The sequence below is a fragment of the Trifolium pratense genome, linkage group LG2 (genome assembly GCF_020283565.1).
Source record: "Trifolium pratense cultivar HEN17-A07 linkage group LG2, ARS_RC_1.1, whole genome shotgun sequence".
NCBI lineage: Eukaryota > Viridiplantae > Streptophyta > Magnoliopsida > Fabales > Fabaceae > Trifolium > Trifolium pratense.
The window spans coordinates 2,013,949-2,148,701 of NC_060060.1; the positions used below are offsets into that span (position 1 = coordinate 2,013,949).

The 134,753-nt window shown below is 32.4% G+C and overlaps 15 protein-coding genes and 1 pseudogene across 19 annotated transcripts; 6 read left to right on the forward strand and 10 right to left on the reverse strand.

Moving 5' to 3' along the window:
• Positions 1–7,839: 7,839 nt before the first annotated feature.
• LOC123910951 (transmembrane ascorbate ferrireductase 2) lies at positions 7,840–10,891 on the forward strand. The gene is made up of 4 exons (XM_045962241.1): positions 7,840–8,172; positions 8,829–8,877; positions 9,907–10,106; positions 10,464–10,891. The coding sequence occupies exons 1-4, from the start codon at positions 8,026–8,028 to the stop codon at positions 10,764–10,766; spliced, it is 699 nt and encodes a 232-aa protein (XP_045818197.1). The 5' UTR covers positions 7,840–8,025; the 3' UTR covers positions 10,767–10,891.
• A 1,139-nt stretch (positions 10,892–12,030) lies between these two features.
• Positions 12,031–19,893, reverse strand: LOC123910952 (translation initiation factor eIF-2B subunit delta-like). Its single transcript, XM_045962242.1, has 7 exons — positions 19,165–19,893; positions 16,607–16,750; positions 15,931–16,280; positions 14,424–15,168; positions 14,227–14,323; positions 14,090–14,144; positions 12,031–12,568 (listed from the first exon to the last, which is right to left on the reverse strand). The coding sequence occupies exons 1-7, from the start codon at positions 19,652–19,654 to the stop codon at positions 12,518–12,520; spliced, it is 1,932 nt and encodes a 643-aa protein (XP_045818198.1). The 5' UTR covers positions 19,655–19,893; the 3' UTR covers positions 12,031–12,517.
• Positions 19,894–25,161: 5,268 nt separating this feature from the next.
• On the reverse strand, positions 25,162–28,725 carry LOC123910953 (transcription factor CYCLOIDEA-like). Its single transcript, XM_045962243.1, has 2 exons — positions 27,332–28,725; positions 25,162–25,484 (listed from the first exon to the last, which is right to left on the reverse strand). The coding sequence occupies exons 1-2, from the start codon at positions 28,512–28,514 to the stop codon at positions 25,429–25,431; spliced, it is 1,239 nt and encodes a 412-aa protein (XP_045818199.1). The 5' UTR covers positions 28,515–28,725; the 3' UTR covers positions 25,162–25,428.
• An 8,529-nt stretch (positions 28,726–37,254) lies between these two features.
• Positions 37,255–38,613, forward strand: LOC123909636 (annotated as a pseudogene).
• Positions 38,614–56,225: 17,612 nt separating this feature from the next.
• Positions 56,226–64,497, reverse strand: LOC123910954 (histone acetyltransferase HAC1-like). 2 transcript variants are annotated; one of them, XM_045962244.1, is made up of 16 exons: positions 64,198–64,497; positions 62,643–62,875; positions 62,460–62,544; positions 62,056–62,320; positions 60,511–61,940; positions 59,850–60,134; positions 59,478–59,762; positions 59,120–59,248; positions 58,786–58,986; positions 58,518–58,663; positions 58,053–58,356; positions 57,685–57,824; positions 57,522–57,579; positions 57,001–57,447; positions 56,680–56,906; positions 56,226–56,556 (listed from the first exon to the last, which is right to left on the reverse strand). In XM_045962244.1, the coding sequence occupies exons 2-16, from the start codon at positions 62,843–62,845 to the stop codon at positions 56,508–56,510; spliced, it is 4,254 nt and encodes a 1,417-aa protein (XP_045818200.1). In that variant the 5' UTR covers positions 62,846–62,875; positions 64,198–64,497; the 3' UTR covers positions 56,226–56,507. The 2 variants fall into 2 exon arrangements, with proteins under 2 accessions (XP_045818200.1, XP_045818201.1); XM_045962245.1 differs by having other exon boundaries at positions 64,081–64,211.
• Positions 64,498–67,016: 2,519 nt separating this feature from the next.
• Positions 67,017–73,680, reverse strand: LOC123910956 (zinc finger CCHC domain-containing protein 8-like). Of its 2 annotated transcripts, none has more exons than XM_045962246.1 (9): positions 73,524–73,680; positions 72,890–73,250; positions 71,903–71,978; positions 71,668–71,743; positions 71,239–71,319; positions 70,658–70,794; positions 69,400–69,652; positions 68,685–68,748; positions 67,017–68,122 (listed from the first exon to the last, which is right to left on the reverse strand). In XM_045962246.1, the coding sequence occupies exons 2-9, from the start codon at positions 73,227–73,229 to the stop codon at positions 67,488–67,490; spliced, it is 1,662 nt and encodes a 553-aa protein (XP_045818202.1). In that variant the 5' UTR covers positions 73,230–73,250; positions 73,524–73,680; the 3' UTR covers positions 67,017–67,487. The 2 variants fall into 2 exon arrangements, with proteins under 2 accessions (XP_045818202.1, XP_045818203.1); XM_045962247.1 differs by having other exon boundaries at positions 72,890–73,242; positions 73,524–73,633.
• Positions 73,681–76,387: 2,707 nt separating this feature from the next.
• Positions 76,388–80,431, forward strand: LOC123909639 (protein GAMETE EXPRESSED 3). The gene is made up of 8 exons (XM_045960508.1): positions 76,388–76,630; positions 77,179–77,508; positions 77,729–77,975; positions 78,090–78,374; positions 78,456–78,550; positions 79,200–79,259; positions 79,324–79,482; positions 79,941–80,431. The coding sequence occupies exons 1-8, from the start codon at positions 76,388–76,390 to the stop codon at positions 80,412–80,414; spliced, it is 1,893 nt and encodes a 630-aa protein (XP_045816464.1). The 3' UTR covers positions 80,415–80,431.
• A 568-nt stretch (positions 80,432–80,999) lies between these two features.
• On the reverse strand, positions 81,000–86,630 carry LOC123910957 (probable isoprenylcysteine alpha-carbonyl methylesterase ICMEL2). The gene is made up of 11 exons (XM_045962249.1): positions 86,291–86,630; positions 84,562–84,638; positions 84,280–84,349; positions 84,111–84,191; positions 83,355–83,429; positions 82,848–82,949; positions 82,614–82,754; positions 82,202–82,267; positions 81,976–82,119; positions 81,738–81,828; positions 81,000–81,509 (listed from the first exon to the last, which is right to left on the reverse strand). The coding sequence occupies exons 1-11, from the start codon at positions 86,455–86,457 to the stop codon at positions 81,348–81,350; spliced, it is 1,176 nt and encodes a 391-aa protein (XP_045818205.1). The 5' UTR covers positions 86,458–86,630; the 3' UTR covers positions 81,000–81,347.
• A 1,404-nt stretch (positions 86,631–88,034) lies between these two features.
• On the reverse strand, positions 88,035–92,888 carry LOC123910958. The gene is made up of 9 exons (XM_045962250.1): positions 92,622–92,888; positions 90,960–91,083; positions 90,711–90,811; positions 90,047–90,172; positions 89,828–89,948; positions 89,606–89,690; positions 89,400–89,513; positions 89,234–89,273; positions 88,035–88,362 (listed from the first exon to the last, which is right to left on the reverse strand). The coding sequence occupies exons 1-9, from the start codon at positions 92,796–92,798 to the stop codon at positions 88,210–88,212; spliced, it is 1,041 nt and encodes a 346-aa protein (XP_045818206.1). The 5' UTR covers positions 92,799–92,888; the 3' UTR covers positions 88,035–88,209.
• Positions 92,889–97,123: 4,235 nt separating this feature from the next.
• LOC123910959 (probable endo-1,3(4)-beta-glucanase ARB_01444) lies at positions 97,124–100,097 on the reverse strand. The gene has a single exon (XM_045962251.1). It carries the CDS (start codon positions 99,835–99,837, stop codon positions 97,576–97,578), a length of 2,262 nt encoding a protein of 753 aa, XP_045818207.1. The 5' UTR covers positions 99,838–100,097; the 3' UTR covers positions 97,124–97,575.
• Positions 100,098–101,887: 1,790 nt separating this feature from the next.
• On the reverse strand, positions 101,888–105,130 carry LOC123910960 (probable endo-1,3(4)-beta-glucanase ARB_01444). The gene has a single exon (XM_045962252.1). The coding sequence runs from the start codon at positions 104,285–104,287 to the stop codon at positions 102,032–102,034; it is 2,256 nt and encodes a 751-aa protein (XP_045818208.1). The 5' UTR covers positions 104,288–105,130; the 3' UTR covers positions 101,888–102,031.
• A 1,535-nt stretch (positions 105,131–106,665) lies between these two features.
• On the forward strand, positions 106,666–109,617 carry LOC123910963 (probable endo-1,3(4)-beta-glucanase ARB_01444). Its single transcript, XM_045962254.1, has one exon. The coding sequence runs from the start codon at positions 107,358–107,360 to the stop codon at positions 109,362–109,364; it is 2,007 nt and encodes a 668-aa protein (XP_045818210.1). The 5' UTR covers positions 106,666–107,357; the 3' UTR covers positions 109,365–109,617.
• A 232-nt stretch (positions 109,618–109,849) lies between these two features.
• LOC123910962 (probable endo-1,3(4)-beta-glucanase ARB_01444) lies at positions 109,850–112,747 on the reverse strand. The gene has a single exon (XM_045962253.1). It carries the CDS (start codon positions 112,595–112,597, stop codon positions 110,576–110,578), a length of 2,022 nt encoding a protein of 673 aa, XP_045818209.1. The 5' UTR covers positions 112,598–112,747; the 3' UTR covers positions 109,850–110,575.
• A 5,952-nt stretch (positions 112,748–118,699) lies between these two features.
• On the forward strand, positions 118,700–120,015 carry LOC123909658 (primary septum endo-1,3(4)-beta-glucanase-like). The gene is made up of 2 exons (XM_045960533.1): positions 118,700–118,802; positions 119,273–120,015. Exons 1-2 carry the CDS (start codon positions 118,700–118,702, stop codon positions 120,013–120,015), a joined length of 846 nt encoding a protein of 281 aa, XP_045816489.1.
• Positions 120,016–122,211: 2,196 nt separating this feature from the next.
• LOC123910964 lies at positions 122,212–127,609 on the forward strand. 2 transcript variants are annotated; one of them, XM_045962257.1, is made up of 8 exons: positions 122,212–122,471; positions 125,630–125,847; positions 126,165–126,329; positions 126,466–126,570; positions 126,653–126,725; positions 126,845–126,940; positions 127,028–127,128; positions 127,230–127,609. In XM_045962257.1, exons 2-7 carry the CDS (start codon positions 125,705–125,707, stop codon positions 127,112–127,114), a joined length of 669 nt encoding a protein of 222 aa, XP_045818213.1. In that variant the 5' UTR covers positions 122,212–122,471; positions 125,630–125,704; the 3' UTR covers positions 127,115–127,128; positions 127,230–127,609. The 2 variants fall into 2 exon arrangements, with proteins under 2 accessions (XP_045818213.1, XP_045818211.1); XM_045962255.1 differs by lacking the exons at positions 126,165–126,329; positions 126,466–126,570; positions 126,653–126,725; ... (1 more) ...; positions 127,028–127,128; positions 127,230–127,609 and adding an exon at positions 123,885–125,518 and having other exon boundaries at positions 125,630–125,839.
• A 1,496-nt stretch (positions 127,610–129,105) lies between these two features.
• On the reverse strand, positions 129,106–134,519 carry LOC123910965. Of its 2 annotated transcripts, XM_045962259.1 has the most exons (8): positions 134,244–134,512; positions 130,868–131,085; positions 130,386–130,550; positions 130,145–130,249; positions 129,990–130,062; positions 129,775–129,870; positions 129,587–129,687; positions 129,106–129,485 (listed from the first exon to the last, which is right to left on the reverse strand). In XM_045962259.1, the coding sequence occupies exons 2-7, from the start codon at positions 131,008–131,010 to the stop codon at positions 129,601–129,603; spliced, it is 669 nt and encodes a 222-aa protein (XP_045818215.1). In that variant the 5' UTR covers positions 131,011–131,085; positions 134,244–134,512; the 3' UTR covers positions 129,106–129,485; positions 129,587–129,600. The 2 variants fall into 2 exon arrangements, with proteins under 2 accessions (XP_045818215.1, XP_045818214.1); XM_045962258.1 differs by lacking the exons at positions 129,106–129,485; positions 129,587–129,687; positions 129,775–129,870; ... (1 more) ...; positions 130,145–130,249; positions 130,386–130,550 and adding an exon at positions 131,197–132,830 and having other exon boundaries at positions 130,876–131,085; positions 134,244–134,519.
• Between the last annotated feature and the right edge of the window lie 234 nt (positions 134,520–134,753).

A 134,753-nucleotide genomic window follows, 5' to 3' on the forward strand; every position in this document is an offset into this window, starting at 1 on the left:
TCGTTTTGGGAATAACCTTGTAACAAGAAAGCATATTCATCATTATAGCTTCTTAATTTCCAGAATGCCTTACCACTGCTATCCAAGTACTCGGGCTCAATTCTCACTGCATCACAACATTGGTTCCTTACAATGGTAAAAGAAAATCAAGGTCAACCATTGCAATAGCACAAAATTGAATTCTTACAAAACAAAGAGTAACCATATTCACATATTTCCCTAATTTAATACTTTTTCAATTACACATCGCCACCTAAATATCACAATCAGATTGAAGACATTTATGCATGAAGTTAGCTTAATGTCTGAGCATATGAAAAACTCATTAACATCACAACATACATTTAGGAATTGTGCCCTTTGCCTCAAGCAACTCAGTATGAGCTTTAGCTGCTTCACTTTTAATTTTTGAAACAAGAGCATCGTCATATGAAATTGAGAGGCTAGCTAGTCTCATTTGATATAACAGCTTTTGCCATCTCATCCTGCAGTAGTTTGCTAAGACTTCTTTCCAGTAGAAACCTGTACAAAACAATATGTACAATATGCAATAGTTTGCAATTGCACCATTTTTTTTAGAAACAAATAAGAAAGCATCTTGTGATATCTCACCTTTTCCTCAGCTTCAACAATCATACATTTTGCTGCTTTCTTTTCTTCAACAATTTTTACATTTTGGTTATTAACAATCATACATTTTGCTGCTTCATTCAATGGGACACGCTATATGACCACTTTTGTTAGGAAGACTTTTGATACAAGGAGCCGGTTGAACCACATTGGGCTTAAGAAAAGCCATGCAAGTGAGTTGGACCACACACTTTTACCCAAAACCTTATGGTGCTAGGTTTGTGGGTCCTCTCACTTACAAATTGTTAAACCTCCACTTTTCTAAGCAATGTGAGACTTAACTCACCTCACACTTGTCATAAAAGTTGGGTACTTGCTTTTATATGCTCAGGAAGCTAAGGTGTTATATTGTGAACCAAAATGCAAAAATTGCTGAAGAAAAGAAAGCATCAAAATGTATGGTTGTTGAATCTAAGGAAAAGGTGACATCATATCACAAGGTGCTTTCTTATTTGTTTATGAAATGGTGCAATTGCAAAATGTTGCATGTTGTTCATATTGTTGTGTAAATGTTTTCTACCGGAAATAAGTCTTAAGCAACAACTGCAAGATTAAATTGCATAAGTTGTTATGTCAAATGAGACTAGCCTCTCAATTTCATATTACGAGGTCCTTGTTTCAAAAATTAAAAGTGAAGCAGCTAAAGCTCATACCGAGTTGCTTGAGGCATAGGGCACAATTCCTAGACCTATGTTGTGATGTTAACGAGTTTTTCATATGCTCAGACTTTGGTCAACTTCATCCATAAATGTCTTCAATATGATGATGGTGATATTCAGGTGGTAGAATGTAATTGAAAAAGTACCTAATTAGGGAAATATGTGATATTGTTACTCTATGTTTTGTAAGAGTTCAATATTCTGCTACTGCAATGGTTGGCCTTGGTTTTCTTTTAACATTGTAGGGAACCAATGTTGTGATGCAGTGATAATTGAGCCTGAGTACTTGAATAGCAGTGGTAAGGCATTCTGGAAATTAAGAAGTTGTAATGACGAATATGCTTTCTTGTTACAAGGTAATTCCCAAAATAAATTAGCTTAACTTTTGTGAATGATATTGTTGAGATTTAGGCTCTAACATGATTACTAATGCATACCATCTTACAAATTTGAAAATCCATGATGAAGATGCTGTTCAATTCGATGAAAAGTGGTTTGTTTATGGAGCTGAGCGGAAGGATGAGGTCAATCTCTCCTACAAGAAATGTACTTATTGACCTCATCTTTCTGCTCATCTCCATAAACGAACCATTTTTCATCGACTTCAATAGCATCTTCATCATGGATCTTCACATTTGTATGATGATATGTATTAGTAAACATGCTAGAGCTTGAATCTCAACAGTACCATTCACAAAAGTTAAGCTAATTCGTTTTGGGAATAACCTTGTAACAAGAAAGCATATTCATCATTATAGCTTCTTAATTTCCAGAATGCCTTACCACTGCTATCCAAGTACTCGGGCTCAATTCTCACTGCATCACAACATTGGTTCCTTACAATGGTAAAAGAAAATCAAGGTCAACCATTGCAATAGCACAAAATTGAATTCTTACAAAACAAAGAGTAACCATATTCACATATTTCCCTAATTTAATACTTTTTCAATTACACATCGCCACCTAAATATCACAATCAGATTGAAGACATTTATGCATGAAGTTAGCTTAATGTCTGAGCATATGAAAAACTCATTAACATCACAACATACATTTAGGAATTGTGCCCTTTGCCTCAAGCAACTCAGTATGAGCTTTAGCTGCTTCACTTTTAATTTTTGAAACAAGAGCATCGTCATATGAAATTGAGAGGCTAGCTAGTCTCATTTGATATAACAGCTTTTGCCATCTCATCCTGCAGTAGTTTGCTAAGACTTCTTTCCAGTAGAAACCTGTACAAAACAATATGTACAATATGCAATAGTTTGCAATTGCACCATTTTTTTTAGAAACAAATAAGAAAGCATCTTGTGATATCTCACCTTTTCCTCAGCTTCAACAATCATACATTTTGCTGCTTTCTTTTCTTCAACAATTTTTACATTTTGGTTATTAACAATCATACATTTTGCTGCTTCATTCAATGGGACACGCTATATGACCACTTTTGTTAGGAAGACTTTTGATACAAGGAGCCGGTTGAACCACATTGGGCTTAAGAAAAGCCATGCAAGTGAGTTGGACCACACACTTTTACCCAAAACCTTATGGTGCTAGGTTTGTGGGTCCTCTCACTTACAAATTGTTAAACCTCCACTTTTCTAAGCAATGTGAGACTTAACTCACCTCACACTTGTCATAAAAGTTGGGTACTTGCTTTTATATGCTCAGGAAGCTAAGGTGTTATATTGTGAACCAAAATGCAAAAATTGCTGAAGAAAAGAAAGCATCAAAATGTATGGTTGTTGAATCTAAGGAAAAGGTGACATCATATCACAAGGTGCTTTCTTATTTGTTTATGAAATGGTGCAATTGCAAAATGTTGCATGTTGTTCATATTGTTGTGTAAATGTTTTCTACCGGAAATAAGTCTTAAGCAACAACTGCAAGATTAAATTGCATAAGTTGTTATGTCAAATGAGACTAGCCTCTCAATTTCATATTACGAGGTCCTTGTTTCAAAAATTAAAAGTGAAGCAGCTAAAGCTCATACCGAGTTGCTTGAGGCATAGGGCACAATTCCTAGACCTATGTTGTGATGTTAACGAGTTTTTCATATGCTCAGACTTTGGTCAACTTCATCCATAAATGTCTTCAATATGATGATGGTGATATTCAGGTGGTAGAATGTAATTGAAAAAGTACCTAATTAGGGAAATATGTGATATTGTTACTCTATGTTTTGTAAGAGTTCAATATTCTGCTACTGCAATGGTTGGCCTTGGTTTTCTTTTAACATTGTAGGGAACCAATGTTGTGATGCAGTGATAATTGAGCCTGAGTACTTGAATAGCAGTGGTAAGGCATTCTGGAAATTAAGAAGTTGTAATGACGAATATGCTTTCTTGTTACAAGGTAATTCCCAAATGAATTAGCTTAACTTTTGTGAATGATATTGTTGAGATTTAGGCTCTAACATGATTACTAATGCATACCATCTTACAAATTTGAAAATCCATGATGAAGATGCTGTTCAATTCGATGAAAAGTGGTTTGTTTATGGAGCTGAGCGGAAGGATGAGGTCAATCTCTCCTACAAGAAATGTACTTATTGACCTCATCTTTCTGTTCATCTCCATAAACGAACCATTTTTCATCGACTTCAATAGCATCTTCATCATGGATCTTCACATTTGTATGATGATATGTATTAGTAAACATGCTAGAGCTTGAATCTCAACAGTACCATTCACAAAAGTTAAGCTAATTCGTGTTGGGAATAACCTTGTAACAAGAAAGCATATTCATCATTATAGCTTCTTAATTTCCAGAATGCCTTACCACTGCTATCCAAGTACTCGGGCTCAATTCTCACTGCATCACAACATTGGTTCCTTACAATGGTAAAAGAAAATCAAGGTCAACCATTGCAATAGCACAAAATTGAATTCTTACAAAACAAAGAGTAACCATATTCACATATTTCCCTAATTTAATACTTTTTCAATTACACATCGCCACCTAAATATCACAATCAGATTGAAGACATTTATGCATGAAGTTAACTTAATGTCTGAGCATATGAAAAACTCATTAACATCACAACATACATTTAGGAATTGTGCCCTTTGCCTCAAGCAACTCAGTATGAGCTTTAGCTGCTTCACTTTTAATTTTTGAAACAAGAGCATCGTCATATGAAATTGAGAGGCTAGTCTCATTTGATATAACAGCTTTTGCCATCTCATCCTGCAGTAGTTTGCTAAGACTTCTTTCCGGTAGAAACCTGTACAAAACAATATGTACAATATGCAATAGTTTGCAATTGCACCATTTTTTTAGAAACAAATAAGAAAGCATCTTGTGATATCTCACCTTTTCCTCAGCTTCAACAATCATACATTTTGCTGCTTTCTTTTCTTCAGCAATTTTTGCATTTTGGTTATTAATATAATCCTTAGCTTTCTGAACATATAAAAGAAAGTACCCAACAACTTTAAACAAGATAAATACTATTATTGAGAACACAAGCAAATAAGAAAATAAGAAAATAAATAAATAAATAAATAAATAAAGATAAGCAAACAACAAAGTAACAAAAAAGTTCTAATAATAATTTTTTGTTTAAACTTGAAATACTTACTTTGTGCTCAGAGTTTCATCACTGATAAAATTCAGAAGGATAAACTTTTTAGATATGTTCAAATCATTATATCCACTAATGCATTTATTAATCAAATCCAACGGAAATCCAAGATCATATATTCAATAATTAAATCCTCCAAAAAAAAATTGTCCAATATCATATATATTGCATTGTTCTATCTTGTACTGTTTTATCTAATACTTACTCTTTGACAGATCAAACGCACCTTGTATATATATAGTTTATGAACTAATTAATTAGTAAATTTTACATTTAAACATTTTCCAGTTACCTTCTCAAAGTTATGTCAGAGTAATATTCAGGAGTATATATAGTTCACTATTCTAACTAGTTGCAAGTAGTTTTGTTGATCATAGATGAAGTTTCGCATTTTCATACTTTTGCTAACATGATTCATAACATTCACCAATTGTTACGTAGAGATTGGAATGTCTTGACAAAATTAGGAGCTTTTTCGAACTCTCTTATGGTAATTTTAGAAACACCTAATCCTAAGCTATCTATATTTCCTTGGTGTTGATGCTTAGGGAGTTTTTATTAGAAAGTAATCTCTTTGCTTTGTTTGTTTTTTTTTTATTCTCTCTTGTAACCAAAAAATATCGTTAAAGTTTGTCAGTAAATATTGTTTACCAACTGAATTTGTCAAATTTTCTCATTTACTTATTAGAGACACAAATTGTTAGTGATTTAAATTTTAGATTTCATCACCAACCCACAAATTTTTAAATTTGTCTTTATTATATGCATAATTTATGTCTCTACGTTTTGCCGCCATTAGGGATTTTTCTAGTAGTGTCAAATTATTTTAGACAAAATTTGAATTACGTACACAGAGTTCAAGTGACAAAGATGAACATGAAGTTCATCAGGTTAATGGCTCAAATTAAAGCTGAGTGGCTAAGAGAGTTACAAAAACGGTTTTGATTCCAAAGTTTGAATCAATTACTCCCTACGTTCATTTTTACAAGACTTAGTTTGACAAAACACGGGTATTAAGAAAATTTGTTTTAGTATTAATTTGATTGAAAAATTAATGCTATTAAAAAAAAACTAAGTCATGATCCGTAGGGTGTAATCTCGTTGTTTCATTTCCAACCAATTTCAATGTGACTAAGTCTTGATAAATTGGCACGCTCTTAATCATGTCATTTTCGTGTATTTTTAATCATTCTATAATCCTCACATTAATGCATTCAACCTCAAATCATAATCCATGATCAAACAAGAATATCATTATCATGCAAGACAAATATAAAATAGTAATCACATTACCAATTATATATCACATATTGTACTAAGCATGTTCCTATAAGCACAAATAACACACAAACCATCAAAGCAAAGACAATATCTTCGAAATCATCTCGATAAATTAATCTTGTTGATGAATTGCTAATGACGGTATAACTATCATCTAGTGTCACTCTGAATTGAATAATCATACTCCATCCGTCCTAAATTATAAGAAAAAAAAAACAACTTTATCATTTTCAAGATAAATTTTTACTTAATTTATTTTCTCTCTTTTTTTCCCAATAATCAATAACCAATAAAAACTCTTTTTATATTTTTCCGTGAAACTTATTTCAATAAAAACACAAAAAGTCATACTTGAAATTGTCATATTTTACTTTTCTTAATAAGTGTACAAATATTTTTTTTGCTTATATTATGGGACGGAGGAAATACTTAAAAGTACCAGTTGTAAGTTGTCATGGTATCATAAGTTGTTTTTATAATTCATCACAAATACAATCATTTATATGATGTCCTTTATCTCATCAAAAAAAATTTTATATGATGTCCTTTACCAATTGAGCTATGCTTATGTGGACAAATACAATCGTTTATATCGTTAAATAAATTAAATTGTTAAATATATTTTTAGTTCCTCTAAATATTTCAACTTGTATTTTTAATCACTCTAATAAAAAATTTCTTCAACTTTGGCCCTCTAAAACTTCATTTTTAGTTCATTTTATTTACAAAAATTCAAGTAACACATTCAAATGACTTTTTTTTTTATGACTTGTCATTGATAAAACTTTAAAATTTTAATATTGACATGCTAAAAAAAAAAAAATTTAGAACATAATACTTGAAATTTTGTACAAAAAGCAAAGATTAAAATGAAAAATCCAGAAGCATTAAAGTTCTGAAAAAAATTTAGAATTTTTTTTATGTAATAGATTATATATATAAAATAATTATACATGGAAATAAAAGTTTATATATTTTTAAAAATAAAACATATTTATCCCGAAATTAAAATAAGTCAATTCGTCTCATGATGTATAATTCAGTTGTTAGAACGTCGTATTATATATATAGTAGTCAGATTCCAATCCAGGTTATTCAATTATTCATCTCAAGGCGATGAATTTTTCTAGTCACAAAAAAACAATATATAATAACTTGCTTAAAATATATATATTTTTTCAATTTACGATGAAGCTGAAGATCGAACTCCGTACTTTTAGGATACTACACAAATTCTTTATCACTAAATCAAATATTGTGACTTAAAGATTTCTTCTTTAGTTATTAGGAAAAAAAATGTAAATAAAAGTTTGTATATTTAAAAAGAAAAAATAAAAATATATTCAACTTTAACTTAAAACTTAAAATAAGTTGATTTATATTTGTTAAAAAAAAAATCACATTTAATATTTCCAAAATCAAATCTAAATAAATAAATAAGTAAACCGTAAAAAATAAAAATCAATTCAATAAGAAAGGACATTGCATTATATGTGCAGGAGTTTGAGTTTGATTCTGGGTGAATTTTCTAACCACTGAACTACTTGACAAAAAAATTCTTTTTAACAAAATTAGACTGTCGAGTGGACCGAATATTGATAGCATAAAACAAAACAAAAAAACCAAGATTTTTTTTTTATAACAAGATTTCTTTTTTAAAAAAAGAAAATTGAATAGTTGAATAATGAAATGGAAATGAAAAGAAAAGAAAGGAACTTGTAGTATGAAGAATGGAAAAGAAAGGAACTTTCAACTTTGTTAATTTCATTTGATTTGATCTCATTTTTATTCCCATCTTCTTCTTCTTACAATCCATCATCATCATCTCATTCTCTCTCTCTCTAACATCATTCTCTCTCTCTCTCTACAATGGCAACTCCACCTGTGGTTAGATTTCCGATCTTCGCAACAGTTAGAGCTATTGGACTTGTGATCATTCTTCTTCTCTTAACATGGGCTGTTCATTTCAGAGGAGGACTCGCTCTCATTTCCGATAATAAAGATCTCATCTTTAATGTAATCAAGTTTGAATTTTTAACTATTTTTTTCATCTGGGTTGTTAATTTTGTTATTGATTTGTTAATATCATTTGTTTTGGGGTAATGGGTTTGTGTTGTTTTTATCAATTTTGTGTTTATTTTTGTTGTTGGAATTGAAAATGTTAGAATGATGAGGTTTAGAATAAAAGGGGTTTTGTTGATTTTGAAAAATGTAGAACATCATCATTTTGCAATTTTTATTAATTAAGTAAAGTGAGCTAATTAGTTTGAACTATGTCTGTGTCTCTTGATGTTAGAACTAGAAGTCCCTGACTGACACCTATTTTAGTGTGTCTTTGGTTTAGAGAATTTGCTCAAATCTAAATTATGCATGTTTTAAAGTCTAAATTATGAGGGAAAATTGATTATATAAAAGTTGTTTGTGCATTAAAATGTTGTTTGTTCATTAGGTTGATAATTTACACTAGAAATAATGCATTTAACAATAATATCGCATTCATTTTGTATCACATTTATCAAGTGTTCATGCAAAGACACTTTGTTTTGTAGAACTTTTTTATGTATATTTTAGATCTAAGATTTTGTATATTTTGTTGGATGCTTTTAAATTTTGTATTTTGAACTTCATGTGAAACAATGAATTTGAATTTTGAACACTTTTATTCCATGCAGGTTCATCCGGTGTTGATGGTGATTGGGCTTGTTCTAATCAATGGTGAAGGTAATTGTTCTGTCGTTTCTAATTCTCAGAAAATGTTCTTATCAGCGCCTAGTTAAAACTTTTTATCGTTGATATTGCTATGAAGGGTTTATTAGATCTCATTAGCTATAACTGTGTTATAAGGTGAAATATGTATGGTGAACAAATTGGTATTGTTAGCAAATGATAACAAAGAGAAATAACTTTTGAGGTCATGTCCCTGTAATTGTATGTAATGCAACCAATACTATGAGAAATCTGTGAGAAATCTTAATAGGAATTTGACTTTGAAATTCCGGCAGGCTGGTGACAGATGTTGAGGACTTGTAGTGTTCTTAATTGTTGATTCGCAAAGTTTTCTCTGCTCAATTCTCATAGTTTTGCCCTGTCTTTTTTATGGTGAAGCCTTTTTCGGCTCTTAGAGTCTAGGCTGGTTAACCTTTCTCATTAAAGTCGCAAGTTCAAAGTTTATGTGAAACTGTTCTATGTTGCTGTCTAATTGCAATAATATATTAAGTTCAAATAAGATTTTATAACTTTTTAACTCCATTTATGAGTCTCGTCTGTTGTGAATTGAATAAGTGTGTACCTTGACGGGGGACTACTTTAACTTTTAAAACTAAAGAAAGTCCCTTATTCAGGCACCTATTGTTTATGCAAAACTCTGAAAAATAGATCATGAATTGATCTTAATGATTGTCATAGGAATAACACTTCTCAATTTTGATTACATTAGAATGTCTTGTAAGTTATCCCCCTTCGTATGCTTGAAGTGCTGGATGGTGTATTTTATATTGCAGCATTGGTCGTGTGCCATAAGCTTATAGGAACAGCTTATGACATGTCCATAAGCTGCTTTCAGCTTATTTCTACAAGCACTTCACTATAGCATATGAAAACAACTAATAGCTTATCTGAAAAACAGTTTGACTTTATTTTATCTTTTGTTTTAGGAATAGCTTATACATAAGTACTTATATAAGTGCTTAATTAAGTTGTTTATCCAAAAAGGGCCTGACTCCTTCATCTGTTTGTTATGGCAATATGCAGGGATGCTTGCGTACAAGACGGTACCTGGAACTAAAAGCTTCAAAAAAACAGTTCATCTCGGATTGCAGTTTCTTGCTCTCTTTTTGAGCTTAATTGGTCTCTGGGCTGCTTGGAAGTTTCACAATGACAAGGGCATTGACAACTTCTACAGCCTGCATTCATGGTTAGGCCTTGCTTGTCTTTTCCTATTCTCCATCCAGGTATATTTAACATTCTAGTCGCATTTTACCGCAGAGTATTGTCCAAACAAGTTGTTGAGAAAAAACAGACGTATTTGATCCCTGAGAAATGAAAATGCCAATTTGTTCATCCAAAATTTAAATGTCCGTCAATTTAGTCCTTTTTAAGATAATTTTTTTGGGACAGTTTAGTCCATGGAATTCACTGTTTCGATCTATGTTTTAAAAACTAGATCAGAGATCGAACCGGTTTGACCTTCAGATCTTCCGTGTTTTTTCTCAATGACTAGTTTGGATATTCACTCTTTTATAATATGTTCTATTCAACTTAAGAATTTTGATTCCGTTTATCTAAATGCTCTCTATAATATTTGTTAGTTGGCTGCTGGATTTGCAACATTTTGGTATCCAGGAGGTTCAAGAAACACTAGAGTTGCACTGATGCCATGGCATGTGTTCTTTGGTATCTATATCTATGCATTGGCTATAGCTACAACTACTACTGGTATTTTAGAAAAGGCTACATTCCTTCAAACCAACAACGTCATATCGCGATATTCCAATGAAGCAATTCTTGTCAATTGCTTAGGTGTTTTGATTGTTGCTTTAGGTGGCTTTGTTATTCTTGGTTTAGTTACGCCGACTTATAACAAATCTGATGTTATAAGAGGAAATGAATGAGTGATTGATTGAGTATATAGTTCAAAGTTGAGAACATGAAAAACAGCTGTAAGATGTATTCTTAGGTTGCATGGATTGTTGTATGAACAAACTCTTGAATATATACACAAGTTTAATTTTCTTTAGAGTTGAATGTTGGTTTCCCTTTTGCAAGTGAATGATTTATTTTGCAAGATGTTATCTTTCTTTTCTTGTCAACATATTGAAATATTTATTTATTTACTTTTTGGTATATTTGGATACTCAATGGAGGGTAAGAGATGCAATGGGAAAATATACAATACAAATCACCTAACACAATAATAACTTCTAAAATATTGTGAACACTAAGGAAGATAAATTAATGAACAAGTTATTGAATTTTAAGATTCAATATGTCATTGATAGGACCCAGAACAGAATACAATTTGAAAACAAAAAATTACGTATGTAATATGAAGTTTATGTCATTCATGTGTTAGCTCTGAGAATGATTGGACGAAATGAATCAGATTTCTCACATTAACTTGAGATATTGACTTCGAATTTGGCTCGGAGAATACTAAAACTATTGAATGAGAATTTTGTAGCCTTCGTGATCCTACCTGACTTTGATAATTCAGTCAGTGCAGTTGCGTGTAGATAATATCCGATTGACGCACAAAATTCAGATGAGTTCCAAAACTAGGTAACAAAAAAGATGAGGAAAGAAGGAATCTTCGCTTGATACTCTAGAATGATACTACTATGTAATTATAGAAGGGAAATATGAAACCAATCAAATATGTAAAATAATTATAGAAGTGTAGCATAAATAAACAATGATATTGTAATTTAATAATGTAAGGGCACTAAGTAATCCCCATGAGTCCACCCTGTGGTATGAATAACTCAAAGAAGTTTTTACCAACCATAGTAAGTGGAACTTTAAAATTATATTTTTTATTCAATAATGGTATATGTATTTTTTTTCTTTGACAAATATAATGGAATATCTTATGTTGACAACTTAGTTTGGAAGTTGAATGATGATTGAAGATGGAGAAAATACCACCTAGAACATTACCAATATAAATCCCTTTGGAAACACAAGACTGAAGGATTATTACCAAAAATACATTTTTTTATTTCTTTTAAGAAATACTTCATTTGGTGAAGTGCTCATTTATGCCTTTTGTATTTGTTTACTTCATCACAGATTTATGAAATAAATAGAGTTAAAACTTGCAAAACAAAGAGTGAAATGTCACCTAGCAAGTATGCATTCCTCACAACTCAAGCAAAATAAAGAATAAAATGGCAGTATTCAAATTTCAAGCAACTTTTTATTCAATTACATCAACCACAAAATATACCATTTTTCAGTGATAACTTCACCAGCACTTTCTGGTGATGGTTCACATAAGATGAAGCTAAGTATAACTTACACTTGCCAAACCAAAATTGTGCGACAGAAATTATCCAAAACTTGGGAAACAATATAAGAGAAAAAAGAACTATTATGAATGAAAATCCTTAGTTAAATCTGCCTGGAGAGGCAAAATGTTTGCTCTCTTCGCTAGGTCAGAAATGTCAAAAATTTCATAACAAAGAGGAGCATAATTCCAATATGGAAATAATACAGAAACATGTATCGAAACAATCTTATAATTTATTCCCACCAGGCCTTCGCATTTGCATTCCATAGTTTATATCAAGACCTGTTCTTCTCTTCCATATTCTTACAATCCATTCCTACCAGGCCTTTGCATTTGCATAATTTATATCCAGACCTATTCTCTCCCATATTCTCTTACAATTACAGGCACACTTGTGGGGGGGACCTGCCAAAGTAAAAATTCGAGTCAAAATACTGTGTAAACAATCATAATCTAAATCCTAATACCCTTCGAGTCAAAATACTGTGTTAAAAAAAACTATATGCCAGGGACAACAGGCTTTGCTTTTTTTTTTTACTACTCTTATCAATTGCGGATCGTGAAAAACAGCAGTTTGTTCAAATTCTGCTATGCTGAGCAATGCTATCACACCACTATAGCTGTTACAGTTATTTGACAACACTTAATACTAAATAGTGTATAGCAGAACAACAACAATTTGTTCAAATTCCACTATACTATAATGCTATAGCGCTACTGTAACTACTATTTGACAACATTGTTTTTTTGGGAATAGTGTCAAATTTTATATTGGGTCTAACTCATCCCTACAAAACCGGCTTTTAAGGTGAGGGTTGCCAGAGCTATATAAACGCTACACAGGCCATATCTCTTAGCAATGTGGGACTAAATCCACCCCTTCACACCCTACACAACGAAGGTGTTGGAGGCTGCAATGAAGGCAACCCAAATGCCGCAATTAGGCAGATGGGGGCGGACCGCAATGAAGGCGGAATATCCAACACACCCCCTCACGCTCAGGCCCACTGGGCCTGAAGCGTGGACGATGCGGGAAGCCCAACAATAGATCTAGGATAGGCTCTGATACCATGTCAGATTTTATATTGGGCCTAACTCATCCCTACAAAACCGGCTTGTAAGGTGAGGGTTGCCCAAGCTATATAAACGTTACACAGGCCATATCTCTTAGCAATGTGGGACTAAATCCACCCCTTCACACCCTACACAATGAAGGTGTTGGAGGCTGCAATGAAGGCAACCCAAATGCCGCAATTAGGCAGATGGGGGCGGACCGCAATGAAGGCGGAATATCCAACAAATAGACAACATTGTTTTTACTGAAACAACCTAATAGTGTTACACTTAAATAGAGTAAAGAATACAACTTAGTAAATACTCAAAAGCATAGCAACTAGGCCATGATGTGTGCAAGAATGGGAAACCACATTCACCCGACTCCTAAAATATTGAACCACAAAGTCTGGTTTGGAGGATATAATACTCTACACTTAATAAACCCAACTTAAATAAATGGGTCTACAAAATTTTTACTTTTTAGTTATTATTACAAGCTTTAATGAGTTTATAAAAGAATGGTTTATTTTCCTCTATTCTACTAAATACTAATGCCCCTCTCGCTGATTTTCAATTATTTCTTTTCGCAAATAAAGATTAAGGATGAAAATCGTTAAAATAATGCTTTTTACTTTTTTGCATATATGTCACGTTTTATTTTAATCTTTTAGGTTTTTAGTAGTTTAAACTGTTATCTTGAACCTGAAAATCATTCTTCTAAGAACAGTAGGACATATTAATTCTGCACTTAGTACACCAATCTAAAGCCCAAAACCAGATAAAATGCAAACTATGAGGTTCCAGGTTGAAATGCACTTTCGCCAAGTTTTTAACAGCAAATGTATAACTCTTCAATATTTCGACACTTACCATGCCATAATCTGTGACTATCATTGAGACGTAATCTGAAGGCATTGCATCATATCTGCAATCAATTTAGAGAGAACTGCAGGGTCAGAGTGGGGAAATAACAATTTGGTATGGTGTTTCAATCCATAAATACTTACATCAGATTTAGAAGTTGCAGATTTTCAATATCGGCCCAACCATCCAAGTGGTTGACATCCACTCTACCCTTAACATTTGAAATGACATCTGGATCACCTGTAAGACCATTATAAAAAAATCAGCCTTCTTATGGGAAAAGGGCAATGGTATACGGTAAATAAAACTCTCATCATCTGTAACAGTTAAATATACATACCAAGCTCATTCGAGCAAATTGAATCTAGCTGTACCCTTTCATGAAATTTATAGGCCTCACAACATACTATCACTGGTACACGGGATGCATGAGCAACCATTGCAACACTTGCAGTCCCCACTCTTGAATATACCGTTCCGTTAGACAGTATTGATTCAGCACCCAGAAAGACTCGACTAACTTCATGCATTACGTAGGAAACAGCATTTATATGAGTGTATGTACAGTTAAGACCTTTCTCCACAAGCCTGCGGAGCAACTGTTGGCCTCTAAGCTTTGGACGAGAATCAACTATCACAACACGAAACTGTTTTCCTAATTCGTGTGCATGTAAAAAAATCATTTCAACTGCCAATGATGAGCCATAAGTTAGAAGAACATCCCCATCTCTTATTTTGGTGACAGCGTGCTTGACTATCACCTTGTTGGCAAGTATGATCTTCTCACTTATAAAACGTTCAATATCTGAGTCGAGAGAAATTTTTGCTTCTGACTCAGACAAGGTTAAAGGTAGCTTGGCTATCTGACTCTTGAAAAATCTAATTGCATTTCCCATGCTGATTGACAGAGGTCGACACTCATTAAGAAATGATACATAACTACCAATTTTTGCTGTCAAGTCTCTCCCGAGACTCTTCTCAGGTGGAACCTTGTAGTCTTTGATTGCCTCCTGAAATGCTTGAAGCATTGCAATACAACGATCATTGCCACCAGATATATCTCCAGATATGTACTGCAAACCCACCTGACAGCCACAATGAAGATCATTAGGATTTGAGAAAGCATATTTAAAAAGCTCTAGTTCACAAAATGTATTGAACTGGGTCCTAAATCCTAATCACTGTCCTATTCACTAGGACATCATGAATAAGTTTAAATTTTAAATATAATTTGGCTCATGATGGAGTATCTTTGTGAAATTTAGGATGCTTTTATTTGGATGCCATTCAATAATTCCACACATAGCAGATAATATACTTTTAGGCAAGATTCTGACTCTATCATTGTGCAAAGGGTTTAATTTTTATTAACTATCAATGATCCATACAATGTCACCTATGACCTATCTTAGACACCATTTTAGATTTTGTACCCAAAAGAAACCACCATTTCAGAGTATTACTGCAAGCGGTGCTGTTGTGCATTGCAATGCTCAAAGCCACACACATTACATAAATATATTCATAAAACTCATTATAAATAGTATATTTGATCAATTCGACCATCAAATTAAAAGTTCATATTTGAGTAGATCAAATCCACTAGTTTTCATAAATTCTTAAAACTATTTGATACTTTATCAAATAACTTCAAATGAACATAACAAAAACATTTTAAAAGGATAAGTAAATGCTGACTCTCAGATTACATAGCTACAAATTTCGGATATAATGTTTATAATGAGTTATTAACTCTGCTATTATATACCCAAAAATAAAAGCGGTACAGAAATAAATAAAAAATGTATATAGTTGCATTGACATCAAATGACAGGATAACATGGTACCTTATAAACAGCAGGATGCACAGGATAAAGATCGAAAAACTTTGCCTCAAGATCTGGAAGCTGACTCCCATGCTCATATTGTGGTAAATGCCTGAACAACTCAACTCTGTTCCTCGACTCAGTTTGTTTCACCACAGAACGACGTTTAGCTTTCTCCACCCGGCTCTTGTCATCATACTGCAGGCGTGGTTGAGGGGCATCTTTCTTTCTATCCTTTTCAGGTGGAAAATCACCCCCCTTCTTCTCGGTGGCTGCAACTGATGCAGTATCAGCTTTCTGTGCAGGCTTTACTGCTTTAGCTGGTTTTGCATTCGCTGATGTAGCAGTTCCAGACGCCTTATTTCCTTCGCCTGGTGACACAGTTTATTAAATTCTAACTTATTAGCATTGTCATAATGAGTTGTGCCGAAAAGTTACCTATGAAGCAACTCATAAATACCAAATCAAATGTTTGTAAGCATCATAAACAACACAATATTTGAGTCCGTGAACACTTAAAAGTAGGTCTGACAAGAACCAGGTATCAATAGCCATAAATTATTAACATCGGCATATAATCATGCATAGTATCCCCATTCTCCACAGTAAAAGCACCTTCAGTCGGATAGATCAAATGCAGAGTCACAGACAGACACACTACCATTTCTAAATCAAATATGGGAATGCTAATACACACCTTTTGCAGCAGCCTTTGCAGCTCGTTGAGCTTCTTGAAGTGCACGTCTTTCAGCTTTTGTGGGTTTTGGTTTCTGCTGTTTTGAACTAGATTGGTCTTTCATTTCCCCAGCTGACCCTCCTCCTTTGTTTGTTTTTTCCTTTTCTAATGGTGAAGAAGAAAAGGATAACAAAATTGAGCCAATAAGAAAATAAAAACAGACCACAGACAACAAGGTTCAATTTTTCTCTTTAAAAGACATCCTAATATACATTGATAATAACAAGCATCACAAGCTGATTCCAATTCTTAATCGTCGTACGAATAAACTTGCAAATGAATTTTTTTTTTTTTTTTTGCAAATGATGTTAAAATCATGGCACACAATGCAAGTGGAGATTAAAACAATATGTGGCAAAAGATATATTTAAATTCTATATATTCAAACAATGACCCTTCTCTTTATGCAAAAGACAAACACACGCATATAACTAAACTTCTATAAAGTGGATACCACTTTACTTTCAAGTTTCAACTACATATAAAATTAACTAATCAGCCTTCAACAGTACAACAAAATTCGTTAAACTAATCCAAACTTAAGCGCAGTAGAAAAACATACAAACGAACATGTTAGTGTTAACTTGTTCGTCTGCACGATAGTATATATACAATTTATGTTCTATCTCTACTTAATAACTTAATATTAGTTTTTATATATTTCAAACAGAATCCTTCTTTCTAAGCCTATTATATAGAGCATATTACTCAATTTCACAAACACAGTAGACTCCTCTTTCTGAAACATAAAATTATGGGAATGTTTGTTATAGATTAAAATAGGCTTAACTATACATTTGGTCCCTTACGTTTATTTTAGGTTTCAATTTGGTCCCTTACGTTTAAAAAGTATCAATTTGGACCCTTACGTTTATTTTAGGTTTCAAGTTGGTCCTTTCCGTCAATTTTGTCACATGTGGCAGTCAATTTGCATACGTGGACTGACACGTGGCACTTGGACACGCTGACACGTGTACTGTTCAAACGGTGTTAGTGACAAAACTAACGGAAAGGACTAACTTGAAACTTAAAATAAACGTAAGGGACCAAATTGATACTTTTTAAACGTAAGGGACCAAATTGAAACCTAAAATAAACGTAAGGGACCAAATGTGTAGTTAAGCCATTAAAATAAAAGTGATTTTGATATAAATAATTTGGACATCATTATTAAGAGATTTTTAAGAAAAGCATAAACCAGGGTCGAAAAGCATTCAAGTTGAAAACTATACATGTTAAAATAGTATTTCATAATATGGTTGAAAAACCATAGACACCATAAACTATGATTTTCTGTCTCTTCTACTAAAAATTATTATCTTCAAAAACTAATCAAATCACTTTTTCATTTTTAGCATAAAAATCAATTTTTATCAAAATGATTTTTGGAAAAGCTTACACACTCATAACTAATACATCAAAAAATATTTTTTAAAAAGCTTAAACAAATGAGCCCTACTTATCAGTAACCTAGTCCTAAGCACTATCTAGAATTCAAGATCAAACCAAACATTTATGATTAATCAAACTCTTCCTAGTTCATATATTTCACAAAAAGCTCAATCCAATTTCTTAAACTCCAATTTCCGCTTTCTAATTTCACTCTACACTTGATGAAACTCAAATTCAAGACCAGTTTAAATTAGTTTATTTGAGCTTACCTACCGGTTTGGAGAGCATATGAAAACAGCTTATGACATGTTTGTAAGTTGTTTTCACATTATTTGCACAAGCTCTCCGAGATAGCTTACGAAAACAACTTACAACTTATATGCAAACAATTCGACTTATTTTATCAATAGTTACATTAATAGCTAAGACATAAGCACCGATATGATAAGCATGAATACTAAAATGCTCTTGATTGATTTTTTCTCCAAACATGGTCTCAATTAGTATTCTCTACTTCATCTAATCCTAAACTAGTTCAAACAAACCAAACCATAGATTATCATCAAAAATCAAAACCAACAAAGTATTGATGATTAATCTTATCTACTAACACAAACACTCGTGAGTTGTGAGATTGTTAGAGAGAATCTATGAAAACACCTTATGACATAGCCATAAGCTGATTTTAGCTTATTTCCAGAAACTCTCCAAGTTAACTTATGAAAACAATTTATTTATAGCTTATATGCAAAAAAAAAAATAACTTGTACGTTTGGATTGACTTATTTATGAGCTTATGAAACATAGATTATGCAAATAAATAAGTTTTTATGTTAATTCATAAGTTCTCACTAACGAAAATTGTATCTTCATAAGCTTTTTTTTCATAAACTACCTTAACAAGCTTATGAATAATACATTATTTGCATAAGGTGTTTTGCTTAAGCTCAAAAATAAGTCAATCCAAACGGGCCCTAAAGAAGAACTTATATGATAAGCACTTATGCTATAACCACTAAACTACGTTCTATATCCAAATATGATCTCCATTAGTATTCTCTACTACTTCTAATCCAAAACCAGCTCAAATTCAATTATCAAAAATCAAAATCTGAAGAAACTCTCACCAGGAATCCCAAGAGAATCATTCACAACAGAAACAGTAGTCAACTGACTCGCCGGAACAACAATAGAAGAACCAGAAGCAGCAGCATTCCCCTTCAACGCAGTCAAATCAAATCCACCTCTCGGAAACGAAGAAGCCACAACTTTCCCATTATCCTTCCCCTTCCCATCAAAAAACCCTCTATCACCACCAACAACAAACCTACTCGAATAAGAAGATGACGGCGCCGGCGAAACAGGAGCATCAGAATTACTTCCACCAACAGTAATCGACTCCGGCCCACGGCGAGGAGAATTCGACGGACGAGCATGGAGAATTAGGTTATCGGAAAGATGACGTGGCGGAGGAATCATAACGGGGGAAAGAGAAGCGGATGTATCGGCGGCGATGGGGCCCGATTGTGAACGGTCGGGTGGAGCGAAGAATCCGACTTGACGGAATTTAGGAACGGGGTCGATTACTGTTCGTGGTGCTCGACGAGGAGGATCCATGGAAATAAATTGAATTGGAAAAGAGAAGAGAAGTGAAGTGAGGTTTAGCTTAGGTTTAAAGCGCGTTTGGATAGAAGTGATTAAAAGTGATTATTTTGGGTTTGTGTTGGAATTTTAGAATCTTCACGAGAACGACAGTCTATGGAAGAGTAAGCGCAAGGACACACACAGCATGTAACATGCTCTGTTTCATTTAAGTTTGTGGTTGCTTTTCTTTTTAGGAATGTGACATGGAATCTAGTCTAGACTCTAGAGTTATACTACTAAATAAAATTTAGTTAAAAATTGTTTCTACTTATTCAGATCAATTTTTTGTATTTTGTATTTTATATTTATATTTATTTTATTTTTTAGCATTAGTATCCGGTCTTCGATGGTCTAATCTAATTCGGAGATCAATTCTGAGATCAAGTGGTTTCAATCTCTCTCGATCGCAGTTGTGGAGATCAAACGGTGGTCATCCCTACCAAATCCAACATCAATCACCACTTGACCAATTAACAATTGGTATATTTAGCTCAACATGTAGAACAATCTTGCCCGATGTACATTGTCGTGCATTGCCACTCTTTATTACTCTCTCTGGTCCTATATACAAGAAACATTTCACTTTTTAGATTCATTGTAGAATTGATGTATCTAGACAATAATATTGTCTAAATACATAAATTTTACAATGAACCTAAAAAATGAAATGTTTCTTATATATAAGACCGGAGGGAATATTAGTTAATGATTAAAAATTATAAATAATAAAGTAAACATAATAATTTAGTATTCGATTTAATATGACAAATTTAAAATAAAATAAAAAATCAATATTTAATGGTTAAAGTATTACTAACGTAAAAATAAAATTGAAAAAAAAAATTATTCAAATTTATAAATGAGAAAAATAGAGATTAATAAAACTAAATAATTGAGAATAATAAAATATAGACCCCCCATAAAATTGTGGCTCATACTTGTGAGGATTGATTGGTTGTTCTTAGGTTACCCGAATATGGACTCATGATAGGTAGTGTGTTGGTTTTCAACTAAATATCTGACTTTGTGATTGTGATTCTAGTGTTGTTTTGTGTATTGCTTCACCTATATTCTTCAAAACGTTGTTTGTAGATCTAAGTTCGCAAAAAAAGAAAATGATGTTGGCAGGTACTCCCTTCGGTCCTTATTATAAGAAAAAAATTATTTTTTAGATTCATAGAATGTTTGATATATTTGGTTCATAATATGGTCTAAATACATCAAACATTTAAGAATCTAAAAAGCAAATTTTTTCTTATAATAAAGATTAGAGGGAGTATTCAAATAGTTTGTATAGGTATACCTAGGTGATCTTATATATTTGGTTTGTTCACTGTTGGGCTCAACTTTTGTTGTTTGGCCTCAAACGACTATATGTGACCAGAAATGGTCGGATGCTTGTCGTGTCGTGTTTTGATGCGCTAGGTTGTTGCTGTGTGGACTATCTCCATGATGGCGGTCATGTCTATTCACCATTTTCAAGATTTGGGTTCAGAGTTCGTCGGCCTACATACCTTTTTTTTTCAATTTGGTTAGACACTTGTGGGTGGGTTCATTGGATTGTGCAAGTGATGGTGTTATTTGCTCCAGATTGAGATTTGTTGTGTTACCCTTTTAGGGTTGTTTTGGATTACCCTTTTGTATATTTTTATTACACTTACTCAGGTTTATGTTCCTCAGTCTTGTAGATTTTGTTTTTATTTTATGCACCCAATTTGCTTAAAAAAAAAAAAAGAAGAGGTTTTTAAAACCGTGATTTTGCTTTCCATCTGGTCTATTTCTTTTTCTGGATTTGTTTGATGAAGGTAATGATGAAGATAAAAAAGAGAAAGGAAGAAGATGAAGAAGATGAAAAAAGGAATAATAATTAGTCAATGATGTTCACGTTACATTTTTCCTTTTCTTCATTAGTCAGTGATGGTTTAGTAGGCTAGCAAGATTTAATAATGGTTACATTTTAGACAAAAAGATATCGTACAGTTTAAATTAAAAAAATTAATGAGGTTTACGGTGGACTACTATTGGTCCACCTTAAACTTTTGGTGTTAAAAGTTAACGGAATGGATTAATTTGATTAATGGAATATAGTTAAAGGACCAAACCAGAACATCTATTAATTAGGGGACTAAAGTGAAACCAAAAATTTGGTTATGGGTCAAAAATAATAATTAAGCCTTTTTTTTATGAACCCTTTGATTTTCAGGGAAGGGGGACCCGATAATCTAGAGTTTGGCCGTGAGGTAAGTAAGTCAGAACAAAAATTATTCACACTAGAAATCGAACTCGAATTTTTATGAATAAATCATTTTAGAAGGAGTTCGTTATCCACTTGAACTCAATGTTTTTTTTTTTGATAATTGAACTCAATGTCTTAGTTAACTAATATTTTTATTACACACTCAAATCCTAAAATTTGAATTTTATACTTGGAAAGCAACTATATATGGAAGAATGATTATTTGGTCAAAATAGTTTTCTATTTTTTTTATATCTAAACTTATAAAGGAAAATAATCAAAAGTATATAGTATCAATTATGAAAAATCAAGATAGTTGATTTTTTCAAACAACGAAGAAAATAATTTATTTATACAAATGAAGATAAAAGTACAAATTATATATTTATGTCGAGTCTTTGGTAGATAAGGTGAAACTTTCATCTTGGAAGTGGTTTTTGGCCAAAAACTCTGGTAACCCCTGCTCCTTCTATGAGTGGGAGGTGCAACCAGTCATGTGCTGGAGCCGATAGAGTTTGGTGGGGGCTGAGTGCTGGCTTCGGATGACTTTGCTTGACGGGTGGGTTCATCCATTTTCTTCTTCTTTTGTCCTTTTTCTTTTCTCTTATGGTTCTGTCTTGGTTGCTAGATTTGGGGGGACTGGTGTCACTTTGTTTGTTTTTTGGTTTTTGTACTTGTATCCTTTTTATGTTTTCTTCTTTTGTGAGTACTTTCGGTATTCATCTTTGTTTGTGATCTCCCCTTGTATTGGTAACTTCTTATATATATATATATATTTGCCATTAAAAAAAAGTACAAAATATACTAAAACATATAACCAATGAGAGAAATATGCCTAAAATCATCCAATGATTCTCTTAAGGCGCACCAAGGTTAAATATAGTAGAACATCTCCTTAGTTTTTCAATTAAAGAACTTTTAAAATAATATACTATAACCTATGAAGTCACGATACGCGACACGATATCGATACGATACTGATACGGCGATACGAGAAAATTTTCAAAATTCTCGATACGATATGGCCGCCATACGTTATTTAAAAATTAAATTTAAAATTAAATATATATAAATGCACAAACATAACTAAAATTGACAATGATAAAAAATTAACATTCAAATTATTCAAATTGAACAAACAAGTAACAATTACATATCTTAAGTTAAGTACTATCCAAAAAGGGGAGTGAGATGAGTAACTTAACTGATGAATTAGTGGAGCTAAGAGTTAAGAAGTTTGAGATCCAAGGTTCAAGTCCTGACAAGGAGAATAACTAACATAACAATATAATATATACTAACAATTTGCTTATAAAAAAAATACATCCTACCCAAAGACATAGTTGGTAAAATCATACTATAACATTCAATACTTAAGAGAAAAAACGAATTGTATCAATCTCTTTTCCTACGTTTTCATCATCAAAAAGCATTAATTGTCCCGATACGTGTATCGGAGAAGTATTCGACACGTATCGGTTATATTTTTTTTTAAAAAAATAATATTAATTTCTGATACTTTTCCGATACGTGTATCGGAGAGTATCGGATGAGTATCAGTATCGAGTACGTATCGGACACGATACTTCGCCATTTTTGAAGTATCGGGCTTCACGACGAATTCATCCGGAGATGTATGGTTAACTCGGTAGCTGAGGTGGAAAAGTTGATGAATAAAATGATAATATAATATTCTCGAGTTTGATTTTCTTTTCGAACAAAAACAAACAAATTAACAATAAACATATTAATACTCTTTGTTTAAAGCAAGGAAAAAAAACTTCAACTTCATCTTGAAAAGAAAAAGAAAACCGATCCAAGACTTTTACTACAATCTACAATACAATCAGTAGTTAATAACTTCCTCATAAAAGAAAAACCTAGACACGAACCGATCTCAAATATTCTATGAATTAAAAAATAATTTTTTTCTTATAATAAGGACTGAAGGGAGTAACTGACTATTTCTAATTTCGATCAATATTTTTATGTTTTCTTTATAAATAATGACAGTGGTAACAATCTAAAACTATAGAAAATCATAAATTAGTTTGTTGATAAATGTTCAACATTTCTTGGTATTAATTATTTGTGGCAGTAGCTTCAAAAGTTAGATATTTCAAAAGGAAAAAAATTGAAGCATTAATTTTCGTTTCATCATTAGAAGAATTGTAAATAGGAGGTTGAGGTTTATGGAGATTCATTACTTTCTCACTCAACATTAGAACTTGGAACCAAATTAACCAAACTCTTAAAAGTTAAAACCATTTAACAAAAAAGAGAGTGCGCCAACAATATTAGAATCGAGAGGAGTTTTTGTAACCCTTATAATGGTGACTTAACGGCTCTTCTTATCACTTGACTTCATTGTATATATATGTTTCTTTTCTCCCTTTTAATAATTGATTTTTCCATAAAAAAGACAGTGATGATCACCCTTTGTGGCTTTGTCTTTGCCAAAAGTTATTTATGAATAATATTATTGTTCATATATATATCATACACCTAAAAAAAAATATTATATGATTTGATTTATTTATTTTCGTATTTTGGACAACAAAATTATAATTGATATAGAGTACAATGACTATTCCGATCCACAATACAAGAAGAGTAAACATAACTACAACACGAACTACATTTGTTTGTTTTTTTTGTTTTTTTTTTGTCAAATAATTTGATATTCATTCATTTAAAGAGCTATAGAAAACCAATATTACATGCATGTGTAGATAGAAAAACTGCTAGGACATTGTGTGTTTTTTGTGATACAAGTGGGGAATTGGAAAATCATTTATTTGCTTCTCAATGATTTGGACGGCGTGGTTCGATATTTATCATTGTTTTGGGGTATCGACGGTTCTGCTGCACTTATGATTTGGCATGCGGTTGTATAGACATTGTGTCGATCTAAAAATGATAGGATCTTTTTGGTTATTGGCCAAAAAGATTAATTCACCTATTTTATGAATGATATGTTAATCTTTTTTAGGGTATATAGTTCGTTAGTTGGTTGGGAGTGACTTAGAATTAGATAGATCATACTCACTATTTTGTATTGGTTTGTCTTTTGATTGGATGAAATGCTACATGTACTTTGTTTACACGGATAGGTCAAGTATCTCTTGTATTTTTCCTTCATTTGCCGTTGAAAAAAATTGAATTTGAACCTAGTTAAGATTTTTCACTTCCCTACATTTAAAATGCGCGATTCTGATCACCATATAATTTGAAAATAATATAACGACATAATTCCAACAACACTATTTAAATATTGGACATAAATTAATATAGTACACTCAACAACCTTTTTAGGTCAAATGCCACACACGCCATTGGATGATAAACATCATGGGTAACAAATCATGGTACAAATGTTTTGAAAGGAGAATATAGGACAGAAAAAGTTACAGTACAATTTGTCGATGAAAACAATGAAAAGAAAGATCCTTGAAACTCCTTGACAAACCTCAAGATAGATAATGCGGAAAAAAACAAACACACTATAGTACTAATGTAGACGTGGATTGGTGCATTCCTCCCATGATTTTCCAAAGATTTGAAGCCCTGAAAATAACAACTTAGAACACTAAATATCATCAAAATCCTAGGTAATGTGTATACTAGAAAAAATTGAATTGCATGTCAACGAAAATTAAGAACACAAAAAATAAAAATGATGTTGATCTCCAAATTTTCCTTCTTTTATCACTCAAACTGAATTAGAGACAAATTTTGATTTTTCCTTTTATTTCAAATTTTCAAATATTATTATCAATACTTGAAAATTTTTCCTTATTTTTCTTATTATTGTGGTGATGGAGCTTTAGTTGGATGTTATTTGGTGTAAAGCCCGCTATGGGTTCGGTGAATTTAGGTGTTGTTTTAGTTTATTTTCTGTCTTATGATGTGATTGTATGTGTTTGTTTTACGCACTATACTCGTCTTGCACTGAGTTGCGTTATTAATAAAATTTAGCCGTTCAAAAAAATTATTATTATTTTTTTTTTTAATTAAGAATTTGGTGATATTTTTTCAAGTTATATTTTTAATTTCCTGAGAATAAAATGATAGAAAAATGCATTTGTGTATTTGTTACAAGTTTATTAAATTTTATTATCCGGTATAAAAGATTCCTGAAAAATGCATTTTTGTCATTTTATGCGATTGTGAATAAAATTTATTTAATAAGGGAATTGGAAAATGCATTTGTGTCATTTTTCCCCTTACTAATTTTATGGAACTTCTATTAAAAGCAGAAAGATTTATTTTTAGATCACGGTCATATATTTTTAAAAAAAAAAAAACTCAGTATCCGGTCTAATCCAAGATCGACAAATCAAGTTGATATTAAACACAAACACTCTCCCGTTAATTACACTTTCATTAGTGAATTAATTAAAAGATTTTTTAAAGTATTATGATAGTTTTTCATTTTTCTTTCTGTATTGTATTGCGGAAGCTAATACCGCTGATGATGTTGTGTTTGCACTGATGGAATTTTTGGTGTATTTTGTATTGCAGAATTTATGTTGGATATATTTATTCTAAGAAGAGAAATATTTTTATATGGGAAAATAAACTTCAATTCTCTTATTCATTCTCATTCCTATTCTCTTGTTCTCACATATTAAGAAACAGAAAAATGACAGAAGTCTCCAAATTTGTTATTCTTAAAACATAGAGTCAGGGCTAAAATCAAAGATGAATTCCATGTTTTTCTATCTCTAAATATCATCAAAATTCTTGGGTTATTTTTAAAGCCAACGTTTACCAAAGAAATTTAAGAACAAATTTTCCATCTTTTATCACTCTAATTAAAATAGAATTAGAGACAAATTTCTATTAATTATAATATTCAACTTTTTTCATAGTAAATTATAACAAATTATTTTTTAAGAAGCTCTCTTCTCTTTCTTGGGAAGTTTCTTTTAATCATACTTTGAGAGAATGCAACGAATGTGCTGATTGGTTGACAAAATTTGGGGCCACTAAAACGTTGAATCCTTGAAGATGTGGAGTTCTCCTCCTGCACAATTGAATATCATCCTGCTTGCGAATACCTCTGGGGTCCTAAGGTAGTGGATCGACTAGTTTTTTGTTGTTTTTTTCTCTATTTTTGTTTTTTTATTTCCCTTTGATAAAAAAATATATTTTTTAAGAAGAAACTACTAATTTTTGTTTTGATTGTAAAAAAAATTATTGGCAACAAAATTTCATGTTTTACATCTCTAATAATTTTCCTTTTTTTTTTTGGAAAGGCCAAGATAATAAATTCTATTAATTGAAAGCAAGGCATAAGGTAAGGTATGCCATAGTACACAAGATAATTTTCAATTTTTAATCAATTTTTTTAGTAAATTAGCAATTATTTTTCATGAAAAACAAAACACAAACTGACACACATGACATACCTGTAGAAAGATTCATGCTAGCTATTGCACAAAAGGTGGAGCGGTTAGTGGAAGAAGTACCATTATTAGCATCCCAATTTGGAGATGAATTAGGCAAGAAATGGTAATCACCATTATTGTTGAAACTTGTAGCTTCCTTAGGGATAACATGATTTTGATGGTTATGATGATGATGATTATGATTATGATTATGATGAGAAACCATTATTGAAGGTTTCAGCTTTCTCTTAATCACAATTGATTCCTCAATAACATTGAAATCATTTCTTGGTCCTTCATTACTACTCACAAGTTGATGATCTTGTGAAGATCTTGATTGTTGAAAAGCTTGAAGATTATTTTCATATTTTTTCTTTAATTCTACTTCTTGCACCCCCCTTATGTTGTTGGAGATCTTGTTACTAGTTCTTTCCCTTGCTCTTGCTCTTGCTTTTTCCCTTGACTCCTTCATCTTATTAGCTCTAACACAAGCTGGTTCTTTCATTTGAACCCTTTTCAACTTCCTTTCTTCAAATTTACTTCCTACACCCTCCATTTGTAGGTTTGAAGAATCATTAATAGCAACTTCCGAATCTTCACAATCCGAAGAAGATGAGAAGCTTTTAGTAGCATCACCACCTTCACTATTTTTGTTTTTTTGCTTACTCTTAGTTAGATCCTTAATTGCTTTCTTAGATTTTGTGAAAAGCCAATCAAGTGTGTTGCTAGCTTTGTCAAACCCTAGCATATCTTGAAGATCGAAGAATTTTCGAGCGATCTCAATTGAAAGCCTAACCCTTCGATCTCTCAAACCTTGAGAAGTATAAATCTTACTATGCCGGTCTTTCTTAACCGGTTTCTTGGTAAGGAAACAAGAAATACCATAGTGAGAATTGGAACCACCAAGAGTTGAAGGATCTTGTTTAGGCATTGAAACTGCAATGTTACTATTATTATTTTCTTGTGAAACAGCCAAGTTGTTTAGGGTTTCTGGAATATTTGTAATGTTGGGATGATGAGGATGAGGATGAGAATGATGAGTTGGTATGTAAGGAATGGAAAATGGATCAAGAAAAAGGGTATTGTTGTTATTGTTGGTGTTTGAGGAAGCATTTTCAGGATTGAGGAATGGAAAAGGAAAGAGTGAAGAAGATGAAGATGAGGGAAGAAAAGAAGGGTAAGGGTTTGAACTGTAAGGGAACATTGGAAAGTTCAATTTAATTTTTTAGCCCTAGATTTTTTTTGTGAGAGGAAGAGGACCCCTTATGGTGCAAAAGAAGAAAGTGTCTATCTATCTTCCTTTGAGTAATGAATTGGTTTCTTTTCTTCTTCGTCTTAGTTTCAACTTAACAGTCCATAGTGATGTTCCTCTAAAGGCCTTTTTATATAAACATTTTGTATAAAAAAACTATGATTAAAAAATGTTTAAAATGTGTACTTTAATGAGTGACTAGGAAACTCCCCAAAATTGCTAAAGTATCGCGCGCCAGATACGTATCCAATACTGATACATCTCAGATACTTCTCGTTCTCAATATGTATTAGAGGAATATTAAGTGATTAAATTTTATTTCATTTTTAATAAGAAAATACTAAACATGTTTGCGATACTTCCCAACACGTATTAGAGAAGTATCAAATAATTAAATTTTATTTTTTTTAATAAAATACCATACATTTTATGATACATTGTCTCATAAGTAGTGTTAACTCTTAATTAAGTAGTGAATATTAGAGTATGAAATTCTTGTTTGTATATTATTACTACTGTTGTCCTTTTAAGATAATATTGTATATTTTTTTGGGTTAATAGTACTAATAAATTTTCTTTCTCGATAATACTTAAGATATGTAATTCACTTGATTTGATAATTTTAGTAATGTGAATGTTTATTATATCATCTATTTTAATTGTGTTTATATATTTTACATTCATATATTTAATTTTTTAATTAAACTATCCTTAAATTTTAAAATATTTACTATCTTCGTATCTCTGTCGTTATCTAATAGTGTGATAAAAAAATATTAAAAAGAGTACTATTATTTTTATAAAGGATATTATTGAGTACTATTAATGAGTACTAGTACTAATAACCAATTAGGAATGTGAAAAAATAAAATAAAAAATACTGACACATATTCCAGAAGTAAAAGAAGGAATTTGATTTCAATTAGGGCAATGATGAAATTTGGATTTTTCTATGCATAATTTAAATTATGTGATGGATTATTTATTGGAGTTGGACTTTTGAGGGGAGAGAGAGAGAGTAATTGAGGACAAGACACATACTAGTATACTTTGTGGGTATTATGCTTCATTATGTTGAGAAAACGTAAGCAATTCAAGGTCAAATCATTCAAACATTTGACCTAGCTGCCAGTATTGTACTGTATATATGTGTGTGTGATATAGTATTTTGATTTGGTTAGGGCTAGGGTTCTTGGTAGGTCTCAGAGAATTTGAAGGAAACAATGATTAAAAGTAGTTAGGTTTAACGTGTTATGTTTTGTGTTAATCTAAATCATGCATATGACTAATTTATGATATGGTGGCAGAAATATTTTACTTTTGCACAAAGAAATTAACTAAGGTTATATCTGGAGATTATATGGTATGCCATAAAGAAAAGGTGGGTGAAACCGATTATATATTTTAACTTTTTTTATAGGATCAAACCGACTATTAATATATTACCCAAATTCCTCACCACCAAATATAAATTGCTTAATGTTGTTGATTACATCACGAAGTCATGAAATAACATATCATTATTTGTCGATGTTATGATGTTTTCTTTTGAAAAAAGATTGAGAATTTTTTCTTTTGTCTTGAAAAAACGAACGCATGATTTTTGTAATATTCAAGATATTTTTTCATCATTACATAAAATACTAATGATAAAATACGGAAACGCTAAGTTTTATATGTTTTCTTACAAGTTTTATATGTTCTCTTACTAGAAATTTTTTTTAAGGGTCTTGCTAACGAGTGTCCCCGGAGCACTCTTTAAGCATTCCATTTAAAGAAATATTTTATTCAAAAAGTTAAACATTACAATTTCCAATGCTGCATTGACTTTACGCATTCCGATAAAAATTCTATAAAAAAACTTACTATTTAAGGGCTTAAAGAGTGCCCCGGGAACACTATTTAGCATTTACCTTTTTTTAATGATAAAATATGAAAATAAGTCGAGTCACTCCATTATTACTTGACAAAGGGCCAATGACATCATGACTCAATTAGTTGATAATCTTGTGACTAAGGTGAATTTTTTCTTTTGGAAATGATTTTTAGATTAAAAGCCTAATGGTTCTTGCTTTTAGGTTCTGAATGAGTGGTGGTATCTCTTGAGGTGCGCTCTCTATGGGTGGTTGTGGTGGTTTTCATCTTTATTCTCTTGGCCATTCAGTACTTCTGGTACTCCAAACTTTTACCCTGTCTTATTTCTGTTAATATATAATATTTGTCATTAAAAGAAATCATGAAACTATAAAAAAAATTATACGTAGGAGGTGCATAATTTATTTTTTTGAAAGGCAAGAGGCGCTTAATTTTTTTAGATAGCTAGAGGTGCATAATTTAATCTCTACTACTAAATGTTTCCAATTAACATTTGGCTAAAAATACTGTTCATGAGGTTATAAGGGTGGGGTATCTTTAAGAAGAGTTGTGAATCAAATTAAATATTTAGCTGACTTCAAGAAATTAAATTGATAAAACTATTAGAAAAAAAGAAGTTTTCGTGTGAAAATAGCTTAGAGACTTGCATGTTATGCAGGAATTGAAGTTCGAACTTTTGATATCCTTACTTATTCATTTTTTATTGGTATTTTCTTACTTACTTATTCATTTTAAAAGGTGAAATTCTAGCTCCCAAACTACTTGGAAAAAAAAAATTGAACAAACGCATATAATTAATGAGATTTTAGCTATGAATTCTTGACCACATGCATCAATATCATGTGCCATCAGCAGCTCTCATTGAGAATATTCAAGAATCATATTAAAATCAAATAAATCAATGTACAAATATATACTAAACCTAAGTGTGAAAAACTACCAAATATAAAATTTATTAAACATACCAACTCAGCAAAAAAGACAAAAAAGTAATTACAATAATTAGGGTTCTTTAGAGTGGCCCGTACTACCTAGTGTCACTTTCATTCCAGAAAATTTCTTCAAATCTCTGACACCAATTTGATCTGCCACACTTTTGATAATGTTTTGAGAAAGTAGGGGTCGTCCCCCAACTCTCTTATCAATCAAAGAATTGGTGTTTAGACATAGTCATATCATATGGTTTCTAACTCATCTTCATAACCAATTGATATTATTTGCATGGCTTAAATATGTCAATAGTCCCTGCAATTACACCACATTTTGGTATTGGTCCCTGCACTTTTTTTTGTTGGGTTTAGGTCCTTGCAATTACATTGAGTTTTGGTATTAGTCCTTACTATTAGTTGACAGTTACAAAAATGTTAAAAGTTAACGGAGTGCCACATGGCCCAATCAATTTATGCCACTTGGCACTGTAAAAGGCTCATTTTTTTTTGTTTTTCTTTTATCATTATTTCTACCATTAATTACTATTATTAATAAAAAATAACTCCAAAATTAAATTAAAAACAAACATATAGGTGTCAAATGATCACGTCACACCCATCTTCTTCTACACATGAAACCACCATGACATACTCAAATACCAATTTATGTTCTTCATCAACAACCAACAAATAACTTCATCTTCATCAACAACAACCAACAACCTTGAATATGTTGCGTTAGTTTGTAATTACTATTATTAGAAGAACACAGCAACAGAGCCAACACCCCAGAAACGCGAACAAGAAGAACCCAGAAACAACGATGGCGAATAGCAATGACGACGGCGAGCTCTCACAGAGTACAATAGACCACCATTTGGAGCAAGACCCAACCGGGTTAGAGGTTGGTGTCGCGATTTCAACAGACCCGATCGCACCACCAAGAGCAAGGATCTACATGTTTGCCGGCCAGATTTGGATTTTACGGCGGAGCAGGGCGGAGTTGTTGGTGGTGGGCGGTATTTGCTTAGAGAGAGGGAAGATAAAAATATTTAGAGAGAGAGCCAATAATAATAATAATTAATAGTAAATACTATGGTAAAAGTAAAAACAATAAATGTGAATTGTAACAAAAAAAAACAATAAATGTGAATTATCCCAAAAAAAAAGAGCCTTTTACAGTGCCACGTGGCATATATTGATTGGGCCACGTGGCACTCCGTTAACTTTTAACATTTTTGTAACTGTCAACTAACAGTAAGGACTAATACCAAAACTCAATGTAATTGCAAGGACTTAAACCCAACAAAAAAAAGTACAGGGACCAATACCAAAATTTGGTGTAATTGCAGGGACTAATGACATATTTAAGCCTATTTGCATTTATACTATTTTTTTTTTTTTTGTATAAGCATTTATACTATTTTTAGTATTTATTTTAATATATTTGAATTTGTAGTACTAACACCTTGGAAAATAAAAATTTTATATGGGTTTGGTGAGTTTAATTTAGTTGGTAGAAACATCGTATTATTTATTATACATGTAATTAAAGGACGCCAGAGTTCATTATACCTCGTATTTAAGTGTGAAATTTACATTATTTTGATAAGCTCATAGTGATAAACCTAATATTTAATTATAAAAAATATAATGATTTGAGGATAAAATTTAATATAGTTGATATTTTTTTGTCAAATAATCTAATAGTTAGAAATTTCATCCGAAACTCACAAGTTGGCATTTTTTTTAGTTTAACTTTTTCTAGTTATGGACCACAAAACATATATACCTAATACGTCAAAGAAAGTGAATGTGTGAAAGATTTCATGTTACATATTTTCAAAGCAAAACCAAAACGGGACTGTAAGTGTCTCTTGACTTGTTTCTTTTACCAACCCTTTGTAGTAAATCTTGTAATCATAAATACAAAGTCACGATACATATAGAGTAGTGTGTGTATATATATGTTTTCTTTTAATTTTCCTTTTTAATAATTTAAAATTATTTATCCATCAACCAATAAGAACAAAGTATATGCATGTGAAATATATGTTGGTTACAAATTAATTGTGGATTTTACTTATGTGGTTTGTTCACATTAGTTGTTGGACAAATATCCTCAAATTATCAAGAGATAAATTAGAAAAAACCTTATTTCTTGTTATGCATTGTTGAAAAATATTTATTGTTAAAAAAATTGTTAAGAGTCTCACATCGGTTGAGAGATGGTCTAACTAACAGACAATCCTCACCTTAAAAGCCGATTTTGTAAGGATGAGTTAAGCTCAATACTCATTTCTAAGATGGTATCAGAGCCTCTTCACGATCCGTTGGGCCACCTGTTATCAGGTTTCCGCTATTGGGTCACCTACCGTTTATATATGCACCAAGCCCAATAATGCTGGGCGTGAGGGGGTGTGTTAAGAGTCTCACATTGGTTGAGAGATGGGCTGACTAAGAGGCAATCCTCACCTTAAAAGTCAGTTTTGTAAGAATGAGTTAGACCCAATACTTATTTCTAAGAAAAATAAAAATAAATCTATCACAATATTGTTAATTAAATAAAAAATAATTGTATGGTTCGGACACTTGAGTTGACTCGCCCCAACCGAATTGGGATGGACTTAAAAGGGGGCCATCCAATTTTCCACATGTGTTGAGCAAATAACATAATCTTAATGATTAACATAATCTTTCATGTTTAAAATATATTTTTTTTTATTATAAAAAATAGCTTTTTTCAGCATATAAGAGATTTAATCATCACGAGCTCCAACATAAAGATTTTAAGAAGTTGGTTCAAAAAACGTAGGTGACACAAGTTTATACTGGGTGGATGAGGTTTAGCATGTGTTGAAAGAGAGGCTTAAAGGATTGTTGCACCAATTCAAACACAACCACTTTAGAGAAATTGAAAACAAACTAAAAGATTATTACACCGATTAGAAAAAACTAAATTGACAGTACTTCCTGTTAACAAAGAAATACAAAATAGAGAAAGGTAAAGACGGCTAGGGTTTACATTAGAATACCATTAGCTTAAGATTACAAAAAGATTACTAGAGAATATATAATAAAACATAATGGACTCTAAACTAACAGGCCCAATAACATAAACTATTATTTTATTATCTAACACTTCCTAATCGGCATATGAACCAAAACCACGAAATATAAGTAATTTGGTCAACTAAGGAAGCTATATTAACACAAGCTCCTCAAAACAAAATATTATAATAAAATAGAATAGATACGCAAGTCTTGGAAGAAGTACAGATGCTGATTAATTTGGTCTTATCGGCGACCTGTTTTTCTTATCTCTCTTTTATGAAGATGCCTACTAGCAAGGAAGGTAATAGTGAGATTCAAATTGGCAGTTCCTTTGGGTGAATAATGTTCTTATTTAGAGGAGATATTATTAATGTTTAGTCTTTAGTGAACCAAATTATTTATATTGCATGATTTTGGTTAATAGGTCGATTATAGAGCAATGTTAATGTAACAATCCCTTAGTTTGTTTTAATAGTATCTAAATTGATTGTCTTTGAGTTTTAGGTAAATCAAAAATCGTTTGTGTAAAGTGGGATGATGTGTGTCGGACAAAGTTGGAAGGGGGTCTAGGGGTCAAAGATTTAAAGTTATTCAATTGTTCGTTAGGCAGTGGCACCTTCTCAAGGAAAGAGTTGATATCATGGATCCTTTTGTGTCGACGACATCGTGGAAGGATGTGATTTCTATGGTGAGGCAAACTGTAGAGTTGAGTATTTTTTTTTTAGGGATTCAAATGAGAATGTAATATATGGTGTGAAAATAAGTGATGAGAATTAAGGAGAATTCCTTTGGAGAGGTTTGAGAGAGATCTTCAACTTCTAAAATTAAGCATGGGTGATTGTTTTAGTTGCAAAGGGATAGTTGCAAAATATGATAGTTTTGTGGTGTCGAATCCAAATTTAACTATTTTAAATGGTTTATTTTGAACTAAAATCGCCACCGGCCACTGAAATAACCAAATCATAGTAAATATCAATTCACGATTCAACTGATCGATTAAATGTAACTATTTTAAATTGTTTATTTTGAACTAACTAAAATCGCGACCAACCATTGCAATAACAAAATCATAGTAAATATTAGTTCGCGATTCAACTGATTGAATGTAACTACTATTTATTTTTTAAATTATTATAATTGCTAAAAGATGAATCAAAATAATATGAGAAGAAAATATAGACACACACGTAGTGAAAAACATTGCAAGTTAACTTGTCCCAACTTTTATGAATATTGATGATACTAGCTATGAGGACAAAAGCGACAGGTCGTGTTAGTCATGAATGAATTGAAGAGAACAAGTGCTACAGAGTGTTAACTGGAAACTGTATAACAGAAATCTAAAGATGCGTTTGGTTGGTATATCATCATCATCATCATCAGTGGCGATTATGCCGTCTGGCAAGCCCGGCACATGCCTGGGCTGCCTCTTTTTTTTTTTTTTTTTTTTTTTTTTTTTTTTGTAATAATAAGAAACAAGAAAAAATAAAAATAAAAGAAATAAACGCATTTCGTAAAGGTACCGTACGAAACATATTTAGTCTCTAATGTTTATTTTAGGTTTCAATTTGGTCCCTTATTTTTTAAAAGTTTCAAGTTGGTTCCTTATGTTATTGATCTCAACATAAGTTGGTCGTTTTCGTTAAATTTTGAGTTAATTTTTTCTAATTTTTTGTTAAATTTTGAGTTAATTTTTCTAAAACATTCACATAGTACTCTCCTAAGTGGTCTACGTACACAAATTCATTAGAAAAGTCGACGATTTAAACTAAAATTTGAGGAAAATGACCAACTTGAAACTTTTAAAAAATAAGGGACCAAATTGAAACATAAAATAAACATAACAGATCAAATGTGCAATTAATTCTAATTTTTAACAACCTAAAACCTTCTCAATCTATAATCTTTGTTTGATGACTTGATGGTGTTTTGAATTTTAAAATTTGTTAAGTTGTTTTGATTGTATAAATAAGTAGTTTAATATAATTATATACGTTGATGTGGATTCAGTTTTTATTGTAGTCTCTTATTTAGTTGAGCCTTAATTATATTGGAAACATGACTATACTCTTGCATGTTATTTCTTATTTAAAAATTTCTTCCAAAATTAAATATTGAAAAACAGAGTTTAAATATTTCTATATTCGAAATTTGGGTTGATAAAATTCCCTCCAAAAATTTGTCCAGGCTCCCAAACAATCCTGGAGTCGCCACTGATCATCATGATGTTCACATGTCATGTGCATGCTGCATGCATGTTATATATATATATAGGGTTTTGCTATAACACACCCATTCATTTTCATGAAGGTGTGTTATAGCATGGTACACCTTTTCAATTGGACTCTAAAAGTCCCTATTCTCACTTTAAAATTAGTGAAAATAAAAGGGCATGATTGTAAATTGCATTTAATCAATAAAAAAAACTCATAAATCTCTTATTTTCTTCCCGCTTCTTCTCACCAAAATTCCCTCCAACACTGTACAACTTCCTAAACTAGCTCTATTTTCCCTTTTCTCTCTGCCAACGTGAATGGATTTTCTCTATTCCCTCCACACTCTTCATCTTTGACTTGCTTGATGTGTAAAATGCAATGAAGCTATCTTATTCAAAAAGTATTTTTTTTATCTCCTTTTTATTTATAATTTCATTTTAATCTCTGTTTTTATTCCAATATTCCTCTTTTTATTTATCCATGAATACATATTTTCATGAATGGGCACATATTTCATAGCTATCTTCCAAGTTCCAATTTCTTCATGAATGGGTACATATTTTCATTCAAATTCCAAATTTAATTTTATTTTTTAATAACGAAATTTATTTTCTAAATATGAAAGATTTAGAGGTCAGTATGATATCTGAAGAAACAAATGGTGTTAGTGATTGGCACTTGGAGCTTCTTAACGATTATGCTTCTATAGTTGAAGATGATGAATATTTACATTCTATAACATTTCAAGACCCTCAACATGAACCCTTGACTGATCAAGTCAATAATATTGATGAGTGTTTTCCATTTGAAGGGCAAATATTTAACAGTGATGATGAAGCTTATGAATTTTATTGTTTATTTGCACGAAAAAATGGATTTTCAATTAGGCGTGATCACATTTACAAATCTGTTAAACACGAGTCTGAGATGAATCCATCGGGTATTTATAAAAGGGAATTTGTTTGTCATCGTGGTGGTATTGTTAAACACCGCAAAATGAAGTGGACTGCCAAAGAAACCGAAAATCTTCAAGATGTAATTGTAGTGCAAAGATGCTGGTTGCTATCAGTACAATTGGCGTTGAGGAAAAATGGGTGGTTAAGTATTTCAACAATGATCACAACCATGAGTTATTGGATGACAAAGAGGTTCAATTTCTTCCTGCTTATCGTAGCATCCCAATTGTTGATCAAAGTCGTATAATGTTGTTGTCGAAAGTCGGTTGCTCTATAAGTCTTATCATGAGAGTGCTTGAATTAGAGAAAGAAATATGTACAGGCAATCTACCATTTCTAGAGAAGGATATTAGAAATTTTATTCAATCTCAGAGTGGTATTGGTAAAGAAAGTGATGCTTCAGATGTTCTTAAATTGTGCAAAAGTTTGAAAGATATAGATGGCGCATTCAAATATGAATTTACAATTGATGAAAGTAACAAATTGGAGCATATTATTTGGGCATTTGGTGATTCAATTCGAGCATATGAAGCTTTCGGAGATGTTGTAGTTTTTGATACCACATATAGAATAAATCGTTATGATATGCTACTTGGGATATGGGTTGGTGTTGATAACCATGGAAATACAATTTTCTTTGGTTGTGTTCTATTGAGAGATGAGAAAATTTCTTCCTTCACATGGGCTTTAAAGGTAAAATTTTATTTACTTAAAGTTGTTATCACTATTGAATTTATAGAAATTTTATTGAATTGTTTTATATTAAATGTTACTATTTTCAGACTTTCCTAGCTTTTGTTGAAGGAAAATATCCAAAAACTATTCTTACGGATCAAGATCCCGCACTTAAAGAAGCCATTGCAATGGAATTGCCAAATACGAAACATGCATATTTTGCATATGGCATATTATAGCAAAGTTGTCAAGTTGCCAAATTCATATTGCTATAACACACCCACCCATTTTTATGAAGGTGTGCATTAGAAACGTACACCTTAGGGTGTATTTAATCACTTTTTAGTTATTAGTTGCTAAAACACACCTTCTAAAAAATTAGTGGGTGTATTCTAGCAAATGCTTATAGGAGTTGCTAACGTACACCCACTTATTTTTTAGAAGGAGTGTTTTAGCAACATGCACCTCAAGGTGTATGTTACCACTTTTTAGTTATGACTTGCTAATACACACCTTCTAAAAAACAAGTGGGTGTACGTTAGCAAAACCCATATATATATATATATATATATATATATATATATATATATATATATATATATATATATATATATATATAGGTCCAGTTATTAAATAATAACGGAACATGTTATTATTATCTCACGTTTTGGTACTCTTCCTCTGCCATACTTACATTTTACATGTTAAAGATATTTTATATAGTGATTATATTTTGAATAAAACAACTTCCAATTTTTAAGAAGATAAAATGCATAATTTTTAATACAAAATTATTATCTTTAGGATACTAACGAGTATCTTAGGAGAATATGTTAGGTTTTTCCTAAAGATTTGTTATGAAAGTTTAGGGCAGGTGGTTGATGAGACTAGAGTGTACAACAAAATATATGAAAACGTTCAAATGATTTATTTCCTATGGAATTTGAATAATATTGGTGTACAATTTATTTTATTTTTTTTAATGCAAAATATATATATATATATATATATATATATATATATATATATATATATATATATATATATATAAATATAAATAAAGACACATCAAATTTTAACAAGAAAACCCTTAATTTGAGAATAAAAAATTACGGTCACCCAAACCAAAAAAATAATTTTATTATTATCAATGTCTTCTTACACGGTATCTAGGAATTGGCAAAATATAAAATAATCACTCAACATTAATTCTTATAAACCAATGTGGAACTAAACTTACACGCATATTTCAACATCTCCTCTTAAGAGTCTCTGTGTGTCCGTGATTCAACACCACTCACTTGCTGCTCCCCATCGAATCGAACCGGGCTCGGATACCACTTGTTGGGGAGTCCGGACAGTTCGATAGTAACAACGAGTCAATGCTCCAAGGCCACAAGAGTGGGAGACGCCGCATCTTCACCCAAAACCTTAAGACATTAAATTTATGGGTCACACTTGAAAACCTAACATATAAGTGTTGTGAATTATAGGATACGAAGTTTAAATTCAATTCTATGAATAAAAAATATGAAGTTTTTTTTCTTATTACTATAGGAAAAACATCTCATAAAGAAATGATATAAGGCATGCAATCACCATTTTTCTGCATTCATGTAGTCGGTCATTGACTCAGGGCCGGTTTTGGACCAGGGCAAGCAGGACCCGAGCCCAGGGCCTCCAAATTTTGGGGACCTCAAATATATATATATATATTTTTTCAAGCCCATCATTTAAAGATTACTCAAGTATATTTGCTGCGAACTTCTAACATGAAATGAATCTAGTTCAAGTAGTTTCCGCGCTTGGTTTAAAGTATATGTACTAAGAGGATATGAGTTCAACTCCCACCTCTTATACTTTTATTTTATTTATAATGAACATTATTTCAAAATTGTTTCCCTTTTTAAAATGGTGAGTTTTTTCTATCACTCTATAACTTATAAATATTAACTTCACTATTTTTATCTTTTTAAAACTACATCTTATTATTTCTTTGAAAATAAAGAATTAATTTCTAAAATTAAGTTGCAATTTTTATTAAAAACACTATTAATTTTTAATGATATTAGCTTGAAGGTGTATTTTGTTATTATTGATTTGAAAGTGATTATTTTTTTACATTATTGATGTTTACATTTTTAAATGATATATCGCTTAATTTTATATTTATCAATTCAATTTCAACATTGTGAAATGACATTTTCTTTATGTTAGTTATGACTATTTTTTATGTTGTTGATACTATTTACAATTTAAATAAATGATGTTTTTTTATAAAAAAAAAATATTTTTTAATAGGGGTCCATTTTTATTATTTATCTCGGGCCTCCCAAATCTCGGAACCGGCCCTGCATTGACTTATCAATAGTTGTTCAATTAAGATTGGACAGTTTGGAATTTATGATTGGTACTTTAAAATATAAAATAAAAATTAGTTTTCATTTGTTTTTTTACCATATGATCAAGATAAGACGACTACCAATGTCCCTGGTTACGTGAATACATCAACACTTCAGTTGTATGTTTCAGAGAGACATTCATCGTCTTATAAGTCTCAGCTTTGTAAAGATGAATTAGACTCAATATTAAAATTTAATACGATATGTTTGTAATGTAAGATAGAGCTCAATTGAAAATATCGGTTGGACACTTTTACCTAAGTTTGAATTTGAGACTTGCAGTGGTGTGTGAGCTTTAGGTGGCGCTTACTACCTCGTCTACAAATCCAAAAACAACCTAATATGTTATTAGAGTTTATCAATCAAACTATACACCATTTATATTCACATATCAAGTCCAATAATATTAGACATGGTATATATATATGGTCGATATAGTAGACTCAACGAAAACGGATTAATTACAGTCACTACTGATGCAATTAGATACAGTCATCATCTCTGAACCGTCTGATTGATATCAAACGATTCAGATCTTAAGACAAATCTTAATATTTTATTTAATATAAAATTTGAGTTTTAAACTTTGAAATCTAAAACCGTCCAATTTTAATCAAACGGCTTTAAAAACACAGAGTACATAAGTTTTTGACTATACCGAATCCGAATCCTAGACTCAACCCCAATTTACCACCTATATATACAACGAAACCCCACACTTAAAAAAGCTCATGTGCACAGCCAAGCTTTTTATGGCAACATGAGACATTAATTTAGGTGTACTTGAGTTGGGGGTAGTGAAGTACTAGTATATGGAGCCGTGAGGGTAGTTATTTTTCACTTGAATCTTAATTAATTGGTGGCTTAAGTGATATCTTGAACTCAGTAGAGGTCTTGTCATTGCAATTTTCCTAATTAGGCATTTAACTTTTTTTAATGGGCCAAAACACTTGGTCAGTCAATCTGTCTCAAACTCATCATTACTTTTTAGAGTATAATTTGTTGACTTAGTAATTCAGTCACAAATATAGTCATTTTTCTTTTTTTAAAGAACCAAGTTTTAGAATATAGAATAAATGTAAATCCTTCACAAAAAAAAAAAAGTAATTAATATTAGAATTATAACTTGGTGGTTGGAGTAGATAAATTATAGGAAGTGGAATGATAAAAAAGTTAGGGTGTTAGATTCTCAAATTCTCATCAAAAACAAAACATTTAAAAAAATAATATTAGAATCATCAATTATTTAATTAACTTAACATATGTTTGTTTCAGCATTCAATACCAAAAAATTCAATACTCCAAGTTCACGTTGAAATAATGTGTTGCCGCCAAAACTTTGTATTGAAGCTTATATGCAAATCACAGTGAATGCAACTCTAGCGTTTACTCTATTTCTAGCTCTGGTGTTTTCTCTTAATCAATTTTATCTATTAAAAATGTGATTAATCATTCAAAAAACAAAAAATTTGAAGCAAATAGAATTCATCAACAAGTTCAAGTTCCGCGCTCGCCATTGTGCCCAGCCCAATAATAAGGGACCAAACCGGCCCACTTCAAGGGTCCGTCTTTCCTATTGGAATCTAGCAGACAAAACCGCCCACGTCTCTAACGTCCAACTCCTCATTTTTTTACTTTAATGACCTTAATTCTCTTCTATCATCGATGAGGATTTTGTAATTGCCTCTTGATTCTCCTCATTACCGACTTTAGTTATATACATTCTTTCACCAGAAGAATTCAAGTATGCTATTCTACGATGTATATATACATTTTACTTCATGTACCTTACTGACTTGAGTGTCATAATATTTACAAGTACTCCGCCCCCTCCACCCCCAAACTTTGTTCACTTCTACTTTGATGTGACGTGCTCGACGCCGACCACCACTTTCTGATCAAACACTAGTAGTCAAATAAAAAAAAGGCTTAATTAGTAAAATGGTCCCTTAAAGATATTTTTGGTTTCAGATTGGTCCCTTAAAGAAAAAAAGGTCCAAATAGGTCCCTTAAAGAAAAAAAAGTCCGAATAGGTCCCTTAAAGACATCTCCGTTAATCAGTTTGGTCCCTAAAAAGAGGTCTAAATAGGACCAAACTGATTAACAGAGATGTCTTTAAGGGACCTATTCGGATTTTTTTTTTCTTTAAGGGACCTATTTGGACCTTTTTTTCTTTAAGGGACCAATCTGAAACCAAAAATGTCTTTAAGGGACCATTTTACTAATTAAGCCTAAAAAAAAATGAACAACTAACAATTGTAAAAATTCCTCTAAACTGTCAGTCTTTTTTAAAAAGATTTAATCGTCATCTCTGTATGTCCATCATTAATATGTGGTCCATAAGTTGAACTCTTGTTTATCCTTGTCCTTAATGTTCAAAGATACTTATATAAATCCAATTTTATCACTCTATAACATATACTACTCCACAGTGCCTTTTAATTTCATCATTGTGTATGTGTAGGGTCCTATATGATCAAAGTCTCACACTGCAAGGAATCAATCAAAGTCGAGTATGAAATGCATTATCACAAAAGTTTGATTAATTTTTGGTCCTTTTCTAGTTATGATCAAAACTGTTTCATTGAGCATAACCAAGGTGATTCAGAAGAAGTCATTTTGGTACAGCTTTTTAAGCAACACCAAAGGGAACATTTGATTATTGCAAACTCACCGGACCCCTCCTTCTCCTTCAGCTACACAGCCAACATTGAAATTAATGCTCAGTACTCCTCACTATGCCACTTTCCGGTGAGATGACTGTGTAAGAATGGACAATAGTATGCTTGAAGGACAATTGGTATACAATTTACACTGCTGGTTCATAAGGGGGAGTTTGCTAGATCGCTACATTTACGAGTAATTATACAAACGAGTTGAACATAACATTTTAACCTTTAAATCTTAAAAGATTAGATATAGAGTTTTTCTACTTATGTTTTGTTAAATTGACTTGGATCGCATCTCCAAACGCTAGCTTAAAGGATGAGGTTGTCCAAACATTTATACTCAATAACCTGTGAACCTGAACAATGTGGGACTCCAAACAACTTCAACACTCACCCTCAGTCACACCTAGCATGGACCTAGGTCAAATTCTCACATTGCAATCTTTAACCTGATTCTGAGCAACTATACAAGTGAGTTGGACGCCACATTTTAACCCAAATTAAGTGTGAGTCTCTCTGTGTCTGTGATCCATCATCACCCACTTCTTGCTCCCCCAACCGAACTCTGATACCATGCTAAATGGACTTGGATCTCATCCTCAAAAGCTAGCTCAAATGATGAGAGTGCTCAGACACATTTATACACTCAATAACCCAAAAACTTGAGCAATGTAGAACTCCAAACAACTTCAACTCACATATACACCAACAATGTTTTATTGCATCTTTGCCATTAAAAAAAATATATATATATATACACCAACAATAGTTTGAGTTCATTCATTCATCTGGATATTTTTTCATTCACATACACTTGTATCGTAATTGACACGTTCCAGGCGTATCGAACAAGTCGTCTAATACTATTTTGGTCATCACATGCATTGGGTTATATAGGAGCAACCATACATGTGAGTTCAAAACATTGTCAACCACACGCGTGAATATTGGATACTACATCTTAACCAAAAACTAAGGTATATTACATATATGAGTGAGTACTCATTGATCTCACTTATATATATGTTGTTTATTAACGTTATTTTGCCATCCAATTTAAGTTTTTCGCTCACCGTTGACACATCAACAAAAACATACCTAAAAATTGTTCGAACTACCATGCTGACAACTGTAGGACTAATCCTTACACCCGATCCATATTAAACGGCCTTGGAGTTGGTTGTGCTTTTGAAGTATTTATTTAAATTTAAATCATGCTTTTTTTCTTTTGGAAGCATTTATTTGCATGTGTAAAGGAATTGGTTGTGTTTTACCATTTATGTGATTGATAGAGCACATAAGGAACCAGGCTAGATTCATGGTTTGCAGTTAAGGAACCACATGAGGTTGTTTTTTAGCGCAGGTGCAAACGGATGAAGTAGCATTTGTTGTCACACATTGATTTATTATTCATTTTGGACAATGACTTGCAAAAATTTAAACGTAGTATAATATTTTTTGCATGCAAATTATTTTATAAAAATTAGATATGCTTGTAGCTAAAAGATATCATAGTCGATTTACCAAAAACAATAAATTATCATAGTCTATGCTTGTAATAGTCCGTCAGTGTACCTCATGATTTTCTCTACTTCTCTCTATGTAGAATTTTTATTTTCCGTGGAAACCAAACATGTATCGGGGATTAAACATCCATTTCCAGTACCAAATTTTTTTTAATAGTATAAATTTATTAATTTATAAACTATAAGCTCGTTTTTATACTCCCTCCGGTCTTATATATAAGGAACACTTTGAAAAAAAAAATTGGTCATTTTTATAAGAAATACTCTTTAAATTTATTCTTTATTAAATAGATAATTCCTTGTATACCCTTATTAAATTGTATAAAATGCAACTTATTTAAATGTTATGCATTAATTACACAAACACATTACTAAGGTTAGTTTTGGAATAACACATAACATTTTAGAATTTTTAATAAAAAAAATAAGCATCCTTGGTATGTGTGTTTTTCTCAATGTGTTCCTTATATATAGGATCAGAGGGAGTATTTGACAAACAGTAGAGTCTCCAAATGTCTTATCATCCTTATTAATGTTTTTGACTTAGTACAAAATTTTACTTTTGAAATATAAATCCTCATCTCAAAAGTCATCACTCATCATGAGTTTCATTTCACCGTAATCGTACAAATAGTTAAATAAAATGCTTAATTAGTAAAATGGTCCCTTAAAGATGTTTTTGGTTTTAGATTGGTCCCTTAAAGAAAAAAAAGGTCTGAAGAAGTCCCTTAAAGAAAAAAAAAGGTCTGAATAGGTCCCTCAAAGACATCTCTGTTAATCAGTTTGGTCCCTAAAAAAATGTTCGAATAGGATCAAACTGATTAACGGAGATGTCTTTAAGGGACTTATTCCGACCTTTTTTCTTTAAGGGACCAATATGAAACCAAAAATATTTTTAAAGGACCATTTTACTAATTAAGTCTAAATAAAATAAGGTAAAAGCTGTTATTTATAAATGTCATAACGGAAATTGTCAATGTACTTGTTCTGTTGTTTGTCCGTTACAAAATTTGTACAAATGAGTACAACTTATACGGCCAACTTATACAGAATATCTGAATATGGTAAGAGATTCAGAATTGTTAAGGAGTTTAATTTTCTTTTTTATCATAATATTTGTATGAAGTTTTTACCGTTGTAAGTGATGACTAAATCTTTGTTGGAGAATTTGTAGGGCATACAAGGTGAATTTTCCTTTATCAGCCGAATTTTCTTCATACGCACGAGTCATGAATCGAACTTCTGACCACATGTTTAAGGAGACTAAAAGTTTTTTTCTAATGGATCTTTATTTAACTTCAATGTATTTTTTTTTTGTTTTTTTTAACCCAATGGTATCCTCCACTCGTAATTATAGAGACTAATCTCCTTGAGATAACTGAGATTCATTTAAGGGTTGATCTCTCCCAGCAAATGTTTCTCCATATGCACCGGTCGGAGATCGAACACAAAATCAAATAGTTAAAGCACTCAAATATCTATCACTTGTGTGCCACCACACTATATAAAAAACCACCAAATAGTAAAATAACATTGATTGATTCAAACTAGTTATGTTTACAATTTGTCGAACGTAAATACAAATTATTAATTTATTTTTTATCTTATTTTTAATTTATTAATAAACCAACCAGTTTTTTTTAGATTAAATAGATTAATAAAATGCAATAGAAGATTAGATTATATTAGATAAAATTTATTAAGATAAGTCAACTAAAAAAAATAAGATTAGATAAGACAATACAAGATAAAATAAGATAAGATAAGATATAAGATACGATAAAAAGTATAAAAAAAAAATAAGATTGCTACTTTTTCTATTTATTTTTTTTTTGAAAAAAAAAAACATTTTCGACATTATTAATACATGTTTTTAATAAAAACAAAACCTAATTTTATACATATCATATAACTGTTATAAACTATTTCTAACATGAACCATAATATGGAAGAATAGAGAAGAAGAAGAAGAGAGAAGAGAAAGGAATAGACTTTGTATTATTCTATTCACAAGTGTGTATTACATTGTAACAAAGGGGTCCTATTTATAGGACATATTTAGGAGACAAGAAAACCTACACAATAATGGACATTCATTACTATTATTATTCATAACACTCCCCCTTGAATGTCCATCAAGAATATGCCTCATTAAAACCTTACTAGAGAAAAAATCATTAGGAAAAAAAAAAATCCTAGTGAAGGAAAAAGAGTACATATAATCCTTTATATGTAAACTGCCTCGTTAAAAACCTTACCAGGAAAACCTAGTGGGACAAAACCATGGTGAAGGGAAAAAGAGTGCAGAACATATATATTTATGTCTCCCCCTCATAAAAACAGTTATATATGAGATGAAAAAACCAAATAATCTTCGGTGCTAGTTCCTCATAAGATTTGCTTGAAGTTGATTTTGTTGAAATATTTGACATATTTTCTTTATTATGTTCTTCTCCAAATTAGCAGTGTGTCCGATATTATCTTCATATTGAATTGTTGCATGAACCATCCTTTTGTAATAAAAACATCAAGTTTCTTGTATGTGTTGAATTACAGACCTTGACAAACTAAATCCTTCAAGGATCATCATTATCAAGTGAGCCAGTCAAATACGTTAAAACACATATTTCACATGAATTGAGTATTTCATATGCTACTCAACTTAATTAATTTTTGAATTCACTTCAGGTGAATATGCTTCTTGAAACTCAATGATAGACATTTATCAATATACTTGAATAACAATTCAAACTCTAAATATTTTGTTTTCATTATTTTTCTCTTGAAAACTTATTCATGTCGATTTATCTCCATCTGCAGATGAAATGGACTACTGGTCCAAAAACATTTCGCTTTGCAAAGCTACTTTAATATTGTATCAATTGCGTCTATCAATAATTTCATTGTCTATAATCTTTAATAGACTTTGATCCGTGATCCTCATTGTCTTCTATCACATATAGCGCTTTATTATGTGCAAAAATATTGTCAACGTTGACTTCATCTCGGTTCCATCGTATTCCATTCATGACATAGTTTGTCGAGATCTCTATATTTTCGTAAATTACAGGTACCTGATAAGTTCTTCCGGAACTGGAAAATTAATTATGTCAAATACTATTTTCATATCCTCACTCGGGTCATCTTTGTTTTTAGCTCCTTTTCTTATTTGAGGATTTTTATCTTTGGAACCGATTTGCTTACCATACTTCACGTGTGGTTAAGAATCATTTGCAATATTAGATTGTCCAACAGGGACATTCATTTTTATTGGAGCATTAGCAGCTGTTGTTTGATTTCATAAACTTTGCAAATGAGTTATCTTTTGAACTTCTGGTTCATATTGATTTCTAAGAGGATCAAAATAACAATTATTAATTTATTTCAAAACATTTCAATTGAACTTCTAGTTCATATTTTTAGCTGCTTATTATCTCCCCCTAATATTGGGAAAACTAATTCACCAATTGATAATCAGCCTATAGAGCTGTGAAAAATCTCCAATTATTGGCTCACTTTAGAGATTCATATAAAAATTATTTTCCCAATATTCTTTTACTACCCATTTAAATGCATTATATTGGAGCAATTGAGACGTACCCAACACATCCAAAAATGTTTATATGGGAAATTAGGTTTATAAACTAAAATTCAAATAAATTAGGGGAGAGCTTATGTATATAATAATTTGTTGGCATGATGCTATTCAATATCTCAACATACATGTTTGAGTGTTCCCAACTATAACTTAGAATGGATCTTCAGGTCCATTATTTTTTTGTTTGTATGAACATATTTCACAAGATGTTCGGTATAAATTTCAATTAACATGTGATATTTATCAAATATTTTCTAGAATAATATATATAAAATGATCTCTTAAAAATAATTTCACAAACTTCTGGTTGTGAGTTTATAACAAACATACATGTGACCATTTGGTTGATCATCAATTCAAATTTTAGAAATCTAATTGGTCCACATGATCGGTGTATTGATTTACAAATATCACCTTATATATATTCTAAAAAATAAAAGATGCTCATTTACTTAATTTATCAACTTCCTTTGGGAACTAGTAACACATAAAAATTATTAGATTGAATGAACTTCTGGCCATTCAATACATATCCATAGAAATTTTTCGCATCATAATAGACCAGAAATGACCCAACTGATCTTGCCAATGACCAAATTAATATGATTTATTTGTAAACTTCTGGTTTACTTGAACATGTGCTTAAGTTGCACTAATATCATAAGTACACCACAAACTAAAGACAAAAGTTGATAATATGTCTCGTAATATAGAGATAAAATATCTCCGTCGTTTCTTGTTTCAATATGATATTCATTTATGCGAATATCCTTCAAACATAAAAAATTTCTTTAAGACTTAAAAATATACAATACATTGGCAAAGCGTAACTTTATTTCTCGATATAACAATGCATTGACTCTTCTGGAGTCTTCAATAATTTTCGTACTACCAAATATAAAATTTAACTTTTCATGAATAGTAGTATCGATGAATATTTTCAAGCTAAACAAATATGTTTCTACAAAAAAAATCTTTTCGGTGGAACACAATAAAAAAAATAGTAATAATTTATTTGTATGAGAATTAAAAGAGTAAAAATAAAGTTTAATAAAAAAAAATTTATGTGGATTTCAGTAGAATTAGAAATTAAAATATAGTAACAATTAAAATATTTTAAAATTAAAATCAATCAATTGATTTAAATATGTAACCGGAATAATTAAAATCAGTTTATATTTACAAACTGTAACCGGATTATAATTATAAGTAATTAAAAAAATAACTGTATTCAAAGCTTAAGAAAACATAATCACCATAAAATAAATTCAAAATTTAATGTATAAAAAGCTAAATGTAACTTTTTTCTTAGGCATATATTTCATAGGGAATAATAATAGTCTACCTCATAGTAAAATATAAAATAGATAGATAGAGATCTTACTAAGTTGTACATCGAGAAATAAAGCCGAATTATCATGTAAAAACTTTCACATTTCAATTGATAATTATTGAAATTGTACCAATCTAAAATATGATTAATCAAATATTTTTGAAATTATTTTCATAAGTTTGCTACTTCAGGAGCATATTCAAGACACATACATAATTGTTCTTTTAATTTTGGTCAAATTTATACTAAGATCAAATAGATCATATGGACTTTAATCATGTTGTAAAAATAATTAGTTCTTCAGGAACTCAACAACAAATCTCTATTCAGAATGGCTAGAGAAAAACACAATTTTACAATCTTTCATAATATTGGTTAAGAAAATCCATATTCTTTGAGCAATCCATCAAAGATGCGCTAATATTAAAGTTTTAGCTTTTCAAGAACTATATCACAAGTGATCTTGATATAATGATCACAATAATCTTCATAATTTCTTCAAGAAAATTTTATTCTTTGAGCAATCATTCAAAGAGACTTCAATATTAAGGTTTTCCCTTTTTCTTCTTAGTTCTTCGGGAACTATCACATATATTTTCATTAGTTTTGCTAATTTGCCCACTTTTTCGGCCTCTTTTTTTTTTTCTTGTCATTTTTTTTCACTTCTAGTGAGAAGCCGAACTTTTAAAATTAACACAGCCATGACTATTACCACGACCATGACCACAATTTTGTCCATGGTAATTATGTGTTGCTACATTCACTTCTGGGAACGGAGAAACATCAGTGGGTCGGAGTTCATTCATTTCTGAAAATAATTTTTCATTCATTTTTTTTATTGATAATATCATCAAATAATAAAATCAAGCAAATTAGATAAGCATAGTTAACATAGTTAAATAGAATTTCTTATAGTATGTTTATACATTAGATGGTGACAAAACTAATAAGGAAATTGTTTAAAGGAATTGCTACAACATATAACTATTAATATATTATTATATTATTTCTTAAAGGAATTAAATTATTGGTCTTGAAGAAAAATAATTATAGGTAACGTACATGAAGTTTGAAAGTTAAAACCATAATAGCTTATGATGATGCTAAACCATAACAACATAGTCATTTGATAGGTAACGTACATGAAAAATAAATAGTCATACGATTATATGTTTGATTGTTTATACCTTTCAATATGATAAACACTAAATTCAAATTATTTATCAACAACATCTCATGTATAGATCATGAGCAATACACATGAATTATAGAAATATAAAATTGGTACTAAAAATGATAAAGCTATCCTTCAGGGATAACATGTATATTGAATTCTTCTGGAATTCATAAAAAATAATATAGAGGAATTTCTTCAAGAACTATATAGCATCGTTATAATGTAAAATTAATTATTTATGCAATCCTTCAGGGATGCATATAACATTGAATTCTTCATGAGTTTTTCAAGAACTCTATAATAGATCTTATCAAATATTTTCTACACCCTTCAGGGATGTGTCACAATTGAATTCATCAAGATTTCATGAAGAACAAAATTTGAATTTTTAAGTTCTTCAAGAATATATATAATAGATCTAATTGTACGATCCTTCAAAGATGTATCCATAATGAATTCTTCAGGAATTCGTGGGAAATACAAATTGATTTTTAAATTGTTCAAGAATTGTATAACATATCAAATCAGTTATTTATCCAATCTTTCAGATGTTCATTTTACTTATATCTATGAATCTTCAGGATTCATATTTTAAAATTTCATCATACTATGAATCTTCAGGATTCATATTTTAAAAATTTCACCACGATACTTCTGGATCGTAGGCTGTAAATCAATATAAAAAAACGAAAAAAAATAGAATTAAAAAATACAAGAAATAAAATTATCACCTCCCATGGTTGCTATACCTTTCTTGAGAAGGGAGAGAGACTATCGTGCTGATAACGTGTTATAAACTATTTCTAACATAAACCATAATATGGAAGAATAGAGAAGAAGAAGAAGAGAGAAGAGAAAGGAATAGACTATGTATTATTCTATTCACAAGTGTGTATTACATTGTAACAAAGGGGTCCTATTTATAGGACATATTTAGGAGACAAGAAAACCTACACAATAATGGACATTCATTACTATTATTATTCATAACAATAACTTCTTTTTTTCTTACAAACAAAATAAATGGAAATCAGCCGAAAAAGAACAAAAAACTACACTCTCTAGAACCAAGCTACCACAGAGTAAGAAAGAATCAAGGGGACCGACTAGAGGAGATAGATGGACCATGGGATCATTGTTTGAAGAGACACCTGTTGGATATTTTCATATAATAATTTATTTTAAAGTTAATTTATATATTTATTATTAACTTTATTATTCATTATTTACATGTTTCCTAATTAAATTGTTGCTTAGTCATTTGGCCGTTGCTTTATGCCTATGGTTAATCAACATAAATAGATTTTATGATTTTCTTAATAACAAGGCCGTTTGGTTTGATCAAGTTTTAAGGGATCATGAGAGGGGATCCTATGAATGACTTATATATAAGGGTTACAATCAAGCTCTAGAGGAAGAACAAGAAATAGTGAAAGAGTATGGAAAACTATGAGTGAATTATAAATAAGTTCCCATGAGCATCCAAAAGTAGTTCTATGAGACCTTGCTAATTCACGTGCAGTGCTAGCAAGATGTGACTGTTGTATCCTGGAGGGTATTAGCTATGAGACCAACTGCACCGGGTAACTTACCTGTGGTGGCGAAATACTCTTAAGCCCAGTGCATTTGCACGCCTCAGTCAAATCGATAAGTTCTTCTCATTATATATTTTATCTTATTATGAGTCTATTTATCTGGAAAATTAATTTCTCTTATTTTATTATTATGAAATAATTCTATGTCTAATATTTTTCCAACAATCTTAAGAGTATTCTTTTGGCATAGAATTATTGTGAATTTTATTTTGATTTGTTAACCCAAACCAAATTATTGATTAAAGGACAAATTTTATTAGATTCTAACTTACCTTTGAATTTGATTGGTGATAGGAGTAAAAATTTTGGTTTTGTCATATACGTGCTTTTCAAACCAAAACATGGACACCGCATTGCTCAATATAGATTCAAAAACGGAAACAACCAGCCTGTTAATCTTAAATTTGATTTAGCTTTGATGGATGATATATTTGCGAAAGTTGTTTATGAAACAATACATGCGATGAAGGACAATTCATGGATGGTAGACTCAAGGGCTACCACACATATATGTGTAAATAAAAATGTGTTTACTTCCTATAAAACTATAGGGAATGGAGAGGAATGTGTGACTTCAAGTGATTGTTGTTCTTGGTAAAGGAAAAGTGATTTTGAAACTCACTTCAGGAAAAATCCTCTCATTGAGTAATGTTATTCATGTGCCTGATATGAATTATAATTTGGTGTCGGTATCTATATTGAGCAAAGCAGTTATATACTCCTCTTTCCTTGAAACCATCCACAAGGGATAAGTAAATTTTTAGTTGCCACCGAAGCATAGCGAAATTGAAATTTGGCAACATTGAGTCTCTCCTTATTCAAAGAAAGGATAGTTGCATCTGTTATGTATTGAAAAACCATTGGGCATATTTGAGCCCAAGATTTTATTATTTGAGAGATATTTTGAAATATAGAAAAATATATATATTGTGGAGTATCCATTGTATTAGAATAATACAATGATGATCAAATAAATTTTCGATAAGAAAATAAATATTTGTGTGGATTAATTTTTTCAATGTGGGGGTTTGTCGCTTGGAATTTTTTCAAGTAGACTTGGATAAATAATTTGTTTGGAAACTTAATTCTACCAAATGTGGGGGTGTTGTCACTTGAAAATCTCCAAGTAGACCTATACCAATAAATCTAAATATAGATTTAATTTCTCTCTTAAGTGGAGATGTTGTTGCTTAGAATTTATCTAAGTAAGCCTATGATAATAAATCATAGATGTACATTTGAAAATAAATGATAAAATATTGATTAAGAGACGTCTTAGTCAATGTATTGTGATTTTGTGAAACAACGCGTTGTTGAGTGATATATATAAAGGATCCTGTGATAATCCCACTGAGCAAGAAACTAGTGGATGCAATATACATCGAAGGGGACGGATTTATGTCCAATACAAAAATTGAAAGTGATGGTAACCCAACATAGATTGTGAAAATTCGCAAGGCTATGTTCATATGGGTAAGAACAAGTCACTTGTCAATTTGAGGAGACACTATCCAATTTCTATTTGAGTTCATCCCTATGGTGTAGTATGGTGTAGGATAGTGTATACTACAGCGATGGAGGTTGAGTTTTTATCTTAATGAATCTATAGCTCATGAATGAGTGGTGTGCTTGACTGTGGTGTACACTTGATAGATTCACCTATATGAGTGTTGAGGTGAGGCCGCTTCTATGAAAGCTTGGGCAGACTTTCTAGAGCCACTCATGAAATCCAGGAATAGGTGCAAGGCCAAAATGCATCACACCGCGTTGAACAACTTTGGACGAAAGATCAATGTGAGTGATGAAGTCACTGTTTCACATACGGAATGAGGTTCATAGAGGTTATAATCTCACCGACATTCTAGTGGATCAAATTTCATTTGCTCTATGTGCTAGTTCATAGTCCAAAAGACACTAGTGCTTATGCGTTGATTTTTCACGCTCTTGGGAACACTTAAAACTTTAAAATAAATTGTGGGGGATTGTTGGATATTTTCATATAATAATTTATTTTAAAGTTAATTTATATATTTATTATTAACTTTATTATTCATTATTTACATGTTTCCTAATTAAATTGTTGCTTAGTCATTTGGCCGTTGCTTTATGCCTATGGTTAATCAACATAAATAGATTTTATGATTTTCTTAATAACAAGGCCGTTTGGTTTGATCAAGTTTTAAGGGATCATGAGAGGGGATCCTATGAATGACTTATATATAAGGGTTACAATCAAGCTCTAGAGGAAGAACAAGAAACAGTGAAAGAGTATGGAAAACTATGAGTGAATTATAAATAAGTTCCCATGAGCATCCAAAAGTAGTTCTATGAGACCTTGTTAATTCACGTGCAGTGCTAGCAAGATGTGACTGTTGTATCCTGGAGGGTATTAGCTATGAGACCAACTGCACCGGGTAACTTACCTGTGGTGGCGAAATACTCTTAAGCCCAGTGCATTTGCACGCCTCAGTCAAATCGATAAGTTCTTCTCATTATATATTTTATCTTATTATGAGTCTATTTATCTGGAAAATTAATTTCTCTTATTTTATTATTATGAAATAATTCTATGTCTAATATTTTTCCAACAACACCTAGCTAGGCTATAAAGTTTGCACAATTATTTTCGATGTTTTCTTTTTTTTTATTCTTTTATACCCTCAATATTTCAATTTTGCCCTTGTTAAAAAATTCAGTTCACAGAAACCGAATTTTTTCTAGTGCAAATTCAGAGTAAATTTCGGTTTATAGAAATCGAATTTTTTTGTAGGGACAAAATTGAAAATTCAAGGGATATAAAAGAAACACAGGTCGGAGGAGAAAACATCGTTATTTTCTTCGGAGGTTGTGAGCAATAAGAGCAAGCCAATTTTGATTTAGAAGGTTTTTAATATCATGGATCAAAGTATCATACTTGTGTACCTATTGAGCATCCTCTTTGAGATTATTAACACAAGGAGGGAATATGTGAAGCAAATTTACATCTTAGAAATGCAACTATTTAGCCATGAACGAGGAAAGGAGATAATAAAGCTACAAAGTAAAGTCAACAAGATAAATGATTTCTTGAAAGCTTAATAAGAATCAACCTTAATGATGATGTTTCCTTACACTCAGAAAACTCAACCATGACCTTTGTTGACCATAATTCAATGTTGTTATAGCCAAATGAAGTAGATTCCAAACCTAATTAGGTCGAAAAACAAAATTTGATTCATAAACCATGTAGAAGAAAAATAAGAATCTCTTTGAGGGTGAAATGAAGAACAATAGAAAAAAAAAAAAAAAAAAAAAAAAAAAAAAAAAAAAAAATTGAAGGTTTTTTCATCTTACAAAATTAGATAATTTCATTATAAAAATAATTGATTCCTAAAAATCATAATCTATGTATCTTGAATTGAGTATTTGGAGATTAGGTCTTGGCCATTGAATATATATTCACAATAATACAAAATTGAATCTCTAATTTCAAGTCTCTTAGAAGAATAAAATGAGACTTGAATTTAGTAGAGTAGGAGATTGGCTCTCAACCATTGAATATATATTATTCACAATAATACAAAATTGAATCTCTTGTTTTTAGAGATTAAAAAATAAGGCTATTGCATTCCTAATCTATGTATATACATAATCAAATCAAAATTATATACACAAAAGGAAAGATGAAAATCTCAACACTTATGATTAACTGTTTTCCTTTCTACTAAAGCTTCAACAAAAACTAATTATGTTTCATCGAAGCTTATAAAAAATTGACAATGTGTTGCTACACATTGACTGCTTATAACCAACTTATTAAATCGACGATTTCGATAAGCTTATTAACCAATTATTTGAAAGCTGGATTGTAGCTTATTGTTGTTGACTGTGAACCGTATATATTCACAAAGATTCATTGATCAACGACTGCAACTTCGCTTTCAACAACTTTAGCTCCACGCTAAGAGGCAGAATGCATTGTTCTCATTTCTTCATGCTTCTTCAGATCCCTGCAAAATTATGACACAAATATAAAAGGAATAAGTATTTATGCATAATTTAGCCAAAGAATAATTTCAGAAAGCAAAATATCCAAATTCTCTAGGTAGTGTAGAATTCTAATAGTAACACACCTGCAACGTGGTATTCTACATTCTGAGTCTTCACAATTCCGGGAGTGAGCAGTTAGTATAAACCATGTCTTTTTACAAAGCTGACAGCCTTGATTTACTCGAATTTCGCATTTACTGGCATGAGAAAACAGCTTCTTGATTTGAGAACAGTTTGGATAAGAGCATGGTTCAGCTTTTGTTGCGTGACATTGAGATGCATGCTTCAAAACATCCAGCAGTTTCACCATCTGTGTGCACGTAAATCAGAAAGTGTGATCAACAACTATATCACAAGAGCATAACGAAAAAACAAAAATAAAATCCTGAGAATTAAGTTCATACCAATGTTTCATTTAATTCCTGATTTCCAGATTGACATAGTGGTGTTGAATAATTTTGAGCCAACTTGTGTTCATTTTGAGCCAACTTGTGTTCATTTTGAGTCAACTTCTGGTCATTATGAGTCAACTTGTGTACGTGGCAGTCAGCACCTCTATCCTTATAGCAAGCAGAGCAAATGGTACATTCTGGACAAATCTCACATTTCCAGCACTCTTGGAATACATTGTATGCACAACAAATGCTACATGTTCCAACAGTCACCAGAGTAGGATTGTTTAGATAGTAGAGGATCATCATTGAGGAATACTTTGCACGGCGGAGTGTGTCAAACTGAAACAGATACTTCTGGCAGAAACTCAAAAAGGTGTTCCTATTTTCAAATAATCCACTCTCAAGGATGATATCATCATTATTTTTAGTGTTGGAGGGGATATCATTGACAACGACCTGCATGAAATAGTTTGCATGAAATTACTAATGATGAGAAAATCATGTAAAAAACTTCAGGTTTAGGTTGTTACCTGACAAAGTGTATGCACCTCGCCATTCTTTGAAGTGTGTACATCAGAACTGTGGCATCTGAAATATGTGAAATGAAAGTCAATGACAAAATCCTTTTTTTTTTATTTCATTCAATGCTAAACCATTGTAAAAATAGTTCAAATATGTATTCAAGCATCACACCTTTCACACTCCTGAAATTTCTTACATTTGGTGCAAAACCATCGCTTCCCGGAGATTATCACTTCACGGCAGTGCATGCATGAATATTGCAAGTGAGCTATTAAGAAATTTCCCCTGGTGCCGATTATATGCTGGCCCAACTAATAGAAATTAGGTTGAAAAAAGAAAAGGAAGAAACATCAGATTACAGATACACATGTTATGTAAATCACTTAAACTGAACTAGTAACTAAAAAGAACAATGCAATGTTTCATTCACTCAAATATAAAAGGATATTCGATTGGATTAAATTGTATAATTTATCTAAATGTAGAACACTATAATAAAGGAAGAAAATGGATGAAAGTAAAAGACAAGGTAGACATACTCTTTGCATCACCAGGATGTCTTTGGCAGTGTCTCTGGAAGGATTGTCATGTCCCATGGTCTTTAAAGCTCTATTTGGCACTTGTTTCTTCAACATCTTTTCATAGTCTCCTCCACTCTCTTTTTCAATCTCCGTAGCTGCTCCCATAGCATAACCACACCAGTAGTCTCCATCAAAGTATGGCAAACGAGAAGCTGACAACTTGGAATCAGATTCTTCAGTAGGAAGAAAGAAATGATCATATAGGTTCGTTAAACCAACAACAATATTTTCTTCCGTGGCCCTTTTTAGCATTGAAAGATACCTGCATAAACAATATAAATATTCAATGGTTACATGGAAGTGCTAGTTTTTGACATCAAAGAAGATAAAAGGAAAATAATACTCTCAAATTCTCAATGTAATGTATACACCAGCTCATGAAATATCAACACACACAGACACATAAGGAGAAGAAAGACTGACCAGCGGCGTAGCTTATCATTCGGTGGAGTCTTTTGCTCTCCGGGATGGCAGTATAGTATATAATCATCCTCTTTTTTTGAAGGAGCGCAGGCCCATATGTAACAAGTTGAGAAACCCCGCTTCTTACAAAAATCAAGGTATCCAATCTGTTGATAGAAAGAAGGAAATAAAAAAAATATATATATAAATATAAAGAATGGAACGATTAAGTGGCCATTTTATTAGAAATGATTGGAAGGATTAAGGATTAAAGTTAAAAGAAAAATACCAATATCTCATGGTATACGAAGGTGCGAAGTGCTCCTCCACCCGCAGCATTTCTTTCAGGCCTAAAATACTTGACAGAATCAAGATATGAAATGTATACACATCGCTGATTCGGATTGGCGCAATCAGAGCCAAACTCCTGGACATACATTGCAAAAATGCATACATCTGCTCCTTCAATATGCTGAAACAGAAGAATAACCTGAAATGAAAGGCACTTCTGTTAAATCTACTGAATAATACAGACATAATAGACTATACATCAAGAGAAATTTAGTTCTGAAGAAGCAATAGGAGGTATATTTATTTAGTCGTTGATAAACCACTGAACTTACTCTTGATTTATAAGAGAATTCAGCAGGGTAATTCTCCTCTGGAATGATGTCCAGAAACTGCTTCTTCACTTTCAATTCTTTGTCGACAGATAACACTTCTCTAATAGAAAGACTTTCTTCTGCTAAAACCTACAATTTTGCAGTAATTCATGGCAAATAAGAAAATAATTTAGAACTTTCAAATCAATATATCATTGATCGCAAAAGATCAATATTATTTATAACATGACAGAATACTATTTTACTACTCTTTCCAATTTACTTGCTTGCATAAGAATAAGTGAAATGTTAAGAATTAAGAATAAAGATATTAGAAGTTTATGTGCATAAATATTAAATACTGATTTCCCATTATTACCTTGTCAGGGTTCTCCTTCCCTTTATCATTATTCCAGTCTGCTCTCTCTTGCATGAGACTCTCAAAAAGTCTTTTCTCTAAGTGGTCACTAAGCATGGTTGTAGGCAAGTCCTTAGCACCAAAAATAGCACTCTTTGGTAAGGGAATATTATGTATTCCATTTTCAAATTCTTTTAAGCGGCAGAAAGGACATATATACTCAGCTTCGCGGTCCAAATCTCTTTTGTTGTTGTAGAGTGCACATACTTGATGCTGCCATCTTTTGCATTTATTGCATTCAACCCACTAGAAGAAACAACAGTCATAAGGAGTTAGTTTATAGTTCTCTAAATCAAGCTGAATTATTATATAGTAATGGCTATTAAAACTTACTGCTTCTTCAAGTAATTCGTCATTATTCTTTTTTTCAAGATGTGCCTTAGAAATAGATATCCCGTTGAATTTGATATGCCCACCTTTAGAAGTTCTATAACACCCAGAGCAAATGCAACGCTGTGCGTCAAATTCTTCTTCTTTTCTACAGAAATATGTTGTATTTTTTCTGATGGTCTTGCCACAACGTAAACAAACAATCGGTACAGGTGCAAAGTAAAGCTTTTTCTCTTCACATAATTGGCATATGTTTGCATCGATTCCTCTTTCCTCCTCAGTTCCAACCTGTGTCAAAAGAATTATTACCATCTATATGGCTTAGAAAAATTCAAAAGCAACTAGAATTATGCATATATAAATATATAAATTGAAGAAATAGAAAATCTAAATTTAATTAAATCACAAACTTAAATTTATATACTTTTAATAAAAACTGCAGAACTGACAAATGTAAATAGAATCAGTCAGCTGAGCATGCACGCACAGCAGACATTTAAAGTTTCATGATAGCATGCTTACATAAAAGAAGATGAACCATTCATGAGATTTAACCAAATAGCTTAACCTCTTGGGATGGTTGGTTCATGACATAACTCAACTCATAACAGTAATACCTAAACAGATCAAGGTAATTGAAAACGCTGGAAGGTGATGTACTAACCTTAAAAGGTTTCTTTGTCAGACTACTAATATGTTCTTTTATTTGTTCTGGTGTGAACAAATCAATCAAGGAAACAGGACCAACTTTAGCATCAGTCCCCTTCTGGTTGAATCCAATTATGTCTTGTTTGTCCTCAACATCAATAGGAATTGGGACCTTACATATGAGAGCATGCATATTGGAATTCGATCCATTGCCAATTTCCATTGATTTGCTTCTGTGTATCACGCCATGGCTTTCAAGATCTTTCTCCTCTGATATCTGACTAGCTTCTAAGCCTTTAGAGGGAAATGTTTCAGTCTTGAAAGTCTTTCCAAGTGTATCAACAGCCACATTGGTATTTGAGGACTCGGTGTGCTTCTCATGATCGTCTTTTGTCTCAATGAATTCCTTGTTAGCATTTATCCCCTCTTGGTTGAATCCAGTTCTGCCTTGTATGTCCTCTTCATCATCAACATCATCGATAATAATAAGTTCACTACTGGGAGTAGGCATATGGTAGACTTCCACTGAGTTTTTGTTGTCTATCATCCCATAGCTTATGGAGTCTTGCTCATCTGACATTTGACCAGCCTCTAATCCTTTCGAGTGGCTTATTCCAGTCTCGCAATTCTGTCCAGAAATATCATAAATCATATAGTTCCTTTTCTCACTAACTGTTGTAATTGAGGAGTTTGTTATCTTCTCTTGATCATCTATTAGCTCATCGACTTTCTTTTTGGCATTTGTCCAGAATGCGGTTGTTTCTTGTATATCTTCTCCATCAGTAGGAATAGGAACCATGTCAAGAGTATGCATCCTGGATTTCAAGTTAACGACAATTTCCTTTAAGCTGTTGCTATCCATCACATCACGGCTTTCAAGGCCTGGCTCCTCCAAGATCTGTTCAAATGTACCAGCCATCACATTGTTGTTTATCCCTCTAATTCCCGTAGAATGAAACATAGGGTTTGTAAATTGTTCCCCGTTGCCCTCATAATGGATAGAAGAGAGGGGAAATTCTGATTGTTGCTGCACTTCCGTTTGAGAAGAATGAGGTTGAAACATCTCCCAATTCCATTGATCAAAACTTGGATAGTTAATTGAAGATAAACCAAAACCTGAATCCATCATTTTATGTCTTTTGGCAGGTCTTTGTATGGGTTCAGTATTGCCAGAAGGGACATCATTAACATCATGTCTTACAGTGGAATTCTTCTGAAAATGCAACTTCTGTGATTGATATTGCATTGTATCATCCAAGTCTACGAAAGACCTCAAGCCAGGAAACTGATTAGAAAATTCCGAAATATTCACCGAGGCAGGTTGAGGGAACTTAAAATTTAAATCTGCAGATTGGAGGGATATTCCCATTGTAGTAGGAAAACTTATAGAATCATTATTCTGAACAGTCCCCAAACAATCACTGTATTTTTTCAGATCCATCTCCACTGCAAAAGTAAAGAAGGAAACACAAAGTCAATAATATATCTTCAAAGACAATACCAATACTGCACAAATAAGGATTGAAACATGGGAAGAAATCACAATCTAATTTAAACATACAATTATTTGTCTGTTGCTGAGGAAAGTAGTTGCTTATTGATCTGGTGTTAGAAACCAGATTGCTTCCACCGCCAGAAACAGGTAAGTTATAAAGCATATCCATATCAGCGAGTTGGGGGATTGATGAGCCATCATCAGGAAAACAAGGCAGGTCATGAACAATAGAACGGTCAGATAGTCCCCCTTCTGGCATGGGATAATTTTTAGAAGCATCCATTAGAGATTGCAGATGCTGATTCAACGTCTCCAGGTTCATATATTCCTCCTGCCAAATATGTAGAAAAACAATTGTGCTTAATTAACAGCATACAGGTACAACTTACATTTGATACTCTTATTGGCTAATGTTATTAGATATTAGAACAAAAAGAACTTAATGCTCAGACACAATTCAAGAAACAAACCTTTGAAGCAGCAGTGGTAAATAGCAGTAATTCCAGCATAGGAGCAAGTTGCTCATTCTGAAATACAGAACTGGTGATTTCAAAACTGAAATAAAATTTATAGTTAGTATGGTCTCAATTTAATTGCAATCTTAAGTTGAAGTTTAACCACATTATTGCGAAAATTAAATCACTTTCACTTACATTTTCGTTTTTATCTGATCACGGATGAATACCATTTCAGGATCATATCGCCAGTCTGTGTAGAGTGATGCTGGATTTATTCCATATTGATTGTTTAATTCATCAAAACCTCTCTTTCGTAGAATATTTGAGACAGCCGGTGAAGTATTTCTTGGAATTTCTCTCCAAGTACTCCCACCAAGATGATAACCCTTGGCCAGCATCTTCTCGCTTTACCAAAAACTACTCACATTCTGAAGCCACGAGAAATAATCGACAAATATCAGTTAGAAAAAATAGTAAATACCAAGGACATTGATGTGTTGTAAACTCATTTACATATCATGATTAAACTAACAAGCCTTATAACTTGAAGTCGTACAACAACCTAACAGACACAAAGTTGGATCATCAAAATTCAAATGTTAAGTAGAAAAGTCCATGATTCAGATTGTGCACATGAATAAAATCAACGAAGACTAATATAAAATGCATCATTGAATTATCCAGTATTGGATATCATTGCTTAACCATAGTCCATTTCACTACTCATTAGATATTGAAAATTTATTTCACATTTATAAAAGAAAATCATCATGACATATAACTTTCCGAAAAATATAACTATAATACCAACATTTAATTGTAAAAGCATTTTTTTTCCTTTTCATATTTAATACCATACTTCTTTCAAATAACACTTTCACCAACCGTAACGTAACTTTTGAACTTTCCTTTTTCTCAAAATGTTCAATATTTGAAGAAAACGTCACAAGCTTAATGTGTATGCGTCACAAGCTACAACATTTTCAACAATCCTATGATCTATTCAGCATTTACATCTTATAATTAAAATATACTCAAAATAACAGAGCCCCAATTCAAATTTCACTTGACCAGTTTCAACCTCAGTTCATTAATACTTAAAATTCGATCATCGTAACATTAAAACAAAATCTTCGAACATTAGAAAGTAATAACAGAATAAAGTGATACCATAGTTAGAATGTTCACTACACAATTAAACTCATGTCTATGTTTCAATTTATGAATCAGAAAGAAAAATCTATCTTTCAATTTAAGTCAAGTATCACATTCAAAATCTCCCTCCTTCAAATTCATTGTTGTTTCCAACAATTGAAATGAAAAGGAAAAACAGATACAAACAGAAGCATTCAAATTAACAAATTCTTCAAGATTCATGAAACCATTAGCATTGCATTCATATTCTCAATTTCAATTCATTTATCATCATCGTCGTCGTAATTGTTATCATTATGAACATTGAAAAACTCGAATTCAATAATTCAAAGAAAAAAGAAAAAAAATCGTGAATTCACGTTTACAATACGAGTTAAATTTAATAATGAAAAACGAAATTCATGATAAGATTGAAGTTATAATCAATGATTGATAACAATACGAACAATGTAAAACGATTAATTGATTAATAACGAACCTTAAGAGAAAAACCCCAATTGCAATGGATAAAATTAGGGTTAGGGTTTAAGAATTGGGAATAACACAGTAACAAACACATGGAGAAAAAAAAAGATAGAGAGAGAAAGAACATTACCAACAAAACAACGTGACGTTAATGCTTCTTTTTCTGTGTCTCTGTCGCTGTTGTTTCTTTCTAGGGTTGCGGACAAGAGTTGAAAATTGTGAAATTTTGTCTCTTATTCTTAATCCTTTTCTTAATTCTTTCTTTTCTTCTAAGGAGTTACTTCATCTTATAAAAGATTAAATTTAGATGGATTAATGTAGGTTATTTTTGGCCGTTGATTAGGTTAATCTAATGGTTGTTAATATTTAAACGGCCGTATGTAAGTTAAGTGTGGATTTTAATCTATGTAAATTATATCCATCAATAACTAACTTTAGGGTTTTAGTGGGCTTACTAAAAATATTATAAGTAGGCTTACTAATAAATAATTTAGTCTGTTTCATTTTATTTTTTAAATAAAAAATAAAAAAATAAGATTTTATTTTCCAAAAATAAGTTTTTTTTTTCATATTTATTAAAAAATATCAAATTTCTATTATTGTTAATCAAACTACTCGTAAAAAAATAGTAAATTTTAATTATAAAATAAATAAAAATTTAAAATATTATTATGAGTCTTGTGACAGTAATAAACACCATATATAAACGAATGCATATACATATTTTGTGAAAATATATCTAAAATAATTTATAAAGCACTTAGATATAGATTTATAAATGTTATTTTAATAAAGTATTTGGGGAGGAGTCTCCACGGGACGGAGAGTAAAATATTGTCTCCATTCCTAAACCTCTCTCGGGACAACTTTCTCCTCCATCTTCATCCCCACGGGATAAAATTCCCTATCCTCGAGTCCATAAACAGGGCAATCCCTATAGGAATCCCGATTTACGGATGAAATTGACATCCCTAGAAGCACATGGCCTCAGCTAATAGAAATTCACCATAATACAAAATTAGTATTATTCTTGTCTCCACTAATCTAGTGGAATTATCAATATCTATGTGTATCCAAGGTTTTACCTATAAATACGCATATACCTCAAACGGTACACATTATTCACCCAATTCTTAACATTTTTCTTGTTCAAATACTGACTTAAACGTCAAAATACTAATATTTTTGTAGGTATCTTTTCCACCGTACCAGAAGGTCACGATCACCATACTCAACCTCATAACCTCACCTTTGGAGTTATCCGGTTCTTCCGTTGTAACTACTAATTTATAATTTTTAGTGGATAGTTTGGATTTATAGAGTATCATATGGTTATTGGAAAGTTGTTACTAGTAGTAGATCAAACTACTAAAGAAAATTAGTCTTCAAGCTACTAAAGTGTTTGAGAAATGAAAATTTATAAATTTTAATAAATTTTTATAGTAAGTGAGAATTCTTGTTTATAAAATCTTATAAAAAAATTCTATTCAAAGAAAAAAATTCTATCTAAGTGAAAATATTTTTTACGTCAATTTTTTTTATTGATCAAGTAGACTATTAGTGACTACAAATTTTACCCTAAGTGGATAAGTGACATGTCTGGGGTTCGAACCCTCCGTGAAGGGTAGAATTATCTCCGGTGGAAAGTATTAATAGTTTTTTTTTTTTCATTCATTGTAATATTAAATGTAATTATAACTCTTATTATAATTTTTTTTCTCAAACAACTTTAATTTTAAAAGCAGATTTAAGAGAAAAAATGAAAAATACGGACGACTTTAGCTTAACTTTAAAAGCTCATTTATGTAACTTAAGTTCAAAAGTAACTTAGAAGCTTATAATAAGATTTTGCCAAACATATCCTAAATTATAATTTTTTTGGTTTTTCAAAAAAAAAAAAAAAAACTCATGTAAATTAAGAGAATTAAAAGACCAATTAATTAGGTGATGAGTCTCGACGCAAATTAAGTAGGAGAAAAGAGGGTTGATGACTCCTAATAATTTTTAAAATTGCTATTTTCGCCCCCAAGTTTTCAAAAATGCCCCTTATAATACCTTATGGAAGATATAAATTGTTCGCTATTTACCAAAAGCTATCTTCCAACAATTAACGAAGTATAAGGACTAAGTTTTGATACAAGTCAACTTTTAACTGATTGCACTAGATGCTATCTTTCAATGAGATTTTCTTTTGTCACCCTACTCATATCACGCGCGTCATACAAATTTACAAAAATACCTTTGTCCGTTATTTTGGTAGCAGGTACACCCCAAAAACACCCCCCCAATTTATTTTTTATACCGTCCACTACTTAAGTAGCGAATATCATTTTTCAAAAAAATCATTTTTATAACGTCCACTACTTAAATAGCGGAAAGGTAAAAATGCAAATCATAGGGCGCGCGAGAAGGAAGTAGGGCGGCAAAAAAAAAACTCTCTTCCAAATCCAATAGATTGTACTGATATATAAAGCATAACCCAAATTTTTCAAACACGTCTTCAGCAATCAAACCTCAAAAACTCTTCCAAGTTAACCTTGATAAACTAAATTTGTGTTTCTTTACTCAATTCTTTTTTTTTTCCCCAAAATTGTACTACGGCCTCATTTGGCCTACTTTTTTTCCACTTTTTTTCCTCTCCTTAAAAATAGTAAATGTTTGACCCAACTTCTTATTTTTATTTCTTTACTTTATTTCTCTAATTTTTTTAAGGAGAAATAGGGTCAATTAAATTTTTTACTTCTTTATTTCTTTTAAGAAGAAGTAGAAAAGTGAAAAATAAGCATGGTCAAACGGGATCGTCCTACCAGAACATATCTTCCGATACGCCCGCAATGCTTTTATTTATTTTTCTGTTGTTGCTTGTGTTTGAACTTTCTGTGTTAGAACGGTAAAAATTAAATAAATGAATAATGAGATTTAACTAGCATAGAAAACTTCATGGTCATCTTTCACATTTAAAACCATATTCTAAAACCATATTATTGTTAAAATATTTCAGAAACTACAACATGGTCTAAACATGGTGTTCATAAACTTAAAAAGAGTCATCAATTCTAGAACTGATAATCCATTCTACAAGCAAATGAGAGTTAAGTAAGCAATGAACAACACCCTAATGATAAGCAAAGGAAATATAGTACATACAGAAGTTACCAGAAATGGCTAAAGCCGTCAACTTGCTTAGAATTCTGCAAAACCCATATCCCTAACAGGCGAGAAAACAATTTCAATATATGAATGATAAAATGTATCTTCACGAATCACAACCTACCAATATGCTTGGTATGTTAGAAACACTCTTTCCGATGTAGCGAAACACAAAGGAATATATCTATCCTGTTGAGTTGATCATAGTTTGCTGTTCTACGAGTGCTAATCTGAACTTACGCATGGGCCTGTTTGATGTCATATCAGTTATCACCTCCGACTATGATGGTGACGGTCGTCTGACCACCTATCGCTAAATCGAGAGGAATGATCTCGGTCTCTATCTCTGTCTCTATCATACATGCCTCCAGAGCTAAAGTTTCCGTGTCTGCCACTAGAATCTCGATCCAACGGCGAAAAAAGCCTCTCAGGGTTTGAATAATGAAGAGAATGGAATGAAAAAGGCTTTGGGGACTCTTCCTCGTGCGAAGGACTTCTTCTACTACTCCACTCTGCCATTGAATTAGGAGAGACTAGACCACTACCAAACCTGGGTTGAAAACTATATTGGGATGAACTGTGTCCTGGGTCCCCTGGAGGACCATCATCCCTTAAGTCGCCTATTCTCAGCTCACGGTGATGTCCTCGGCTGCCAAAACTCGATGATCTCTGTTGTGACCAGTTCCTTGAAATATCTGTAGAGATCAAGGGTACTACAGGCCTGGGAGCCCACAATCTTTCATCGGCCTTTTCTGGAATAGGAGCATTTATTCCTGGAAATTCAACACTCATTTTCCGTTTTGGCTTTGAAGAACCTGCCCCGACAATTTCCCCGTCCTCCTGTTCTTCCATGTCCTTGTCAGTGAATATTGTTATGCCAGAAGGCTGATCCTCATCATCCACATCTGAATTCCAATACAAGTTAAATAAAATATACCAAACAAGAAAAAATGGAAAGCAGATAAGGATAAATACACATAAAGACAGTAAATATCAACCAAAAAAATGAAATAGGAAAGCCAACAATATAGAAATAACAGTACAAATTTGTCAAGTGTTTAAAAGACCACAAAAAATGCAAGATGACCATTTGTGCAAGAAGCAATTAACTAACATCTCTAGCTGTGTCCTAAGCACAACTTAAGTATTATAGTTATAAATATTAATAAATGCAGTTATAAGATTCCTTAAACACATAATTCAATGCAATCAACATTTCTGAGAGCTATAAAAGAGTATCAAATAACATATAAATACAACAATTCAACAATTTGAATTTGTCTTGCATATGAAAAGGTTACATGTTTGTTTTAACTCGCAAAAAAAAAGCCTAACCTTATGGATTTATTATGAATAATTTTTTTCCTGAATTGGCTGTAACATCAATGGTTCAAAAAATGACAAACAAAAAATCCAATTTTCATTCCAAAAGAAGACAAAATCAAAGTTCAAAGAAATGTTTTTTACCAAGATATCCTGGTGGGTATCCCAGTTCTCGCATTCTGTTAAGCCATGGAGGTGGATCAAGATCCTGCATAACCACGTAGAGAACAGATTATAAATACAAAAAATTAAGCCACGAAAGTATCCATTATAGTTTAGTTATAGAAGTCTGCATTCTATAAGTCATTAGTAAGTTTATAAGACAGTAATTAGAAATTTTGAAATTAACACATCGATAAATAGATAACTAGTTCCAATTTGCTTTTGAACCTTGTTAGTCCAAGAGAAAGTTATTTTAGGAGAGATTACTACTTCCTTTGTCAATTCAAATGATCAATTGGCTGATCTCCTCATCAAGGCATTGACCAGGAATGGCTTAAATCAGTAACAAGTTGAAAGAAAATTATATGTAAGTTTCAGCTTGGTGGAACCCACTTGGGTTGGTCTGGTGGTATTGGCTTGGGACCTGGGAGTGTGCTCCTCTTTAAGGTCTCAGGTTCGATTCTCTCTGGTGCCAATTTGGAATCTTAGTAGGCGAATGTTTCCATTCATTTATTGTCTCTTGTAATTGGTAGAATGAAATTATTTTCCATGTGCAGAATTCATTTGACTCAATTAATTTCAAAATATATCTTTCCTATAAAACAACTTTCTCAATCCATCCAAAAAATAAAGACCTAAAGGTTAAAACTGTATTGTAAGAAATAAACATCAAAACAACATTTTCAACAACTCTTACCCCCAAGCCCAAGAGTTGACGCGTTGCATCATCAAGAGCACCTGGCCTCAAACCAGCATACTTTCCAGTAGGAGAGTCCTGATAATACCGAGTAGGATTACGGGAAGAAGAATTCTGGTTTCGTCGGGATTTGAGTTGCTTGCGAGCATTATTGACAGCAACATTGTCACGAGGCCTAGTACATTCTCTTAAGGCATGACTGTATGAACCACAATTGAAACATCGGGAAGGAGCGTCTATGATTTCCAGACCACTACAATATTAGAAAAATAAAAAATCAGAGAAGGCACAAACAGTGATGGAAGCAAGTAGTATATTTTGTTCCCGAATAGGTAGCAGTAGCAGTTACACTAAAGAACATGAACACTTTTATATAAACTCGGTAGAGTCACGTAGAATTGTGAGTTTGAGGACAATTGAACAGGTCCACAACATGTTGGTTATTTTCCAAACACTAACAGAAAATCATGTTGGTTACAAAAGCTATGTTGCATGCCCCACAACTAACTAGCAACCCACAGCACTTCCCAATTCTGGGCTTTCCTTGATTGCGGCCACGTTACGTCCTACCAATCAAGGATTTCCGTCGACCAGAGATTTCTATATATGGTACAACATTGCAATAATGGACAAACAAGATACTAGTTATCTGGCAAATCATGATATTTATTATATACAAAAAACCATTCATGTACTTTCACCCTACAGCATATGGTTTTATAGTTCATGATATCAGAACCTCTATCGCAAGGGCTTTACAGTTCGACCCTTGCAACCTCATTATTCTAATAAATACTTTACTATCAGCACAAGGTATAAGTTCTTGGGCATTGAACATGCTTCAGACCCCAAAGGCTCTTGTATGCTAGAAATATAATATAAAACCATTCATTTATCTTTTGCCGAATAAAAATTAAGCTTTTTGGATAGTTAGTTCATGACAACTTTGTGGCAGAGAGTTCGGTCCTTTTTACCCCCATTCTTCTAGTTCTTCTAGATAAAAGTAACATTTCAGCACAAGTTAGAGTGTGTGTATTGTCCATGATTTAAGCCCAAAGGGGTCTTGTGTGAGCAGGTATATTGGGATAATTGGTTTGTGACAATATCAATAGAAAATAGATATTTCCAGTATCCACGCTACTTCATGATATATCATATAATATTTTAAGCTTCATATGATCACATAACCCATCTAGAACAGGTAAGTAATGTGCACTCACAGCTTCATCCGTAAATAATACATTGTAAAAGTTCATACCCATCCGCATTATTTGAACCATCATCTGAAGTCAATCCCAAAGCATATCCACGATCATAGAGAGGCACAGAACTACCATCTATAGGACTAACATCTTTGTTTATATCATTCATTGTCTGGTCCTCCATCCAGAACGACTGCAATTTAAAGAAATGGGGAAAAACTTATATATTTGACATTGTGAACAATAATTGCTTCCTGTTTTTAATTGTAATACATACATAATAGTATAATACATAATCACAAGAGGAGACAATACATGCACAAAATATCATGCTCATTATCCTTGTAATGATTATTGTCATAACTATGTCGCTACAGGCTTCTAACAACCACACTAGAAATCTCATACAATGCACTAATTAGAATGTAGGAATTAAGGTACTTAGAAAAGGCAGCATGAATGCCAAGTGAAAATGATAGAGCATATCAAACTTGAACAAGAGTTAAACGATAATATTAATAACAGATGAAGGAAATAATACTAAGTGCACATAATTGCAGTAGAGAAAAATTCAAATCCTTTTTCTGAGCAGACGGAAGCTATGCAGGTTTCACAAAAACATACAAAGGATACTCACCACAGCAGATGCCGATTCATGTCCAACACGTAGAGCAGGAAAAAATGTCTCCTCACCAGATTCCAACACTTCGCTAGGATCCTGAGCAGAAAAAACCATTTTCAACTTCTATTATTCATTGGATAACTAAAACAGCAAATATTGCATTTCTTAATAGCGCAATTGCAACCTATTTGACCTGACAATACACCAAACATCCAAGGATCTTTCAAGCTTGGTACAAAACTGAAAGCACTCTAATGGTACTATGGTTTTTCAAAAGTTATTTGGATTACAGCTCAACAACAATAACTGCGCAGACTCCAACTTTACTTAAAATCTTCGTTTTCACATTTCCAATATTTTTGCATGTTTTGTTGTCATTAATTTATTCACTACTACTACTACGGGAAATCTTTCACTATGATAAAGGAATTTTTTTAAACTTACATTCGATGAGGAAACATGTTTAGCATGCCAGTGGGACCATTGCTGTAGTAATTCCTCAAGCTTCTTTTTACTAGCTCTGAAAAGTTTTCAAACACGAGTCCAATTTTCGATAAGTTGGACATTATAATATTAATATAAAAAAATCAACATATACATCTTGATTTTGCAGCATAGATGATGTCCCATGTTTTGAATTTTTCTGAAACAATTTGTAGAAAAGGGTAATACCACAAACCTTGTTAGGGACTTATAAATGAAATGAACTGAAGGTTGATGTTCATCATCAACAGTAATCCGAGCTCTCTTAACACCTGAAACATGTCATATAAATTAACGGACCGCGGTAGGGATCACATAAAAACTAGAGATACAGCTTTTTCAAAGCATTTGTCAGTGTCAATGCATAATATATCAAAGCAGAATTAGGAAGAAATCTGCATTAAATTAATCTAATCAAGTAATATATGATCATGAACGGTGAACCATAAGATACGGCATAATCAGAAAATCACGATGCAGAAATTACCCAAACACTTCTTTATTTATTTGGGAGGTGTATGGATTCTCTATGGCTCTACTTTTTTTATATGTATTTATTACATAGTTTGGATTGAGGAAAATAATAAATTGTAGTTAACTGAAATTACAGACCTCTTGCTCTGATAGCTTGATAAGGAGCTAAAAATTTCAATTAAGAAGCCAATAATTAAGACAGAGCTTCCTTATAAAGGATGCATCATATTCAAATTTTACAATATTACACACAGATACTCAAACATTATTGTCACCAAACAACCCATTTGGGGTTGGTCTAGTGGTGTTGGCTTGGGTCCTTGGAGTATGCTCCTCTCAAGGTCTCAGGTTCGATTCCCCCTGGTGCCAATTTCGGTGGGCTAAGTCCATACAGAGCAAAAAACTCTGGCTTTAAATGGGCCCCCGCAAGTGGGCAGTGGGATTGGTCCCCTTGGATTAGTCGGTCCTAAGGCTCGATACCAAGTTTTCAAATAAATAAATAAATATTGTCACCAAACCAATTTCAAGCCATTTTGATTAGTCAATTTCAAATGTAACAGAGACAGAAAATAAATTAGCCATTTTGATTAGTCAATTTCAGATGTAGGGTTTTCTTTCCACAAAGCAAAATCAAATGATTTTCCAAGTAGAACCTAAACAACCTATATTATATAAAATATATACCTAATTTAACAGAAGGAAAGTATACCTCGTCTACCAATCTGAACGCTTCCATTAGGACTCTCATCCTTCAAAGAAAGACTAACATTCTCAGCCTGCACAGTTTCTCTCACTCCCTCCTCCGATATCACAACCGTCTTCTCGGTCACCTCCAAACCTACTTCCAATTCCAAATCCTTCTTCTTGCCAGGTTCAGAACACTGTTCACTTTCCGGCAATGAATTATCACACTCTTCAGCTTCCACCTTTTTCTCCTCATTCAAAGAATCATCACTTCTTTCCAAATTCTTGTCACTGTTATTTTCACCTTCAGAACCAGAAATTCCCACAGAAGAAGGAACCTCATTCATCACCTCTTCACCATCCATTTCTAAACAAACCCTTTTTTTCTTATTACAAAAAATCAAAATTTTATCAGCATATCACACTAAACTCTAATTACATGCATAAATAACAAACAATAAACTCATGCATAAGCTCTTCAACAATAATTTCTAAACAATTCTAAACAAACCCATTTTCTTTCTACTCATAAAGATTAAAACTTTATCAATAAATCACACTTAACTCTATATAATACACAATTAAATTCATAAATAACATGCAACAAAAGTCACAAATAAATATAGATATGAAGTGAAGTAAATTTAGTGGAAGTATACCTGAAGATGAGAAAAGAGAGTGAGAATTTGGCGGAGCGGATTAAGAACCCTAGAAAGATTGCGAAGGTTTTGCGTTCCTACAATTCAATTTTGAGATCCAAAATTTTAATACAAAGTTTAGGATTATAATAAGGTGGATTAATTTCTTTTTATTTTTTTTTTACGTTAAGTTGGATTAATTCACTTAACCAAAAATATTTTTGACGGAAACTTCATATTTCCAAAAAATAAAATAAAAGTGTATTAATAATATTGATGATTAATTTTTTTTCATCTTCCCGGGAAATTAACTCAGTTAGTAGGGATATCACATTATATATCTACAAATTGAGATTCGAGCATATGATATTAAGTGATTAATTAATTAATTAACTAAAAAATATATTTGAGTAATAAAAAAAAAAAAAACTAATTGACTAAAAACTTTATCCTTCGTGAGATATTTCATAAATTATTCCACCTAAGTTACTCTCAGCCTCTTATAAAATTTTGAGGTTTAAATATATTTATGGTCTTCTATTTTATTAAAACTGTAATTTTAATCCACTTTTACTTAAATAATTGACAATTGTCATGAAGTAAAAAAATTAAGAATTATAATTTTATTTTTTCTTGCACCATTTTATTTTTAAAAATTATGATTTGATATTAATGTAAAACTTAATTTACATGGACAATTTTAATTGTTTATGTTTTAACCATTATTATGTTGCTATGTATAGTAACGTAACGTCCATTTACACTTTTGGTTTTTCTTTTCCAACAAATTCATGAACTTTCTTAACAGCAGCAAAAGTGATGTTCATCCTATTTTTTAAGTAAATTCTTAATTACTTTAAAGTTTGGCGGCTATTCAATTTAAATTTGAATTTATTTTGAGAGTTAAAATTTAATTTCGTCCCTTATAATTTTTATCGGCCCAATATAATTTATAGAAAAAAAATAAATTTGAGTTAATTTTCATGAAATTGAATTCATCGCGTCGAATTGTTTGAATTGAATTCATCGTAATCGGATTGTTGATGCATTCACGCAATTAGAGACATTGGTTGTCATCCTATCTTAATTAGATTATCCTTAAAAAATACTTTAATTTTTAGTTTTTAATTTTAAAATATCAAATTTAAATTTAGATTGTTTATTCTTGATCAAACACTACCGATAATCGACTGCGTGAATGTGGGAAAGTTCGACGGAAACGCGATCCAACTTCATTGACCGGAGTCCGCCAACTTGGACTCTCTTGTTGCTTCAGGGTGCAACGTTCGTTGAAGCAAACTTCTGACACATTGTATATAATATTATTATAGTTTTAACATATCATTAACGGGTGATTGGATCTTCTCCTTCACTCTCCTCTCCATCTCTCTCAATCCTCTCTATCTCTCTCTTAATTTCAATCTCTCTCTTCAATAAAAAGTTTTAAAATTTCAGAAAGTATTTGCCTATTTCCAAATTTTATGGGGGTATTTGACGAATTTTAAATTTTAAGGGAGTATTTAACGGTTTACTCAATAATTAATCTTGCAAAATTTAGTGTACACATAAGACAGAAAACAAATTTGATTATTTGAACGACTAATTCGGGAAAGACAGGTTGACCCCTTAGAGGGTATAAAATCATTCACAGTTTGGTTTTGTTTGTGAAAAACACTAAAAGTTCTGCTTATCCTTTTCAAGTCCATAATTCATGATCCGTAAAAATGTGATATTCTCTAATGGAGATGATTATCTTAACAAAAAGTTTTTGTACAAAAAGACCATAGGAAAAAGGAACAAGCTCGAATATTTTTTTCTTAGTTCTGGTTTGGAGGTTAGTTCTATCATCAAGTGGTTTCAGTCCCTCGCGATCGCAGTTGCAGAGGATCGAACTGTGGTTCTCCCTACCAAATTCAGCGTCAATCACCACTGAACCAATTAATGATTGGTATCTCGAATATTATTTTTAGTCCCTAAGGTTCTTCAAATATTTTCTGTCACAACTTTTAGTCCTACCTTTAATTAACTCTTGTGTACTTTCATATTTTTTAATGGTTATTTTTTTTATTCATGTTTATAATATTATAAGAACCTTTGATCTAAAAAAAAATTTAGAATTCTTATTTATGAATTTTGAAGCAAAAAAAAAATTCATATTTAGTTTATCCTTTGTTAAAAAAATTAAGCTTTTGCGAGAGATATTCATATAATGTACTAAATATGACCGCGAAAAAAATTTAAAATTTAAAATTAAATACACGAGTTAACTGAAAAGCAAGGACCAAAAATTATGAGAGGAAATATTTGAAGGACAAAAACTTGCAGCAATTTTTTATATGGACTAAAAACGAAATTTTAGATATTTTTTATAAGGACCAAAAACTTATTTAACCCTAAAAAAAGTGATTTTGACATTGAATAATTTAGAGAATAATTCTTATAGATTTTATAGAAAAGTTTAATTCGTTTTACCTCCACCTTTTAACGCTTATTCTCATTTTTCTAAAAAAAAAAAAATCTATTTTTTGAGAAACTATTCTTATTGGCTTCTCATTTGAAATAATTTTCTGATTATTTTTAGATTATAATTTTTTTAAAAATTTGTAATAAACAAATGCAGTGCTTTTAAAAGTGATTATATTTATTAAAAAGAAGCTATAACAAACGGTCTCAAAGTCTTTTAATATGAAAACGATTTATATAAGCACTTATATGATAAGTGATTATGCTACAAATGTAAATTAACTTATTTATCCAAACTGGACTTAAATTAGAGGTAGTTACTATGGTGGTAAAAATTGGCAACATAGGGACTAAAACCACCTTTTAATAACTGTCACAATGTTTCTCTCTTGAGTTACAAACATTGGTTGTTTATTACGATGATGTCAATGTCAATAACATGGTTACTTCATCTTCTTGTATTGTTTTCATTTGTTCCAACATTTTGTTCTGTCTCTACACGTCATTTGCTTTCTAAACCACTTATAGGAGATGGTGGAAGAATCTATGTTTGTTCTGATAAAACATTTTTGGCATTTGAAACCAATGGTACCATTGCATGGTTTATTCATGTTGACTACAAATGTAATGTTAGTATGGCACCTGTTCATGGTGGTCATGGAAAGGTGAGTCATTTTTTCTTTAAATTTAGTTTTGAATTTGGTGGCGTGTTATAGATTTATCCTTTTGATTATATAGTGTTGGAAAATTCTCCTTAATTTGTAGTCACTTCTTATAGTTTCGCTAGCATCGACACTTTAGTTTAAAAGCGTGTCTGGTGTTTAACATGCGTCAATTTCAGGCATTGGCATATGTGATTACATTCAATTTTTTAAATTAGTATTACTAAGTATTGATGTGTCAGTGTCGTGTCTGGTGTACATGTTTGTGTCATAGTTCTTCATCAAATTTAGGGTTCGTCCTATATCAATTTGGGGTCTTGTTGTTTTGTCCTCCATTTGTAAATTGTGTTCAAAGAATGGCTCCTATACCTTGACCTAGATGGCCTTTTTGAAAACATGGTGTTTATCATGATATATATAAGATGATGGTGAGAATTGATACGTGTAGCATCGAAACTTCAGATTGAAGGCATGTCTAGTGTCTCAAGGTATAGGAGAATTGATCCTTCTTTTTATTGTTGTGGTTATTAATTCCTGTAAGGAACTTGCAGATATACTTAGTAGCTGAAAATAGATTATTGAAGATTGATTATCGAAACATCGGAATTTCTGAGCCTACGGTAGAAGTTTTCTTTGGTCCAGGACCAGGTCAAAAAGCAGAAGCTGAAATTATTGGACTCACAGTAAGCACATTAAGCTCAACTGTATTCATCAATATCAAGAATCGAGGACTCTTTGCGTATCTGTCACGTGGACGTTTACTTTGGAGTTTAGGAGCTATGCTTTACCAGTTTGGCTACCGTCAAGGATGCAGGAAAAATATTACAGATTGTCACTTTGCATCAGTTCCTGTACTTGATCAATGCGAGGCTAGTATTTATGTGAGGTTTACTCATCCTTGATTTATCGCAACATTTAATAATACTTCACTTTAAGCACATGTTTCCGTGCGCTTATGCATTGTCCATGCTTCAAGCCCGAAGACTTCTTGTGTGAGGGGCATAAAACCATTGTGTTAGGCTTTGATTTTTATTCTCTAGTAATAATAATTGAAAGTTTGCAACTATAATTGATTTTTGAAGAATGTTTTTCGACTTGCAGGTTGCAAACACGGAAGGAGAATTGTATTGTTTGTCAGTTCGTGGTCGCGACTTTAGATGGATACAGGATTTTAGTTCGTTAGACAAAAGTTTCACCATAACGCCTGGAAACAATGGTCATTTGTATGTAACAGTTCCAACAAGAGCTCTTGTAGTAGCTTTGGATGTCTTTTCGGGTAATATCTTGTGGCAGGGTAGTGTTGGGCCGTTAAGCAAAATCGACTGTGCTCCTGTTGTAGACTCTAATGGTAATCCATTTTATCTTAAGAAGATAGATTATTCGACGCTATAGCGCTATAATTGCTATTTAACAACATTTGTATATAAACCAATTAATTTACCGACGCAAATTTATGAAACAGGATGGATATCTATCGGTTCATTGGATGGATTCCTTTACTCATTTTCGCCAACTGGGATACTCAAGAAATTCTCAAGAAAGAATACCGAGAACTCTATTGTTCAAGTTGGTCCTTTTCTTGACTGTTCCGGATTTGCTGTCTATAGTTCACAGATAGAGATGGAAGGAAAAGTTAGCCATAGTATTGGCGAATACACCATTGTTTCAGCAATTCGACCGAAAGTTGCAATATTCACTATGTTGGTTCCTGCAACTGGATCAATCTATTGGTCTGAAGAATATCTTGGTACATGTTTTCTCTGTCATTTCCTCATTACATAGGATAGCAACAACCTTTCTTATTTTATAAGTGCTTGATGCAATTCAGGTCAGCGTTCAACTTTATTATCCAAGAGTGATCTAAGTCAATTTGTCGTGAACGAGGAGATTCTTCTTACATTCCTCGCTGCCTCAAGTAAGAATGTACTATCTTAAATAGTCATAATAATCATAATTGGACATTTTCATGTGGCATTTTGTGCAGAAAGTTTATTATTCATAAGCCTGTCTGGATTGACTTATTTGTATTCAGATTATTTTCATAAGCTCTCACCAGTTACTCCAAGATAGCTTATGAAAACAACTTATAGCTTATAATATGAAAACAGTTTGACATTAAATGATAAGCGCTGAATTATGCTGTTTATCGAAATAGAAAGAATAGCAGATTGGATAGCATGAAATATCCTAGACTTTTCAATTTTTCAAGTTATATGTTTATTCCGTCAAAAAAAAAGTTATATGTTTATAGCTGTTAGAATATATGAAACATCTCAGATATATTCTGAGATATTTCATATATATTCTAACAGTATCGAATTACTTTGTTTAAATGAACTAACATCTTCGTCCTGATATTTAACGTAGAGGTTGACACCCCACTGCAGTGCCGTACTACTGGTAAAGATCTTTTCTTCACATGCCTTTAGATATATAGTCAGATTTTTAACCACTCGTTAATCACAAAACCGAACACGTCTGTTGCATTATATTATAAATGCAGCTTTAAATCTCTCATTGTTAAACATGTCACAAAAATGTATGTATAAGTAATTTTTTCATCACTTCATAGGTCAGAAGCTTGCATCTAGCTGCTCTCAAGCAAGGAATAAGCTTGTCAACATCTATTCAGGTAATGTACAACTTTGTATATTAAAAATATTGTGAGTACAATTTTTAACAATTGTTGAGTATAATTTACTTTTTTTGCAGGCAATGAAAGGACTATAGAATTTTTTCTTCTGTTTGAGTCATTTCTGTTGGTGCTACTAATTGGACTTGTAAGATTCTGCTGTACATTTTGGGCAAAAAAGAAACTTCAAGATCAAGGACTTGGAGGTTTCCTTGACAAGCGAGTAAGTCGAAATCCTTCTGTTTATTGCTTTTCCTCGTTCTCCTTATTATCTTCTCGTTTAATTACTCAATTGGTCCCTAAACTATTTGAGAATTCTAAACATGGTTTCATGAACCAAAAATGTTTGTAAGTGAGTCCTTGAACTTCTCAATAATTTGTAAATGAGTTCCTGAACTTTTAAGTAATTTGCAACTAGGTCCTTCTACATGAAGGACTCAGTTAAAAACTATTTAAATATTCGGGGACTAATACAAAGTATTTAAAAGTTCAAGGACCCAATTAAAGCTCAGAGACCAAGTTAGAAATTATTGACTGGAACAAGTTGACAGACTCAATTACGTAATTTTTTATTTAAGACGCTTGTTTAAAAATTCTCAAATAATTAGACCGTCTTTCTTCGCCACGTAAGAATGTACCTTCTTTCACAACTCACATATTTGTACCCTTTGGACCATTCAGTGTTCTCTACAACTCCAAAAGAAAGCTTTGGCTAAGACAATTTCTGAGCTTGAGAAAAAAGCTGCAGAGGAATCAGTAGATAATGAAGTTTTCCAAAAGTTGGGTGATATAGTAAGAAAAAAGGAAATCATAGAGAGGAAGCTATCAACCACTTATAGTTTGGGAAGGGACAGAACTAACTCAAAATCAAAATCTATGCTTCCTTTACAAGTCGGAAAACCGAAAAGCTACTCATTTCAAGGTACAAAGAAGCAGAAGCTGAAAATGATTCACACATTGAGTGATACATCTAGTGATAGCAGCACTGAAGAAGAGACAAACATGTTTGAGGTAATAGATTCATCTGCTAAAGACAAAGGAAAAACACCTATGGTAGAGGTTGCTTCAAATTCAAGCAATGATGAGTATTTCACAAATCCTTTAGATGTAACTCGACTTGGAAGTTGTAGCAAATATATTCATGTATGTACATAGTTAGTTATGTACTTGGGAGGTAGAAATATTGTTAATTTTCTTGTAAATGTAAATTATATATTTATTTATTGCTAAGAGTGTATAAATAGAGGATCAACTGAGTGCAGATCCCTTGAGCATTTTCCATTTTCCTTAGTTTAAATCTCCAAAATCTCTCTTCTTAATTGTTGCTAGACTATGAACAAATTATGTTGATGCATGTGTTTAAAAAATAAAATAAATACAGCCAATGTTAATCAAGGAAGATTATTTTTTATATTTTTTTTTAAATAATTATTGACCCACCGATTCAAAATAGGGTTAGTTGCACTTTTAGCCACCTAAGTATTACAATTTTGGGCTCCCACTTTTGAAAAAAATAAATTGCTAAGAAATTTGCAACTTTTACTTGATATATGATTAAAATTTAATTTTTTTTTCTATGCACATGTTGTATACATAAATATTTGAAATGAACAACTTTTTAAAAATATTTTGCTTCAATGAATATGTTTTATAATCTATCACGAATAGAATTCACATTAAAAAGTATGAATTTGATCTTAAATAAACAATAAATATTAAAAGAAAAAAAGGAATATGCACTTGCAAAATAATTTTACACTAATAAAATTGACATAAATATTATGCTCCAACCGAAAGAAAATAAAATTAAAACAGTATACAGGACATTCTAAGTTCTAACATATGGTAATTGAATTTACCATATAAAAATGTAATATGAAGATCTAGGCAACACCTGCAGTTTGATAGGCTACATTTATAAGGAACCTCAACCTATATCACCAGAGAAATATGGTGACAAAATGAATGAAGAGTCTGAGGCATATATACACACACCCTAAAACCAGAGAAGTTCATGAATAAGCAATACAAAAATACTATATAAAGGAGTCTAAGGCATAGAAGATGAAAATCCAGTGAGTAAAAATCTTAGAAGGGACTGATATTATGAGCTAACTTTAATAGAATCTCAGGAACAAGCCGTCTTCTTGGCGGTGCCGTGGCATCCTTTAGAAGAGCATCACTGTCATTGGAATGTACTATAGAAACTATATGATCAAATAGGTCCTCTTTACCACCTCGGAGTGGATCCTGTATAGCATAGTTGAAAATAAAAAGCTCATTAGGGCAAGCCATGTAAAAATATGTAAATGGGAATGAATTGTCTCATGTTAAAATTGGGAATGAATTATCAAAATTTCTAAATGTTTACAAAGAGAGGAAAATAACACAATTTTCATTTGACAAGGGTGAAATTTTAAGTAAAAAAATTTAAAAAATGAAATTAGAAAGAAGAATTTGGCTTAAATTTTAACTTACTTGAAGAAACAAATCTGTATGTGTTTTCCCATCATATAGAATCAGCTCAGCTCTTGCCCCTGCCTTCTTAAGAGCATCAGCAAACCGTTTACTGCAAACAATCACTCAGTAATATCTATTAGTGAAATCAACACTGCTGACAATACAGGTTGAAAGTTTATAATGAAGATCTATACTAGTTTCATACAATGCAGTCATAAGAGTGTGATAGCAACGAATTTCAAGTTTTCACACTCACCTGGCAATTGATGGTATGGAATAATCACCGGTTCCATGGAAAAGAATCATACGGGGCAAGAGAGGAATGGAATGTTTGATGCATGGATCTTGAATTTTGATTTCAGGAGAAAATTTCTTCAAAGATTGTTCACCTTCCATTATGCTACAGTGATAATAAGTTATAAGGATTGGAATATAATATAAGACACCATAGCCATAATGAAACTAAGTTATTTGGGACATACCTTAAAAAAATGGAACGATACAAGCCACGGTTGTGAAAGTGATCGACTAAATTCAATAAGTTGTATCTGCACACATGTTGAAAGGGTTAATTAACAATCTTTTAACATATAAACCAATCAGGGAAAATAATTTAGTAATACAGTTATCAGTGATTGGACTTGTTCTCACAAAACAAGCCTGAAACAACTTTTTTTTAATTTCCTTGCCTTGTAAGCAATTATTCCCCAACTAGATGGTCTAATGGCTGTGGTAAACTCACCCCTTGAGAGGCACCTTTATATCACATGAAATTCTATGAAATAACTGTGTCTGTTGTTTAGACAACACAAAAAGAACTAGATATATTATTGAAATTGACCATTTTCTTGTATTGCGGAAGATAACCATGGGACTTTAGGCACAATGTCTTACCCTCCTGATAACCCAAAATAAGCTTTTATCTGGGAAACGCTCCAAGAAACACCATCTCCATTTCCAGATTCCATGGTTGCTTGTTTCAATAAAGCACAAGATGAAATATGCGCACCAGCTGATTGTCCCATTAGGTAAATCCTATTAGACAGTTATCAATGAAGAGGAAAAAAGATCAATCTCATTGTATAAAGATATGATGAAAAAGAATAATGCATAGTAGTAGCATGTTACCTATTAGGGTCGCCTCCATAACTAGCTATGTTGTTGATGACAAAGGAAATTCCCTGACAAGTATCATTTACCATGTCACTAATGGTTCCTTGAGGAAAATTTCTGCATTTACGAATACAGATATTTTAACTGCTAAATATAGCATAAAATTTGCAAATTAATAACAAAAATGTCAGTTTCTAGTTTCTACGCTTTAAGTTAAATTAGAATGTAAAATACAGCTTAATTACCTTGGAACATCTTTATTACCTCTAAGCTATAAAACATTAGATATCCCTTAAACATTTGAAAAAAAAAGTTCAAAAAGAAATATGCCACTGAACATGATTAAGTTTAGGAAATAGTGCAAGGAAAAAATCATGAATAGTCTAGACTCGATGTCCTAAAATAGAGTAACGGACAACGAAGCACCCAATTTGTCCATCAGAGTACCTCAAAAATAGAGGAAGTCGGACCAAAGGTAAATTGTAGACTCAATCTTGCACTTCTTGAACTGAGACCAGGTACCTGTAATCAATGCATGCCACTATAATGCCTCTTTCTGCCAACTGAAATCCTAAAAGGGAGCCCCATGCTTTATACCTAAATCAAATCCAACAAAAATCAAGTTATATTTAAAAGATAATAGATAAATGAACATAGGTATAAATACATATGCACAACTAAATTATTGTCAAGCCGTGGTGCTTCAAATTCAGACCAATAACTTCTTGTATGAAAAAGTGAGAAAGAGTTCAAACCGATTGTCACATTACATCAACTGAATCATTTACGTTTGAATTTTCAAAATTCAATATCATCCACCAAGCGTGGTATAGTTCTTAATTGAAGCAGCTATCAATCACAATTCACAACTAGTTAAATTCTGCCGTCCCATGTACACCCAAGAGCTTTGCTGTATGTTTTAAATCAACATCTATAACATGTAGTTATTCTCAATTAGGGAATTAAACCAGAAACAATACTAGTAGCCACTTTTTCAAGGTATGTGGCATTTTCATTGCACTATAGCTTAGATGATGCAATTGTTTCAAATACTATCCCAAATTTTTCTTCCAATTCTGAACTTACAAAACACGTGTCAGTAGGGGTGGATCTCTTATAAAATCAGAAGCAGTATGGTACTACTGACACTGCAGAGATGGGAAGGCTTAACAAGGAAACAGAAGTACTATTGTACGGTCTGAATAGGAATCAACACCACAGGGAGTGACTTAATACCTGAATTCAAGCAAAACTACATTGATATTTTAAATCACTCACCCAATAATCCATGCTCCCCCGGTTACAAAGACCAAAACTGGCTTAGGTTTACTGACATCAGCAGGTAGATACAGATCCAACCTGTGAATCCACGATTTACATGAAAATTGGTACTCAATACATTGATTGATCGAAATCACAGGATAGATTTACCAGTGTTTTAATTTACCTGTTTCTAGGCTGATCTCCATAAACAACGCTTCGCTTTACCTTGTTTGAGAAGAAATAGCAATATGCAACTGCAGAAAGTAAATTGTAAGAGAAAGATAAAACCGGAGACAAACAAATGAGTTGATTGCTGTCAATGTTGCTGGTTTAAAACTGTGTGAAGATCCTCACCCCTTCACAAGTGGAAAGAGACATCATTGGCTACTTTAAGTAAATTAAGGAAGCCTAAAATTTACCATTGTAAAGAAAAGAAAGGAGAATTGCACAATTATATTCAACAAACCTTGTAGAAAACCCGGCATAAGTAGCATGGCATAACATCCAAGAGCTAGTAATTTCGTAATCCAACGGTAACCAACCCTGAAAAGAATTTAATTAGAAAATAAAACACACCACAGATCATAAATCAGAATTTAATTTACGCCACAACAAGATAAACATAAAGAGTTCTATATCAGGACATTGGTACATATGACAGAGGAATCCTAAAAATATCTAGAAACAACATTTATATCTGCATATTCATTTGAACAGGACTGTTTACTTCTTTTAATCTGCTTTGGGAGTTTCAAGCAGACACTCTCTTGTAAGAATATTTGAAATTTTCAGGAAAATATTTACGAAATACTTGGAGCTGATTTTTCTGTTTTTCATAAGCTCCAAAATATGCAGATTATATGAAATAAAAGCTTAGCATATATGTATGCTTCTAAAACTTATACTATATATGACCAAGGTGGTGTTTGAAAGAGCTTATTTGGACTTATCCAATTACATAAACACTTATGTTTGGAAGAGTATGTGGAAAGAACTTATAATATGTAAATAAACTGTGTTCAGTTTATTTTTATAAGCTCCATAGACCAGCTTATGGATAAAGACAAATCTACATAAGTGCTTAGGAAGAGTTTAACCTCGTTTCCTCCTTGATTATAGATACAACTTATACACAAACTCTTGTATGACAAGAACTCATTGAAGCATTAATTAAACTATTGATCCAAACACACCCTAAATTACCTAGTAAATCATCGAAATTTCATTCTTTTACAGTACACACGCGTTGAAATATCCTCAAGGTGTAGCTTAAGTGATTGAGCTGAGATGCTCCAACAAGTTTAAGAATGAGATTCAGAATTCAAATCCAGACAACTAATATAACATGCCAATAAAGACATTTGTTGAAATATACAGCCATCCAAACTCTCTACTCAATTTTTTTTTGTATTAACCCTTTGGTTCCCGGGGAAATGGGGCCCTGGTAATCTAGAGTTCGGTCGCAAGGTAAGTAAAGTCAGGCCAAAAATTGTCCCTAACAGGAATCGAACTCGGGTTCTCCTGAACGATTCGTTCTAGGGGGAAACTCTACTCAACTTATATTAACACATTTTTGAAAAACTATTATTTTGGAAAAATATTTTCTTTTATAAAAAAATCTCAGTGCCAATCTAAGAAACGCCCATGGATTGCATTTGTTAGCGTTACCATCAATGTTTTAAAATCCAAAATTCAACAGGTTGAACTGTGAATCAAACCAACAATATCTACGATTTAGTTATTTAACTTTTCGATTGTGGTTTCCTATGAGTTTGAATCAATTGAACCACGAGCCAAAGATCATACAATGTCAGCTTTCGGTTTTTAAAACATTGATTATGGTAACTACTTTTTTTGTCTTATCCTTCCGGGGAAAGATCCTTGATAATTTAGAGTTCGGGCACCAGGTAAGTAAAGTCAGACTAGTACTTGTTTCGGTTAACATTCAAAATCAAGTTCTCCTGATCAATTCGTCTTTAAGTTGAGCTTATTAAACATTTAAGCTCAATCCCTTGATTAAGGTAACTACTTATTTAGCAACTTATCCAAATAACACTTTTTTCTTAAAAAAAGAAAGAAAAAAAAAACTGAATCATTCAAACATCAAAAGTAATATCATAAAAAGCAAATTAGAATTAAATAAAGAAATAATCTCATAAACAAGTCACGAATAATAATTAGAATAATAAAAGTACCCGAGATACTGAAGAAGCGTGAAGGCGAGGCGAGTGATCAAGTAAGTTTCTGCGGCGACATGTTCAATATCTCTTGTGAAAGATCGTTGCCGATCAGGACGAGGCCGGTGGTTGTTTTTGCCGGAGACTCGACGAAGCTTTTCACGGTGGTTGTTCGGAGCTTTCATCGCCGGCGACGGCTATGAAATCAGAGATTAGATTTGATTTGAAAAGAAAAAAAAAATGAATTGAATTATTGCATGCCTCAGTTTTGTAGCGCGAATATTGATATTATACGAATACTATTAGCCGCAAAAACACGGTTGTGTTAAAAAAAATGAAAAAACGAATAATTGGCTACAGAATTTAGTTTTGGTGATTTTATTATTCATTTATTTATTTTGTATTGGCTGGCTGGCTCCTTCAAGATTTTTAATTTTTAGAAAATTGTATATTTAATAATTTTAGTTAAATAATTTTTTTTTTGGTATAAGTTGTTAAAATAAATAAAAATATGTTATTTAATTATTTTTGCTTCACTAGATAGATATTACTATTGTTCGGAATGATAAAAAAAAAAAAAAAAGGATATCTATAATGATTAAGTAAACAAAAAAAAAAGTAAGGAATGAGAGGTTTTAACTTTTAAGTGGCTAGCTTGCATTTGTTGTGAAATGATGTATTTATAGGATTTGAAGATGAGCTGTTTGAGAGTAATGAATGAGCCGTTACAAACAGTGGTCTTTAATGTCTAGATATGGTAGCCGTTGGCAAAATGTGTTTTTGGTTCCGTAATATTAGTGAGTTTGAGTTTTACCCCAACAAAAATTCTTTCAATTTGACGTTGTAATTTCAGATTTCTTTCATTTTAGTTTTTAATTTGGCAATTCACAAAAACGCCGACATGACCATAATTTGCAGATTGGACCACTCACACGTGTTCAGGAGGCGTTGACTTGACATGTATTGAGGACAAAAACTTAAATTTGATAAAATTACACGATGAAAAAGAAACTAACCCTTAAAAAGAATGAAAAGACAAATTTGCCTAGGACCAAATTTAAAATTCAGAAATGTGAAAATTCATTCTCCAATTTTTCATTTTCAACCTTGCCACTACCACCATTGGAGAACTCTTCTCACGTTTTTCAACCCACAAACTCCATAAACTCTTCAACCAATTTTTTTTCTCTTCTAAAGAAAAATACCAAAACTCGCAATATTATGGTACATAATTTCTTACATTATCCCAAGATACAAACTCCGATGATAAAAATGAGAGAAAAATCAAAGTTATCACAAAGTAAATTATTTATTTCCTTTTTTTTATTTTTACTTTTCTTTAATCATATGAACTATTTCAATTATTTGTCTAATACTATAAAATAACATTAGCAACAATATATTTATAAAAGTGATTTTTCTACGATCGGTATAGCGCCACGCCACCACCCTGTGTGATTCTCTATAGAGCGAGTTTGTTTAAACTTTTATACAAGGATAAAATCATTTTTGAAGTAAGAAATTAGTTTAATGTTTTTCTTATGTTAGTGTAAACTTTTATTAAAAATCATATGTTAGGGTTAATGTAAAGAATTGAAAGAGATTAATTTTTTTTTATGTCTGTTTAAGAATTTATTTTTCAAAACTTAAATAACCATTTTATTTCTTGCAGCTTTCAAGAGAGAATTATTTAAAAAAAGCAATTGTTTATCAAATATGATCAGTTAGGAATAAACCTAAAGTAAAATTAAGCATACATGAATAAACCTAAAGTATAATTAAGCATACAAATACTTAATCAAATAGTCAATTAAATCATTATTATTCAGTCCAGAATCTACTTTCAATTCTCTGTAACCAATTTGTATTTGGAAGTGAAAAGCACAAAAATGTCTACTTGGTGTTGTTCCAATGAAATAACAACTTTAGCCAAATTTCTACCTTAGCCACCATCTTTGGACTGCAGATAGAGGAGTCTTCAAGAACGGTGCATGGCGGTGGACGAGAGGATTAATCGTCCTCCCAATTTTCGCCCAAACACTCTGATGATAAGCCGCGGTAACAGGAACATGATACATGAGCTTCAAAAGCTGCAGGATTAAGACAAAACAAGGTAAATAAATGCCATTAGGTAATATTTTACAAATTCATTTAGGAAATGTATGGATCATCTACGGCAGTTGCACAGTACAATGTCCTGTAAAATCGTTAGATCAAGAGAAAGAATATTTCTATATGTAAATCCAATGGTTCTACAGCTCGTTTCACCGTGCAACGGCTGTACAAGATCTGAATCCCCTTTACTTAGGAGGAGAATTCTATCTGCTGCACAAGTAAGTTTATTTTCCTCGATATATTTATAGCAAGGATAATGCCTCATTGATATGAAAAATAATTCATAACTTTTAGATGAAGGTATAGTTTCAAAGAAATTTTTCATCTATTAAGGTGATTTCTTTCCTGAATTTTGTGCTTTCTCTTCTCTGCTCACACATTTATGTAATTTGTCTCATATTAAGGAGATGTTTAGATAGACAGCTTAATTATGCATAACTTATTCCAACAATTAACTTCGGAGTTTGAGAAAAAATGAGAATAGCTTATGGCCATACCATAAGCTAGTTTTTGTAAGCTATACGGAATATATGTACAAATGCTTGTGAATAAGAAGTGCAAATGAATAAGATAAGTGCAAATCAGTTCTTCCATACACCCTTTAAAAAAACTAGTCATTTAGTAATTTAGGCATCCAACAGATTACATAATTTTTCGCCTTAGATTAATGAACGCATTAAATATGGTTTACACAGCCAGACACTAGAAATAATTCTAGACTGCTTCTAGTCGTGCATTTGTTGTAGATACATGTGCATGAGCACAAAGGCATTAAATAGCTCCAATTAACATTACTCAACCCAATTATGAAAAAAGTGCAGAGAGAGAGAGAGAGTTGAAACATACCTGCCAGTACATGAATGTTTGTATTATGTTGCGTTGCCACCTGCATGTGTTGTTCAAAGATAAGAGTTACATGATATTGATGACGCAAACAACAACTTCAGTAGAAAAGGGATATGTAACACAGGACTATTAAGAAAAAGTGAAAGGGAAGGCTTGAGAAACTTACGAGAACAGCGAAAGGACAAGGAGGAATCCAAGTCCAATCTCAGCATGTGATGTCAGTATATTGAGAGTAGTATTGTTTGACTCCACCCAAACACAAGGCTCTTCCAAGTACTTCCTATTCAAGCAAAACAACTATTTAGATTAGCAACATTATAATCTTTGTATGTTGCTAATTACTTACTGGTGTAAAATTTAGAGGTTATTCACCTGTACAAGGTAGAGCGACTGAAATTACGTCTAAGGAACTTGGCAACGTGTTCAAATGACCAACATAAGATAGGGATCAAAGCAACTGCAAACATAATTTAAACATGTTATTGAAGGCACGACGGGGAAGTGAGACGAAAAAGGAGTGATACTGATAATATTAAAACTGTTCAGGAAAAAACGAGCAAGAATAAAGTGGGATTAGACGAAAGGAATTCTCACATTTAAGGCAAAGATGTGATGTAACAAATGTTAGGCAGTACACAAAGTATATAAAATCCTTTGAAGCAATTATTGTTTGAAAGTAAACTTGCAAGGCCTGCATATTCCACGCTCTTGGCTTCTGCAACCGCACCCAACAACATAACAATGTATTAAAGATAGAAGAATCATAACATCGAGAAGATAATGTTAACTTTAAAATGAAAAAGAAAAGCTTACCCCATATTGTGAGTACAGTGAGTATAGAGAAGAGCATGTAGTACCCATAAAAGAAAGACGATAAGCCCTATGAGAAAGATGCTTAGGTATTATTGGAACAGCTGCAAGGAATGCCACAACAAACACCTGCCGATAATATTTAAATTAAAGCATCAGCAAAAGAAGTGTAGTTTGTAAAAAAAAAAACAATTATTTATTAAAGTGGCACTAATGACTATATTACAACTATCTCGGGGGGATTTGAACTCCGTCCCTTGAAGTTATAAAGTCAAACTCTTATCACTGAGCTGACACCTTATAGCAAGAACAAAAGACTCATTTATCATATATTTTTGCCAAATTCAAAATTTCAATGCATCCATCCCTATCCCTAGTCCCTAATACTAATTTACATCTCTCTGTCCTACACAACAAGTGCTCAACATGGAAAGTTGAGTAGTGATAAAAACAAACATGATCAACACTTGGAAACTAGAATATAATTGACATGTACAATTCTTACGAATAAAGCTATTTTAGAATATAAATATAAATACCATATCAAGTGATCAGAGACAAAAATAAGAAGAGAATTAAAGAAAGAAATCAGTCAAATACATTCATCAAAACTGACAGCATGCAAATAGCGTATATCATAACAGGAATATGTTAAGCACGACTTTACCCAAGCATTAACAGAAAATAGAATCGTCTGTCGATCCCAATGCAGAGGATTTGGATTAGGACCCGTAGTTGCAGATGTCCCAGAAGTTCTATTAGTTGATCCTGCAGAAAAATCCAACACATATAGTAAGACCCAGTACAGCATGCAACAAAGAACAAATGAATATGATTACCAAGATGTTCTCCGTTCATCATGAGCGCTTTGTTCTATTCAACAAAATTATGAAATTAACATAAATAAAACATTCACCTGTGCTTCTTGCACGAGCTTGATCATTTGACCTGGGTTGCGTTGATGACGATGAGGATGCTGGCGACCGTGGTGGCTGAGATGAACTACTCAAAGACATTGGTTCTACCACAAGATCGGGATCCTGTTCCGTATCCAATAGTTACAACCAATTTACCAAGTTAGTGAAAACATGACATATAAGATAGAAGAGACTACCCAGCATCAAAATACAAAATTTTGTATACAACAACAGAACAATCTCTATACATACAGTCCTCTGAAATCGTTCACCAGTAAAAGTAAAACAACTAAACTCTCATAAAGAAAAGAAGGCTTTGCCCAGTTCTGTGAGTTGTATTAGTGTGTTTTGGTAAACATTTGACATACACAAATTTTATATGGAATTGGTTTTATTACAACTAAGTTTGAAGTGAAGTGATATATATATGTATAGATGTTTTCACTTCAAAAGCGAGTTTGATGCAAAACTTGGTAAACAAAAATCAACTCAATGCAAAAGCTGCTTGTTAGTATTTCTAGTCAAACCGAGTTCTTAGTTAAAATCTATTTTACCAAACAGTATTGAAACATGTGTATTGTATTTTACTATTTTATTAAAATACTGTTTACAAGGAGGCAAATCAATTCCAATATTTTCACTGAAAACAAACACACTAATATCATGTTTCAAATTGGAAATCACATCCACACTTCAAAGAGATTGCACCGCATGGCCAATAGACGCTCAAAGATGTAGCTTCTGCTTCAACTCACACGTTGTCAAAGCAGAAACACAAGTTTCCTAACAGACCTAAATATAACTAGCAAGAAGGCATATACATGTGGTGAAGTGCTACGCGGCTACGCCACACCCAGAACAACTTTGTTCTTTGAAATCACCCATGTATTGATATGCATTCTCTCTTTTCATACTCAACGTCATCAATTTTAGCTAGTACTAAATAATGTTGCATTTCTCATAAGTCATAACCCATCCTCTCATTTAATAAAAAAACACAACTAATATCATAAAAAACATAAACAATAATCAGTGTTGTCAATTGCAGATCGTGGAAAATAGCGGTTTGCTTAAATTATTCTACGCTGGAGTACTAGTTATAGCACCACTATAGCGGCCATTTGACAACAGCATATTGTAGACCAATAGTATATTTTTCTTTCAAAATCTGTTACACTATAACCTATAGCAGTTAATCACTTCCGGCGATAAGTATAACTATAATCAATCTACTAATGAGTGAAAATAGAACAAATTCACATGAAATACACAAACTGAAGCAAGAATCCAACTAAATACTTAGGATTTAGGAACTTACTAATATATAATTAAATAAAAACATAAACCATGAATAATTGAATACAAAGAGCAAATCCCCCAAAAAACCACACAAAAAATTACTATTATTAAATAAATGAACTGTACAATATAGTATAAAATTTGCAAGACCCCTAAAACTAAAAGTGCTATACTATGATAACCCAATTGGGGAAAAACAAGAAAAATCGAAACTTGTGCTATACTATGATGACCCAATTGAAGAAAAACAAGAAAAATCGAAACTTGTGCTATGCTATGATGACCCAATTGAAGAAAAACAAGAAAAAGGGAAACTTGAATCGAAATTAATGAAAGGGTTATGAAAAAGGGTATTTTCTTACAATATAGCGTTGATAGAATTTGCGTTTGAAGTGAGAAACGACGTCGTCACGAGAAGACATATGAGGAGGGATAAGAATGTTGTTCCAATAATCGGGCCATCGTGAGTCGTTATCGTAGTCGTATGAATCCGCCGCTAATCGCTTCAGTTTCTGTGGATCTTCTTTCTCTTCACCCATTTTTTTTTCTACCTAATTTTCAACACACTGTTAGTACTTAGTATTCTATTATTCAGCTCTGAGATCACTGTGATTTTTCACTAGAGTATATGCTTTTTTTTCTTTCTTTTCTGTTCTCATATTAAACGCAAAACCAAATTGTCGTTTGCTAGGCAAATAAAAACAATGAATAAATATTATAATTAAAAATATACATATATCTTCATTTGATTATTATTATTATTTACTCTCTGTGAGACTTTATAAACAAAAATGAACTTTCTAAATTTATTGTATATTTAATGTATTTTGGTTCATAATATAATAATATAGATCAAACACATTAAATGTAAAAAGTGCATTTTTATTTATAAAACATTACGAATGGAGTATTTATTTGGAGTAGGAGAGGGCATAAGCCCTAAATTTTTTTTACATAACAAGCAGTCTTGGAGATTGCTATTAAAGCAGGAAAAAAAAAGAACTATAAGTTGAGTCAAACATAACTCATAATATGATAGTCTTTCGTTGTTCACAATCCATATTGGTAAGAGCATCTGCGCACGATTAGTTTCATGATAAGTATGACAAACTTTCACCTCAATCCATGGCCAATAGTTTATGAATCTCTTGAGTAAGTCTCCACCCAGTCACACTCATTTCCTTGTCACTTCGTGAGGTATTAACAATTACTTTAGAATCATAAAATAGTTCAACCTTTTGAAATCCACAACTTCAAGCTAAATAAGTCGTTCACCTCTTTATGTTTTTTAAGAAACCTCCCAACCAGTTACAATATATCCTACGAACAAAGCCTTCACAACATAAACCGTTAATTTTGATGATCGAGTCTCAAATAACATATGTGTTTAGAGTAGTCCAATCCCTCGGCGGCAACATAAACCGTTAATTTTGATGAGTCTCAAATAACATATCAAATGATTTTTAATTTTTTTATTTAAAATTTACGGATCATCAATACGATATAAACTTTCAATCCAACGATGAATTCAATAAAATTCATATTCATTATAGTAGTATTTGTAACTTGTGGACGGTGAAACCAAGTCTTTCACCATAGACTTGGCCTAAGGCAAATGCTAAAATGTGCCATAAAAGCTCATGATAAACAACTCAATATAGAAAGATTCTTCTAAAAAATTGTGTATTTTACTTTTCAAAAATCAAAGTGTTGATTTTCCGATACAATAATTATAGTTTCGGGTTGATTAACATGTGCCCTAAGCAAGATCCATAAATTAATAGTACGTTTAACTTTAAAAAAATTAAATGCACAAAATTCTTCTAAATTAATAATGTTGTATTGAAAACATAAAATGATCTTTGTGTCTAGACGATTTTTTTTATTTGCTAAGAGAGCAAGAGTAATGTTAGGACTGTCATTTTTTGTTATGTTTCCACAAACTCTGTAATTTTTATTGGATCTCCGTTTGTCCTATCTCACGCACCATCGGCCGCCACCGTCTGTCTAAGCTTTGTTGGCCATTTTTGGATCTATTGTCTTCGTTGTAGACTCTAGTTGTCTGTCACACTTCTATTTTATTCCCCGTTCCTTCTGTTCTACTTGATTTTTTTTATAATGTTCACACATGTTTGTATCAAAAAATTTTAAAAAATTTGTGCTGGAACATATGTGGTGATGAGTTTGTTTTAGATTGTGATGAACATGTGTACACGGTTATATTGAGTTTTTTTATCCTGTACACAAGATGAAAATAATAATAATATAATAGTATAATATAAATGGATATAAATTGTATTTGGTAACCAAGTAAAAGATTAAAAAAATGGGTTTATGTGATTTCACATAAGTGGATGTATCCAAAAAGAGTATGTCTATAGCATTATTTAAGAAATTGAGTTAGGATCCTCTCTATTTCTCAAAAGTAACGAGTTTTGATGGAAAAAATAGACTAAGTAATTAACAAGTAGTAAATGATAGAGAGAATACTATTTTTATTAAGTAACTTTAATAATTATCAATGAATCTACAAATCGTCATAAATGTAAACTAAAAGATGTTAAATTAAAAGTGATGTAAATAATAATTTTAAGAATTTGATCTAGTGGTGAAAAGACATTTCTATGAATTCGAAACGGAGGGAATAATCTTTAACAAAAAGAAATTGTGATGTAAACAATATTAATTAGAGGGCAAAATTGAAAAAAACAAATAATGTTGGATTTAAAATTGAAAAGATCAACTCCGATCATTCCTTTCACTTATTTATCTTAAGGGTGAAATTTCTAACCATTAAGCTACTTGACAAATTTTTATTTAAAAGATTAATTATTATATATTTTTGGGGGAAAGGAATAATATTAGTTAAGGTGTTTCGTTTTTTTAATAATTTAGTTAAAACATTTGTTTTTGTATATACGTAACCAAAAATTTGTTTTTGTATATACATTTGTTAAAGTAACGGCATTTTGTAGGATATTTTTAACTTAAAATTTCTTGTTAAATAGAAGATATTTAATATCAACTCATCTAACTATTTTTATTTTTAGAAGAATTAAAATATTCTCAACACTTATATATTATATACTATATATAAAGATTTATCAAAATATTTTCTCTTTTAATTTTATGATTCATTTAAAAAAACGACATACAATTTATAGCCTTTGTTTTACCACTTATCCTAAGTGTTGAGATGCGGGACACTTTTGTATGAATGTATGGGTTAGATCATACGTTTTCACCCTTTATTTTTTTTTTTGTTTTGGTTAGTTTGTTTAATAATTAAAATTTCACTTTTAAGAGGAATAAGTGGAGTATTCGGTTTTGTCAATAAAATAAAAAGTGGAGTATTCAGAGTTCAAACTCCAACTTCTCATGCTCTTACCAATTGAATTAAATTCAGGAGAACCATGTTTCCACCCCTTTATCTTCCTCAACGGCTCAATGTGTATGTGAGATAGTCGCCGCTTATTAAAATAAAGAAAATACTAACAAATGACATTGTTTAAAGTATTAAAAGAAATAATTTTTTAATTAGAAAGTAATGTAATTATTATTTTGACAAATTTTTTACTTTAATTTCCAAAAAAAAAATTCTTTTCTATAGGGCACTTGTGTGACTTCTTTTCTATGGGTCATTAGCAGAGCTAGCCCAAAAAATTGGGGAGGATCGCTACAAAAATAAATCGAATACGCAAAAAAAAAACAAAATAAAATATCACATTGAGGGTGTGTCTATAATATGGATATCTTAAAAATAGTCAAAAAAAAGTGGACCATTACCATTTTTAAAATATATTATGAAATATATTTTATGTCAATTCATGTGTAAACTTCTTACTTTTTAAAACTTGTATTTATATTTATAATATTATATGAATATTTCCAACAAAAATTTAAAATTTTTTAACAAAAGATTGATCAAACATGAATTTTTATACACTAAAATTCTATTTTAAATAAAAATTTGAGCACTTTTTCTCAAAATAAAATACTTGAATACTTTGAAAAAATAAATTACACATGTTAAAACATCTATAAATTATTAAACATTAAACCATTAGAAGGGACCCTTCAAATATTAATAATATATATATATATATATATATATATATATATATTTTTTTTTTTTCAGAACAACTAAAAGGGGGTTAATAACCTTAACCTTGTAAATTAGAATGTCAACTTCCATAAAGAGGGGGTTTGAAATCCCGCAAACTGGAAAGCACCAAAAGCACTATGGGGTGTGAAAACTACTTAGACTATTTAACGGGGGTTTATAACCGCCGCTAAATAGTATAGTTATGAAAAAAAAAAATTAAATTTTTGGGGCGGACCATGGCCCTGCCAGCCCTTGAGGGGATCCGCCCCTAATCATTAGTAAATTCAATTTGTCTATATAATAGAATAAATTCAATTTGTCTATATAATAGAACAATAGGTTTAAATTGTATATTTGGTCCTTTATGTTTATTTTAAATTTCAATTTGATCTCTTACGTTTTAAAAGTTTCAAGTTGATCCTTTTAGTCAAATTTTTGTCTAAATCGTCTACATGACTAATAGATTTGCGTACGCGGACAACTTACGAGGGTACTATGTGAAAGTTTTAGAAGAAATTAACTCAAAATTTAACGAAAGTTAGAATAAACTAACTCAAAGTTTAACGAAAAAGACAAACTTATGTTCACATCAATAACATAAGGGACCCACTTAAAACATTTTAAAACATAAGAGACGAAATTAAAACATAAAATAAACCTAAGAGATTAAATATAGCAATTAAACCTAAAAAATGCAACAAGGTACCAATAAAATATTGAGTCATCAAAAGCAATCTTGTTGGTAAATGGTGTGAGAAGGAACCAGGAAAAGACATCATAAATTGATTGAAATAGAAGAGTTCATTGTAAGAAAACTATTTAAAAATAATTGAAGTTGCCTCTTAAATGTATATAGCAACTAAATAACTCATAACAAATCATTAAACACACAACCATATTTTATACAAATTCAATCCTATACACCACCAATGCTTTTAAAAACTAATTTAGACATTGAATCGGAGACACCTTCAGATCATATTTCAACTGCTTTAAATTGTTCGAGCGGGAACAAAATCACAGTCAAATACTCAAATAGCCGAACCATAGACAACGCTGGCTCGCGGTTCAACTAGTTGAACAGTCCGGTTTAGTTCAACTTTTAAAACATTGTACTCAACACCCTAACAATATCAACATTAAAGCGTAGATGCCGACGGCGCAAGATTGGATTGAAGGGCTAGTTAAGATCAATTAATCACTAGCATAACTTAATGGCAATAATGTCCAAACCAACAGTGTTTTCCATGCCCAAATTCCTCCTCCTCACCATCACCTCTACTATGAATCCACCACAACAGATTACTCATTGAGTTCCCATCATCAAAACCTTTCAGTGATCTTACCTTTTGCAAAGCACTTTCTTTATCATAAGTACCTTCCATAGCATATAAAAAACCTTTCCACCCTTCACCAACACCTTTCCTATTCAAATTAGGCAATGTCCATTCAACAAGTTCCTTCACATAACCAACATCTGAAAACAATGCCTCAGTAATAGGCAACAAAGGTAAAACTTGAATACCAAGTCTACACTCTCTCCATTGAGCAGGTGCAAACCACAGTCCACTATCTCTCTTATTAGACCAAACAACACTCACCACTTTATTCTCTTTGGAAAATTCTTCCACATAGAGTTTGTCGCCACCTTTTACATGCCACCACATTTGAGCTGCATGAATTTCAAGTGCCGCTAGTGTCGATCCAGTTGCAATAAGTTGTGTGTCGCCGTACGCCATTCCCATCAACGCTGCAGCATAGTATGCATTCACAGCTTCACTAGTACTCTCTTGGTTTCTTCCGTCCGCGAATTCAATTAAACCTCCGGCCCAAGAATGAAATTTATAGAGATCGAAACATCTTAGACGTGTATAATTGGAGTTTGTTTTTCTTCCTAAGTTCATGAAATCAGCCATAAGTGAATAGGCTTGAGGTTTATACATCCTTCCCCAAGATGGATCAATCTTTGCAAGCACTGCAATTCCATAGAGAAAGTATCCTAAATTATAATGATGATCATTGTAAATACCGAACCCGAAATCTGCACCAGAATCTTGAGACCCTTGTTTGGTAACAATTCCTCCCCATTTTCCATCATAGAGAAAACCATTTCCATTGAAAGTTCCTTTCAACCATGGCTCAATTGTCTCTTTCAAGAACTTTTTGATTGCCGGTATCGAATCAAGGTCATTCACCTCTTCAGATATCAATGCCAACCTTGCTGCTCTTGCTATCAATTTTCCATAAAAATAGCATGATGTTGTTGTTGTTATTCCTAAAGGACTTAAAGCATCCACATCTTCAGAAAGTGCTGAACAAATTTCATCATGGAATTCTTCATTTATACCTTTGGTGGAATGCCATGTAACAGAAACAGGATGAGTTTTCAATAGCCACGAGCCTCCAACAACACCAACGAGCTCGCCGTCAATGCTTCTATACTTCAAATCATGAAGCACAGTTACATCACAATCATCACCTGTAGCTAAAAGTTGAAGATGAACTGGATGAGCAAGCATTAACAACTCTCCCCAACCTTTCTTCTCCCATTTATATTCGACGCAGAATGGTTTTGTGAATGCTGCATCACCAGAAGTAGGGTAACAAGAACTGAACCGGTTGAGGATTGCCTCATACTTGGGATCAGAATCAGGCAGTACTACTATCCTTATTATTCCAGAATAGCCATCAGAGGCAATCTCGGATAGGCTATGATTGAAACTGATTGGGGACGATGTGTATATGAGCCAGGTTTGGTCATTGTTGAGCTTCAATGTGTGTTTGGTGAGGGAGTTATTGGATGAGAATGAAACGACGGAATGCCCGGTGGTGATGGAAAGTGGCGTACGGCTGGTCACTGATGCTGTCATGAAAGGGCTTCCCCTTACGAGGAAGAATTGCAGGTTAGATGAGGGAATGTCCAAAGTGACACTGAGATCACTGAAGGAAGAAATCACATGGTTTTGATGTGAACCTTGGTTGGTTTTCGTGGAGGTGGAAATGGTGATATCAGGGTTGAAGACTTGGGTAATGAAAGAAGAGTTGGAGGTACAAGAAGGGTAGGAAATGGAGAGGGAGGAGTTTGAGGATTTGATGAGGTAAGGGTGAATATATTCAGGTGTGTCACCATTTTTCAGAACAAAATTTTGGAAAAAAGAGTTTGTAGGGAGTGGCGATGAGAGAAGGTTTGGGGAGAAAAAGTTGGAAGGGTCAGGGAGAATTGTGGAGTTGGTTTGAGGGAACAGAAAAGGAGTATTTGTTGGTTGCTTTGGAGGAGGAGGAGGAGGTGGAGGTGGTGGAGGAGGTGGTGGTGGTGGTGGAGGTGGTTGTTGTGGTGGCGGTGGAGGAGGTGGTGGTGGTGGTGGAGGAGGTGGTGGTGGAGGAGGAGGAGGAGGTGGTGGTGGAGGTAAAATGGTTGGCCTTGGTCTTGGCCTTTGTTTACCTTTGAAAGTCCTACTGATTTTTTTCAGCATGTTGAGTTTGGATATGACAAAGTAGTTTGGATTTGGATATGACAGTTAAGTTAGTTGGAAAGAAACAGAAAACTTGGTTACTGTGTTTTATATTGAACAGAAAAATGAAGCTTAAAAGAGAAGAAAAGAATTTGGAATTGGAATTGTATGAAGAAAGGAATTGTCCGAGCAAAATGAAAGGATCTTGAGCTATGCATTTCACAACAAAAACATGGAAAAAAAAAATTAATGATAAGAAAAAAGAATCTAGGAAAGATAATTTGTTTTTCTACTTGAATGTCCAAGGAAGAGATGACATGAAGAGATTGTTTAGCATATTATGAGGTAACTTGTTTGAAGAAAGATCTCTTTTTGTAGTTTTAAGAATGTTCTTTTCTTATTCTTCCATCTTTATGGAAAAGTAACTTGTAGATATTCTATAAACATCCTCATCTTTTATTCCTTGTGTGCTTTTGCAAAAAATCTCAACACCAAATCTTCTTTTTGTATAGATTGAAGAGAAAAGGTATTGTTTGAAATATAAGTTTTTGATTATTTTATACAATAATAAAGTTATTCATACAATGCAACTTCTATGCTTCCCACAGGAAAATATCACTCTGACAAATCATTTTTTTTCTCACTAATCCTACATTGTGATTCCCAAAGGCAAGAGTGTGATAAGATCAAAATAGATGACATTAAACTATATAATCTAAATCAACCAGAAAAATAGATAACATGATTAAAATCTCATTAACTGGTGACCTTTTTAGACAAGGCAATCAAGGAAAATGAAAATATTTTCATATCAAAATGAACATTTTTGACATAGGCCTGAGTTACGAACCGCATACCCGAACTCGTACCACGTACCGGAGTGAATTGCGAACCATGCGACTATGAGCCTGCATTCTGTAGAGAAACTGACATAGATAAAGTCTATTATTGAGACACTGAATATTTCACATGCCTTATCACACAGTACACCACCATGAGCCATAGTTTTGAACTTTTATGGAGTGGCTTGTGGCATATCATATAAAGAGTGGTAATGGCTGGAAGCCAACATCTACTTCACTGAAAAATATTTTCTATATTAGTGCAGACTGCAGAAAGAAGCAAAACGTTTTGTTTGAATGGGAGGGCTATTCGCTTATTCCTAGCTATGAAACACAGACACAAACATGGATACCGGACATAACCTTGTCATTGGTAATAATAATTTAAGAAAATGGAATATTTGGATGTACCACATGTGATGATATCATGTTGGACGCTGACATGTGTCAAATATCGGACATGCCTTCAATCTAAAAAGTGGTTTGATTCGCAAAACATTAAGTACATGATAGTACAAAACAACACATAATTGCAGCTCTGAGAGAGATAGAGATAATATTTTTTATGTTGGAAACTAAAAAAGGTATTTATCCTATGGTTAAGTGAGGGGCAAATTGTTTGTTTTTGTCCAATCGCTTGCTACCTATTTTGTCCCGTCTCATAATAAGTTTTTAAATCAAACAGGGTACAACAAAAGTTGTCCAATCCGATCTTCTATTTTTTATGAAGATCAAACGCTCAATGCTACATAAGTTTCAGGAGTTGTACTTAAGGACTTTGGATCATTAAGTATATATTATATTTTATTTTTTTACAATATCATTGGTGCAATGTATCCACCAGTTTTGCAAATGACTAATTTCTGTTGGAGAATCTGTCTAATCACCTTAAGTGGATTCTCTCTTCTCAACACATTTTTAATAAGAAACTTCTTACATTTTTAATTTTAATCCACAACTTTCAATTAAGTAAATCTTTGAACTTGATCTAGCTAGAAACTAAAGGGAACAAGAGAATAGTGATATCAGTTAAAACACAAATTTTCATTTTGTTGTCAACTTCATTGTTGAAATAGATATAAAACTTCCATCATGAAATAGTTTTGGTTACTACTTATATATTTTGCCTATATAATTGTTGTTAGTGACTTCAAGCAACATTTATCAAATTAATGGTTACCTTTACTTTCAAAATTGAAAATGCAAAAAAGCATAAAGCAGACTCAGAATGAATTCAAAAGCAAACACAACACACTTTATTCACAAGGAAATCATAAGAAACATACATCTGTTAACTACATAAATAAATACAATGCAGGAACTTTATTATAACTTAATTCCTCAGAATCATTTGAAACCATTAACAAATACTCCTAATGACAGTAATTACCATACCAGCAATGTTTTCCATGACCAAACTCCTCATCTTCATTACCTCTACTATGAATCCACCATAACAGATTAGTCAATGAGTTTCCATCATCAAAACCATTCAAGCTTCTTATCTTCTGTAATCCACTTTCATTATCATAAATTCCTTGCAATGCATACACAAACCCTTTCCATCCTTCTCCAACACCTTCCCTATTCAAAGCCGGTAATGTCCACTCCACAAGTTCCTTCACGTAATCAACATTTGAGAACAGAACTTCAGAAATAGGCAACAATGGTAGAAGTTGAATCCCAAGTCGACACTCTTTCCAATCAGCAGGAGCAAACCATAAACCACTGTCCCTTTTGTTAGCCCAAAGAACCCCAACCACCTTATTCTCTTTTGCAAATTCTTCGTCGTAAACATTATCTCCACCTTTTACTTGCCACCACATTTGAGCTGCATGAATTTCCAATGCGGTAAGTGTTGATCCGATTGCAACAAGATGAGTATCACCGTATGCCAATCCCATCAAAGCTGCTGAATAATATGCATTCACAGCTTCACTAGTACTCTCCTGATTTCGTCCATCTCCAAACTCGGTTAACCCTCCGGCCCATGAATGCAATTTAAAAAGATCAAAACACCTTAGTCGGGTGTAATTCGAGTTTGGATTTCTACTCAAGTTCATAAAATCTGCCATGAGTGAGTAAGCTTGAGGCTTATACTTTCTACCCCAAATCGGATCAATCTTAGCAAGCACAGCAATTCCATAGAGAAAGTATCCTAAATGATAATGATGATCATTATAAATTCCAAACCCGAAATCAGCACCGGTATCAGTAGACCCTTGTTTGGTTACAATCCCTCCCCATTTCCTATCATATAGAAATCCATTTCCATTAAAAGTTCCATCAAGCCAAGGCTCAATAGTTTCCTTCAAAAACTTTCTAATTTTCGGAATCACATCAAGGAAACAAACCTCTTCAGCTATCAATGCTAACCTAGCAGCTCTAGCAATCAATTTACCATAAAAGTAAGAAGAATTTGTTGTTATTGCAGATGAATTCAAACCATCAACATCTTTCAAAAGAACAGAAACAATTTCATCATGAGATTCTTCTTTCACACCCTTGGTAGAATGCCAAGTTACAGAAACAGGATCACTTTTCAAAATCCATGAATCACCAACAACACCAACAAGATCACCATCAATACTTTTATACTTAAAATCATTCAAAACAGTAACATTATTATAATCATTATCAGATAAAAGCTGAAGATGAAGAGGGTGTGCTAACAATAACAAATCACCCCAACCTTTCTTCTCCCATTTATACTCAACAGAAAATGGTTTTGCAAAAACAGCATCACCACAAACAGGATAACAAGAACTAAACCTGTCAAGAACATCCTCGTGTTTCCAATCAGAATCCGGCAACACAGCTATCCGAATCACACCATAAAATGCCTCAGAAACAATCTCAGAAATACCATGACTTAACCTGATAGGTGAAGAAGCATACAAAATCCAAACTTGACCATTGTTAAACTGAAAAGTATGTTTTGTAAGAGAATCATTGGAAGTAAAAGAGAGAATTGCATGGATTGTAGTGATTGAAAGAGGTGTTGGTTGTGTTACAGAGAATGTCAAAAAGGGACTTCCCCTAACAAGGAAAAATCTCAAATTTGAAGAAGGAATATCCAAAGTAACACTGAGATCATTGTAAGAAGAGATTTTATGACTCAAATGTGAAAAAGGGTTGGTTTTTTCTATGGAGGAGATGGTTAAATCAGGGTTGAAAACTTGATATGTGAAAGAAGAGTTGCAAAAACGAGATGGGTATGAAACAGAAAGTGATGAATTTGATGATTTGATGAGATATGGATGAATGTATTCAGGTTGGTCACCATTTTTGAGAACAAAGTTTTGGAAGAAAGAGTTTGTGGGGAGGGGTGTAGATAGCAGATTTGGGGAGAAGAAGTTGGAGGGGTCAGGGAGAACAGTGGAATTTGTTTGTGGGAATAGAAAAGGTTTGTTCTTTTTGGTTAGATGATGCATTGTTGGAGATGGTGGTTGAAATGGTGGTGGTGATGGTGATGGTGGTGGTGGTAGTGTTAATTGAGGTTGTTGTGGTGGTTGTGTTGACGAGGTTTCAGTTTCATAGGTTTTATAGGGTTTGGAGGGTTTTGGTTTTTTGTTCAATCCTCTTATGCTAAGGTTTGTGATTAATTTTTTTCTTAGTTTTTGCAACATTTTGTGAGTTTGTTGACTATAATGTTGGTTATTTTGACACGGAGTTGTGGGTTGTTGTTGCCAGGTGTTACACTAGAAGACACAAATGTTTTTTTTTTTTTTGACAAAAGAAGACACAAATGTTAAATCATAGGAAAAATTGTCAATTCTTATGGGATGTCTTCATGGATTTACCTAATCAAATACTTGTATGAAAATATGATTATGAATATGATTATATTGTAGAATGGAGTGGTGGGGTTTAGAGGTTCGATTTTTCGGATTAGGTTTAATGAATAATTGTACAGTAAAGAGGGTCAATCAGATAAATAGAAGACAATTGATTTAATCGAAGAGGTAAAGAAGCAATAGAAATATATATTATAGGCACGACTAAGAAATATTTAGAAAATGTGTTAGTTTTTGTTATTTAAACTTTGAATCTTCTAATTTATATTTATTTTTTTGAAGTTTCTCTTACCTCAGCAATCGAGTTTTCTTCGTAGGAACTAATTGTTATAGATTTTTAATGCCCTGTCTAATTCATATAATCGAGCATATATAGTAAGGTGAGACTTGATTGTTGTTTATGTTTGATGAATGATTTTAGAATAGTTTATTGGATTGAAGGGCAAGATAATGAGGGTGCTTTTTTTTTTTTGGTTGGGGGTGGAGACTTGAATTTGATGAATAAAATTATGAGGGTGGTGGTGGGGTTATAGTGTAGGAGTAAAGAAGATTGAATAGAATTGAATGAATGGTTTGATTGGAGTTGAAGGAAGAGAGGGTATCTTAGGCCAACAAGGTATGTGAATGTGACAATGTCAAGAAAGACATAAGATGTTAAGTAAGTTTTGTATATGAAGTTGCAAGGAAGCTAGGGATGGCATGATGATTAGTAGTTAGAATTTTTTGAGATGTAACATGTCTATTAAGTGAGAACATGAGGAAAACGAAAACCATGAAACACTTCATAGTTAAGGTATTGTAAGATCAAATAATTGGATTTCGAACCACACGGTTTGTGATAGTGTGACTATAGGTCCGTTTGAATTAACTTAATTTTGAGCTTATATAAATAACTTATGCAATTTTTATGTATTATTATAAGTTTATTGAGGTAGTTTATGATAAAATAGCTTATAAAAAATACAATTTTCACTAGTGTGAACTTATAAAATAACATAAAACTTAATTTATATTGCATAAGCAGTTTGCATAAGCTCAAAAATAAGCTAATCAAAACGGACCCTTAATATATGGTCTATGTGGGTTACCCTCTGACCTGTTTATATTTATTTTTATAATTAATTATGCATTTTATCATTTATCATTAAGCTCATCTCCAATACTAAACTTTTCAGTAAAAAAATTCTAAATCCAGATATAAAAAAGAAGAAGCTCATAACACTCTAGACAAATTTCCGTTTTTTTACTTTTATTTTTTGAACAAGATTATTGAAGTTTTTATTAAATATCATTTGTATATTTTTTTTATGAATTTGAGGTATGTATATGGAGAAAGAAGAATTTTATGCAAGGACATCACATGTAATATGCAGAGATCAGGTTTAAACTCTGATACTCCCACTTATTCACCTAGTCATAATCACAAGGAGTTTTTACAGTTTCAATTTTTTTAGTTTTTTTTTTTAAATGATAATTTTATTTGATTTTGTAATAGTTTGCAGGTCACCGTTTAACCTGTGAATTAACGCGGGCCGAACTCATACAACATATCATAACTCATTTTTATTTACAAAATGGATTATTTACTCTGTTATTTATTTATTTATTTTTGTCAAGTAGTTTATTGACTAAATTTCCCACCTTAAAGGTGAATAAATGAAGTGTCCGGGATTCCAATCCCGACTCTTGCAAAGTGCAATGTCCCTACCAACTGAGCTAAGGTCACGGGTCATATCTACTCCGTTTAGTTTTTTTTCTTCTGTTAAGTAGCTTAGTGACTAGACTCTCACACATTTAAATGTGGAGAAATGTGGAATCCAGATTTTGAACACCGCTCATTCCAATAATGTCTCTTATAACTACCATTTAAGCTACACTTATGAGACTATCTACTCCGCTTAACGTGTAAATTTATGCGGAATAAGTTAAGCTGGTCGGGTCGGGCCGTAGCTATACTCAAATCCAATTACATGCTTAATATATGCGGAGTATTTTGTTTGTCAATTTTTTTTTTTTTTTTTTTTTTGTTCCCATTGAGAAAAGCTTGGTTTTGTTTCTAGACTAAACATGGTCACATACATTTACGTAACTTCATTGCCCAAAACTCCTTTCCCTTAGACTTGAGTTAATCATTCAAATTCTCTTCACTCCCACACTTCCTTCATGCTCCATAAATTCCTCTTAATAATCTTATTCAATTTTCCATCAACAAACCAAAATCAAATTATTCACCCTATAACTTGTGTACTAAAAAAACTTAGTACATAAAACCAATAATATAGAGCCACCTTGTCAAAATGGATTCCTTAGTTGGAAATTCTTCCATCTTTGGAGTCACTATATTTCTGACAGTTGAATTTAAATCGAAATTCATAAAATGTGTAGATTTTGATTTTGATTTTTTTTTTTTTTTTTTGAAAACTATCAAGTTTGAAAATCAGATTGTCTAATTTTGATTCATCGATTATCGATGTATTGACTTTGTGAGTTCAAAGTATCCCGATTAGCGATTGTAGGGAACCTTGATCCCCAATGTATTCACAACAATATAATACTTAATTAAGTATAGATATGAGAGGGTAAGTTCTATGGTGAACTACCTTGATCGATACTTAAAAGTTGTTGGAAACTTCAACGATATTTGTCAGTTTTCGAAAGTAAAAGTTCACGGTCTCTTTGTTACATATAATAACAAACGTGATCGTTATCAGTTTGAGCAATTTTCAAGTAATAACCTAAGGTAAATCCTAGAACTTGCCTAAGATTGAGTAGTTTCCAATCCTTAAAATACTGAGAATCTAAGGCAAAAACTGCACTCATCACATATCCTAAAAAACTATAAAACCTCAATTCATGGTCCATAATCACAATTCAAACATTCACCACTATCCTATCAACTGCAATGTCTATCAACAAAGAGGAAACACCTTTCCTATTCCCACAAACTCAATCAACTGTTCTACCTGGCCCCTCAACCTTCTTTTCTCCAAAACTGCTATCCACACCCCTCCCTACAAACTCTTTCTTCCAAAACTTTGTTCTCAAAAATGGTGATCAACCTGAATACATTCATCCTTATCTCATCAAATCCTCAAACTCATCCTTATCTGTTTCATACCCTTTTCACCATTTTAACTCAGCTTTCATATACCAAGTTTTCAATGCTGATCTCACCATAACTTCCATTGAACAGAAAACCAATCAAAATTCCAATGAAAAACACATAATATCTTCATATAGTGATCTCAGTGTCACCTTAGATATCCCTTCTTCAAATCTGAGTTTCTTTCTTGTTAGAGGAAGTCCCTTTTTAACTGTTTCTGTGACAAAACCAACCCCTCTTTCCATTTCAACCATTCATGCCATTCTTTCCTTCACTTCAAATGATAACCTTACCAAGTTCACTTTTCACCTTAACAATGATCAAACATGGATCCTATACGCTTCCTTGCCGATCAAGTTAAGTCATGAACTTTCTGAGATCACTTCCGAGGCCTTCTCCGGAATAATCCGGATTGCTTTGTTGCCGGATTCCAATTCGAAAAACGAGGATGTTCTTGACAAGTTCAGTTCTTGTTACCCTTTGTCAGGTGATGCTGTGATCAAAGAACCATTTAGTGTTGAGTATAAGTTTGAGAAGAAAGGTTCAGGTGATTTGTTGCTATTAGCACATCCTCTTCATGTTCAACTTTTGTCTAAGAATGACTCTAATATTACTGTTTTGGATGATTTTAAGTATAAAAGCATTGATGGAGACTTAGTTGGTGTTGTTGGTGATTCATGGCTTTTGAAAACTGACCCGGTTTCTGTAACTTGGCATTCAAGCAAAGGTGTGAAAGAAGAATCTCATGATGAAATTGTTTCATCTCTATTGAAAGATGTTGAGAATCTAAAATCATCACCAATAACAACAGCATCATCTTATTTTTATGGAAAATTGATAGCAAGGGCTGCAAGATTAGCATTGATAGCTGAAGAAGTGAATTACCTTGATGCAATTCCATCTGTGAAAAAATATTTGAAGGAATCTATTGAGCCTTGGCTTGATGGAACTTTTAGTGGAAATGGATTTCTATTTGATAAAAAATGGGGAGGTATTATAACCAAACAAGGTTCTACTGATACCGGTGCTGATTTCGGATTCGGAATTTATAATGATCATCATTATCATTTAGGATATTTTCTCTATGGAATTGCAGTTCTTGCTAAGATTGATCCAATTTGGGGTAAGAAGTATAAGTCTCAAGCCTATTCCCTATTGGAAGATTTTATGAACTTGAACACAAGCTCGAACTCGAATTATACACGTTTGAGGTGTTTTGATCTTTATAAGTTGCACTCTTGGGCCGGAGGGCTAACCGAGTTTGCGGACGGAAGAAACCAAGAGAGTACTAGTGAAGCTGTGAATGCGTACTATTCTGCAGCGTTGATCGGTATGGCATATGACGATGCAGAACTCGCAGCCAATGCATCGACACTTACATCATTGGAAATTCTTGCTGCTAAAATGTGGTGGCATGTGAAAGAAGGACAGAATCTCTATGAAGAAGATTTTACAAAAGAGAATAGGATGATGGGAGTTCTTTGGTCTAACAAAAGAGACAGTGGATTATGGTTTGCTCCTGCTGCTTGGAAAGAATGTAGGCTTGGAATTCAGCTTTTACCATTAGTTCCTATTTCTGATGTTTTGTTTTCAAATGTTGATTATGTGAAGGAACTTGTGGAGTGGACTTTGAATGCTTTGAATAGAGAAGGTGTTGAAGAAGGATGGAAAGGTTTTGTGTATGCATTGCAAGGAATTTATGATAATGAAAGTGGATTGAAGAATATAAAAGGGTTGAAAGGTTTTGATGATGGAAATTCTTTGACTAATCTTTTATGGTGGATTCATAGCAGAAGTGATAAATAGTAGGAATTTAATCATTAGTGATGGTTTCAAATGAAGTATTTAGAAAAGAAAATAATTTATGAAGTTTGAATAATTCTTGTATTGTATCTATTTATGTTTGTTAACAATATTTATATAAATAAAATTTGTTGTGTAGACTTATGAATTTATTATCTGTTGTTGTACTTTGTACCTATTTCTGTACTTTTTTGGCATTTTCAATTTTAAGGTTAGTGTATGATGATAGTTTAATCATATTGATTACTTTAATCCCTCTAAATCTTGTTCCTTTTGTTCCTGTCCATTAGTTAGTAAATAAAGGGCTAATCAGTCATCTACCAAGCTAAAAATGTAAGGATTATTGAGTTTATTTCGACGAAACTAGTAAAGATCACGTGTAAGATTGCACATGTGTTGAAAAAAATGACGGAAAACAAGAAGTGTGAAATTCTACCACATGTCACATGTATTGTTAGAAACGTAGATACAATTGGCCGAACTTTGTAATCAATTATTAAAGTTGAATTTGTTGGTCTAATAAATATTATAAATATGAATCTCCTTCACAAACATGATAAAAGATAGCAAATACTATCTATATTACTGTGCTTATTTGTTTTCTTTTGTTTGACTCAATAGTTTTAAATAATGCCTTTATAAGTTGCATTTATTTATTACTGTATCAGTAGTAGCAGCTGGCTTTAATTAAAAATGAATATTTCCAAAAAGGCATAAAAAAAGTCATCATGTCCCACAAACAACTTGGCAAAGAATTGAATACAAAAGTCATCATGTATTCATGTACCAAAAATGAATGAAAGCTACACAACTATTATTCATTCATATAAGGAATTATTATAAGTAGAGACAACAATTTATGTATTTTTAAATCAGCTACCTTCTGCGCACAATAGAACAAACTAATATGAACGGCAAAGCTCTCCCTCAAGAGTTTTAATACTGCTGGATCGAATCCAAAATTTCTTATCAGGCAAAAAAAAAAACTCAAACCATCTCATTCAAGCACTATTAAGTATAAGAAGACAACAATTAAAAACCAAATGAAAGATACAAACAAAGCATGAAATGAAACAATATAATGATAACAACTTTACTCTCTTTTTACTCATTTTTGAGCTTTTCTTTTATATGTCCAGTATTTATATTTTGCAGATCAAACAGACTCATAGTGAACGTAAAGACCAAAATGGTAGTTAACCAAATATTTCTTCCTACTCATCACCACCTTCACCTCTGCTATGAATCCACCACAAAAGATTAGTCAAAGAGTTTCCACCATCAAAACCATGCAAGTTTCTTATCTTCTCCAAAGCACTTTCAGTATCATAGATTCCTTCCAATGAATACAAGAATCCCTTCCATCCTTCACCAACACCTTCCCTATTCAATGCAGGCAATGTCCACTCAACAAGATCCTTCACATAATCAGCATCAGAAAACAAAACTTCAGAAATAGGAGCCAATGGAAGAAGCTGAATTCCAAGCCTAGCTTCTCTAAACTCAGCTGGTGCAAACCAAAGTCCAGTGTCTCTTTTATTATTCCACAAAACTCCCATAACCCTATTCTCTTTTGTAAACTCTTCTTCATACAAATCTCCTCCTTCTTTCACTTGCCACCACATTTGAGCTGCAAGAATTTCCAATGATGTTAGTGTTGATCCAATGGACACAACTTGAGCATCACCATATGCCATTCCTAACAATGCTGCAGCATAGTATGCATTCACAGCTTCACTAGTACTCTCTTGATTTCTTCCATCTAAAAACTCGGTTAGCCCTCCGGCCCACGAATGCAACTTATAAAGATCGAACATCCTCAAACGTGTATAATTCGAGTTTGATTCTATACTCAAGTTCATAAAATCTTCCACAAGTGAATAGGCTTGTGCCTTATACTTTCTTCCCCATGCTGGATCAATCTTAACAAGAACTGCAATTGCATAAAGAAAGTAGCCTATATGATAATGATGATCATTGTAAATTCCGAAACCGAAATCACCACCAGCATCATTAGACCCTTGTTGAGTAATAATTCCTCCCCATTTTCTGTCATATAGAAAACCATTTCCATTGAAAGTTCCTTCAAGCCATGGCTCAATGGTTTCTTTCAAAAAGTTTCTAACTTTTTGAATAGCATCAAAGAAGAAAACCTCTTCAGCTATCAATGCAAGCCTAGCTGCTCTTGCAATCAATTTTCCATAAAAATAAGATGATGTTGTTGATGATATTGCAGATGAGTTTAAATCTTCAACATCTTTAGAAAGTGCTGAAACAATTTCATCATGTGATTCCTCTTTTACACCTTTGCTTGAGTGCCAAGTAATTGAAACAGGTTCTGTTTTCAAAAGCCATGAATCACCAACAACACCAATAAGATCACCATCAATGCTTTTATACTTGAAATCATCAAGAACAGTTACATCACTTTCACTTTTAGATAAAAGTTGAAGATGAAGAGGGTGTGCTAATAGCAACAAATCACCTGAACCTTCCTTCTCAAACTTATACTCAACAGAAAATGGTTCTCCAAGTTTAGCATTACCTGATAAAGGGTAAACAGAACTAAACCTGTCAAGAACAGCTTCATTTTCCGAATTGGAATCCGACAACAAAGCCATCCGAATTATGCCAGAAAAGGCCTCAGAAATGATATCATTAATAAAAGCTTTCAACTTGATTGGTGAGGAAGCATATAGTATCCATGTTTGACCATTGTTAAGCTGAATTTTGTACCTGGTATGTGAATCATTTGAAGTGAAAAAAAGAACAGCATGAATGGTGGAAATTGTAAGAGCAGTTGGTTTTGTTACAGAAAAAGTCAAATAGGGACTTCCTCTAACAAGAAAGAAACTCAGATTTGAAGAAGGGATATCTAAGGTAACACTAAGATCACTATAAGAAGTGATTATGTGTTTTGCATTAGAACTTTGTTTAGTTTTTTGTTGAGATGAAGTTATGGTGAAATCATTGTTGAAAACTTGGGAAATGACAGAAGAATTAGAATTGCGAGTAGGGTATGAAACAGAAAGTGATGAGTTTGATGATTTGATGAGGTAAGGGTGAATGTATTCTGGTGCATCACCATTGTTGAGAACAAAGTTTTGGAAGAAAGAGTTTGTAGGGAGGGGTGTGGATAGCAGATTTTGAGAGAAGAATTTTGAGGGGTCAGGGAGGACAGTGGAATTACCTTGTGGGAATAGAAAAGGTTTGTTCTTGTTGATAGTAGAAGACATGGTGTTTGATTATGATGTTGAAGGTCTTAATGGTTATTGTAGTTATAACATGGATCATGAGTTTTATAGTGTTTGAAGGTTATGTGTTAGAGTATATTCTATCTTACCTCTATTTTTTGTATTATTATGATTATCAACATTGGCAACTACTTTATCTACAACTTGCTTCCTATATAATTATAAAATTATTATGAGTTGTAGGATAGTGGGAAATGGATTCCCTATATTTGTTGGGGAGTCTGGGGAACTCGGAAGAAACAATTAGGCCATTGTTCTAAGGTCATAAGAGATGGAGACGCCACATCTCCACCCAAAATCTTAAGGCATAACTAGGTTAATGAGTCACCTCTTTTATAAATCGACGATTGTTCTCATCCATAGTCGATGTGAAACTTAATCACTCATACTTAAAACCCAACAATAGTTAAATAGTTAGAAAAGGAAGATTTTAGTCATCTGATTTTGATCGGTTGTTTGTAATATTGTTGACCTATTTGTCGAGTTTTAAATTTAAATCGTTTGATTTCAATCAAACAACCATTGATGTATGGATTACAAGATGGTAGAATATTTTGACTCCATGTAATCTGGATCCGGGAAAGTGAGATTTGAGTAATTTGAATGATGTATGTAATGCTATGTATGATTTCATATGGTACGTGGTATAGTTGACTATAAAATATTGGAATTGTTAATTAAATTATAGGGCAAGTTGATTAATTTTTTTGACTGTATATAACAAGTTGACGAAGGAAGGTTTTTGTTTTTTTTTTCTTATCGTTGATCGATGGTGGCTTAAATGAGATAATAACAAGGTATAGTATGTGTAAAGGGTGGAAATAAAGAGAAGTGAATGATTAATTCAAGTTTTAAGGTAAGGTTCGTGAATGTGACCAATTTTCTAATGGAAACAATATACATATGATATAATCTCATGGAGGTCAAAGTTACAAATAAGTAAATCTCATGATTTTGTTGAAAATGAAGTTTAGTATAATGTAGCAAGAGTCCGTTTGGAATAACTTATTTTTTAGCTTATACAAATATATAAAATTTTATGTATTATTAAACTTATTTATAATACATAAAATTTTATTTATTTGCATAAGTTGTTTTATATAAACTCAAAAATAAGTTATTTCTCTAAGTAGTTTTTCTTGTATTTAATGGAGAAATTAATTATTTTATATACTCGGAGATTATTATATGTTGATTTAAGAAAATGGAAAATGTGACACATGACAACACATAATTGTAGACATTGTTGAGTTGAAAATAGATTATTAAATTAGACAAAGTATATAAGAGTATACGATGATGATGATTATTATTATGGATATAGTTGGTAAAACATTGTGCCAACTAACAAAAGTATTGAACAAGCAAGTTTGATGTTCACCATTGTCATTATGCAACCATTCAATTTTAAAAATTAAAAAGAAAAATTGTATCATATGCGATCAAATTCAAAGACTAATTTTTCGAGTCGGGTAGAATTTCAATGAACAATAAAATTCTCCCATAAAAACAATGCTACAAAAGAGAGTAATAACCTAAAAGATATGAAATTACTAAAATATTTTATTTTTTTTGGACAATATACTTGTTGGAAATCATGGAATTGAAGGGATAAAGATATAAATGTCGGCAAAGTAGAGAGCATAAGAGTATTCATGAGAAAAATACTCATAGTAATTCATATTGAATGAATATAGATGGATAAAAGAACTATGAAAATAGATATAATATTTGCTCTAACAAACTATTAACTAACTCCAACACACTAATCACAAACTAATGAAAAGACTGCCAAAAAATAATAATTTTGTATATATTTTCTTTTGTAAATATTACATTGATATAAATACTAAGCTGAATGCCATGAACAAAATTCGAATATCAACTCATTCACTTATATGTATAAAATTATAAAAGCTTTGTCATTTCAAAAAATAACAATTTATATATTTTTTTTATGTTATAACTTTGACTCCACTTATTAAAATTTCTGAATTCGTCCTTCCCCAATCAATAATTCACTAAAAACAAAATGCACAATGCAGTAACAAACAAATTCAGCACCCGTAAGCTATTACTATATAGTACTATTAGTGATGACAGCAAGAGCCACAAACCTCCCTGCCTAAAGTATAATCTCTCGTATTTTACAATTTTTACGTTCATACATTTCTTTTTTTAGACTAAACTTACGTATTATTGATATTATAAGAATAAAATTGACATAAGTTTGGACCAGAAAAAGTCCATTAGCTTTACAAGACATATGAAGTACTATTTATAGGCCTTTGATTCCTTCTTCTTCAAGTTTTGCAGCCACGTCTCTCAACCACTCCTCCTCCGTCATGGGATCGTGGTAGTGGTGGTGGTTTTCTTCTATCTGATGCGTGATGGTGACATATCATGGGGAGGTAGTGCTAGGTCGGTTTAGACCGCCTCTGAAGTGGTTGGCGCTATTCATGGTTCCTTCATGCCCTTGCATAGTTTGAATTTCATGGATCAAGGTTCATTGGACTTTTAGCTATTGGGCCTTGATAAATGTATTTTGGATCCTTGCCCAGTCATGGAAAATTTCTCAACGCACCCACCCACTTTCTCCCTCACTCCCCAAAAAATTCGGAAAACGTTTTCCGAATTTTTTATAGTGTAAATTTTACACTAAAAAACAGTTCGGAACGTATTTTCCGAATTTTTTTAGGTGCGCTAGGGAGTGAGGGAGAAATGTTGAGGTGCGTTGAGAAATTTTCCAGTCCATGTATGAAGATAGTCAACATACTTTTTTATGTAAATTCTTCCTCAATGCCGTGTGTGGATCATGCATATGTTGTCTAAAATGTGTATGGCCTAAACTAAGTCTCCACACCAATAAAAATCCACTTCCATCACTCATGGTTATAAATTGAGTAATGGAATGTTATGTAGTTATCTTTATTCAGGTGTCCTTAACTAATGTTTGGGGCATTAGTTAGCATGACCCTATAAAATACAGTAAGTTGATTAGAAATGGTTATGCATCATTTTCCGTATTCTCAAAACTTGTAAGAATGAGATAAAATTATTGAATTCATTTTAGTTAAAATAGTATAGTCGATTTTATTTTGTGGTATCCGGATTAATTAGATATCTAAATATTAGAATATTAAAAAATATTATTGAAATTTTTTTGAATTCTTCTTTGATTAAAATTCAAATGAGTAAAACTAAAATTATGAAAAAAAAAATATTATAGGGATTTGAACCAAATACCATGCACTCAAAAATATCAAATGTATTACCAATAATCTATTGATATATATTTAAGATTTTATAAACATTAAAAATATAGGTTTAATTAATTTTTTGGTCCCTTAAAGATATTTTAGGTTTCACAATGGTCCCTTAAAGAAAAAAAGGTCTGGATTGGTCCCTTAAAGACACATCTGTTTCTCAATTGGTCCTTTCCGTCAATTTTTTACAAAAAACGTTAGTTTTAGTTGACTGGATTGTGGATGCGATTAAGTGTAAGTGGTCCACCAAAAACCTTATTAATTTTTAAAATTTTAACCATTGGAATTTTTTGTTATATTTGGAGTTAAAATTTAACGGAAAGGACCAATATGGCAAACATATATGTCTTTAAGGGACCAATCCATGCCTTTTTTTCTTTAAGGGACCAATCCGAGCCTTTTTTTCTTTAAGGGCCATTGTGAAACCTAAAATGTCTTTAAGGGACCAATAGACTAATTAAGCCAAAAATATATAACTATGATTATAAAGCTCAAAATTTTAAAACCTTCAAAATAATTTCAAAATTTTGAGATCCGACGTCGCTACACACATGACACATGGGTGTGGGCCAGCCTTGTATTACAAGAAGATAAATATGTAAAGAATGTTGTTGAATGGGCATTGCCTGCGCTCCTGGTGTTTTTCATTACTTCATCATTCGTAATGCTTCTCTTTCATGAAATTTGTTAATTTAGTTAGTTATGGGATTAATTTCTTCATAGTCATTCTCTTTCTATTATTAAACTTGGGTTGCTAACTCTATTATTATGTATTGAACATGAATCTAAATTCAGTAGCTAAACTCTATTATTATGTATTGAAAATGAATAGTATCTTCAGTTGCTAAATTATTATGTATTGAACATGAATCTAAGTTCATTTGCTAAATTCTTATGTATTGATAGTAACTTCAGTTGCCAAATTCTAATGTATTGATAGTAACTTGAATTACTAAACTCTATTATTATGTATTGAACATGAATAGTAATTTCAGTTGCTAAATTCTTATGTATTGAACATGAATCTTAACTTCAGTTGCTAAACTCAACCCTATTATTATGTATTGAACATGAATAGTAATTTCAGTTGCTAAATTCTTATGTATTGATTGTAACTTCAGTTGCTAAACTCTATTATTATGTATTAAACATGAATATAAGTTCAAATGTTAAACTCTATTATTATGTATTGAACATGAATCGTAACTTGTATTGATCTTAACTTCAGTTGCTAATTAAACTCTATTATTATGTATTGAACATCAATCATAACTTCAGGTGCTAAATTCTTATGTATTGATCTTAATTTCAGTTGCTAAACTCTGTTATTATGTGTTGAACAGTTGAACATGAGTAATAATTTCAATTGCTAATTTTTTATGTATTGAAAATGAATTGTAATTTTAGTTGCTAAACTCTGTTATTATGTATTGAACATGAATCTTAACTTCGGTTCCCAAATTCTAATTGCCAAACTCTATTATTATGTATTGAACATGAATTGTAACTTAAGTTGCTAAATTTTTATGTATTGAACATGATTGTTGTTAATTTAATTAGTTATCTTGTTTATTTCACAAATCGTTCTATTTTTTATTATTTTTAATGTTACTTTTTTTTAATGTCACAGTTTAACAACATTGCTGGTTTTAATCGCTGGCCACCTTGCGAAAGCCGCCTACTCTATGAGCTATACATGCGTCCTCAAGGGGATTTTTCTGCGATATACACTGTGATGAGTTCCCTCAATGTATATTGAAAGCTTGCAGGATAAGATTATTCATTATCACAACAAATCAGTCAAGCACAACATTCCTGTCCCTTGGGTTACTTTGAATGAAATTACTCCAATTTAAACATCACCACCATTGGGATCTCCCGACACCGTGTTGTATGGTGTTGGGCAGCCACTTGTTCCTCGTCTTGGAATTCAATTGGCAGGAGATGTATTGCGTAGATGTCAACGGCGAGCTGAAGCTGGTGGAGCGGGATCAGTAGGTGACAATTTGGGTGATGTTTGGGATTTATCGGACGAAGTTGCTGCTGCAACTGAAGGTGGGCATGCTGGATTTGGAGCTCGAGAACACGAGGCGGTAGAGCTTATATGCATAACATGGGAATATTGATCAATGTTCATAAGTTTTTCTGTTTTTGTTGTCCTTGAAGTTGCATCATATTGCGTTGCCGATGACGTTAAATTTGTTACATGCATTTTTTTTCCTTTGTTTTTTCACCAATTTCTGGTGTCGCCTCTGTTTGGACATCGCAATTCATGCCATTGTTATTCACGTTGAAACTACGCTCCAATTCTAGATTGATCACTCTTTTCTCGTTGATTGTAGTTTCTACCGTTTGAGACTTCACCTCTGTTTCTAGGCTCCAATTATTATTGAATGCATCGTTGACAAATCTCAAATGGAGAGACTCATCAGTCTTCAACACCTCTGAAGAACTCAAATCCTCAATAATTTGATTCTTCCCAACTACATATGCGTCGATTATTTTTGTTGTATCATTATTGATGATTCTAAATGTTTCATCGACTTTAACATTAAGATATCTATTAATATATGTTATCAAAACATAATGTTTAACAATATGTTTAATCGTCTTACGCGAGTTACCTGCCATTCTGGAAGCATGCCTCAAAAGGTCCGTCAAGGAGTAATCTTTGTTGTAACAAAACGAACTACGATATATCGAAATCGGAGATTTTAAACTTGTAGTAATCATTCTTCAACTTTTTGTAATATCTACGCTCATAGTATTTCAAATCAGATTCACGAGTATGTTTTGATTTTCTGTATGTAACAATAGTATGGATGTTATTACGAACCCTAATAACCGAAAGTGGTTCTCCTCCCTTGTTCAGATTGTTTTTGTTGTGGTTGTTGTCTGTGTTGGTGTTGATGTTGTTGTTGGCATTGTTGTTCAACTGAATTGCTAACGCCATTATTTGTACATTCTGCCCTGGTTATTGGTTGATCTCCCATGGTTGTTCAATTCACGAAAGAACAGGGAAACCTGCTCTGATACTGCTGTACGGAAGCGGGAAGGATCCGCAAGCGTTAATCCTGTAACAAAACACGGGTTCGCAAGCGACAAACCTGTCAGATAAAGCTCTGGAATCCACTAGATTTCCGGAATCCACCAGAAAGAGTGATCTGGAATCCACCAAACTTGAAAAAAATCTCTATAATTTTATTGAATAAAAAAATTTGCGTCTAAAGCTACAATAGTTTAGCTTAAATAATAGGAAAAATAAAAATAACAAATTTAGCTAAAACATAAAAATAAAAAATCTAGCTAAAATATAATAAAATTAAATCTAGCTAAGATGATAAAATACTAAAGAAATCCTCCTACATCGGGTATAGTTCTTGTTACCCAGTCTCTGGCAATGTTGTTTTCACAAGACCTTTCTGTGTAGAGTATAGGTGGGAGAAGAGAGGTTCAGGGGATTTGTTATTGTTAGCAAACCCTCTACATATTCAACTTTTATGTGATATTATTGATTGTGATGTTACTGTTTTAACTGGTTTTAAGTATAAAAGCATTGATGGTGATCTTGTTGGTATTCTTGGTGATTCTTGGTTTTTAAAAACTGATCCTGTTTATGTAACTTGGCACTCTACAAATGGTGTGAAGAAAGAATACCATAAGGAAATTGTTTATGCTCTTTTGAAAGATGTTGAGGAGATAGATTCATCAGCAATAACAACAACTTCTTACTTTTATGGAAAATTGATTGCTAGAGCTGCGAGGTTAGCGTTGATAGCAGAAGAGGTTTTCTTATTTGATATGATTCTAAAGGTTAAGATTAAGAAGTTTTTGAAGGAAACTATTGAGCCTTGGCTTGATGGAACTTTTAATGGAAATGGTTTTCTATATGATCACAAATGGGGAGGGATTGTAACCAAACAAGGCTGTGCTGATTCCAATGATTATATTGGTACTGAATTCTATAATGCTCAACTTAATCAGTTGGGGTATTTTCTTTATGGTATTGCTGTTCTGGTTAAACTTGATCCTGATTGGGGAAGAAAGTTTAAGCCTCAAGCTTATTCACTTATGGAAGATTTCATGAACCTGAATATCATACTTCAAATTTCTAATTGTATGTTATTGAATTAAGCACACTGATTAATCACCACCTTGCTCAGTTTTGAGTGAATTCTAGTGGGAGGCAACATATCCTATCCTATGAGGTTATGAAATTGATGCATTGCGCATTAAACCATACTACAAAATAATCAAAATACTTGATGATATAATGATCTATTTCAGTGTTGGATATTTAACATTTGTTTGATGGCTTGAAGCAAAGTTATGTTTTTATGTTAAAATATTCTTTCAAAAAACAAGATTAGTTTTTGCTTCATTTCTCAAGTTCTACAGCTTAACTAAATGGACTGTATTAGGTATAGATTTAGATTCTCTTTAGTTCTTTATCTCATGTTGTCCATTATGCCATAATCTCAGCCATTTTACTCACATTTTTTTTTCCTCTTTTGTTTTTGGAATATGTTTTAAAACACTCCATCACCATAACCATTACTACCACCTTACACAAACAAAACTATCACTCATATCAAAGTAAACTTGCAATGGAAAACAATCAAAAGAACAAACCTTTTCAATTCCCACTTTCTGATTCAACTGTTCTACCTGATCCCTCCAACTTCTTCTCTGCAAATCCTCTATCCACACCCCTCCGAACAAACTCTTTCTTCCAAAACTTTGTTCTCAATGCCTTATTCATGTTGGCCAGTAATTGTTACCCCGTATAATCTTCCTCCTGAGATGTGCCCCATAGATTCTCCAAAGGAGATTATTCATCAAGGTGGAAAAATCGTACTTATACCATAGTAATAATAAGAAAATAATGGAACCCTGCGGGAATGGATTCTCTCAAGTGTAATTTACACTTGAGAGAATAAAGTGTGGTTTGTTACCATTGATCAAGAGAGAGAAACATATAAAAATTTAGAGAAAATGAATTTAGATGGTGTTAGATTACACTTTATTCTCTCAAGTGTAAATCACACTTGAGAGAATCCATTCCCGAACCCTGCCTTGTTTAAAATGTGGAATTGGTGCCTTGTTTAAAATGTGGAATTAGCAAGATTGTGATCATTGATAGTGCCTAACTCAAGAACATTCAATTGTAGAAATTGACTATGAGACTTAACTAATAAAGTAGAACAATAGACAGCTGAATACATTGATTTATAGAGAAAGAAAACAAAATCTAAATGCTACAAATATAAACGGGGCTAGCCCATATTTTGAACGGCCTTTATCGGGCCGGGCTAAAAATCCCGAAAACGATTCCGGCTAGGATTTTCAAGCCCAAGCTTGGGAAAAAATCGGGTGTGGATGGCCGACCCATTCGGGCTAGCCCATTCGGACAGCTAATTGGATTGGTGACAACAACCTGTAAACATGCAAAGCAAAATAGCATCATGACTCATGAGATTGGTAGCATAATCAAATCAAACTAAATAAAGAACAATAAATATTCCTAACACGATTTAGAAGAGTTCATTTAAAAAATGGAGTGAAAATTGTTTGCCATATTGACTTTGAAAGGAGAATTGATTATAAGAAGCACGGGGTTAAGGACTTTTTAGTCTCCACTGATCGGTTGAAATATGCTTAATCATAACCCTTCATCAACGTACATCACAAGAATCAAAAAATGTTAATCGATCTATATAGAGTAAAAAGAAGAATTGTAGAAAATCAATAGAGAAACATCATAGTCACACCATATGTTAAGATTCATGATATCATCAGAGTAAAAGGAGAGAAAAGTTTGAGAAATCTGTAATGAAACTAATAGAATTGATACAAATGAATGTGTCAAAGTACAAATGAGTGCAACTTCTATCTTATATACTAACTAGATAATGGGCCTAACTCTATATAGTTCAACACCATATGATCCGGAAGGCTTCATGGCATCTCATTCCAAATCTCTTTCAAAATACAAAACTTAATAATTCACCATCAAAATAAATTAGAAAGCTTAATATATAATTTATAAACTTTGTAAATAGGAAAAACATTGATCCTTGCACTAGTGGAAAAAACACATTTTAAATCACACATTTTAAATCAGGTGCTATCCACCTGATTTAAAACCTTCAGAATTTAGGACCCGCTATTTTGCTTCTTAAGTGAATAAATACTAAATCAGGTAGACTGATTTAAAAGAATTATTTATTATAAAAAAAAAAAAATATTGTTTCCCTCTCTTCTCTGTGAAAGAAAATCCCTTTCCCCCCTTTATTTTCATTTAGCAAAATTGATTTCCCTCTTGTTTTTTTTCATTCACCAGAAAACCCTAACATCAGAGAACTTGTTCTTCACTTTCTCTCTATCACGAACACAGAGACTTTTTCACTTTCTCTCTTCACGAACCCTAACATCGCAGCTTCAAATCCATCGCCGCTTCCATCGCAGCTTCCATCGCAGAGCAGCTTCTCACACGAACAGAGCAGCTTCAAATCCATCGCCGCTTCCATCAGAGCTTCAAATCGACCAAATCAGCTTCCATCGCAAAGCCGCTTCTCACACGAACAGAGGTTAGTTGAACTTCAATTTCGATTCAAATCGACGATTCTTCAATGATTCTCATTCCAATTTCCCCTTTCGTTTAGTTCAATTTCGATTTAGGTCTTGTCTTCATTCTTCATTAATTTCTCGTGAGCTTCAAATTCTCTTCCCCGCTACCACCGCCATGTTCGCATTCAGTGGCCGGTGGTGTGTAGTTGTTTCTTGTGTGGTGGTGTTTTAGATGCTGTATATTAGTCGGATTTAGGTAATTTGTGTAGTTTTGTTTTTGTTTAATTGGAACTTGGAACTTGATTCTGGACTGCTTGGTTGAAATTTAGGGTTTTACACTTTTTACTAGTTATTCTAATTAGGAATCAGAATTATTCTAACTAGAACTAGAATTAGAAAGAGAATGATGGTTTAATTTTAGGATCAATTATACATATACAATAGCACTGTAGGAGCATATAGGACCCTGATTATCAAGCTGTTATGATTTATGAAATTAAGTGAAAGGGTTATTCCTAATCCTGAGCAAATTGGTGTGCAGAACATATAGTGTATGACATAGCCATGGACAAGAATGATTTATTTTGGAAGGAGTAATGATTTAGTGATTGTATTCTAAACAGGCATTTATATTAACTGTATTTGTTGTTAATGGACAAGAATGCGAGATGTTGCTCGGTTATTTTTTCGGTTGATTTTGCTGCTGCTGCATATTTGTGCAGTCTGTTTTCTTCTTGTTTGCGGCCTTCGATTCAGTTGAGGCATGTTGGCTCTTATTAGACTAGGCCGGTTGTTCAGAGTATGAAGGCTGATAGGGTGTTATGTGAAGGTTGATTATACTGATGTGGTGGGTACGTAGGTTGTACTTAGGAATCTTATTGCATAGGTTCCCTGTGTTGAGTTTGGTGGAAGTGTTCATTTTGAAATTTGTAGCTTGTCTGCATAATTATGCAGTAGTAGTTAAAAAGAGGTACTTGGTTTGCATTCATTGTATTTACTTTAGCTTGTGACTTTGTTTTGTAGTACTTTTCTCACTTGCATATCTCTTGCACTTTTTCCGTGTTTAATGTTGTGCTTTCTTTTTAGGTGAATACTCCGTACACATATTATGTGAATATCAAGGACTGTTATATGAAATTGATATGTAATGGTCTTAGACTTTAGTTTATTAATTTTTATAATCATTATATGAAAAAGGATAACACACTAATTATGTAGCATATAGCAGAAGTAGTTCATTTTCATAGCATGTTGATTTGAAAATAAAATAAAAATAAAATATTTATATATAATTGAATCTAGGTGATTATTGTAGTGTTTATAAATTTTAGTTGTTTTGTTCTTTGACTTAACCCCTTTACGATTAGAACCATTTTCACCTGATACTTAATTATCGCATTCTTGCTGTTTTAGTATTTTTTTTTTCTTTTCAGAAGTACGTAGTAGTCATGGATCGTAGTTGGATGAATTCTAACCGTTTGAGTATAGATTATAAGGAAGGAGTGAACAAGTTTATACAGTTTGCTTTTGAAAATCTTCCTAATAACAACGGAAGGTTTTATTGTCCTTGTATGAAATGTTTTAATATTCCCAAGTTACATTTTGAGTTGATAAAAAGTCATCTTATTTGTCACGGGGTTAACCAAAGTTATACCAAATGGATATGGCATGGTGAGTCGGTAACCGATCCAATTGCGTCAAATACAAATGAAGTCGATGTAGATATGAACGATCAGCTAGATGATATGATCCGTGATATAGGCCCAGAGTCTTTCCAGCGAGCACAAATGTATGATAATTTGCGCAAAGACAAAGAAGACACATTGTATCCGGGGTGCACTAACTTCACACGGTTGTCTGCGGTGCTGAGATTGTTCAATTTGAAGGCGAGAAATGGATGGACAGATAAAAGCTTCACTGAATTGCTTGAGTTGTTGAAAGAAATGCTTCCAGAAGGTAACACATTACCCAATAGTAACTATGAGGCGAAGAAGATATTGTGTCCGATGGGTATGGAGTATAAGAAAATACATGCATGCCCTAATGATTGTATATTGTATCGAAATGAGTTTGAAGAGTTGAAGAGGTGTCCTAGGTGTGGACTATCACGCTACAAAGTGAAGGACAATGATTTCAATTGTGATGGAAGCATACAACACCCTCCTGCGAAGGTGTTATGGTATCTTCCAATAATTCCAAGGCTGAAGCGGTTGTTCAATAATGTAAATGATGCGAAGAATATTAGATGGCATGCAGATGAGAGGAAATGTGACGGGTACGTTCGTCATCCGGCTGATTCTATACAATGGAAGAAAATTGATGCTTTGTATCCGGAATTCGGGAATGAGCCCAGAAACCTTAGGCTTGGACTTGCTACAGATGGCATGAATCCATTTGGAAACTTAAGCACCAACCACAGTTCATGGCCTGTCCTCTTAATTATTTATAATCTACCTCCTTCAATTTGCATGAAGCGCAAATACATTATGTTATCCATGATGATTTCAGGCCCAAAGCAACCGGGAAATGACATAGATGTTTATCTGAGTCCATTGATTGAAGACTTGAGAATGCTTTGGGAGGAAGGGGTTCATGTGTTTGATGCCCATTCTCGTGATTATTTCACGTTGCGTGCAATGTTATTTTGCACCATCAATGATTTTCCTGCATATGGGAACTTGTCCGGCTATAGTGTGAAGGGGCATAAAGCATGTCCCATATGTGAAAAACGCACTAGGTTCCAACAATTGAGAAATGGAAAGAAGACAGTTTACCTTAGGCATCGGCGATTTCTCAAACGTAATCACCCATATCGTAGGTTAAAGACAGCATTTAATGGAAGCTCGGAAAATGAAATTGCTTCACAAGCCTTAACCGGAGAGCAAGTTTATGACAAAGTGAAAGATGTCAATGTTATATTTGGGAAGGGCCAAAAACAGACCGCTGTGAAAAAAAAATGGAAGAAGAGGTCTGTGTTCTTTAATCTTCCTTATTGGTCGAGTCTAGATGTTAGACATTGCATCGATGTAATGCATGTCGAAAAAAATGTGTGTGATAGTGTAATAAGGTATTAGTTATTTTATCCATTTTCTGGTTACTACTACTGCTGGTTACTGCTATAGTTACTGCTATATAATTGTTATCTTATGTTGTCTAATATTTTATTTTAATTGTTAAGGATGATGAAGGAAAAAAGAAAGATGTCCTTCCATCTAAAAGGTCAGAACCCGATAACACATGTGCTGAAAAATTGATGTTAAAGATAATGTCGCGGAAGGATGATGTGAAGTTCAAGTTGGAAGGGGATGCATTTTTTTCTCTCCCAACCAGAGATATTATGGAGTTGTGTCTGAAAACACAAGATTTACGCATCTCTATTCTACGTATATGGGTGGTGTAAGTGCATTTATGTATCACTATTATACTCAATACTCAGTTTAATTTCCACATCTTCTGCAATTGTGCATTTACTGTTACTGCTGGCTACTGTTGGTTACTGCTGTTTTATAGTTTTCAATTTCAAATTGGTGGATTTGATTCCCTGTTATCGTGTTTTGTGGATCTGGATCTCATTCTGTTATCATGTTTTATAGCTTAATCAACTCTTTGCTTGAATTTTTGTTATCTGCTTCCTGCTTCCTGCTCCCTGCTCAATCTGATTTTTGTTATCATGTTAGGAATAATTTTAACTTTTATTTGTTGCTTGAATTTAGGTATATGAAACACCTTTGTACTCGGTTGGACAAGAGTAACATGTATGGTTTTATTGATCCTAATTTCATTCAACCACAAACTGATCGAGCTGGTTCTCAGTCTTACATAACTGAAAAGCTGGTTGAGAATGAGAAAGACTGTTTTTTTGTACCTTACTTACACAAGTAAGTGTGTTTGATTGTTATAATGTTTTTTACTGGATTGGTTTTCATTATAGGTAATCACACACACACATATATATCTATATATATATTAGAAAGAATTGAAGTTGACACATTTAATTTTTGTTTCTCAATGTAGTCATCATTGGCAATTGCTCATTATTGAGCCAAAAACACAAAATGTAATCTTCCTATGTTCAAAGGGGTTGAGGCCAGATAAAAATATTGTTCTTATTGTTGATTCGTAAGTATTTTATTTATTTATCTCATGTAATTTATGATGTGTTATCAGACAAATTTAATGAATATATATTTTATTATTGTAGAGCTATAAATGGATATAATATGTTGAAAGGTTCAAGAAAACAGAGAAAGCCAACATGGAAAACTACTCTCACAGTAAGTTAACAATTACATAAAGAATCTAATTTTTTGTTTTCTGCGATGGTGTTTCTCTGCTATCATTGTGTTTCTCTGCGATGGTGTTTCTCACAGTAAGTTAACTATTTTTTTTGTAGTGCCAAAGACAATCTTTCAATCATGAGAGTGGTTATTATGTTATGATACATATGTTGAACATTGTATCTGCCGGTATTGTTAATTCATGGAATCAGGTGTGTATCCGAATTTTTCAATTATTTGTGTTAATTGTGTTCTTTAATGATGATACAATATTCTAATATTATTTAACATTTATTAAGGTATTTGGAGACTCAACACCATTTCACGAGGACGAAGTTTCGAATGTTCAAGAACGTTTAGCAAATTCGATTCTTCAATTTGTATGAAGTAATTTGATTAGGTAAAAAATAACACTTGTATTTGTTACGTAGAAATGATGATGCACCGATGGTTTTGTGGTGTTTAAGGCCTCTTTGATAGCCTTGTTTGTCTTTGTAACAGGGAGGATTTTGATCCTGTGACTGCTGCATTGTAACAAGAGGATTTGGTGTTTTGTGCCTTTGGTAGGAGCCTAAGATTGTTTAGATTTAGTTTGGTTAGGCGTGTTTTGGTAGTAGCCTAAGATTGTGTAGCTTTGCTTAGGCGTGTTTTGGTAGTAGCTAGTCTAAGATTGTGTAGCTTTGCTTAGGCGTGTTTTGGTAGTAGCTAGTCTAAGATTGTGTAGCTTTGCTTAGGCGTGTTTGTGCTTTTGTTTGGAGCCTAAGATTGTTTCGTTTTAGTAGGAGATATTAAGATTCTATGGTACTTTTGGAATAGATTTTCATGAATATTTTGTAACTGAATTTAATGACAATTTGGTGGTATCATATTTGATTTTCTGATATTTTGTTTTTGAAGGATGTGTATGAAGTTTCAATTCAGTTATAATTATATATTTATGTACAATATTGTAAGTGAATCAGGGATTTGGAAAAAAAAAAAAAAAATAGTTGATGCTTTTAAATCGGGCAAACTGATTTAAAATAACTTTATTAAATTGGCCGAACCGATCTAAATTCGTGAATTTAAATCGGCCAGACGGATCTAAAATAACGCTATTTAAGTTGGTTGAACCGATGTAATTTAATAATTTAAATCGGGTCAGCCGAGTTAAAAAAGGCTTTAAAAAAATAGTATTTTTAAAAATATGGATCCGACCGATTTAAATAGCGTAAAAGAAATCGGGTTACCCGATTTAATTAAAACATTTAAATCGGGTTGAGGTGCCGATTTAAATCAAAGAAAACTTACTAAATCGACGGCTTCTAAATCGGTCGCCCAACCGATTTAAATAGCCTCTAGGAACCGATTTAAAAAGTGTTTTTTCCACTAGTGTTGGGTATGTAATTAATATTGATCCTTAGGTTTCTACTGTAGTTAGTATTGCAGTTTTTCCTAAATTACTGTAAGGTTACCAATACTGCAATATACAATTTGCTCTTACGTTGGTATGTTGTTTGTGTATAAAGATATGCGACGCAAGGAATCGCACTTCGCAAGCAGCGAGAACAGTGAGTGAAAAGTACGACTGAATTACAAGATGTATAGTATGGTTGAAGATTTCAATGTACTTTTTTATGTAAATTCTTCCTCAAGGCCGTGTTTGTTAGAACTTATTGTGCATGTGTATGATCTAAATTAGTCTCCACTCCACCAATAAAATTCCATTTCTATCACTCATGGTTACAAATTGAGTAATGGAGAGTCGGATACTATTATAGTTTTACTCTTGTGGGAAATTCAAGATGTCTTTTTTAGTTTTGGCTATAATCACTTCTGGGAGGGTGAATCCCAGGTTCCACCACAAGAAAGAAGGACAATAGGTAGTTCCCTACGAGGAAGTGCCACTAGTGGAAAAAACACTTTTTAAATCGGTTCCTAGAGGCTATTTAAATCGGTTGGGCGACCGATTTAGAAGCCGTCGATTTAGTAAGTTTTCTTTGATTTAAATCGGCACCTCAACCCGATTTAAATGTTTTAATTAAATCGGGTAACCCGATTTCTTTTACGCTATTTAAATCGGTCGGATCCATATTTTTAAAAATACTATTTTTTTAAAGCCTTTTTTAACTCGGCTGACCCGATTTAAATTATTAAATTACATCGGTTCAACCAACTTAAATAGCGTTATTTTAGATCCGTCTGGCCGATTTAAATTCACGAATTTAGATCGGTTCGGCCAATTTAATAAAGTTATTTTAAATCAGTTTGCCCGATTTAAAAGCATCAACTATTTTTTTTTTTTTTTTCCAAATCCCTGATTCACTTACAATATTGTACATAAATATATAATTATAACTGAATTGAAACTTCATACACATCCTTCAAAAACAAAATATCAGAAAATCAAATATGATACCACCAAATTGTCATTAAATTCAGTTACAAAATATTCATGAAAATCTATTCCAAAAGTACCATAGAATCTTAATATCTCCTACTAAAACGAAACAATCTTAGGCTCCAAACAAAAGCACAAACACGCCTAAGCAAAGCTACACAATCTTAGACTAGCTACTACCAAAACACGCCTAAGCAAAGCTACACAATCTTAGACTAGCTACTACCAAAACACGCCTAAGCAAAGCTACACAATCTTAGGCTACTACCAAAACACGCCTAACCAAACTAAATCTAAACAATCTTAGGCTCCTACCAAAGGCACAAAACACCAAATCCTCTTGTTACAATGCAGCAGTCACAGGATCAAAATCCTCCCTGTTACAAAGACAAACAAGGCTATCAAAGAGGCCTTAAACACCACAAAACCATCGGTGCATCATCATTTCTACGTAACAAATACAAGTGTTATTTTTTACCTAATCAAATTACTTCATACAAATTGAAGAATCGAATTTGCTAAACGTTCTTGAACATTCGAAACTTCGTCCTCGTGAAATGGTGTTGAGTCTCCAAATACCTTAATAAATGTTAAATAATATTAGAATATTGTATCATCATTAAAGAACACAATTAACACAAATAATTGAAAAATTCGGATACACACCTGATTCCATGAATTAACAATACCGGCAGATACAATGTTCAACATATGTATCATAACATAATAACCACTCTCATGATTGAAAGATTGTCTTTGGCACTACAAAAAAAATAGTTAACTTACTGTGAGAAACACCATCGCAGAGAAACACAATGATAGCAGAGAAACACCATCGCAGAAAACAAAAAATTAGATTCTTTATGTAATTGTTAACTTACTGTGAGAGTAGTTTTCCATGTTGGCTTTCTCTGTTTTCTTGAACCTTTCAACATATTATATCCATTTATAGCTCTACAATAATAAAATATATATTCATTAAATTTGTCTGATAACACATCATAAATTACATGAGATAAATAAATAAAATACTTACGAATCAACAATAAGAACAATATTTTTATCTGGCCTCAACCCCTTTGAACATAGGAAGATTACATTTTGTGTTTTTGGCTCAATAATGAGCAATTGCCAATGATGACTACATTGAGAAACAAAAATTAAATGTGTCAACTTCAATTCTTTCTAATATATATATAGATATATATGTGTGTGTGTGATTACCTATAATGAAAACCAATCCAGTAAAAAACATTATAACAATCAAACACACTTACTTGTGTAAGTAAGGTACAAAAAAACAGTCTTTCTCATTCTCAACCAGCTTTTCAGTTATGTAAGACTGAGAACCAGCTCGATCAGTTTGTGGTTGAATGAAATTAGGATCAATAAAACCATACATGTTACTCTTGTCCAACCGAGTACAAAGGTGTTTCATATACCTAAATTCAAGCAACAAATAAAAGTTAAAATTATTCCTAACATGATAACAAAAATCAGATTGAGCAGGGAGCAGGAAGCAGGAAGCAGATAACAAAAATTCAAGCAAAGAGTTGATTAAGCTATAAAACATGATAACAGAATGAGATCCAGATCCACAAAACACGATAACAGGGAATCAAATCCACCAATTTGAAATTGAAAACTATAAAACAGCAGTAACCAACAGTAGCCAGCAGTAACAGTAAATGCACAATTGCAGAAGATGTGGAAATTAAACTGAGTATTGAGTATAATAGTGATACATAAATGCACTTACACCACCCATATACGTAGAATAGAGATGCGTAAATCTTGTGTTTTCAGACACAACTCCATAATATCTCTGGTTGGGAGAGAAAAAAATGCATCCCCTTCCAACTTGAACTTCACATCATCCTTCCGCGACATTATCTTTAACATCAATTTTTCAGCACATGTGTTATCGGGTTCTGACCTTTTAGATGGAAGGACATCTTTCTTTTTTCCTTCATCATCCTTAACAATTAAAATAAAATATTAGACAACATAAGATAACAATTATATAGCAGTAACTATAGCAGTAACCAGCAGTAGTAGTAACCAGAAAATGGATAAAATAACTAATACCTTATTACACTATCACACACATTTTTTTCGACATGCATTACATCGATGCAATGTCTAACATCTAGACTCGACCAATAAGGAAGATTAAAGAACACAGACCTCTTCTTCCATTTTTTTTTCACAGCGGTCTGTTTTTGGCCCTTCCCAAATATAACATTGACATCTTTCACTTTGTCATAAACTTGCTCTCCGGTTAAGGCTTGTGAAGCAATTTCATTTTCCGAGCTTCCATTAAATGCTGTCTTTAACCTACGATATGGGTGATTACGTTTGAGAAATCGCCGATGCCTAAGGTAAACTGTCTTCTTTCCATTTCTCAATTGTTGGAACCTAGTGCGTTTTTCACATATGGGACATGCTTTATGCCCCTTCACACTATAGCCGGACAAGTTCCCATATGCAGGAAAATCATTGATGGTGCAAAATAACATTGCACGCAACGTGAAATAATCACGAGAATGGGCATCAAACACATGAACCCCTTCCTCCCAAAGCATTCTCAAGTCTTCAATCAATGGACTCAGATAAACATCTATGTCATTTCCCGGTTGCTTTGGGCCTGAAATCATCATGGATAACATAATGTATTTGCGCTTCATGCAAATTGAAGGAGGTAGATTATAAATAATTAAGAGGACAGGCCATGAACTGTGGTTGGTGCTTAAGTTTCCAAATGGATTCATGCCATCTGTAGCAAGTCCAAGCCTAAGGTTTCTGGGCTCATTCCCGAATTCCGGATACAAAGCATCAATTTTCTTCCATTGTATAGAATCAGCCGGATGACGAACGTACCCGTCACATTTCCTCTCATCTGCATGCCATCTAATATTCTTCGCATCATTTACATTATTGAACAACCGCTTCAGCCTTGGAATTATTGGAAGATACCATAACACCTTCGCAGGAGGGTGTTGTATGCTTCCATCACAATTGAAATCATTGTCCTTCACTTTGTAGCGTGATAGTCCACACCTAGGACACCTCTTCAACTCTTCAAACTCATTTCGATACAATATACAATCATTAGGGCATGCATGTATTTTCTTATACTCCATACCCATCGGACACAATATCTTCTTCGCCTCATAGTTACTATTGGGTAATGTGTTACCTTCTGGAAGCATTTCTTTCAACAACTCAAGCAATTCAGTGAAGCTTTTATCTGTCCATCCATTTCTCGCCTTCAAATTGAACAATCTCAGCACCGCAGACAACCGTGTGAAGTTAGTGCACCCCGGATACAATGTGTCTTCTTTGTCTTTGCGCAAATTATCATACATTTGTGCTCGCTGGAAAGACTCTGGGCCTATATCACGGATCATATCATCTAGCTGATCGTTCATATCTACATCGACTTCATTTGTATTTGACGCAATTGGATCGGTTACCGACTCACCATGCCATATCCATTTGGTATAACTTTGGTTAACCCCGTGACAAATAAGATGACTTTTTATCAACTCAAAATGTAACTTGGGAATATTAAAACATTTCATACAAGGACAATAAAACCTTCCGTTGTTATTAGGAAGATTTTCAAAAGCAAACTGTATAAACTTGTTCACTCCTTCCTTATAATCTATACTCAAACGGTTAGAATTCATCCAACTACGATCCATGACTACTACGTACTTCTGAAAAGAAAAAAAAAATACTAAAACAGCAAGAATGCGATAATTAAGTATCAGGTGAAAATGGTTCTAATCGTAAAGGGGTTAAGTCAAAGAACAAAACAACTAAAATTTATAAACACTACAATAATCACCTAGATTCAATTATATATAAATATTTTATTTTTATTTTATTTTCAAATCAACATGCTATGAAAATGAACTACTTCTGCTATATGCTACATAATTAGTGTGTTATCCTTTTTCATATAATGATTATAAAAATTAATAAACTAAAGTCTAAGACCATTACATATCAATTTCATATAACAGTCCTTGATATTCACATAATATGTGTACGGAGTATTCACCTAAAAAGAAAGCACAACATTAAACACGGAAAAAGTGCAAGAGATATGCAAGTGAGAAAAGTACTACAAAACAAAGTCACAAGCTAAAGTAAATACAATGAATGCAAACCAAGTACCTCTTTTTAACTACTACTGCATAATTATGCAGACAAGCTACAAATTTCAAAATGAACACTTCCACCAAACTCAACACAGGGAACCTATGCAATAAGATTCCTAAGTACAACCTACGTACCCACCACATCAGTATAATCAACCTTCACATAACACCCTATCAGCCTTCATACTCTGAACAACCGGCCTAGTCTAATAAGAGCCAACATGCCTCAACTGAATCGAAGGCCGCAAACAAGAAGAAAACAGACTGCACAAATATGCAGCAGCAGCAAAATCAACCGAAAAAATAACCGAGCAACATCTCGCATTCTTGTCCATTAACAACAAATACAGTTAATATAAATGCCTGTTTAGAATACAATCACTAAATCATTACTCCTTCCAAAATAAATCATTCTTGTCCATGGCTATGTCATACACTATATGTTCTGCACACCAATTTGCTCAGGATTAGGAATAACCCTTTCACTTAATTTCATAAATCATAACAGCTTGATAATCAGGGTCCTATATGCTCCTACAGTGCTATTGTATATGTATAATTGATCCTAAAATTAAACCATCATTCTCTTTCTAATTCTAGTTCTAGTTAGAATAATTCTGATTCCTAATTAGAATAACTAGTAAAAAGTGTAAAACCCTAAATTTCAACCAAGCAGTCCAGAATCAAGTTCCAAGTTCCAATTAAACAAAAACAAAACTACACAAATTACCTAAATCCGACTAATATACAGCATCTAAAACACCACCACACAAGAAACAACTACACACCACCGGCCACTGAATGCGAACATGGCGGTGGTAGCGGGGAAGAGAATTTGAAGCTCACGAGAAATTAATGAAGAATGAAGACAAGACCTAAATCGAAATTGAACTAAACGAAAGGGGAAATTGGAATGAGAATCATTGAAGAATCGTCGATTTGAATCGAAATTGAAGTTCAACTAACCTCTGTTCGTGTGAGAAGCGGCTTTGCGATGGAAGCTGATTTGGTCGATTTGAAGCTCTGATGGAAGCGGCGATGGATTTGAAGCTGCTCTGTTCGTGTGAGAAGCTGCTCTGCGATGGAAGCTGCGATGGAAGCGGCGATGGATTTGAAGCTGCGATGTTAGGGTTCGTGAAGAGAGAAAGTGAAAAAGTCTCTGTGTTCGTGATAGAGAGAAAGTGAAGAACAAGTTCTCTGATGTTAGGGTTTTCTGGTGAATGAAAAAAAACAAGAGGGAAATCAATTTTGCTAAATGAAAATAAAGGGGGGAAAGGGATTTTCTTTCACAGAGAAGAGAGGGAAACAATATTTTTTTTTTTTTATAATAAATAATTCTTTTAAATCAGTCTACCTGATTTAGTATTTATTCACTTAAGAAGCAAAATAGCGGGTCCTAAATTCTGAAGGTTTTAAATCAGGTGGATAGCACCTGATTTAAAATGTGTGATTTAAAATGTGTTTTTTCCACTAGTG

Coding starts and splice junctions, on each gene's coding strand:
- LOC123910964 (XM_045962255.1), top strand. CDS start 123,900: ATGGATCGTAGTTGGATGAATTCTAACCGTTTGAGTATAGATTATAAG. Junction 125,519..125,629: donor GTGTGTGATAGTGTAATAAG/GTATTAGTTATT, acceptor TTAATTGTTAAG/GATGATGAAGGAAAAAAGAA.
- LOC123910952 (XM_045962242.1), bottom strand. CDS start 19,654: ATGGATCCTCCTCGTCGAGCACCACGAACAGTAATCGACCCCGTTCCT. Junction 16,751..19,164: donor TGATTCTCTTGGGATTCCTG/GTGAGAGTTTCT, acceptor CTTCACCATTAG/AAAAGGAAAAAACAAACAAA. Junction 16,281..16,606: donor TGCAAAGGCTGCTGCAAAAG/GTGTGTATTAGC, acceptor CTGTGTCACCAG/GCGAAGGAAATAAGGCGTCT.
- LOC123910963 (XM_045962254.1), top strand. CDS start 107,358: ATGTCTATCAACAAAGAGGAAACACCTTTCCTATTCCCACAAACTCAA.
- LOC123910965 (XM_045962258.1), bottom strand. CDS start 132,815: ATGGATCGTAGTTGGATGAATTCTAACCGTTTGAGTATAGATTATAAG. Junction 131,086..131,196: donor GTGTGTGATAGTGTAATAAG/GTATTAGTTATT, acceptor TTAATTGTTAAG/GATGATGAAGGAAAAAAGAA.
- LOC123910962 (XM_045962253.1), bottom strand. CDS start 112,597: ATGTCTTCTACTATCAACAAGAACAAACCTTTTCTATTCCCACAAGGT.
- LOC123909658 (XM_045960533.1), top strand. CDS start 118,700: ATGGATGTTATTACGAACCCTAATAACCGAAAGTGGTTCTCCTCCCTT. Junction 118,803..119,272: donor TGGTGTTGATGTTGTTGTTG/GCATTGTTGTTC, acceptor CTTGTTACCCAG/TCTCTGGCAATGTTGTTTTC.
- LOC123910953 (XM_045962243.1), bottom strand. CDS start 28,514: ATGTTCCCTTACAGTTCAAACCCTTACCCTTCTTTTCTTCCCTCATCT. Junction 25,485..27,331: donor TAGCATGAATCTTTCTACAG/GTATGTCATGTG, acceptor TGTTATTTTCAG/GGCTTCAAATCTTTGGAAAA.
- LOC123910960 (XM_045962252.1), bottom strand. CDS start 104,287: ATGTTGCAAAAACTAAGAAAAAAATTAATCACAAACCTTAGCATAAGA.
- LOC123910959 (XM_045962251.1), bottom strand. CDS start 99,837: ATGCTGAAAAAAATCAGTAGGACTTTCAAAGGTAAACAAAGGCCAAGA.
- LOC123910958 (XM_045962250.1), bottom strand. CDS start 92,798: ATGGGTGAAGAGAAAGAAGATCCACAGAAACTGAAGCGATTAGCGGCG. Junction 90,173..90,710: donor TATTTTCTGTTAATGCTTGG/GTAAAGTCGTGC, acceptor TATTATCGGCAG/GTGTTTGTTGTGGCATTCCT. Junction 89,514..89,605: donor AGTCGCTCTACCTTGTACAG/GTGAATAACCTC, acceptor TTGCTTGAATAG/GAAGTACTTGGAAGAGCCTT.
- LOC123910956 (XM_045962246.1), bottom strand. CDS start 73,229: ATGGATGGTGAAGAGGTGATGAATGAGGTTCCTTCTTCTGTGGGAATT. Junction 71,320..71,667: donor AACATGTTTCCTCATCGAAT/GTAAGTTTAAAA, acceptor TTTTCTGCTCAG/GATCCTAGCGAAGTGTTGGA. Junction 70,795..71,238: donor ATGAATCGGCATCTGCTGTG/GTGAGTATCCTT, acceptor TTTAAATTGCAG/TCGTTCTGGATGGAGGACCA.
- LOC123909639 (XM_045960508.1), top strand. CDS start 76,388: ATGTCAATGTCAATAACATGGTTACTTCATCTTCTTGTATTGTTTTCA. Junction 78,551..79,199: donor TCGCTGCCTCAAGTAAGAAT/GTACTATCTTAA, acceptor ATCACTTCATAG/GTCAGAAGCTTGCATCTAGC. Junction 79,260..79,323: donor GCTTGTCAACATCTATTCAG/GTAATGTACAAC, acceptor TGTTGAGTATAA/TTTACTTTTTTTGCAGGCAA.
- LOC123910951 (XM_045962241.1), top strand. CDS start 8,026: ATGGCAACTCCACCTGTGGTTAGATTTCCGATCTTCGCAACAGTTAGA. Junction 8,878..9,906: donor TGTTCTAATCAATGGTGAAG/GTAATTGTTCTG, acceptor GGCAATATGCAG/GGATGCTTGCGTACAAGACG. Junction 10,107..10,463: donor TTTTCCTATTCTCCATCCAG/GTATATTTAACA, acceptor AATATTTGTTAG/TTGGCTGCTGGATTTGCAAC.
- LOC123910954 (XM_045962244.1), bottom strand. CDS start 62,845: ATGCTGGCCAAGGGTTATCATCTTGGTGGGAGTACTTGGAGAGAAATT. Junction 59,763..59,849: donor ACGAATTACTTGAAGAAGCA/GTAAGTTTTAAT, acceptor TGTTTCTTCTAG/TGGGTTGAATGCAATAAATG. Junction 57,580..57,684: donor AAATTTCAGGAGTGTGAAAG/GTGTGATGCTTG, acceptor CACATATTTCAG/ATGCCACAGTTCTGATGTAC.
- LOC123910957 (XM_045962249.1), bottom strand. CDS start 86,457: ATGAAAGCTCCGAACAACCACCGTGAAAAGCTTCGTCGAGTCTCCGGC. Junction 84,639..86,290: donor ACGCTTCTTCAGTATCTCGG/GTACTTTTATTA, acceptor AATTCTTTTCAG/GGTTGGTTACCGTTGGATTA. Junction 82,755..82,847: donor TATGGAGGCGACCCTAATAG/GTAACATGCTAC, acceptor ACTGTCTAATAG/GATTTACCTAATGGGACAAT.